At 44.6% G+C, this 143,274-nt stretch overlaps 4 protein-coding genes and 1 pseudogene across 10 annotated transcripts; 1 reads left to right on the forward strand and 4 right to left on the reverse strand.

Annotated features, from left to right (window-relative positions):
* Positions 1 to 20,537: 20,537 nt before the first annotated feature.
* Positions 20,538 to 77,668, reverse strand: SMC1A (structural maintenance of chromosomes 1A). Of its 5 annotated transcripts, none has more exons than XM_034986816.1 (25): positions 65,483 to 65,734; positions 60,124 to 60,312; positions 59,900 to 60,012; positions 58,732 to 58,935; positions 58,400 to 58,638; positions 57,473 to 57,731; positions 57,252 to 57,392; positions 56,375 to 56,457; positions 56,045 to 56,252; positions 54,662 to 54,847; positions 54,391 to 54,570; positions 54,140 to 54,286; positions 53,905 to 54,042; positions 52,954 to 53,070; positions 52,742 to 52,848; positions 49,400 to 49,541; positions 47,197 to 47,342; positions 46,953 to 47,106; positions 45,780 to 45,890; positions 35,868 to 36,024; positions 35,231 to 35,385; positions 34,958 to 35,109; positions 33,760 to 33,829; positions 33,363 to 33,473; positions 21,382 to 21,527 (listed from the first exon to the last, which is right to left on the reverse strand). In XM_034986816.1, exons 1-25 carry the CDS (start codon positions 65,589 to 65,591, stop codon positions 21,480 to 21,482), a joined length of 3,666 nt encoding a protein of 1,221 aa, XP_034842707.1. In that variant the 5' UTR covers positions 65,592 to 65,734; the 3' UTR covers positions 21,382 to 21,479. The 5 variants fall into 5 exon arrangements, with proteins under 5 accessions (XP_034842628.1, XP_034842707.1, XP_034842873.1 ...); XM_034986982.1 differs by lacking the exons at positions 21,382 to 21,527; positions 65,483 to 65,734 and adding exons at positions 25,001 to 32,924; positions 77,646 to 77,668; XM_034986901.1 differs by lacking the exons at positions 21,382 to 21,527; positions 65,483 to 65,734 and adding exons at positions 25,001 to 32,924; positions 70,914 to 71,139.
* On the forward strand, positions 65,875 to 77,814 carry RIBC1 (RIB43A domain with coiled-coils 1). 3 transcript variants are annotated; one of them, XM_034987160.1, is made up of 7 exons: positions 65,875 to 65,983; positions 68,924 to 69,040; positions 70,371 to 70,452; positions 70,657 to 71,001; positions 76,531 to 76,649; positions 77,086 to 77,480; positions 77,587 to 77,814. In XM_034987160.1, exons 2-7 carry the CDS (start codon positions 68,924 to 68,926, stop codon positions 77,666 to 77,668), a joined length of 1,140 nt encoding a protein of 379 aa, XP_034843051.1. In that variant the 5' UTR covers positions 65,875 to 65,983; the 3' UTR covers positions 77,669 to 77,814. The 3 variants fall into 3 exon arrangements, with proteins under 3 accessions (XP_034843051.1, XP_034842997.1, XP_034843117.1); XM_034987106.1 differs by lacking the exon at positions 65,875 to 65,983 and adding an exon at positions 67,721 to 67,937; XM_034987226.1 differs by lacking the exons at positions 65,875 to 65,983; positions 68,924 to 69,040; positions 70,371 to 70,452 and adding an exon at positions 69,858 to 69,996.
* Positions 77,815 to 77,964: 150 nt separating this feature from the next.
* On the reverse strand, positions 77,965 to 80,369 carry HSD17B10 (hydroxysteroid 17-beta dehydrogenase 10). The gene is made up of 6 exons (XM_034987298.1): positions 80,260 to 80,369; positions 79,724 to 79,888; positions 78,932 to 79,096; positions 78,691 to 78,819; positions 78,501 to 78,609; positions 77,965 to 78,301 (listed from the first exon to the last, which is right to left on the reverse strand). Exons 1-6 carry the CDS (start codon positions 80,284 to 80,286, stop codon positions 78,111 to 78,113), a joined length of 786 nt encoding a protein of 261 aa, XP_034843189.1. The 5' UTR covers positions 80,287 to 80,369; the 3' UTR covers positions 77,965 to 78,110.
* A 10,288-nt stretch (positions 80,370 to 90,657) lies between these two features.
* On the reverse strand, positions 90,658 to 92,598 carry LOC118026925 (mitochondrial dynamics protein MID51-like). The gene is given in 2 exon segments (XM_035030027.1): positions 90,658 to 90,750; positions 91,594 to 92,598. Coding segments are annotated over 2 exon segments (1,023 nt in total). The 5' UTR covers positions 92,524 to 92,598.
* A 1,862-nt stretch (positions 92,599 to 94,460) lies between these two features.
* Positions 94,461 to 97,692, reverse strand: LOC118026978 (annotated as a pseudogene).
* Between the last annotated feature and the right edge of the window lie 45,582 nt (positions 97,693 to 143,274).

The following is a 143,274-nucleotide window of genomic DNA, read 5'->3' on the forward strand; positions in this document are numbered from 1 at the left end:
TATCAATACTCTGTTGCTTTTTATTGACAAATATGTACGGATATATCACATTTTGTTTATGCATTTACCAGTTGGTGAACAATTTGGACTGTTTCTACCTTTTAGCTATTATGAATAATGCTGCTGTGAACGTCCAAGTACAATTTTCTATGCAGACACATTTTCATTTCTCTTAGGTAGATACCTAACAGTGGAATTGCTGGGTCACATGGTAAATTTATGTTTAACATTTGAAGAAATAGAGACAATGACTTTTTTGAGGTAAAGTTCACAAAACATAAAAGTAGCTATTTTAAAATGTACAATTCTGTGACATTTAGTAAATACATAGTGTTGTGCAATCATCACTTTTACCTAGTTACAAAACATTTTCATCACCCCCAAATGAAACCCTGTACCCATTAACCAGTCATTTCCCATTCTTCCTCTGTGCCCAGCCCCGGAAACAAACAATCTGCTTTCTGCCTATATGAATTTACCTTTTCTGGACATTTCACGTAAGTGGAATTGTACAATATGTGCCCTATTATGTATGGCTTCTTTCACTTAGCGTCATTCTTCAAGATTCATCCATGTTGTAGCATGTATCAGTACTTCACGCCTTTTCATGGCTGAATAATACTTCATGATATGGACATACCACAATTTTGTTTATCCATTCATCAGTTGATGAACATTTGGGTTGTTTCTACCTTTTGCCTATTGTGAATAGTGCTATTATAAACATTCATGTACAAGTATTTGTTTGAATACTCATTTTCAACTCTCTTGACTACATACCTAAGAATGGAATTACTGGGTCATATATCTATGTTTATCTTTTGGGAAGATGCCAAACTTATTTTCACAGCGGTTATACCACATTACATTCCCATCAGCAATATGCAAAGGTTACAACTTTTTCAGATCCTTGCCAACACTTATTTTCCTTTTTTTAAGTTATACCCATCCTAGTGAATGTGAAGTAGTATCTCACTTGTTTACATTTCCCTGATGGTTAATAATATTGAGCATTTTTTTCATGTGCTTCATGGTTATTTTTATATTTTCTTTGGAGAAATTTCTATTTGAGTCCTTTGCCCATTTTTCTTTTAAGATTTATTTATTTATTTGAGAGAGAGAGAGAGCATGAGCAGGAGGGGCAGAGGGAGAGGGAGAGAGAATCTCAAGCAGACTCCACACTGAGCGTGGAGCCTGATGCAGGGCTCAATGTCAGGACCCTGAGATCATGACTTCAGCTGAAACCAAGAGTTGGATGCTTAACCAACTGTGCCACCTGGTGCTCCCCTTTGCCCATTTTCAATTAGGTTACTTGCCTTTTTGTTACTGAGTTGTAGGAATTCTTGGTATATTCTAGATACAAGTCTCTTATCAGAGAAATGACTGGCAAATGTTTTTCCCTTATTCTATAGGCTATCTGTTCATTTTCTTGATGGTGTCCCTTTATACACAAAAAGTTTTTCTTTTTAATTTTGATGAAGTCCAATGTATCTGTTTTCTTTTGTTGCCTGTGCTTTTGGTGTCATATATAAGAATCCATTGCCAAATCCAAGGTCATGAAGATTTACCCCTAGTTTTCTTCTAAAAGTTTTATTGTATTATTTTAGTTTTTACATTTAAGTCTTTGATCCATTTTGAGTCAATTTTTGTATATGTTGTAAAGGAAAGGGTTCAACTTCATTCTTTTGCATGTGGCTATCCACTTATTCCAGCACCATCATTGAAAAGGCTGTTCTTTCCCCCATCGAATGATCTTGGCATCTTTGTTGAAAATCAATTGACCATAGATGTTTCAGCTTTTTTTTTTTTTAATTTTTTTTGAAGATTTTATTTATTTGACAGAGACACAGCAAGAGAGGGAATACAAGCAGGAGGAGTGGGAGAGGGAGAAGCAGGCTCCCCGCAGAGCAGGGAGCCCGATGTGGGACTCGATCCCAGGACCCTGGGATCATGACCTGAGTCGAAGGCAGACGCGTAATGACTGAGCCACCCAGGCACCCGATGTTTCAGCTTATTTTGGACACCAAATTCTATTCCATTGATCTATATGTCTATCCTTATGCCAGTATTACCCTGTTTGATTACTGTAGCTTTGTAGTAAGTTTTGAAGCTGGGAAGTGTGAGTCTTCCAACTTTGTTTTCTTCTTTCAAAATTGTTGGCTATGTGCGGTCCCTTGCAGTTCCATATAAATGATAGGTTTAACTTTTCCTTTTTTGCAAAAAAGATCATTGGGGTTATTTTTGAAGCATAGTTGTCATGCAATGCTATATTAGGATCATTAGGATGTTGATAGGGATTGCATTTGTTTGATAGATGGCTTGGGTGGTATCACCATCTTAACAAAGTTAAATCTTCCAATCCATGAATATGGGATGTCTTTCCATTTATTTAGTTCTTATTTAATTCCATTCTGTAATGTTTTGTAGTTTTTAGTGTACAACTCTTGTATATCCTTGGTTAAATTTATTCCTAAGAACTATATTATTTTTGATGTTATTGAAATTTTCTTAAGATGCAAGAGACTTGAACATGTTTAAAGGCTGGGTCAGTAGAGAGGGAGGGACTGAAGATAGAGGAGGGAGAGAGAAAACTGATAGGTCAAGGTTCCTGAGGAAGTAGTGGGGCAAGGGGCACAGAACATCAGCAGAAGGATTAGTCAGCATGAAAAAGGGCATCTCTTCACTATGACAGAAGGGAAAGAGCAAGGATTCGTCAGGTGTAGATGTTCATGAGTTTGCAGGTAGTTTGTTGAGAGCATTGCTGCTTGGGATCTTTATTTTAAGTTCAGTAGGAAGTGAAGTGAGGGGGACGAGGAAAGTGTAAGAGGACTAAGGAAATGGAGATTTGGCAAAGCTGCTATGGAGACTTGGAGAAGAGAGCAGGGAAACAGGATTCCCAGGGTGCAGTAGAGGTTGGGGACCATGACTTTTTATTGGTTTCCAACTAAGCAATTGTATGAGCGTCGGATTAATATAGAGAAGGTGGAGAGTTGTATTCATCTGGGGTTGGGGCTGTGATGGAAGGACAATAAGGCATATGATTGAGGATATTACTGGCTAGAGAATGGCAGATTGGGCAGATTTCCACTTTTCAGGGGAGAGAGGCAAGTTTCACTTAAGTCAGGAGGTAACAGATTGGTTAGTGAAGGATCTGAAGACTGGAGTGAACATAGGTATTTTGGCTGTTCAGAATTCAAACACTCTTCCTATTTGGGAGGAATCACAAGATAGGTTTGGAAGCAGGGCCCTACCATGCACTACTAAAACCAGGAAGGAGGGCACATATTTCTTCTCCCCATCCCCTCATGGCTAGTGCATAGTCATGTGACCTCAGGATGGCAAGTCACATGATCCTGCCTGGAACCTTGAATGTTGAGAGAGTGATGCAAAGGTGTGCAGTCAGTTAGTGATTTTTCAACCAACAAAGTAAAAAATCTGATAGTACAGCAATGGTGTCAAGGGACAACAGGGTCCAGCTGTAGTGGTAAGTATTAGTTGGCAATGGAGGCAACAGCATCATGCTATATGACCATTCTGGCAACAAAATCTTTGCTGTGTCATGTCATGCCACCTTTGGTTCCTGACCCTATCTGGTTCTCCAGGCTCTTATGGACCCCATGAAATATGTGACACCATTTTCTGTTAGTCAGGATGGGATGGTTTATGTTTTGATAATAAATGAACCCCAAATCTCAATAACAACACATAAAAGTTTATTTTTTGCTCATGCAAAATCTATAGCAAGTTCCGTGACTTTTCAAGACTGCTCCTTTCCAAATGGGAACTCAGGGATACAGGCTGACATCTTGTGGCTGTCTCATCTAGCAGTTGAGGCCTCCATGGTTGCCTTAGCGGAACAGAGAGCAGAAGGATTGAGCATCAGTTCTTCAATGCACTATTGGCCAGAACTCTTCAAGTGGCCTCATCTAACTCTGAGAGGACTGGGAAATGTGGGGAGGCACAAGGATATCCAGCAAATGGCAAATGACTTGGCCACACCTGCCAGTAATTTCATTTTCTGCTACAGTTAACCAAAGTCATCTGTGCTGTAATGCATTATTTACAATCAAGAACCATGACTAGTAAAGGATATAGGTGGTTAGAATATTTAAATATATATATCTTCATTTTTTTTCTGGTTATGAAAGTGATACATGTTTAAAAATTTGAATATTACATAAACATTTAATTAGAAAGCCAAAAGTCCCTCATAATCTCACACCCTTGAGATAACTATTAAGTTTGTTATATAGTCTTTATATATTTTTCTATGCTAATAGTAATGTTTTATCAAAAATAGGATCATACTTTGGTTACTATTTTGCAAGTGCCTTTTCACTTAACACTATATATTTGACATTATTCTGAGTTATATAGATATATACTTTCTTGTTAATTCCCCCCTGTTTTTAGTTTTAATAATTTCTAATTACACAGGTAATATAGGAGTATATGATCCTTTAAAAAATTCTGAAGCATTAATGCAAGGCTAAAGTTCTTTTTGACCATCACCCAATTCTAATTTCTTCCTTGATTTTACATGTGTTCGAATGACTTTTTTTAGTTTTAATAATATTTAATTACACAAGTAATATAGGAGTAGATGATCCTTTAAAAAATTCTGAAGCATTAATGTAAGGCTAACGTTCTTTTTGACCATCACCCAATTCTAATTTCTTCCTTGACTTTACATGTGTTCGAATGACTGCATAGTATTCCATTATATGAATGCAACATAATTTACTTGAGTAATTCCTTAGCAGTGGACAATCAGCTTTTTATTTTTACTGTGGATTACATGCAAATGTTTTTCCAAGTGTGTCCTTTGACTTTATGTACAGTGTCACTCACTAAATTGAAGTGTACATTTGTACACAGTTAAATTTACCTAGCCTTACATTGTTACTTGGGGAAAAAATGAAAGACAGAAAAGTATATATAGTATGTTACCTTTTGTGTAAGAAAGGAGAAAATAGGGATAAATATTCACATTTGCTCATATTGGCATAAAGAAACATTGGATGAATGAACAAGAAATTAATAAAACCAGTTATCTATAGTGTTCAAGGGGAAACAAGGGAATCAGGACAGGGTGCAAGCACTGCATATCAGTGTACACCTATTTATATAGTTTTGGTTTTTTTAACTATATACATCAGACTTCCTATTGCTGCTGTAACAAATTACCACAAGCTTATTGGCTTAAAAGAGTGCAAATTTATTATCTTGCAGCTCTGGAGATCAGAAGTCTGAAATGATCCTTTTGGTACTAAAATCAAAGACTGTTTTTTTTTTTTTTTTTTTTCTGGAGACTGAGAAAGAATTATTTCCTTGCTTTTTCCAGCTTTTACACTTTTACTCTTGGATTCTTTGGCTCATGGCCCCTTCTTCATCTTCAAAGCCAGCACTGAGGCATCTTCAGATCTCTTTCTGATCGCTGCATCTGATGTCACATCTTCTCTGACTCTGACTCTCCTCCCTCCCTTGTGATTACATTGATCTCTCCCACAAATAATCCAGCATAATCTCTCCAAGTCAAGGTCCATTTTAGTTCATTACTTTTTAGTGTTGGCTAATATCCATTGTATGGCTGTACCACATTTTGTTCATCCATTTACCTGTTAATGGGCATTTGGGTTGTTTTCAGTCTTTTTTTTTTTTTTTTTAGATTTTATTTCTTTATTTGACAGAGAGAGAGAGAGCACAAGTAGGCAGGCAGGCAGAGGGAGAGGGAGAAGCAGGCTCCCTGCTGAGTATGGAGCCCGATGTGGAGCTCGATCCCAGGACCCTGGGATCAGGACCTGAGCTGAAGGCAGACGCTTAACCAACTGAGCCACCCAGGTGCCCCTGTTTTCAGTCTTTTTGTGTGATTATGAATAAAGTATTGAGGGGAGAAGGCTGAACATTGATATTTTTAATACTTCTGAAACTTATTTTGGTGTAAGCAATGAGATAGAGATCCAACTTTATTTTTGCCAAATCACAAGCCAATTATCCCCAAACCACTTACTGCATAATCTATCTTTTCACCAATGAATTAAAATATTATCTTTCAATATACTAAATTCTCCATAGACCGAATGACCTTTTCCTGAGCTTTCTGTTGTGTCCCATTGATTGAATTGTCGGTTTTGAATCAGTACCACTGTGTTTTAATTGCTGTAGCCTTACAATGTGTTTCAATAAGTGATAACACTGATTGGTATTCATTACTCTTCTTTTTCAGAATTTCCCTGGTTATTTCTGGATGTTTACTATATAATTTAGAACTGTATATAATTTAGGACTGTAATGTGAATGAAAAATGATTTTGGTTGCATTTAGATTTATAAATTAATTTGAGGGGAATTCACATCTTTATAGTACTGAGTATGACCATGCAGGAACTAGATATGTCTCTCTGTTTATTCACATATTTCTTAACTACAGGAGACCTTGTTAGCTATAGAATGAAGTTTCCAGAGGGTACAGTAGAAAGGTTTTGGAGGAAGAGAGGCATTTCAAGTTTGGCTAAAGGGAGGGAAAGCACAAAGTTGTATGAAATACAGGAGAGAATAGATGATTAGAGGAGCTTATATAAGTGATGGTTACTATAATTAGTTACCTATTGCTGAGTAAAAGATAACTATAAACTTGGTTGCTTAAAAAAAAAAAACATTTATTCATCTCATAGTTTCTGTGGGCTTAGCTGGGTCCAGGTCCTCTGCTGAGTTCTCTGTTTCAGGGTCTTTCACAATGCTGCAATCAAGATGTCTGCCATGGATGGGGTCTCATCTGAAAGCCTGACAGTGGAAGGATGCACCTCCAAGATCACCTTATTGTTGGCAGATTTTCAGTTCCTCAAGGACTGCTGGAGTAAGAGACTCAGTTCCTGGCTGGATGTTGGCCTTCACTTCCTTGGCACATGGACCTCCCTAGCACAGCAACTTGCTTCATCAAAGCCAGCAAGAAAGAGAGTCCATTAGCAAGATGGAAGTCACAGTCTTATGTAGCTAAATCCCTAAGTGACATTCCATCACCTTGGCCACTTTCTATCAGTTAGAATTAAGTCCCTATGTCAGCCCACACTCAAGGAGGGGATTACACAAGGATGTGAATACCAAGAGTCACAATTTGCCAAGGGAATGTCCTAGAAGTCCCCTGGAGCATGGGGATAAGAAGGAACATGGATCTTCAGGGTTCTCCTGTAACTTAGATCAATTGCATTTCCAAGAGAATTGTGGTCTCTGGTGGAAGAAGGGACTCCAGGCTCATTAGGCCAGGTAAATAACAACCATTTCCACGTGTGTAATGCTTCAGGGTTTACAAGTCTGCTTTGGAGCCATCATTTAATTTGATTCTCATAACAATCCTGTGAGGTGGTCAAGCAATGAAACTAAGGTTCAAAGAGGGTACAGGGCCACCTCAGATCTCACAATGAGTGGCAGAGCTGAGACTAGAGTCTCAGTCTTCAAATTCTTTTTTTTTTTTTAAAGATTTCATTTTATTTATTTGAGAGAGAGAATGAGATAGAGAGAGAGAGCATGAGAGGGGGGAGGGTCAGAGAGAGAGGCAGACTCCCCGACGAGCAGGGAGCCCGACGTGGGACTCGATCCCGGGACTCCAGGATCATGACCTGAGCCGAAGGCAGTCGCTTAACCAACTGAGCCACCCAGGCGCCCTCAGTCTTCAAATTCTTAACCTATTACACCAGACTGCTTTCTCCAAGCACAGAGATATGTTGTTTTTTCTCTTCGATAGCTTCTCCCACCTTCTTCCTCCCTCTCGGTGTTCTTATCATGGATCAGTTATTACTAGCCAGTCAGTCAACCTCACCACACCTTCCAGAATTACTGTAGGGGAGCAGAGATAATGTTTGTAAAGCTCCTAACCCACTGTCTGGCACACAGCAAGATCTCACTAAATAGAATCTATTGGCTGTTATTCTTTCAGCTCTTCCAGGCCAGTCTCATTGCTACTCATCTTTGGTTTTGCTCCTTTCCATGAATCTCTGTGGTACCTCAACCCAAGGTTCAACATGCTTTCAAAAAACACCAATACCCAAGAACTTCTACAGGCAGACATTGCCCACCTCCCAACACTTCTAACAAAGAGCATTTGGTTGTCAGTGGTGTGGCTTCTGCTTTCTTGTTCCCCAAAATAGAAAACGAAAATTCCAAAAGTATAGCTATATATAACATCTAGTGCCCAAATTTGGTTCCTAAATGCCATTCTCAACTAAAAAGAACTGGGACTCTTGAAAAATTGCTGATTCCAGGGCTGGGGAAGGGAAAGTACAAGATGGCCCTTGGGCATCTTGTGGTGTCAGAAAACAAGGAAGTTCTCAAAGATGGAGACCTGCCAAAAGGACACAGAAGCCGGCTTGGAGGGCCTCCTGCTGGCCAAATCTGGGGCATTTTGAACGTCATAATAAAGAATGATACTAATATGTTATAACCCATTGAATACAATAGACAACAATGAGTTCATGGGGATATAAACAAATACATTTAGAAGAAGGGAAAGCTCTCCCTTATAGTGGAAAGTCAACTAATCCATGTCAAAAGAATGAAGGCATTTGAAAACCACCATTCAACAACCTTGAGAATCATCAGTGAATATTAAAACTTGTGGATAAAAGTTTGAGGAAAACAGGATATTTACATAATCTCAGTGTAGCTCTCCACAAAATACTCATTAATTACAAAGGGAAAAATAGTAACTTTATAGTGGAGAAACACAAATAGTCATTCCGTGCCTTCTGATATGATGCACAGCATTACTTCTGTGATATTCCTACCAAAATTTATAGCATGAATTTCATCATGAGGAAACATCAGACAAACCCAAATTAAGGGACAGTCTAAAAATAGCCTGCACTCTTCAAAAATGTCAGTGTCATAAGACACAAAGAAAAAACAAAGAACTCTTGCCTATCAAAGGGGACTAAAGAGGTATGATGACTGAATGCACATGATTAAGAGTTTTCTTTTACTGTAAAGGACATTGTTGAGGAAACTGGTCAGTTCTAAATAAGTTCTGTAAATTATATTTATCAGTGTGAATTTCCGGACTGATAATTGCTCTGTGATTATGTAAGATAATTCTTTGTTTTAAGAAATACACATTGAGGGGCGACTGGGTGGATCAGTGGTTAAGCATCTGCCTTCGGCTCAAGTCATGATCCCCAGGTCCTGGGATTGAGCCCCGCGCTGGGCTCCCTGCTCAGTGGGAGTCTGCTTCTCCCTCTCCTTCTGCCCCTCCCCCTGCTTGTGCTCTCTCTCACTCTCCCTCTCTCTCAAATAAACAAAGAAAATCTTAAAAAACGGAATACACATTGAAGTATTTATGGGTAAAGGGGCATCATGTCTGCAATTGACTAGTTCAGGAGAAAAAAGAAATATACATATATATGAAACATAGAAATATATATATGAAATATAGAAATATGTATATCAGACAGTGAGAGAAATAGAGTAGGATAAACAAATGTGGTAAAATGTTAACATTTGGGGAATCTGGGTGAAAAACATAGCAGTTCTTTGTGCTATTCTTGGAACTTTTCTGTAAATCTGAAATTGTCTAAATAAAAATTTAGGGGAAAAATTCCTAATTAAAAAAACATGGTTAAAGAACATGTACAAAAAACCTAGAGCTAGCATGCATCCTACCTAATGGTAAGAAACTAGATGCTTTCCCACTAAGATCGGGAACAGGGCAAGGATGTCTGCTCTTATCACTCTTAATCAACTAACTAATGAAATAACACAAGAAAAGGAAATAAAAGGTATACAGATTGTGAAGGAAGAATTACAACTGTCTTTATTCACAGATGACATAATTGTTTATGTAGAAAATCCCAAATAATCAACAAAAAACCTGCTGGAAATAATAAACAATTATCACAAGGTTGTAGGATAAAAGGTTAACATATAAAAGTCAATTTCTTGCCTACATACTGCAATAAGCAATTGGGATTTTAAATAAAAAACACAATACTACTTGCATTAACACTGAAAAAATGAAATATATAGGTATAAATCTAACAAAATATGTATATAATCTATATAAACTATAAAACTGATAAATCAAAGAAGATAAATGGAGCATATACATGAATGGAAGACTCAATATTGTCAAGATGTCAGTGCTTCCCAACTTGATCTATAGATTCAACGCAATCCCAATAAAAATCCCGCCAAGTTATTTTGTGGATATCAACAAACTGATTGTAAAGTTTATCTGTAAATGCAAGAGACCCAGAATAGCCAACATGATATTGGAGGAGAAAAATAAAGTCTGAGGACTGACACTACCTAACTTCAAGACTTACTATTGGGGCACCTGGGTGGCTCAGTCGTTAAGCATCTGCCTTCATCTCGGGTCATGATCCCAGGGTTCTGGGATCGAGCCCCGCTTGGGCTCCCTGCTCAGCGGGGAGCCTGCTTCTCCCTCTCCCACTCCCCCTGCTTGTGTTCCCTCTCTCACTGTGTCTCTCTCTGTCAAATAAATAAGATCTTTAAAAAAAAAAAAGACTTACTATTAGTTACAGTAATCAAGGTGGTGTAGTATTGGCAAAAGAATGGACAAATAGATCAATGGAATAGAACAGAGATTCTAGAAATTTATCCACACAAATAGTTAACTGATCTTTTCACAAAGGAACAAAGGCAAGCCAAAGGAGAAAGGATAGTCTTTTCAACAAACGGTGCTGAAATAACTGGATATCCACATGTAAAAAACAGTCATCTAGACACAGATCTTACACCATTCACCAAAATTTACTCAAAATGGATCACAGACCTAAGTGTAAAACACAAAACTATAAAATTCCCAGAAGACAACTTGGGGAAAATCTAGGTGACCTTGAGTTTGGCAATGACTAAATATAACACCAAAAGCACAATCCATGAAAGAAAAAAATCAATAAATTGCGCTTCATTATTGGTGGGAGACACTACTAAGAAGATGAAAAGAAAAACCACAGAATGGGTAAAAATATTTGCAAAACACATATCTGATAAAAGATTGGTATCCAGAATATATAAAGAACTCTTAAAACTCGAAAATAAGGAAACAAGCAGTCCAATTTAAAAATGGGCAAAAGACTCCAAAAGATACCTCACCAAAGAAGAGATACAGATGGCAAATAAACATATGAAAAGATGCTCCACGTCTATGTCATTAGAAAAATGCCAGTTAAAACAACAGTGAGATACCACCACATGCTTATGAGGATGGCTAAAATCCAAAACACTGACACCACCAAATGCTAACAAAGAGGTGGAGCAACAGGAACTCTCATTCGTTGCTGGTGGGAAAGCAAAATGGTACAGCCATTTTGGAAGACAGTTTGGCAGTTTCTTACTTGTACACTCTTACTATACAGTCCAAAAATCATGCTCTTGGTATTTACCCAAATGAGTTGAAAACTTATGTCCACACAAAAACCTGCACATGAATGTTTATAGCAGCTTTACTCACATTTGCCAAAACTTGTAAGCAACCAAAATGTCTTTTGGTATGTGAGTGAATAAACTGTGGTACATCCAGACAATGAAATATTATTCAGTGATAAAAAGAAGTGAGCTTGGGCGCCTGGGTGGCTCAGATGGTTAAGCGTCTGCCTTCGGCTCAGGTCATGATCCCAGGGTCCTGGGATCGAGTCCCACATCGGGCTCCCGGCTCAGCGGGGAGCCTGCTTCTCCCTCTGACCCTCTCCCCTCTCATGCTGTTTCTCTCTCGCTCGCTCTCTAAAAAAAATAAATAAAATCTTAAAAAAAAAAAAGTGAGCTGTCAAGCCATGAAAAGACACAGAAGAACCTTAAATGCATATTATTTAAGTGAAGGAAGCTAATGGGAAAAGACCATGTACATTGCATGATTCCAACCATACGACACTCTGGAAAAGGCAAAGCTATGGAGATAGTAAAAAGATCAGTGGTTACCAGGGGTCAGGGGAGGGAGGGCTGAATAGGCAGAGCACAGAGGATTTAGGGTAGTGAAACTGCTCTGTATGATATTGTTATGGTAGATACAATGTCATTATACACTTGTCAAAACCCATAGAATATACAACACAGAGTGAACCCTGATGTAAACGATGGACTTTAGTTAATGTATCAATCAATTATATCTCAATAAAGCTGAAAAGAAGAAAAAAATTTATCATTATTGGTTTATCAATTGTGATAAATGCACCACAGTAACGCACAGTGTTAATAACAGGGGAAACTGGGTTTGGTAAGGGCGTATATGGGAAAACTCTTGTACTTACCACCCAATTTTCATTTAAACCTAAAGCTGCTCAAAAAAATAAAGTTTAGGGGCCCCTGGCTGGCTCATTCAGTACAACATGTGACTCTTGATCTCAGGGTTGTGAGTTCGATCCCCACGTTGGGGGTAGAGTTTACTTAAAAAAATTGAAAAAAATAAAAAAATTTTAAAATAAAGTTTGTATATATAAAACAGAATGAAGTATTGATCCATACTACAACACGGATGAACCTTAAAAACATGCTAAGTGAAAGAAGTCATTTGGGGAAGGCTGTATATCATGATTCCATTTATGTGAAACATTCAGAATAGGCAGATCTATAGAGACAGAAAGGAGATTGGTGGCTGTCCAGGGATAGGGAGATGGGGACTTTGGGGTGACAGCAAAGTAGCACCGGGTTTCTTTTGGGGTAATAACAATATTCTAAAATTTACTGCAGTGATGATTGCACAACTCTGTGAATACACTAAAAACCGTTGAATTGCACACTCTAACTGGGTGAATTATATCTCAATAAAGCTGTTAAAAAAAAATAAAAAGATGGCCACACACACACATTTGTATAGGCTTAGAATATCCACACACAAAGGACATACAAAAAAAGTGCTACCAGTGGATCCCCAGTAGAAGACGGCAGAACGAAAGTGAGAGGTGAGAAAGAGACATATTTTTCACTGAATATCTTGTATCATTTCAAGGTTTTATCCTGTGCATGCCTAACATACTCCAAAGTTTCCCTCAAACACTACTGCTCCCAACAAGCCTACCCTGCTTTTCCCAGCTTCTCTCAAACAATGATCTCTCTTTCTGCTATCTCCCAAAACAAGACACAGAGGAAATCAAACCTAAAACCTGGCCAAACAATTCTAAAGAAAGAAAGAAAAGTAACAAAAGGCTTTGCTGGAGACAGAGTTCCTGCCTTCAAGGAACTTTTGAGCTGCTAGGAGAGAGAACATATGGGGGCAGACAGGATGGAGGTGGGGAAGCTCTGGGGGCCGTGGGAGCCCAGAGGAGGGGATCCAATCCCACTCGGGAATCAAGGTAGGCTGCCTGGAAGAAGTGCCACTTGGAGTTCATCAGGTTTGGGAATTCAGTGTGAAGGCCTTCCACAGAAAGACACCTAGACAAGAGAGAGCCTGGTACGTTGTAGTAACCACTTGTCGTTAGTTCAGTGGTCAGAGCTGAGTGTGTGAGGCTAAGCGTGGCAAGAGATGAGGCTGGAGAGGTTTGGCGGGGGTCGGAACTCTGGATGGCCTTAATTGCCAAACAAGGAACTAGAACTTTAATGCTACTTGGGCGGGGGATGTAAAGGAAGAAAGCAATGTGTCGGTTTCTGCATCACCGCTCTCTCACTGCTGGTTGCAAAATAGTAGGTTGAAGATGGCCAGTCTGGAAGCAGGAAGCTAGGGAATAGACTTGGGGTCGCTCATATGAGGGATGTTGAGGCTGAAGCAAGGCAGTGGCAGAGGATGGGAAAAGGTGGGATTTGAGAGACAGAAAGGATAACTGGACTTGGTGAGCTGGACTTGGTGAGGGATTGGATCTGATGAGAGAAGGGGGATTGGGATGCACATAGGCAGAGGACACAGGAGAAATGTATTGTGCAAGTGCCAAGGGGATGATTAAGGCAAAGATAAAGGCGGGAGGAACTCTGAGGGCTGAGAGATCAGTGTGGGCTAGAAGGGGCAGAAACACCTTTTTGGACAAGGAGGGATTCTAGCTAAGACTCACCTTGTGACCTTGGGCCAATCATTTTATCTTCCTCTGGTTCTTTAGATTTCTACCTGCTGGGGGTGCCTGGCTGGCTCAGTCAGTAGAGCATGCGACTCTTAATCTCAGGGTCATGAGTTCAAGCCCCAGGTTGGGCATGGAGCCTACTTAAAAAAAGAACGAAAGAAAGAAACATGGCTACATGTCCACCTGCTAACTTAGGAGGCAGAGAATGGTAACTGTGAGGAATGAATCACATACAAGCATGGTCAACAAGTGCCTAGCCCTGTGGGTGATTTGGACGGGGAGGTGTGCGGCAGGTGGGTTTGGTCCAGGGAGGGGTGAGGCTGGGCTGCCATTTGTGCAACAGCATTGCCATCGGCAGAGGGAAACACATACCTGCAGAAGAAGAAGGTGTGCGGGAAGGGGAAATGTGATCTGAAAACATGCGTGTTGGATTTGAGAGGGTCAAAGGCCGAGGCAGGTAAGTGCATCTTACCCTGGAAGGCTCTATCTTGGCAGGCAGCAGTGAAGAGCCTCTCTGAATCATGAACCCGAGACAGCCACTTCCTCAGGCAGTACCCAGGCCTGGGAGGCCTGAGGCCTCTGGGTTCTGCTCTCAAGTCAGCACCTGAGTTGCTGTGTGACCCTGAGTCAGTTCTCACCCACTCTGGGTCCCAGGTTTCCCGTATGAACAACAATGAAAGCATGTGTGTGTTGGTGGGAAGGTGGATGAAATGTTTCCTAAGGTCTTCTCCGGGTGTGTTATGCTTTAGTTCCATGACCCTGAGTCCTTTCTAAAAAAAGTCGAATCCTGTTTCCATCCCTGACTTACTGTGTGGCATTGAATCAGCTGCTGAACCTCTCTGAGCCCATTTTCATATCTGGAATATCAGGAGATTGAGCAGGAGACTCTCCAATGTCCATTGATGATTGTCCCTGGATGATGCTCACCCTCATCTTCAGCAGAATGCTTCAGACAAATCAGAGGAAAGTGAGGCACTGGTCACAGACGACCCCCCTTCCAAATCTTCCGTCTTCTCCCACTGCCCTCCCCTCCCTACTGTCAGGAGCTTGCCGCACTGGCTCTCTTGCCAAACTTGTTGCCATGACAACGGGTTACAAATAACTCAGATGCAGACGAAGATTTTAACCCAAGAGCTGCTGGTCCAAGGGCTTCTAGCTCCCTCCCCACACCAGACTGAGGAAACAATCTGACATATTCTTTGGGTTCAAGTGACGTTCCTGGTTACAAGCCTGCTAGCGCTCAGTGTCACAAGACTAAGTCCTGGTGTCTGAGGCTCTCCTAAAACCTGATTCAAATCTTCCCAATCACATTTCCCACTTGCTCCCATTAAAGAGTGATCACTCCTATTCTGAACACCTACTGTCTGCCAAGGCCTGTGTTGGATGTTTTACACACAGTAGCTAAGAAATCTTCCCAGAACTCTATCAGACAGGCATTATTATTCCCATTTTGTAGAGGAGCAAATCGAGGCCCATGGATATGACTTGAGTAAGGAGGTCAGAGAAGTCAGAATTCAAACTCAAATGCATCAGATTCCCAAATCCAGGGTTTTTCCATCGCCAGTGGTTCACAAATGTTGGTCTACACACTTGGGGCATATCCAGATAATCTAGGGCAGCTAAAAATTCAGATTCTAACTTCTCTTCAAGAAGGTGGAACACATCTGTCTCCTCTAATTCCTGAGACCCTATAAAATAAGAGTAAAGGAATCGTGTACAAACGCCCATCTCCAAAAAAAGCTGGACGAGGTCCCGTTGATGGGGGTGAGATTTCACCAACTTTCTGGCAAGCAGCAAGGGGCTGGAGCAGTGGTAACTGAGAAAGCAGGACAGGGAAGGGTAGAGGCACAGTCCCCATGGGGGAGGGGGACCCACGAAGGAGAGGCCTGGTCTACCCTGCAAAATCCTGGCGAGGCCCTGGCACAGAAGAGCTATCCTGACGGTAGGCATGACATGTAGAGCCCCCGATAGGGGGAGAATTCAGAGTATGTTGGAACAGTTGACTCCCCCACCCTCCCTCTGCCCTTCCCCGTGTGTGTCGGCAGAAATCAGAAGAGCGAAGCATCTGCACTTAAGCAAAATACAGAGGGTTTCTTAAAGAAGTCAAACAGTTCCAGAGCAAAGCCTCCACTTTCCGGACTTAGGAGTCCTCCAGCAGAATATGCGGGTCCCCACCCAGTCACCTTAAAGGAAAGTCTAGTAGTGGACTTGACCAACCTCTCCGTCTTACACAGGCTCCCAACCAACTTTCTATCGGTTTCTTCTTAAATCAATGGGCTGGCAAGTTTGAACATCTGTGAAAAACTATGCTAATAGCGTTATGAACAAACTGATGAAACAAAGGGGAAAAACTAAGGGTGAGCCCATCTCAAATGAAAAAAAACACCAAGCAATTATTAAGTTCAGGAACACACAAAAAAAGACAAAATAAATCCAGATCATTATAGTTACATTTCTTGGCTCTGTGGCAACTGCTGATTTACTAGAAATTGGGATATAAACATACTGGACGAGTGAAGGGAGGGGATATAGGGATGCGTGTGTGGAGGGGGATAAAATGCTCTTCTACTATAAGGAGATGTCAATGTCTCAATTTGCTAAGTTAAGAAATAGTAGACATATAATATTGTATGTCAACTATACTTCAGTAAAAAAAAGAAATAGTATAAACATATATAGAAACATGGTGGTCCTTCAGTTAAAAATCCTTTCAGCTACAAGCAACACAAAACCAACAGGACAGTACCTTGAACACATATGGCTTTATTTATTCCTTCATTTATTTATTTTTAAGGAAGTTAATTTATTAACATCAGTGTGGCATGGGTTCAACTGCTCAATGATGCCATCAGGGAACCAGGCTCTAACTTTTTCTTCTTTCATGTGTTGCATCTTCACCCTCATGTTCATCCCCTCACTGTCACAGCTCCAGGCAGCACAACTCTAATCAAGGCAGAGAGAAGGAAAGGGACAGTGTCAGCTCTGCATGTCTCAGAAAGCAAAAGCCTTTTCAGAAGCGTTCCCCCCCCCGCCCCCAACAAACCTCTCAGGGCCATAACTGGGACATACAACCTTCTCAAGCTGCAAGGAAGCTTAAGAAAGTATCTGGCTCTTCATCCCCTGACTGGGAGATGACAAAGGGGAAGGGGGCTGGGAGTGGTAAATGCCAAAAGAAACAGCCAAAGACTGGTAAAATCGTTTCATGTAGTTGCCTCTGGGAAGCAGGGGCTTGCAGTGGGAGGAGACAGCATATTGCTAGGTTTTCTTGTGAGCTCTTCAGCAATTCTGTATTGTTTTAAGCATATGCAAGTGTTACTTTGATGAAAAAATAAAATTTAGAAATAAAGTGTTATGGTTTCTCTGAAAGAAACATATTAAAAACAAACAAAAGCTGGTAGCAGTATTCTGTCTCCAGAAGAAAGGACAATTCACCTTGGAAGCCAATTTAGCAGAATAAGTTTGTTACTTAGACTAGGGTATCTCAGGTATCCACCCCCTGATCTTAGAGAGAATTGTGCTATCACCATTAACCGTAACGTGACTGGTGGAAACCAGTACAACACCGTGTGGCACTTACATGGGGTGGCTGTGGTTAGACAGGCCTGGTGCAATTTCCTGTCTGCCATTTATTAGCTCTGTGACCCTGAGTGAGTGACACCTGGAAGCCTCACTTTCTTTCCTCACGAAATGAAGGTAATTCAAGTGCCAGGTACAGAGTAAGCATTCAGCAAATGTCATCCACTCTGGTTCAAATGTTAAATGTTCTGAGCAGTGACATAATTTGGGTGTCCTTTAATGGCATTCTGCTTCCACTGAGTTCGTTTTTTATCCCAAACATGGGTTTGGACTGGACTGTCTCTGAAAATTATTTGTTCCTGAGAGATGTGTGTGCATATTTTTGCCCAGGTCTTTGCTCACAGAAGACAACTCAGTTTGGACCACATCAAGAGAGATGCCGGCTTGGATTGCTGTTGGCTCCTGTTGAAGAAAAGGCTGCAAAAAAGGAACTAGACAGGATTGTCATTTCCACCATATATATTATTTAATGTTAAAAACAATCCACTCTGTGAGATGTGCTGCTGACTACTGTGATTGCCTCATGTAGGCCTGGGAGTGGGGAACAGAACAATGCCCTCCTCTCTCTGATGACAAGGTGAGAGCTGGAGATCTGAGCACATGGCCAAAAACCATCCAATTGTTGGATGATCATCTTGCTCACACATGGTATCAGTGCTGGGGGCTAAGAAGACGGACAGCCAGGATGCAGCCCCGTTCAGAGGGGCATGGGTGCCATTCTCTTGGAGAGGTAATATTTGATATCCATTTACAATTTTCCTCCCTGACTTGGTAATTATCATGTAATCCCCAAGACTCCAGTAAAGCTCTATTAAGCGCACATACACAGAAGATATTGCATCCATTAAAGAAAAGGATGCTATGAAAAAGGCACCTTTGGAGAGTAAGAAAGAGAGCTTAGAAATTTAAAATGACTGCCAAAAAAAAAAAAAAAAAAAAGTACAATAGAAGATACATTCAAGAAAATGTCCCAGACCACAGAATAAAAAAACAAAGACATGGAAAATATGAGAAAAAATAAAAAGACAAAGACAATCATCCAAGAGATCCAACACCCAACTACTAAGAGGTCCAGAATGAGAGAACAGAGAAAATAAAGGAGAGAAAATTAACAAAGAAAGAAAAATGTGATTTCTCAGAGGAGAGGAATGTGAGTCTTCAGATTGGAAGAGCCCAACCACCAGGTGCCCAGCAAAACAGATGGGGGAAAAAAAACACACTCCTGTGCTCATCATTGTGATATTTCAAAAACATGATGGAAGAACACAGTACGCTTCCAGAGGTGAGGAAAACAGGTCACCAAGAAAGGAATGAGAATAATATTAGCACACAACTTCTAATCAGCAGCACTACACACTAAATGCAGTACCTTCAAAATGCAGAAGAAAAAATATTTTGAACATAGACTTCTAAAGCCCAACTATCATCCACATATGAAGATAAAATAATGCTACATTTTCAGACATGCAAAGACCCCAAATTTTACCTTTCTCAAGAAGTTACTTGAGGATGTTCTCCAACCGAATGCATGACGTCTCAGTCAGGATTCTTGGATGCCAGTAACAGATACTGACTCTAGTTAACTTAAGGAGAAAAGGGACTTATTACTAGGTTATCATGTAGTTCACAGAAGCCTGGAGACACGGAAGCCACAGCTAAGGCCACCCTGGGTGAACAGCCACGTTAGAATGCTGCCACTGGTCCTGCTACCCCCACTGCTGCAACCCCCAGACGTCATCCTACCACCACACACCACTACGGCTGAACTCTAGCCCTCCTGTCTGGACCCAGTTATTTGTGGTCAACTTCGGCATTGTCTTACTCATGCTCTTCAATCCATGACACGTTATTTTCCTCTGTTCCTTCAAGGCCCCTCTTTTGCTTTATTTCATTGTATTATTATTTTTCCCTTTCAGTTCCCATCCCCACTCCCATTCTACTGCCCACCTCAGTGAGCTACTCGAGTGTATTTCATGTTTATACACTTCCAAGCCATCTTCCATACGTTTACTTAGATATATGCATACCCATGAAAACAGACAGGGTTGTGTGACAATTATGTAAATGGCGTTATGCTGTAAATCTCATGCTGTTTTTACCTTTTCACTCAACGCTAGGCTTTGGAGACCTATCTGTATGGCTATAGTAAATTTAGCTCACTTCTTTTTATTGTTTTATATTTCCCATCCTATAAATATACCACAGTTTGCTTATCTGGTCCCTTGGTGATGGACACCTAGATTGCTCCCAATTCCTCACTAAACACAAACAACACTAGACTAACAAACAACCTCAACTATATTTCCTTAAGGACCTGTGTGAGAATTTCCCAGGAATATATTTCTCTGGAATATATATTCAGGAGTGCGGTTGCTATGTTGTAGGATCTACACAGACTGAACCTCAGGAAGTACTGCCAAATTAATCTCTGGAATACCTGTATCAGTTCACGCTCCCACCCACGATTTTCCTCACATCTTCACCAGTATTTGATAATACCTGACTTTCTGCATGTTGTCATTCTTGTAGCAATTTCTGTTATTTTAATTTTTTTTTAAAGATTTTATTTATTTATTTGAGACAGAGAGAATGAGAGACAGAGAGCATGAGAGGGAGGAGGGTCAGAGGGAGAAGCAGACTCCCTGCCGAGCAGGGAGCCTGATGCGGGACTCGATCCCGGAACTCCAGGATCATGATCTGAGCCGAAGGCAGTCACTTAACCAACTGAGCCACCCAGGCGCCCTAATTTTAATTTTTCTAATTATTAGCAGAGTTAAAGATGTCTTAATATATTCAAGTTTCCCCTTGTGTAAATTCAAGATTCTCCTGTTAGTTACTCTTTGTATCATTCGCCCATTTTCCTATTAGGTTTACTATCTTCTTTTTCTAGTTATTAATCTTTTGCCACTTTTGCACATTGCAAATATATTCTCCTACTAATCTATCATCCATATGTTAATTTTGTATATTCCTGTCTCCCTTGTACTGTTGACTCTAGATTCAAGGCCATGAACAGAGTATTCAGCCCTTGTTGCCTGGTGGGCAGGGAAAAGAAGTTTCTGACCTCCTTCAGTTTCCACAGTAGGAAGTGGAGCCCTGCCTCCCACCAAGACTCACGGGAGTGGGGAATCTCCCAAACAGGATGAGGATTTAGATGCCAGGCAGCCACTAGAGTTCACTCTTTTGGTTGCCGAACATCCACATACACCCTTCTTCCCAAAGTTACTCTACAAAAATGCTTCCACCTACCTTAGTGCCTCATATAACCCAAAACACACTCATTCCCTCTCTAAAAGGAGACAGCAAAAAAGTGTAAGAATGCTTTCAGGTGCAAGCAATATAAAACTCGACTCAAGCCGGCTTAAATAAAAAACGTAATTTATTGGCTCACTTAACTGGGAGAAGTTCGTAGGCAGGGAAGACTTCAGGCATGGTATGATCAGGAATATGGTTCCATTTCTCTGTGGTTCTTTTGCTTTCTCCATTTGTCAGCTCCATCCTCAGGTAGGCCTTCTGCATGCTTCTTTGCTACATGCTTCTTTGGTCTTATCCAAGGGAAGATAGGCCACCTCTTCCCTCAAAAACTGAACAAAAGTCCTAAACTCCAGTGTGACTGGATCATCCCTGAACCAATCATCACTGTGGCAAGGGGGCGTGACACTCAGATTGGTTTATACCAATAAAGGACTATACCTAGAGCTGGCAGTGGGGTCAACCCCACTCAAATTGTATAGTTGTCATACAATGGGGGAGGAGAGGAATGGATGCTGGAAAACAACCACAAAGTCCACTACAAAGGAGTAAACTAAGAAAGAGGAAGATATGGGGTCCAGGAAAGATTGGGTCCAGCCCAGAAGAGTAATGAAGGGACGTCCCAGGATGACAGTTGTGCTGCAGGCCTACAGAGCAATCAGTCCAAATTGGAGCAGGAAGACGGAGGGCTCCAGGAGGAAGGTATCTGGGAAAAAAGGGGATTCAAATGATTTTATACTTTCCTTGAGAATTTGGAACAACTTAAGAAGGAGATAAAGTCAGACAATGCAAGGAAAAAAGAAAGGCAATTAGAAACTCCAGGAAAAAAAATGCATAAGAAAAGAAATGTAATCCTAGTACACTAATTGGAGCTTCAGGGAACAACATTTACATAATTATAATAACATAAACACTTTATTGACTTTAAACTTTTAGAATGATCTGTCGGCTAAGTATGGATGACTTAATTATGGTTACAGACCAGAATGTAAATGTTATTAATCTTATTAATATAAAAGTATAAATGACAGAAGTTGAGAGGCTGAAAGGAGTATAAGTCTATTATTTAAAGGTACAAAGGTAAAGAATAGAGAATATATAATTAATAATAGAGCTATATTGGGTGCACAGGAGGAGGGTCATTGGGTGATTTAAATAGCAGGAAGTCAACAGACAATGTCTAAAAGTGATAAATAAGTTGATAAACAGAAAAATCTGCATATTATTTAGAGATATTAAGATAATTACCAGAAAAATTAAAAACAAACCGTTATCGACCAGTAGATTTCCAGGTCAAGATGGCAGACTTACCATGTGTTTATCTCCACTCCCACCTGAGACCTTGTTAAAATGATAGTAAAGGAATTTAAAAAAAGGTATAAAAACACAATGATGAAGAGAATGAGAGCAGGTCCATCAGCAAAAGAGAGATTTCAACACATTTTTGGAAGATAGAAAGTAATGGAGGAATGGTAACTGATGGAGCATGGTGGAGGAAGCCATAGCCTGGAGTATGCATGGAGATGATGCCACCGAGGAAGGAGTTGATCTTTCTTTGCAGAAGCCTGGTGTGTCTTGGGTCTTAACAATGCCAGGTATGATATAAAGTGGGAGTGAGATGTTGGGCTGAAAACAGGGAGATTAATTGGAAGGCTGTATATCGAACCATTAACCCACCCCTTGTGTACAGTTCACAGCAGCCAAGTGTCTACCCATTAGGCAAAACCCGGAGGGTTCTTAACTAAGGAAACTGAACAACCTCAGAGAAAAGATCTTTGCATTCTGGCATTTGGGGACTCTGCAGCATAGCAGTCAGTTCTCCTCCAATCATCCTAAAGGGAAGCCACCAGTCACCTAGCACTGTCCCCCATACACAGAGCTTCCAATCAGGTATTTGTTGCTACATTCCTAAATATGAGTATACGACCATGGATTACCAGGCATTTGAGAAATGATCGCAAATTAAGAGAGACCAAAATAAGCAAACAGGGTAAAACGAACCTCAAAGGAAACATATTTTTTTTTAAAAGAAAAAATATATAAAAAATACCTCTATTGTACCCAGAGAGTCAAGATACCAGTGCATCCATTAAACAAGAACAGGATGCTGTAAGAAAGGAAAAGGAACATGAATGGTATTTGGAAATTTTAAAATGTGATTGTCAAAATGAAAAGAAATGGAGATAGAAGAGTTGAAAAATAAAAGTTCAATCTTCTCCCAAAAGGAAGAGCGGGAGAGAACTAGGAAGGGAGGGAGGGAAAACGAGATTGAGGGAGAGAACAGATAAAAACTACAAAAGATCAATCCAGGAGTTCCCAGAGAGAACAAAGAAATCGGAAGGGAGGAATGTATTAAACAAATAAGAGAATTCCCCACAGTTAAAGAACTTCAGAATGAAGGAACCTAACCAGGGACCAACACAACGAATGACAAATCCCCAAACCTAAACACATAATTATAAAATTTCAGAACACCAAGAATATAATTTTTTAAAAAAATAACTATTTAAAGTGGGGGCAGGTGGGTGGGTGAAGTACTTTTCCCTATTTCTCTCCCCAACTACAGCTAAAATCCTGGGGCATTGTATATAAACCTAAGAAGACTCTGAGAAGTGAAGAGAAGGCAAACATGCTAGAGACCTTGGCGCAGAGAAGTGACATGGTGGTGAGTTCCCTCGGTTTGCTTTTTGACTTGCACACCCCAGACTTGGTGCTAGAGAAAGTGGCAATTAGATAACTCCACTCCTGCCCAACACCACAGAAATCACTGTGGTCCCACGAGCAAATGCCAGGCGGGGAGCTTAGACTTCTACCCTCGCTGGCTCTAAAAAGTCACCCCTCCCTTCCTGCTGGGGTGGTATCAGAGAAGGTTGAGTAGGGAGCGGCAACTCCCATCTCCCCACTGAAGAATAATGAGGAAACCCTCCTTCTGGATTGTCAACAGAGACTGAGTGGGGAATCCTAGACTTCCATGCCCGCCTGGCAGTAATGAGGCAGTGTCCCCTCTTTCACTGCTGGAACAGTGTCTGAGAAAGCAAGCTGAAACAGAATGCCCAGGTTTCAACAGAAAATTACTCATCATACCAAGAACCAAGAACCAAGAACATCTCAACTTGAAGTAAGAAAAGACACTCAATAGACTCCAACACTGATATGTTAAAAATTATCTGACAAGGGTTTTTAAGAGCCATCACAAAAATTCCTCAATGTACAATTAACAACATGCTTAAAGCAAATTAAAAAATAGAAACTGTCAGCAAAGAAACAGAAGATAAAAAGAAGAATCAAATGGAAATTTTAGAAGTGAAAAATACAATAACCAAAACAAAAACCTCAATGGATTGGGCTAACATCAAAATGGAGAACAGAGTAAAGAATCAGTGAACTTGCAGATAGAACAATAGAAATTACCCAATCTGAAAAACAAAGAGAAAATAGACCGGAAAAAATAGTGAACAGAACCTTAGGGACCTGTGAAACTATAACAAAAGATCTAATATTTGTGTCATTGAGATCCTGGAAGGGGGGGGGGAAGATGTGGGGAAAGTTACCTATAAAGCCATGAGACTCAGACTGTTATCAGACTGTTTCTCATCAAAATTTGATGCTATAAGTGGAGCAATGCCTTCAAAGTTCTGTGAGGAAATGATGTTGAACCTCAAACTTTATAGCCAAGTATAAGGATGGAATAAATTTATTTTCAGACATGCAAAGACTCAGGAAGTCTAACTCCTACGAACTTTTCTGAGAAAGTTACTTGAGGATGTGCTCCATCAAAACAATGAAAAAAAATAAACAAACAAAACAAAAACCCTGGGAACCAGCAAATAGTGGATCTAAGCAAGGAAAGCAGGAAGGAAGGTCCTGAAATGACAGCCCATCCATCAGGCCTAGAGAGCAACTAGTTCAGATTTGAGAAAGAGTATAAGAGGGTTCCAGGAAGAAGGTATCCTGGAGGGAAAAAAAAAGTAGGCTTGATGGAATATTTAATGTAATAAGAGATTTTTGAGAAGAAAAAAACTGGAACATATTATAAAGTAAAACAGTGAAAGATAAAAAGAGAATTAGAAACGAGGGAAAAAATGAAAAACTACAAGGAAAAATTATAAAAAGTACATTAAATGGCTTCTTCAGTAAACAATATTTACAGTCATATTAATAATTGCTTACCGCTTTTCAACTTTTCAAATCAAACTATCAAACTACAGACAACACGCATACTGAAAAAACCTTACTCATGATTACAGAATTCAATGTTATCAACTTTGACAATATATAAGACCAGATGACAGAAGTTGGGGAGGTTGACAGTGGAGAAGGGGGCAAAAAAGAAAAGACATTCTCATCTAACAAAGTTCTGGTCAAGAAATATTGCCTCTAAGTCATGGAAAGTGAAATAAAGGTGTTATTTAAATTCAGAATAGTACAAAAACTAAATTATATGAGAAGTGGGGAAGACAAGAGTTGAACTTGGTGTGATCTAAATCATTTGTCATAGCAGGACACCAATGGATTAATGTCTGAAATTGATAAAAGACAAATGCTCACATAACACAATATTTAGATATGGAGGTCACAAGCAGAAGAAATAACTAAAAGTGGTTGCTAATAACGAAAAGTGGTAGGGTGGGAGTGGGGCTGTAGAACTCATTTTTCATGTCCTTTTGTAACTGATTCAAGTTTATTGATTTGTCTTCTAAATAATGTGCCTATATTACTTCTATTTTAAAATGAACATGTATTTAATTTTTAAAAACACAGAAAAAGGACACTCCTGCCCACCACTTCCTCCCTCCAAATTCCCTTGTTCCTGCAGACCTAATGGCAGCAGAATAGAAAAAACTTCGGGAAACTTGCAGTCTCCCTTCCTGCCTCTCCCTTCCATGCAGCTCTTCTGCAGTCAAATTGCAAGCTTTGTTAGCCTGCAGTCGCCTTATTTACCCCCACCTCCTGGCTTGTTTTCATCTCCCAGGCCTGGAAAGCCCTTACTCCTCCTCTCTATCAGTTGGGATCCTCCCTATTTATTTTTCAAGGCTCAGCTCAAATTCCTCCTCCAAAAAGTCTTCTTTGGTCCCCTGGTAGAACTTTTTCCTCTCTCCTCAGGGACTCTCAAGTCTTCATTCGTGGCTCAAATTATGACACATGTTTGCTCTCCAAGTATATTACTTGGGTCAGTATCTCATGCCTGCAACCATCTTTCACACCGGCTACCAGTGATCTTCCTAAAATACCAATCTGACTCCGTCACTTCCCTGCTTCAAACCCTTCTACAGCTTCCCATTGCCCACAGGGTCAAAGCTAAGCTCAACTGCCTGGCTTCTGCCACTTCTTCCACCACATGGGACAATGCCCATTTCCCCCAAAATCCATGCACTTCCACACTCTTCACAGAACTTTGCTTAGGCAGCTCCTCTGCTTGGAACGTTCTATAGCCCCTTTCTACATGGTAAACACCAACTCTTCCTTCGAGATTCAGCTCAAGCTCCCCTTCCCTATAAAGGCTTACCTGAGTACTCCCTCCATCCTTCCCCACCCCACAGAGGAATGGTCCTGTAGTCTCACCCTGCCTCATCTAGACTTCTGCTGTATAATCTCTTGCCTTTGGTGCACTTATCTGCTTACTTATCTGCGTCCCCAATTAAACTGTGAATTCCTAGAATTTGGGGAGTGTATCTCATCCCCAGAACCTAGCACAGGGCCTGACATGATGCAGGAACTCAATGTGTGCTTGTGGACCAAACGGGTGCAAAAATGACTGAGTGGATCCGAGAAAGAACAAATGAGCCAACTAATGAGTGAATGCTTATATCAATGCCTGAGTGCAGGAGTTAATATGTGAAAATGAGTGAGTTCTCCACGAATAGGTGAACAAATGAACGATGAGTGGATGAATGAATGAGAAAAAGAAGCCAGTACGTAAATGAATGAGAAGTGCTGTGCCAGTGAGGATGTGAGAGAAAGAATGAGTGAATTCCCACCTGTGTCTTGTTTCAGACCCACCTGGAAGACCTTCTGCCCTGCTTTCCACCCATCTATAGTGCACACCACAGTGTTAACTTCTTTTAGATTACAAGAACAGACACACTCAGGTTAGTGATGGAGATTTATTGAAGCATTCATAGGGAAATAAGGAAGACAAAAACAGCTACACAGGCAGCCTCATGGAGGAACAGAAACTCAAAAATGGTTCATGATCCAAAGCAGCTCTAGAGCCTGGCTTATCTTGTCACCCCCTCAGCTGCAGGCATCTGTTGCTCCCTTCTCTAGTGCTTCCCAAAATGGTGACTCAACTTCTTTCTGGCTGTATTTATACTCCTCCTACTGCTACTCAGACTACCTTTCTTTCTTTCTTTCTTTTTTCCTGCTACCCTCCTCGCTAGCACTTGGCCTTCGGGGGCCTCCTGGCTTCTTGGCCTCCTGGCTCCTGCAGCTTCCTGGCTTCTGGGTCTTCGGTTCTAGTTCATCCAGGGCTTCTCTTGTGTTGCAGCTTCTGTTTGCTTTGTCATTCCTGCAGCCTCTTCGATTCCTGTTGCCTTGCTACCTTGTGGCTCTGAGAGTCTCATTGCTTCTGCTGCCTCGTGGATCTTGTCTGTTCAAGCCTTCTGCTGCTTCGTGGATCTCACATTCAGGGTTTTTGTCCCATGGTTTCTGTTCCTCGTGGCTCCTGCTACATTGTGGCTCCTATTGCTTCATGGCTTCTGTGTCCTTTTGGCCCATTGTTGTCTTGCTGCTTCATGGCTTCTGCTACCTTGTGGCCCCGTGTTCTTATGATATAAATGTTTCATGGTCCCTGCAGCTTTCTCCTTGCTTTTGCTGTTCAGCTTCTGGCACCCCTCATCCACCACCACTTCTGTCTTGCTAAATGCTAATTAATTGTTCACTTCCGAATGCCTCACATTTAGCCTCCCTGGAGGCCATTTGATACAGGCCATCCCTATGAGGTGGATTTCCTATATCCATCCACCTAATAGGCTATAGCCTAGAGATTGGCTGTCCTTGAGTCACATACAATCCCAAACCATTTGTGGCCAGGATTGTGAGGTCACATGGTACAGAGCATGGCAACTCGTGCTTAAGAAACCCCTTAGAAGGGTCTGTGGGCATGGCAGGTTTGCTGAGGGTTTCCAGAAGGGGGCAGTGTAATTGGCAAGCTTCTTGTTTGGCCTGTCCAGTACACTGACCTTCAAGGCCAACCTTAGTCCCACCTTCTCCCTGGCCACTTCTGCCTGTCCTGATCTGTGATGGGAGAGATCAAGGCTCTAGTGGTGATGGGGAAAGGGAACTCAGGTTCCAGTTCTGGCTCTGACACTTTCTAGTAATGGGACCTTGGGCAAGTTCCTCCCCCTCCCAGGGCCTCAGGAGGGGGTTGGACAAAGTCTGTAAGTTCCCTTACAGGTCTGACATCTGGGCATCTCACTTTAGGTTACTGTCTAAGGGATGGGAGTCTTACCTGGGGAAGCCCTCAAAAATATCTCTTGAGGTAGGAAAGAGGGAGTCAGAGTCCTGGCTTGGAAGAGCCTCACTGCACACAGGAGGTGCTTAGCCAAGATTTATTGAACTGGAAGAATGAATCAATGGCTGGGAGGAAGGGAGGGGAGGGTGGGGACCACACAGCACACAGAACGTTTAACTAACTTGAGGGAGGAATTCCAGTGGCTGAGGCTGGAAGGAGATTCTGACTTGGATGAAGAAAGAGAATGACTGGGATAGGGTAGGAACCTGGGCTACTAATGGGCACTCATTCTATCCTCTCAGTCACCCTCCACATCCAGTAATCCTCAGTCACCAAGTCTGGCTCACACTTTTATTGCCTCCAATCCATTCCACTGCCCTTGCCCTTGGGTAGGCCTCCTGGGCTTTTCAACAGCTTCCTAGCTGATCTCCCTGTCTCCATTCTCCGTCACAAATGCATTCATTCACGCATTCATTCACTCAAAAACTATTTATTGGGTGCCTGTTTGGGGTCAGGCACTGTGCTTTTTGCTGGGGATATGCCAGTAGCAAGATAACCCCAGGCCCATCCCTGTGGTGCTTTCAGCTTACTCAGAGACAAAACAAGCAAACACACAGTGTGAGAAATTGAGCCAACAGGGAAACTACAGGCATGGGAGCATACAGTATGCACATTTAACCTAATCCATTTCCAGTGCCTGACCAGAAAGAGGTTTATTAAATTTGCATCTGACCTAGTGTCTCCCCTGCTTAAAACCATCCCATGGCTCCCACAGTTCCCAAACCTGGCTGTACCCTACAGTCATGTGCTCATTTTTCTAAGCACTCAAGATCCTGAGGCCTCACCCCAGTTACAAAAACCAAATTTTTAGAGGCTGGGGCCTGGGATGCTACACGTGGTTCTGGTGCACAGCCTGTTTGGGAACCACAATGTCTCATGAGATAAATCTGAACTGTCAAACCTTGTTTTGGTACTTCTGAAATGTTTTGCTGTTTCTTGCCTTCAGGTCTTTGTGCATACTGTCCCCACTACCTGGAAATTCCTTCCACTTCAACTGGGTAATTCCTACCAGTCTCTCAAGACTCAGCTCAGGTGTCACCTCCTAGACTAGAGGATGCCTTCCCTGAACCTCTACATAAGCTACAGGCCCTTCCTCTTCCATGTTCCTGTCAGAGGGCATCAGACTGCATGGTTAATGGCTGTTCTATGAATTGCCTCCCCTAACTAGTGAGCTCCTCAAAGGCAGGGTAAAGATTTGACTCATGTTTGTGTCCCTGGTGGGCAACACTGATTCCCAGAATGAAGTGCCCAGTTAAAGGTAAACATGGTCATGGAGCACTCTTCAACTCCCTAGACCAAGGCTCCTGGGTCCAGGGTATAAGGGAGTCAACCTAGTATCCTCCAACAAGCCCTAGGGATTCTATTTGGATCCAGCTTGCTCCTGGAAACACACTATGGCGTCAGCTCTCACCTGAGCACAGCCTTCACTGAGCACGTGGTTCCTTTGTGCTGATAGAAGGCAGTGTGGCACAGTGGGAAAGCACTGGGCAAGCACAGAGATCCCTCCTGGTTGAAGTTTAGGTTCTGCCAATGAACCACTGGGATCTAGGACAAAGCCTCTCACCTCTCTGAGCCCCAGGACCTAAGTCCTCTGCAGCACTTGCGTCCCTGTGGGCCAGGGCTTTAGTCCAAGGCATCTCATCTAATCCTTTCCACCCTGTGAGGTAAGAATTAGTTATCCAGATTATTATCCACACCTACTGAATTAGATTTCCAGGGGCGGGACCAGAGCAAGGAGCTCCACACCCTTTGGATGTGGGGGTGCAGCAGGGAACAGCTGCTTTGCATTATAAGCCCTTCTGTACTATTTTACTTCCTAACCAGTGTATATATTGCTTTGATTTTTAAAAAGGAAAAAGAAAAATCTTCACAAGTGATTCTGGTGCACAGCCAAGGTTGATAACCACCCTTGTAGTGGAGAAAGCACAAGACTGAATCGGGGGGGGGGGGGGCCTGGGTTCAAATCCTTACTGTTACCTGGTAGCTGGGTCACTTAACCTTCCTGGACCTCAGTTTCCTCATCTGTAAAGTGGGGAGAATAGCAATTGCTACCCTGAAAGGCCTGTGATGATCTAGGTGCCAGCCAAACTGCTTCCAGCACACTTCATCTTCCCTACATTGCTGCTAAGTAGGGCACGTATTAAGTCCTTTTCTACGTGAGGAAACTGAGATTCAGGGAGGTGAAGTAATGAGCTCAAGTTTCTACAGCTAGGATTTGAACCAGGGCGACTCCCAAATTGTGCTTTCAGATATGCCAGCATTTCCCAAACTTCAGCACATGTACCACTGGTGGTATGTGACTTCTTTGGTTGAACACAGACAAATTTATTTTGAGTTATGCCTTTTAATATGTATTAGAAAAATACATAATTAGCACATCAAACCCGTGGTTTCACGGATATCACTACTTAGGATGAAACTGAAGTAGATAACAATGTTACACCTAAGACAACCTCAAGAAAAATATCGAGTAAATAGTACAGGAGGGCAATTTGGAAGTATCTATTTAAAACAAAAATATAAATAGTCTATGACTCTGCAATTCAACTTCTAGGAAGCAACCCTAGATAAGCTCATATACACACGCACGCGCACACACACGTGCGCGCGCGCGCACATACACACACACAAATGTTCCTGTGTCGTATTTTGTAATAGCAAAAAGAGAAAACAGTCGTAACTAGCTATCACAAAAGAAACGGGTACGATGTGATACGAGTCATATGATGGCACTCCATACGGCAATTACAAGGATGAATTGAATCTACATTTAGCAAAAACAACATGCACAGATCTCAAAAACACTGTTAAACGAAGAAAGCAAATTGCAGAACGACTCAACATACCATTTGTATTAAATACACAATAATATTTTCAATGAGCTCATATATGTCAAAGTCTTAAAACAGTCTAGATGGATGTACAACAAACATAACAGCAGTTTAGAGGGGGACGGGCAATGGTAGTCAAACAAGGCTAGCTCTACTTATAAATCTAACGTCTTAGAGAACAGATTCATGCGTCACTTGAGTAATTAGAACAGATTTAACTTTGAAGAAACAAGAATGCAGTATACAATCAGGACAAGGTGATGGTCTGACAGTGTACGTGAATGAGCAAAGGCTGACCTCATGGCAGCAGGCTCTGCTGCCTCTGCACGGTCCCTGCAGCTGACACGGGTTAGTTCCCAGAGGGAACTTCACACACATTCGGCTGGGATGTGGCCCAGGCTACCTCTCCCCAACTTCCTCATGTCCTGGGTTGGGGCCCAGGCACCTGGTTACCATACACGATTGAAGCTATAGGCTTCCTTAGGCCCTTCCCTTACCGGGTAAACCCCATTGGTGCCCTGGAACTTTCTCAGTAACCAAGGCATTTAGCATCTCCCAGATTTGGAGGTTCCTTCTTTCCCCAACAACTGGGATCAGCGCCCTCAGGGGTCTAGGTATGAGAAGGCTTATATTCTGAGGGGTCGGCACCTAGTGGGCTCCAAGCAGGGATAAGGCCCCCAGTGAGGAGCTTGACATCATTAAATCCTATGAGGTAGGTAATATTGTTAGCCCCATTTTACAGATGAGGAAACTGAGGCACAGAAAGGTCAAATGACTTGCCCAACATCAAACTAGTAAGTGATTTTAAAAAAAGGACTAGAACCCACAAATGTCTGTCCCCAGAGCCCAGGCTCTGCTCCTAGTGCCCAACCAAATCCTACCAATTTGTCAAGGTTCAGCTCAAATGTGACCTTCTCCAGGAAGCCTGGAGGTGATCATCTTCTTCTCAAATTCAAAGTACCTATACATATGATTCAGCTGACCATGGGAAACCATGAACCCACTGCATCTCCTCGGTAGGAAGGTAGAGATCATATCTGATCTAGCTCTGTATTTCTAGAATAGAGCCTGACAAACAGAAGGTGCTCAATATATGTCTGACGAATACACAAATGAATGAGAACACAAATGAGTGAATGAGGGCAACTTCACGTGACTGATTCCTATGAGGTCCTGAATACCTTTGCCCAGCTCTGGGGTGCTGTCATACTAAGCTCTCTTGGAATCAAATTCAGCCTAGGCTCCTTCTAAAATGGGTCTCCAATATCTTTATTATTTTGCAAGCACGCCCATATGCACACACGCGGACACATATATACACACATACACACCCACACACAAGCAGGATGCAAGGGGCCCAAGGGACCCGTGATTATGGGTGATGGGAGGGAGGGAGGTCTAGGAGAGAGGAAGGTAAGGAATGGACAGATGGCCCTGTTCAGCTCAGTTCAGCTCAGCACCTCCTTCCAAAGGCCAGGATGCTCCCTGAAGATCAGGGATTTTTGCTCCAGACCTAACATCACCTCTGTTCCTCTTCATGCTTGACAGCAGTGCCTAAATCCCATGACTATACCAAACAGGGACGGGAGATAGGGGAAGGTTGGGAGCCAAATATCCAGAGATTGGGAGAGGGGCAGCTTAGGGATCCAGACAGGGCAGGAGGGCAGAACTACTGCTACTGCTCATTGGGGTTGGGGTTGGCATCTGGGTACTTGGTGAGGTCGAAGGTCAGGACTTTGCTGATCACACAGTCCCCTTGCTGAAGGAGGAGGGAGAAAAAGAAAAATGAAATTGTAAGGAGAGAATTAAGGGGGGGGGTCTAGCGCCCCAGGACTGGGGGCCTCAAACCCTCCTCCCTACATACCTGCCCAAAGCCCAGGCAATGATTCTCTCTGGGTGTGAGAGGATGTGCTCGGTCCCATGTGCCTTCTCTCCCTGCCTACCTCTGCATTCTCCTCCTTTTCTCTGCTGTCTGGCTCTTCTGCCTGGCCTTTCCACCTGTCCCCAGACGCAATAGCCCTGCCCAGCTGGGCAGGCTAAGCCTCTAGGGCAGGGCTCCAACAAGCCCAGATGGCTGTTCAGGACCTGAGTCCCTATGCTCCCCCGCCCCCGTGGCCCTCCACTGCAGCCTTCCCTTCCTGCCCTGGGGAGTCAGGCAGGGAGAGTGGGGCTGGCTCCTGAGCCAGGCCCGCCCTACCTCGGGGTAGACTCCAATGAGGCTCTCAGCCTTGGTGTAGAACTCCTCCTTGAGAGAGATGACGATGGCCTGGAAGTTGCAAGTCGACTGCTCCTTGATGTAATTTGCCACCTGTGGGAGGGGCCGCCAGGCACTTAGCAGGGCTGAAGCCCTAACACTCCCTTGTGTGTTCCAGTCAGAACCAGAGGCAGAGGGATGGGGTAAGGGGTGGAGGGTAGGGGGAAGAGAGGCTGAGAGGCCACTGACTAGCACGGCGTGGATGGATGACCCTGGGCCCAGCCTCCCGGGCACAGAGAGCAGGCAGCAGGAACGGCTAGAGCACACTCAGGAGTTGCTCCCTGAAACCCAGCCCCAACCTAGGGGCCTCCCTCCCGGGCCCCACTTTCCTTGCACCCACCTTGCCAATGTTGGTGTTATCCAGGGCAGCATCGATCTCATCCAGGACGAAGAAGGGGGCTGGCTTGTAGCTGGGAGGGAACCAGTAGGTGAGCTGACACTGATGGGGGCAGGGGTGGGGCAGGATAGCCCCAGGGCCCATCACACAGGCCAGCATCCCCCTCCACTTCTTCAGAGACTAAAAAACCCAGGTCTTAATGTTGCCTGAGCCCCAGAAGGCCAGTTTACCAACTGAACCCTCCTGTGCATCCAACCTTGTGCTCCAGGATCCTACAGAACCAGGAGAAGACATGGTTCTCTCCAGAGCTTCCAGACCGGCTGGGGAGATAAAGCTGTCCTAGGCTCTGACCACACTGTCCAAGCTACCTGGAGGTCTACCCCACCCACCTGCGCCATGTTGCTGTGGCTCCCTGCCTCTCGGCACATGCGGCACCCACTGCCTAGAACGCCTCCTGGTGTCTCGGCTAACTTCTACTCATCTTTTTCATTTCCTGCTCAAATGTTACCTGCCCTCGAAAGCCTTTCCTGGCCACCCACTCCCTCCCCCGCATTGGGTTGGTGTCCCTCCTCTGTGCATCCACAGCACACACACTCACCCGGTTACAACACTTAGCTCACTGTTTACACATCTGGCTTTCACTAGACCATGAGCTCCTCAAGGACAGAGACCATGTCTGACACATCTGTGTCCCTAATCCCCCAACAGAGTCTGGTACAGAGCAGCCCTCAAGAAATGCTTGCTGAATGACGCTGTACAATCAAGTATTAGGTTGTGGGGGTCAGATTCCAGTACTACTGGCATTCAGGAGGGGGAGGTCAGGGTATGCCACAGCTGGTCAAAGCAGGCTTCCTAGAGGAACAGGAGGAGGAAAATGAGATGTGAAGGCGTGGTGATGGTCCAGCTAGACTTGCACAGAAAGGGCTAATTAGCCAGCAACCATGTAAGCAAAAGCCTGGTGGTGGGACTGAATACATGCAGGGGCCAGTGAGGGCATGCTGAGTGGATGAGGGTGGATGGGAAAGACAGGTCCAGGAAACCAAGGCCAGATGTGCTGTAGTAGGTAGGGAAACAGGGACGCAATCCAGATTCCACCAGAACATCTTCACCTCTGCAGATCTCTGCATGTCCTTGGGCCCCAGAGCCTCTGGTGGCCTCAGTTCAGTCTCTCCGTCAACTGCTCTGGGAGGAGCAGCCTTACCTGTGGATGGCAAAGAGCAAGGCCAGAGCCGCCACTGTTTTCTCCCCCCCTGACAAGTTGTCCATAGGCCGGAAGCGTTTGCCAGGAGCCACACAGTTGTAATTGATGCCATCCAGGTAGGGCTCCTCAGGGTTCTCGGGGCCCAGGAATGCCTAGGGAGAAGGCAGATGGGTCAGAACCTGGGTTTGGGTCTAGATGAGGACAGGGACAGGAAGCCTAAAGGGAACGGCAACGTGATGGTGGGGGCTAGCTGCGTAAGGGACTCCAGCCTACCTGGGCACTGCTGTTGCGGGATAGGGCCTTGTAGATCTCATCGATGTTGGTGGCCACAGATTCAAAACAAGCATTGAAGCGGTCAAAGCGCTCCTTCTTGATCTGTTCGAATGCCTGCTTGGCTTTCTTGGCTCGCTTTCGGGCTGCCTCAAACTCTGCCATGAGGGAAAGACAGGTGACCCCTCAGTGCCCAGGCTCTGCCAAGGCAGAGGACCACGCCCTGGCAAGAATGACCTGTAAATGACAATCCACAGAGCAGGGACATCCCAAAGGGAGAGGAATGTCTGGGGAGGGCCGCAGGAAAATGGCCCCACAACCACTTGTAACCATCGGGCCAGCCACGTAGCACAAAGGAAGAAACGTGGGCTTGCAGCCACACAAACCTGAATTGTACCCTGGGCTCAACCAGCAACCAGCTGTGAGACCTTGGGTAGGCCATTCACCCTCTCTGAACTTCAGAGAGGTTTTTCTACTCCCTAAAACAGGTGTGATAACTAACCCCTACTGTTTAGGGCTCTTGGGAGTTTCCAGAAAGCACATAAAAATGGGAGAGGCTGTGATGTGTAACAGGCCCTTGCCATAACTCCAGCCTTCTGTCTTCCCCTTAGACAGTAAAACTAAAAGGGAAAAATCTTACCATCTGAGGTCTCCTGGAACTTGTCTCGGACACTCTCCAGCTTCTCCATGGCTTTCATGTTAGGCGCAGCAATACGCTGGAGCACACTTTGCTGCTCATTCAGCTTCTGCTGCAGTGTATTCATCTCCTGTTTGATCTCCTCCTCAGCCTGGGCATCCTGTAAAACCCAGGCCCAATGACATCAGGAAGGGCCAGGTCCCTGAGCTCAGGCCCCCACAAGAGATGCTCCACCAAGCAGGGCCTGAGGACTTGCTCCCATGCCAAAGGCAGGTTCTTCTTCCCTAGCTCGGCTCCTTCTACCAGGTCCTACCTACAGTAACCATTCCCACCATCCCTGGAAATTACAGGCTGATGCCACTTTCTCATCTCTAGCCCTTCCCCCAGGCCCTGTCAACCTCTCTGTCTCTCAGGAGGAGCAGCTGGTGGTGCCCCTCTCTGGCTCTCAGCCCAGGCCATGAGCCAGCACCATCCCAGGGTGACCTAGAGGCTCCCACACAGGCTGGTCTGGACTCCACCTACAGCTCCACAATGAATAAGGCAACTCACGTTTTCTTCTCAGATCACCACATCTGAGCAAATTCCATTTGAGTTTGGTTTTAGGTCTTATGAATATTGCAATGCATGTCTGGGCTTGTGCCTTTCTGCCACTTTTAGTCAATAAATATTTACTGAATGCTTTCCAAATGCCAGCCACTGGGGCCCTCATATCCTGTGAGCCATGGTTCCTGTGCTTACAGAGCTCATGGACTAACAGAGGAAGGCATATATGTAAACAGTCAGAACACTGTACAGTGAACAACAAAACAATGATAAACAGATGGTGTTGGGTCAGCACATAAGAAGGGCACCTAACTCAGACTCGGGCTAGGGAAGGCCTCCAGGAATATGTTTAAGCTCAGGCCCACAGGATGAATAGTGAGGACAGGGAGAAGGAACAGTCTATGCAGACAGGAGCATCACATGCAAAATCAAGGATCTGCTCATGGTTCATTCAAGGAAATCAAAGCAATTCAAAAAAGTAACCAATTTTGGGGCGACTGGGTGGCTCGGTCGTTAAGTGTCTGCCTTCAGCTCAGGTCATGATCCCAGGGTCCTGGGATCAAGCTCCACATCGGGCTCCCTGCTCCACGGGAAGCCTGCTTCTCCCTCTCCCGCTCCCCCTGCTTGTGTTCCCTCTCTCACTGTGTCTCTCTGTGTCAAACAAATAAAATCTTAAAACAAAACAAAAAAGTAATCAATTTTAATAAATTTCAAAAGCCAAAAAAAAAAGGGCAATTCAGTATGGCAATAATAGCAACTGTGTGTGTGTGTGCGCGCTGAGCGGGGAAGAGGCAAGGCTGGAGACGTGCAGAAGCCCAATGATAAAGGGCCTTTTAAGTCTTATAAGACGTTTGGACTTTATCCCAAGGGAGGTGAGGTACCACTGAATGACTTCAAGCACAGGAAGGACATGAATACACACAAATGTATACATAAATGTATATATATTTTAGAAAAGCCCTTCTACAAATCTCTATATACTGTTATGAAGTGGTCTCTTGGATAGGTTTTAAGTGAAATATGCAAGGTACACAATAGAATGCCAATTTTTTATCTAAGAGAAGGAATATGAGTATATTTACATACAAATATATTCGTATTTTTAACATACAACCAAAAAAGAATAATCCAAAAACTAATTAAAATGATTACACACAGAGGAACGGAGGCGAAGGGGACAAGAAAGAAAGTGAAACTTCTCTTCATGTACCCTGTAGTATACTTTTGGTTTTAGAACCATATGAAGATTTTACAGAATTACCAAAAAAAATTAAATCAAAATGTGAAAACCACAGGGCCAAAAAACTGTTGGGAACAAGATAGTCACAAGATACCAAAGAATCCCCCTAAAGATTACTTACTACTTACAAAGGTAAGAAATCTGGCAATTGATACCTTAACAGAGGATCAAACTTAACATCATGAATCCTCACATCCTCACATTACATACCTCCTGGCATGATGCAATATAGAGTACACAGCATCACCAGTGAAATGTTCTGGCCAAAAAATTACTTAACCCAAATCCATCAAGCCTCCAGACTAGATCAAACTTCCAATTTATAGGAAACACAAGGGTAAGTGGAACAAATTAAGCAATAATGATAGGAAACAAACATATCCATTCAAGACAACACATAGACTCTTCAAAAGATCAGTGTCATGAAAAAAGGTGAGGGGACTGCTCCACATTAAAAGAAACTAAAAAGATAGAACACCCAAAAGCAATACATAAACCTTGATTGGATCAGTTTAAAACAAACAATTATAAAAAACACTTTTGGAACAACTAAGGAAATGTGAATATGGGAGATATTAGATATGAAATTATTATTAATTTTCTTAGGTGTAATATGGAATTGCAGTTATGGAACAGAATCCCTTGTTCTTAGCATGCTGAAGTATTTAGAGTTGAAGTCTGTAACTTCCTTCAAATGGTTCAGCAAAAACAAAAAATGTGTAGTGTGGAGGTAGGGAATCAAGAGAGGGAGAGAGAAAAAAACTGGAAAAATAATCATTGTAGAAAAATATTCTACAGTGAAAGGTATATGGTGTTCACTGTACTGTACTTCCAATTTTTCTGTAGGTTTGAAAATGTTCAAAATAAAGTTGGAAAAAATAAATCTTTAAAATGCAAAAATGAGCAACCCCCTTAAAATGGAAAACTAAATAAAGAAACATGACAATATATTAAGCTGGTTAAACATTTAGAGAATTTTTTTTTTTTAAAGATTTTATTTATTTATTTGACAGAGAGAGACACAGCGAGAGAGGGAACACAAGCAGAGGGAATGGGAGAGGGAGAAGCAGGCTTCCCGCAGAGCAGGGAGCCCGATGCGGGGCTCGATCCCAGGACCCTGGGATCATGACCTGAGCTGAAGGCAGACGCTTAACGACTGAGCCACCCAGGTGCCCAACATTCAGAGAATTCTTTCAAATTACTTTAAAATATAGGAACATGGCCGTACATGCCCAATAAGCTATTAGCTTAACGGCAAAAAGGACCTCAAGGAAATCTTCAATAATCAAGTTGTTACTAATAATACCTCATTGTGATTTTCAAACTATTATATACAGAATAGGATAAAGTAAATATGTTATTATGTTAGTGTTGCTAGGAACCAAGATTTTCAGCAAGAATAATGGGGGAGACTCAAACATAAAATCAATGACGTTAAACTGGGAAAATTACAATTTCAATTGAACTATCAATATGAACTCACGATACATTTTTCCTTCAAAATAAAAAATGCATCTTGTAGCCCAGTATACTGAAATATTCTAGAAGCACTGAGCAACCCAGCAGTCACGAGCACTCCGGTGTTCAGATGGTAGTTGTTAAACAGCACTTCCCACTACAAGAAGTCAGTGCTCCTCAGGGAGAAATGGCTAATGCCAGATTTGGGGAAATGTAAAGGATGAGACTGGACATACCAAGCAGGGAAGACATAAAAGACTGTAGAGTTGTATCAAAATGATTCAGAAGCCAACCTGAATGGGTTCCCACTGGCCAAAGATGCAACAGCTTGATCAACAAGAATAACCACCACAACAGAGTGCAACATATCTCATGTGTTTAAATTCATAAGTTCAAAATGATACGAAAACAACTCAGTGAACAAATCTTGAGAATGTCAGAAAACTGGCTCATTATTTTATAAACTAGTAAAAAAAAGAATCAAGTGCATATATATCCACCTTTCCTACATAAACTGCACCTCAGGGTAACCAAATGACTGATAAGAGGAAATCTCTCTTTACAGTATTCCAGTTAATAAAGAAATGATAGGGTAAGAAGATCACCATTTTGCAACCACAGACAAATTAATCAATCTAGGCAATAACCACCACAGCTGCAAATCACACAAAAAGAACCACAACCAGACACTACCAACCTCCTGATAGACGTTAACAATGTCACTTATGAAGTATTCTTGACCAAAACAAACTCCCAAACTTCAATCTAATCAAACCTCTAGATCTGAGCTGTCCAATACAGTAGCCATAAGCCCACATGTGACTACTGATTTTAATGACTGTTGACTCATTTAAAAACTGATACTCAACTTAGTTACTAGAAAACTTTTAAGTGTATCTGGAACAAAAATGGGTATGTGGTTCTTTTTTTCTATTGTAAAGTTTAAGATAGCTAAATACAGATCAAATATATCTGAGGAAAATATAGCATCCAAATTGAGATGTGCCAGAAGCATAAATAGATACTGTATTTTCAAGACTTAGTACAAAGAGACGGTCAAATATCCCATCAATAATTTTTATGTGTTTACACACTGAAATAATTTTTGGATATACTGGGTTAAGCAAAAATACAGCATCAAAATTAATTTTACTTTTTAAAATATGACATGTAGGTCATATTATATCTCTAACAGCACTGATCTAACTACCCACTTATAGGAACTACAGGGGACACCAGAACTATTTTTGTGCTTTGTTCTGGGGGAACATCAAGACAAATCATAGGATACAGGGGCTCCTGGGTGGCTCAGTTGGTTGAGCATCTGACTCTTGGTTTCAGCTCAGGTCACAGTCTCAGGGTCATGGGGTCGAGCCCCACATCAGGTTCTGCACTCAGCACTGAGTCTGCCTGTCCCTCTCCCTCCCCATCTGTCCCTCCCCCTGCTCAAGAGCATGCACACTCTCTTAAATATATAATCTTTAAAAAAAATCATAGGATACAATCAACAAAGTACAGAATGTAGAAAATCCTTCAGGAGAAATGAGCCAATTTCTTCAAAAACAAAAAATTCTGCAAAGAAAAATAAAAACTGAGGGAGGGGCATCTTATATAGTAGTCCCGCTTATCCACAGGGGTACATTCTAAGATCCCCAGTGGATGTCTAAAACCATAGACAGTGCCAAACCCTACATACTGTGTTTTTTCCTATACATACATATCTACAATAAAGCTTAATTTACAAAGTAGTTACCGTAAAAGATTAACAGCAATAATACAATAGAACAATTATAACAGGGCGCCTGGGTGGCTCAGTTGGTTAAGCGACTCCTTCGGCTCAGGTCATGATCCTGGAGTCCCTGGATCGAGTCCCGCATCCGGCTCCCTGCTCGGCAGGGAGCCTGCTTCTGCCTCTGACCCTCCCCCCTCTCATGTGCTCTCTCTTTCTCATTCTCTCTGTCTCAAATAAATAAATAAAATCTTTAAAAAAAAAAAAAGTTAAAAAAAAAAAAAAACAATTATAACAATATATTGTATTACAAGTTACATGAATGGCCTCGCTCTCAAACTATCTTATTGTATTGTACCCATCCTTCTTCTTGGGATGATGTGAGATAATAAAAAATGCCTACATAGGGGCTCCTGGGTGGCTCAGTCGTTAAGCGTCTGCCTTCGGCTCAGGTCATGATCCCAGGGTCCTGGGATCGAGTCCCGCATCGGGCTCCCTGCTCCGCGGAGAGCCTGCTTCTCCCTCTCCCACTCCCCCTGCTTGTGCTCCCTCTCTAGCTGCGTCTCTCTCTGTCAAATAAATAAATAAAATCTTAAAAAAAAAAAAAAAAAGCCTCCACGATGAGATGAAGTAAGGTGAATGACACAGGCACTGTGACACAGCACCAGGTAGGCTACTACTGACCTTCTGATGATAGGTCCGAAGGAGGACCATCTGCTTCCAGACTGTGGTTGACCATGGGTAACTGAAACCATGGAAAGCGAAGGCAGAGACAAGGGGGGACTACCATAGATTAAATGAGACTTAAGAGTCATATCAACCAACCACCTCACACCAGTCAGAATGGCTAAAATTAGCAAGTCAGGAAACGACAGATGTTGGCGAGGATGTGGAGAAAGGGGAACCCTCCTACACTGTTGATGGGAATGGAAGCTGGTGCAGCCACTCTGGAAAACAGTATGGAGGTACCTCAAAAAGTTGAAAATAGAGCTACCCTACGACCCAGCAATTGCACTACTCAGTATTTACCCTGAAGATACAAATGCAATGATCCAAAGGAGCACCTGCACCCCAATGTTTATAGCAGCAATGTCCACAATAGCTGGAAAAACTATGGAAAGAGCCCAGACATCCATCAACAGATGAATGGATAAAGAAGAGGTGGTGTGTGTGTGTGTGTGTGCGCGCATGACAATCAGGGAAATGTGAATACTAATTATAATACTAATAATAAGGAATTATTTTATAATACATAGCTTCAAAATTAAGAAATTATTGTTTTTGGTATGATAACAATTCTAGATATTTTTAAGAATTATCTCTTTTAGAGATACATTCTGAAATATTTACAAATAAAATGGCATGATGTCCAGAATTTGCAGCTGACCCTTGAACAAGGGGGTTGGAGCATCAGCCCCCCACACAGCCAAAAATCCACTTATATATTAACTTGTGACTCCCCTAAAACTTAATTACTAATAGCCTACTGTTGACTGGAAGCATTACCAGTAACATAAACAGTGATTAACACATATTGTAAAGTAAGCTAGAGAAAAGAAAATGTTAAGAAAATCCATTTACAAGTACTGTACTATATTTACTGAAGGAAATCTATGTATAAGTGGACTTGCACAGTTCAAACCCATGTTGTTCAAGGGTTGACTGTATTTTGAAATAACCCAGGGGTGGGGAGAGAGGAGGAAGTGGATGGAGTGCACATAAAACAAGTTTGGCCACGAGTTGCTAACTGCTGAAATTGGTGATGGCTATACAAGATAGCACTGTGCTATTTTACTTTTGCCATGTGAAATTTTCAATAAAAATCTAAAAATAAGAACAACAAAAATCAACTTGAAGTGGCTCCTACTGGACAAGGATGGGACAATATGAGCATCAAGAAGAAAAATGACTCCAACAGAGTCATCAAAATACATTTAAACAGTTAAATTTACAAAAAATACAAATTAAAAACCTTTAAAGGTTACAAGGGCAACCGCCCCATTCCGAAAGCTGGTAAATAAAAGAATGAAGCATTTATCCTACCTTTTCTGTACTGGCTGTATTTCAAAGGAACCAAATAGTTGATATGGGAAAATTCTTTTTAGAATTCCAATAAATAAATGGAGGAGGAAAGGAAGAATTAGGAAATTACCATTTTGCAACCCTTGATAAAGCTAGGCAATGATCATTAAGAGCTGCTAAAACCGGGGCGCCTGGGTGGCTCAGTCAATTAAGCGTCCGACTCTTGATTTCAGTTCAGGTCATGATCTCAGGGTCCTGAGACAGAGCCTGACATTGGGCTCTGTGCTCAGTGGAGAGTCTGCTTGGGATTCTATCTCTCCCTGTCCCGCTGACCCCCGCCCCCAGCTCACACATGCATGCGCTCTCTCAAATAAATAAATAAAAATAAAATCTTTAAAAAAAAAAAAAAAAAGAGCTGTTAAAACCAACTTGTGAAAGGCTGACAGGGAACTTTATAAAAATTGACGGGCTAACAATACCTGAACCTGGTGATCAGGATTATTTTTCTCTTAACTTTATATTATGTAAATTTTCAACAGACACAAAAATGCAGAGAATAATATAATGCACCCCCATATATTTATTACCCAGCTTCAAAAATTATCAACTCATGGCCAATACTCTGCCATCTATACTCAATTCCTTTCTATCTTCAATTATTCTAAAGCAATCTCAGTCTATACTCAATTCCTTTCTATCTTCAATTATTCTAAAGCAAATCTCAGACATACCACTTCATCCACAAATACTTCGGTATATCTCTAAAATGGTTTCTGAATCTCAGCACTATTGACATTTTGCACCAGATGACTCATTGTTGTGAGGGCTGTCCTTTGTGCACTGTTAAGATGTTTAGCAGCATCCCTTGTATCTACCTACAAGACACTGTCAGTAACCAGTTATGACAGGTGGATGTTGCAAGTGTCTCCGGACATTACCAAAAGTCCCCTGGGGAGGAAAAACCCATGCACCATTGAGAACCACTGCTAAAAAGATAAGGATACTTAAAAAATAAAGCCACAATATCATCATCTCGCCTAAAAACATAGGCATTTCTGAACATCATAAATTCTTTGGTCAGTGTTCAAATTATCCTGATTGTTTTGTAAAAAAAAAAAAAAAAAAAAAATTCTTCACAGGTTTTTCAAAGCAGGTTTCAAATAAGGTACACACATCGCAATTAGCTGATCTGTCTCTTAAGTCTCATTTAATGGCTAAATTCCCCTTCCTCTCTTTGCAATGGATTCACAGAAATGCCACACATTCCCATTGGTTGATTTGTCTCTTATAGCCAATAAAAATTTTCCCCCTCTGTTTGGTTTCTTTCATTTATCAGTGGAAGAGACCAGGCCCATAGTTTCCCACAGTCTGGATTTAGCTAACTGCATCCCTGTGTTTTTATTTAACACATTCTCTGGCGCTGGTGTTTCATATAATTGGTGGCCATAAAAGCTTGATCAGATCCTTGAGTTTTTGACAAGAATATTTCACAGGTAATGTTGAACACTGACCAAACTTAGTACAAAGATCGAAATGACATTCAATGTCAACTTATGCGACGCAAAAGAAAGTTCACAAGTAGACAGCACCACCTATGATATATTCCTGCCAAAAATAAACAGAAAATGAACTAAATCCAATCAAACCCTAGATTTAAGTACCAGTTTACAGGAAATACAGGGAATGGAAGAACACGTTAAATAACATCATAGGACATAATCAAGCCAAATTCAGAATGTAGAAAATTGTACACGACCAATGACCCAGTTTCTTCCATAAATAGGTATAAAAAAATAAAAAGGGATAAGAAAATGGTACAGACTAGGAGAGACCACTTTTAACATATGAACCTCCTTTGAATCCTGATTTAAATACACAGACTATGTTTTTTAAAAAAGAATGGTATTTATGGGATATTCGTGCAAATCCAAACATTTACTGAATATTAGGTGATATTGCAGTTAGTCTTCAATTTTTTTTTGGTATGATACTATTATGTTTTTTAAAATGTCCTTCTTTCTAGAGATTAATTATGAATGAAATGTTACCTGGAATTTGACTTAAAATATGCCAATTGGAAAGGGAGGGATACAGAAAACAAGATACCATATGTTGCTAACTGTTGAAGCTGGGTTATGGGTACTGGGGTTCATTATATTATTCTCTTTCTGTGTATGTTTGAAATTTTCCACAATAAAGATTTCTTTAAAAAATCATGTCCCCCTGGCCATAAGGATGGATGGGAAAGCATCAGGAAGTGTTTAGGAGGTTCCTGCAGTAGGCCATGTGAGAGGTGAAATGGCTTGTACTAGAGAGACAGTGGAAACAGAAAAAAAGTAGAATTCAATAGATATTGAGGAGGTAAAATGGATAGGGCTTGGTAATTCAATGAATATGCAAAGTGAGAGGGGGAGTCGAGGATGAGGCACAGATTTCTGGTTTGAACCTGTGGCTGGCACCGAGGAGAAAGGGCAGATTTGGGGAAGGCTGGGGGTTGAGGTACCTGTGGAGCATAGCACACATGGCAGCTGGGGCCAAGGGGGTAAAACAGATACCCAGGATGCGAGAATGCCAAAAGTGAGAAGGGAAGGGCGCCGGGGACAGAGCACCGAGGACACCCAAGGCCCATCTGCTCGCTGTAAAGGAGCATGTCCTTTGTGTGTGCACCTGGGCCGAGAAGTGTACAACATGCGTGGAAGGGGAAGACTGGCAGCAGGCAGGGACGGGGGCACCTGAGGGTGGTGGTGGAAGATGCGCCTGTGTCTGTGTGTGCATAGCTAGGGGAGACACTAAATCACAGCTCCCTCCCTTCCTCGCCAGCCTGCCCCTCTTTGTAGCTGTGGTCTCCATGGGGCCCCCGGGTGGGCTGACTCTCCCTTTGAACAGCTGGGAGGATGTCACCACCCCTGTGGCTGATCCTCACCTTCAGGTCTTCACACAGGTCACCGTAGTCAATCTCGATCAGGGCCTCTCGTGCATAGATGCTGGAAGTTCGCTGGGAACCACTCACTGAATCCTCCCCCTGGGAGCTACCCTGCAATGGTGAGAGGGAGAGTCCAATGGAGCACACTGGCCATAGAATGCCCCTCTAAAGGGGGCCGGGGGGGGGGGGTGCACTCCTTTGTAGCCTTCAAAGTCTTTTCGAAGCACCTTGCTGGAGCACCTATGGCAGGACAGCAGCTCTGAAGGCACAAAGACCTCAGTTCAAAGTTGGGCTCTACTACTAACACTGTCATCCTGGGCAAGTCATGGCTCAGATCCTGACACCAGAAACCTGATTTAAACAAACCCTCAACTGTAACATGGGATACTGCCTGCCTGGCAGGGTTGTGTTTAGGATTAGGAGTAATTACGTCACATGTTACCAAGGCGCCTGGCACATTTCTGGTGTTCAAAATATTTTGCTGAATTAAACTGAAATGCTATTTGGGAAGAGGGAGGGAGAGAGACATGTGGGGCTGAGATACATGCCCAGGTCTAAGACAGATATATGCAAACCTCCTCTCAGTTAATGTTCCCACCCCTTGCTACCAATCTTCACCTTCAGTGCATAAAATGCCTTGGCTCCTCTACTGGCTAGTGTCCCTCCCTTTTCCTATGACTAAGCCTTGTCACCTCTGCATTGCTGATGTCCCTTACCCAACCGTCTCCTGGCCAACCTCCCTCACTGCAGCTCGGCCATCATCTCTCAGGTCCCCCATCTTCCATCTTCCTTTGCTCTTGGCTAATGTCCCTCAATTGCCACTCTTAGCAATATCCAACACCTGCTAGAGCTTTTAGCTCAAGTCCCTAAGGTTACAGAATGATTTCATCTTTTCCTGGCTTCCCTCCCTCACCACCTACTGACATCCAGCACCACCCCCAACTCAACTTCCCTTTCATACCAAGGCTACTACCTTTCCCCTACCTGCCTTCACAGCCTCACCCTGCCTCATCTCCCCTGCATCCCTCCTTCTGTCCCCCACCACCCCCGCCCACCATCCTTTTCCCTTTCCCCCCACTGCGCCCCCCGCCGCCCCCGGTCACTTTCATCCCCCATCCCTGGTTAATGCTGTTCATTGCCCACTCCCACCACCAGCCGTGATCTGATACTCACCTCTTCCTGACTAATGTCATCCATGGTGCCCTTAGACAGCGGCAACTTGATATCCTGCATCTTGCAAGCCTGCAGCAGATTGTGGCGGTCACTGCGTTTCTGTTCCAGCTTGGTCTCAATGGCTGTTACCTCCTTCTGTAAATGGGTCATTTCCCTAAAAGGTCCAGGTAGAAAGGTGAGATCCAAATCCAGCAGGCTGCCTGCTCTACCTAGGTCCCCCAACCCCAGGCCTGAACCCACTCACTTGTTGGCGCCCCCCAGTTTCTTACGAATCTCCTCCATCTCATGATTCTTGTCATTCACCTCCGACTTCTTGGCCAGGTGCTGATTCTTCAGGTCTTGTAACTGGGCCATGGTCTCATCTATGATCTTCATGTGTCTTTGCTCCTCCTGGTCCCAGCAGGGGGAACAGGACAAGAAGTGAACGTTTTCCTCATCTCCTCTAAGATCTTCTCCCCTTGCCCCCCCACCCTCTCCACCAGGCAGAAGGAGCCTCCAAGGCATGTCAGAGCCTCTCTTCAGGAAGCTCTGCTTTCACATACCACCATCACCCTTTAGGTGTCTCTTTATCTTTTTTCAAATTTGGTTGCCCTCCCCCACACCCCATTATACAAGTTGCCTGATATAGAAAAGTGCAAAGAATTGAAACAGTATCAAGTAGAAAAAAAATCACTCGTAATCCCACCAGCCAGAGACAACCAATTAACATTTTAGCCTATTTCCTCTTAACACTACTTATAGACAGGCTCTACAGAGTTTAGACTATATTGCAATTAAAACCCTATATTCTGACTTAATGTTATATTTGAGCACCTTTTCCACATTAAAATTACTGTCATGGGCAATATAACATCAATGTTTAAAAAAAAAAACCACACAAACAATACTATGTATTTTCTATGAGTACGACATGAATGTACAAGTATTTAAGTAAATGCCTATAAGGTCTGGAAGAATACCCACTACATGGGATTAGCTCCAGGAAGAGGAAAGGGAGTGGCATTGAGAGTGGTCAGTCAAGGGGATTGTAGTCTTACTTAATAGATCTGATTTTTTAAAAGGAAGAACGTTTGGTTTTCATTTTGATCTTAAAGTCACTTAAAGGGGACATATCTGCCACTTCCTCCCAAATGGCTCATAAAAATAATATGCATACACAGACAATGCAGAAGCAAATATGGCATGTCAGTGATTGGTGAATCTTGGTGGCAGGTAGGTAGGAGTTCTCTGTAGTAGTCTTGCCACTTTCTGCTAAGTTTCAAATGATTTCAAAATAAAAAGTCAAAAAGGCATAGAAATAGGATTCTGGATCATCTAGCTGTCCACTTACTCCTGCCCGATCTGCATTTGCATTTAAGATTCCAGTGACAGCAAAGAGGACTACTTTAATTATCAGAGTTTAATGAAAACACACGCATGCGCATGCATGCGCACACATACATACACACACACCTCCCCAACAACAAACATAGGCAGACATAAAAGTCAAATGATAGGTTTAAGCCAAGTGAAGAGGATCAAATCACCTCAGGAGGGGATGCTGTAGGAAGAACAAAGGTTTCACAGGAACTTAAAAGAGAAAGAATGTAGGAAAAGTGAGTTGTTGGACGATACCCAGTGACACAGGCAAGCCTGACTCGAACTGAGCCGTGAGTAACACTGGTGCAATGTGAAAAGGGACTAGGTTTCAGCAAAACACCATCATCTGTTGCGCTAAATTAATGTGGTTAATTATAAAAATTAATTTATAAGTCTGTCCTGGCTTTTTGGTGAAGTGCTCTAAGTATGTATGTTTGTATGTATTTAACGTCAAGGATTTTTTAAAAAAGATCTTAGGTCTTTAAATGGGGTCTGTGTACTACTAAAATTTGAAGACCATTAAACTACGCAATTACATGTATGAACATAGCATAATTTGCTAAACTCTGAATTCCCAGAGGACACTGGACAGTTTCCAATATGGAACTATAAATGTTTGTAATAAACATCAACCTCCGTGCACGAAGCTGTGCCAGCATTTTGGATTTCCTCAGGTATTACTGACTAAGAGGGGATAAATATATCCTGAAGACTCTTGATGGATGGTGCCATATGGTGTAAGAATGCTGGTCTTGTGCACCGTGGCCAGTATTAATCATCTGGGGTTGTTTTTTTTTTTTTTTTTAAATCTTGGGTAACATGATAGGAAACAAATTACATCTGATTGTTGCTTTAATTTGCATTTCTTTGAATTCTAATAAGGCTAAATTATGTGTATATGTTTATGGGCTATTTGAATCATCTTGAACTGTTTGTGCCTCTTACTCATTTTTTTTTTTCCTATTCAGGTCTTGGTGTTTCCTTATTTCAATGGGGCTTTATAAATTATGGATATTATCCTTCTATCATATCTCTTCCAATTTTTCCTCCCAGTTTTTAGTATGTCTTTTTATGCTCTCCTTCCTTACCTTCTTGAGCTTTTCTATCTCATTTTCATCCTTTTTCACTGTCTGCTCCCACATGTGTACTTTATCCTGGTCCTCTTTCAGTTGGTTCTTTTCAAAATCCAACTGGATGCCCAAGCGAGTCTTCTGATTCTCAAACTCCAAACTGTGGGGAGAAAGGAGAACTAGGTTCAGGATGCAGGGATTCAGTTACTGCTGAATTTCAGTCACCACTCAGCTCATCCCTTCACATCCACATAAAACTGTTCCCTGAAGATGGAGAACTAAGTCCCTCAGCCTAGCCTTGTGGATATGGCACAAGGCAGGGGAGATTGGGCCAAACTCCACTAATCCCCTTTTATACACTGGAAGACTCCAGAGCCCTCCCAAGTTCCTAGGAGGCACAAAAAGGTCCACCTGAACCCACCAGCTATGATAATTCCTATTTATTAAGTTTCTGTGTACTTTACATAATTACCTCTAATCCTCTAATTAATAGTTCCAGAAGTAAGCATTATTATCCTAATTTTACAAATAAGGAAACATGGGCCAAGAGGTAAAAGACCTTGCCCAAGGCCACACAGCTAGTAAATGGGCACATGTGAGATTGGAAGCCAGGTCTAATACCAAAATCCAGGCTCCTCCTCCTATGGCACCATCGCAATATAATGTGATGGGAAAAGAGGTCTGGCATCCAAACCCTGCCATTTACTAGTTGTGTAATCTCGGGCAAGTTATACTCTCCATGCCTCTGTCTCCTCACGTGTAAAATGGAAATAACAATAGTACTTACTTCAAGAGTTATTGGGAGATTTTTTAATGAATTAATATGCATCAAGTCCTGAGAAGCATGCTGGACACCCAGTAAGAACTTAATAAATTTTAGTTACCATCATTATTGACAGGTATTACTGGCTGCATTCTGCTCACATTTTGCTCACGGGCTTTGACTCTTTTCAACTATCACCCCCCAACACACCCATATCCCAGAACCTTCAAGGAGCAGAGGTTGGGTAGTAAAAAAAAAGCCATGGAGAAAATACTAGATTCCTGCCATTGCCCTGCTCCCTGTCTCTTCGGAAACTCAAAAGAGTATATAACCAGCATCCAGATACTAGCAGGCCAGGCAGGGCTAATTTCCAACTGCCTCCCCACTCCTCCAATATGGTGTGACAGATGCTGCCAGATGTCATGCTAGCAGCTTAAACCTATTAGTCACTATAATCCAAATGGAATATAATTAACCCTATAATTTTAAGCTATGCAATTTTAAGTCCTATCTCCTAAGCATGACTCATAAAGCCCTCTGTGATCTGGCCCCTGCTGACCTGTCCACCACCCCCGCCTTCCTCCTGACCCCATTTGTATGCTCCAGACATTCAAAAACTACTTAGTTTCCAGTACAAGGTATACTCTCTCACACTTCTGAGCATGCTGTTCTCACTACCTGGAACTTCCTTCTGTCTGCTGCCCAGCTGGCTAAGTCCTACTCACTCTACAGGCATCTAGTTCATCACTTCTTGTTCTGTAAAAGCTTTCCCGACAGCTGTGAGCAGGTTCTTCGTTTCTATTACACTTTTCTGGGCTTTCTCCCTTTTTGGTGCAGTTAATTATATCCCACAGTTCCTTACACACGGATGTTCACTGTCTGTGCAAGACCCTTGTCTCCATTCCTGATTTCCACTCCCATTATTTTCCCTATGGTGAACATGTACTCCAAAGTGACATACATGTATACATACATACATACGTATATAGCCTTAAGAATGCATATCCTTGTAAAATATGCTTGTTTTTAAATTTTCACAAACGCACAGTGTTATAAATTTACCCACGTTACTGCCTATAAATCCAGTTCCTGCTTTGAACTGCTACACAGTATTGTATAGTCTGTATATTCATCACATTTAACTTATATTTTCCATAAGTGATGGCTGTCCACATTGCCACCAACATCCTACTACCACAAATGATGCCAAGACAGACAAGCCTGAATGTGTCTCTTTGTGACCCAGTGGCAAGACTCTCTCTGAGATATATACCCAGCCAGGAGTGGCTTTGCTAAGTCACAGAGCTTATGTAGACTTATTTTCACCAAATACTGCTAGACTATTTTAATTTGTAGTTCTCTGATTAGGAACAAGACTGAACATCAATTTGTAGTTATCAGCCATGTGTGCTTCTCTTTCCATGAAATGCTAACTACATCCTCTGTCCATTTCCCTGTTGGGTCTCTTGTTTTTATTTTTCCTCTTGACTTGTAGTTCTTTGAACATTTCCTCTGTATTTTCTATGTACATCAAGTACAGCATCAAATTGTTGACCTACTTGTTTGTCTTCCCAATTATTCCGTTAACTCCCTGAGGACAGGGACAGTCTCCGAGTCCATTCTATATCCCTTGAGACTGGCTTAGGGGTAGGAGGGCAATGAATATTTACTATATGGGCCATGGGCTACATGAACTGCAGACTGAGTCCCAGGGTCCAGGCGGTGACCTCTTTCAGAGACTGTCATGTTTGTCGGTCTCACCCCTGTCTCCCCACCAATACCTAGCACAGGACAACTTGGTACAGCAAAGGTACTCAAGAAAAGTTTGTTAAATGAATGGATAAACTAAAGAAGGGAAGAGAAGAGAAACTGTTGCTTTGTTCTTACTATTCTTCCGACCTAGAACTTCATACCTCCCAGACCCCACCCCATTGCCTATCAGGAAAATGACAATAATAAAAGCTAGCATTTACTACTCTTAGTAGGTGCTAAGTATTATGCTAAATGCTTTAGAAAGACTAGTTCATCTGATCTGCCCAATAATGCCATGAGATAGGCATCAGTATTAACCAACTTGACAGATAAAGAAACTAGGGCTCAGAGACAGAGAGGTCCCGAGTCACTCACTGCCCAAGATAACAAGTTGGGGAGCTGGGATTCTAACCCAGGTAAACCATGCTTAAAGCTGGCACTCTTGGGACGCCTGCGTAGCTCAGTCGGTTAAGCGTCCGCTTTCGGCCCAGGTCATGATCCCGGGGTCCTGGGATCAAGTCCCATATCAGGCTCCTTGCTCAGCAGGGAGCCTGCTTCTCCCTCTCCCTCTGCCTGCTACTCCCCCTGCTTGTGTGCACGCGCGCGCTCTGACATAATAAACAAATTAAATAAATAAATAGATAGATAGATAAAGCTGGCACTCTAACCACAAGACTATGCCACACCGCCTCCCTGATGTCCCTGTTCTTTAAAGCTGACCTACAGTAAACACCCATCGTTCTAAGAGCTGCTCCCTGTCTTATGATGCCATGTGACTTCCCAGGATATCAGGCTGGGGGCTCAAGGACACCCCCGAGTCCTCTTGTACCCAAACTTCCACCTACCGCTTCTTGGCAATTTCATTCTGACGCTTCACCTTCTCTTCCTCGAACTCCCGGATGTTGCGCACACCGATCTCCCGACAAAACTCTTCAAACACCTCATCCTCTACCTTCGGGGAGAAGTGAGGGAGGGTAAAGGTCCTTCAGGTCAGAGTGCTGCTGCCAGCCCCGTCCTGCCCCACTGCATATGCTGGCACGGTTCAGCCCCTACCAACCTGGTTCATCTTCTCCTTCAAGTCTTTCATTTCCCTCTCTCGGCTCTGGATGATCCTCTTGATATCATTAATGCGAGGCCCAAAGTTGGCTAGCTCACTCTCCAGTTTGGACTTTTCCTGCAGGGAACAGGGTTGAGGGAAAAAAGAGACCAGGCTCCTTGAAGGAAAGAGCCACTCTGAGCACACTGGCCCCTGGACAGGAAGAGCTAGCGCTCCACATGCTGAGAAAACTCAGAACTACCCAGTAAAGGTTCCATTATCTCCCACGTGAAGCATCACACAGCTTCCTCCCCGGCCTCCAGTCGGCCAGCTTCAATTCACAGGGCTGGGCACACAGTAAACATCATCAATTATAGGTCCACACTCCCTTAACTACAACCCTTGGAATTCAGACTTTTTGATTTTAGAAAAAGGTAAAAGGATATTTATACTACATTTTACATAATGCCTCCAGGTTGGTCTCGGGAAGCACCCCATGATCAAACACATTAACACACCTAGAAGAACTCCCACCCACAGAGAATAAAATGCCTGTACTTACTTTCAGTTCACTTTTCGAAACAGCTCAGATTATCTGTTGAATAACTGATGCTAATAATAGCATCTAATATTTACTGAGCACTTACTGGGTTCAAGGAATCAGTCTAAGTACTTTACATGTATGAATTCATTCAATCTTTGTAAGAATGGTATAAAGCAGGTGGTAATTCTAACTCCCATTTTACAAATAGATGAAAACCTGATACTGACACATTAAGTAAGTTGCCTCCCGTCATACAGAGCCGAGATCTGAAACCCTGGCTGGCTGACTGCTATGCTTGGTTCCCTGAAGCAGGATGGGTGGAGGGAGATGGGACAAGTTCCGCCCCCCCCCCCCCCCCAAAGAAACTTCAGCCAGGAATGTAATGTGAGGGTAGCCTTTGGAGGACAGGGATGAAGGCCAGGCCCCACCTGTAGATTCAGGGCTAGATGTCGTGTCTTGGTCTGTTCCAAGTCACTCTGCGAGTACTTGAGCCGCATCTGCAGTCCATGAGCCTGAGACTGCACCTGACGTAGCTCTGCCTCTTTCCGCTTTGCCTTCATCTGCTCCTGAAGTCGACAAGGGAAGGGGTAGGGGGTAAGAAGGGCACTGGCCGGCCGGGCCTTAGGAGTCTAACCCCTAGGGACAGTGCTGCCTTTGACTTACTTTCAGCTCCTCTGTCAACCGCTCCTTCTTCTCTTTCAATTTATCTACTGCTTTCTCATCCCAGCGCCGAGCCTTGGCCTTCAAGTCACTGGCCCCACCAGAGATCACTCCTGACTTCTGGAACAGGGTCCCATCCAGTGCCACTGTCTACACACAGTAGGGAGAAGAGGGGGAGAAGATGAATAGGAGAATCTCCAATACTAATGTGGACAAGGACGCTCCACCTCCAACGTGGACACAGGAATCCAAACCTTGTGACGCTGGTGGCCTCCAAAGGCAATGCGGCGAGCATCCTCCACATTGTCACAGACGAGGGCATTGCCACAAGCATACTGCAGGGCCTTTTTGATGTGGGGTGGCTCATAGCGAATCACATCAATCACCAGCTTGGCCCCCTTCAGTTCCCGGAGCTTCTCATCTGTAGGTTTCACCTGTGGAAACAGCTCAGTAAGTGGCAGAACATGGAGGGCTAGGAGGAGGGGCCCTCTCACACTGCCCTGACCCCATCCCCACCAGCCTCACCTCCAGGTAGTCAAGAGGCAAGAAGGTCTCAGGCTCCCCACGCTGTTCCTTGATGTACTGAATACAGTCCCGGCCTGTCTTCTCAGAGTCCACGATAATGGCATCCATGTTCTTGCCCAAAACTTTGGTTACAGCAATCTGATACTTCTTCTGTGTGGGCTGACAGAGGTCAATGAGGCGGCCATACTGAGGAAAGTCAGAAGAGAAAATTGAAGCATGAGGCTTTTGGGAACTGGCTCAAGAACCCCAATTCCCAGCTCAGAAAGGGGCAGACCAAAATCTGTGTGAGGAACACGGCTTCCATGCTATGGAGGAAAACCCTACTCTGGCCCCAAAGCAACAATCACTTCAGTCATGCCTGAACCCCAAAAGCATCTTTCTAAGCCTCACTTTTACCATTTCACAGACCACTGCTGCCCCAGGCACTATGTCAGATACCTTACACCTCAAATTCTCACAAGCACCCAGCAAAATACATCTTTTTCCAGTTCACGTCCCCCATGCCCTCTAAACCAATTGTGGTTCCCTAAGAACTATCAGATAAAGGGTAAGATCTTCAAGGGCAGGGAATGAGCCTAATTCATCCCTATATCCCCAGCAGTGTCTAGAGGAGAGATCATGAAATATTTGTGGAAACAAATTAAGTTGAACCCAGGGACGGAATTACAGCAATAGAGAGATAATATTCAGGGAACCTGGAAACTCAGGATTTGGTTCAAGAGGCCAAGAGCTCTGGGCGCCTGGGTGGCTCAGTTGGTTGAGCGACTGCCTTCGGCTCAGGTCATGATCCCAGGGTCCTAGGATCGAGTCCCGCATCGGGCTCCCGGCTTAGCGGGGAGCCTGCTTCTCCCTCTGACCCTATCCCTTCTCATGCTGTTTCTCTCTCTCTCTCTCTCTAATAAATAAATAAAAAATTAAAAAAAAAAAAAAAAAAAAAGAGGCCAAGAGCTCTGATAAAGCCTAGGATGTCCCTATAAGCAAACGAATCGGTTGGTACATGCCAAGGGAGATCATATATAGAAGGCTGAAGTTACTTCCTGGGAGACTAATCCCTGTCCTGTGACCCCTCCCTCTTCGAAAGGCCTACCCAGTCTCCCCACCTTCCACAGAGGAGTGGACACAGCAAGACAAAACCTCCAGGAAGATGCAATTGGTGTGATGAAAAGAACATGAGGTCACAAGTCAGAACAATTGGGTTTGAACTGTAGTTCTTCCACTTATAAGCTGTGCTGTTTTGGGCATGTCACTTAACCTCTCTGAGCCTGTTCCCCCAGCTGTAAACAAGGGATAAGCAACCTTGTCCTCACAGGGCTGCTGGGAAAATTATCTGACAGTGAGTGGGAGAGTAAGTGCTCAGGAAATTAGTTCCCTTTCCACTCTTACCACAGAGCCAGGGTATAGGCGCTTGATGCTTTCCATAATCTCTGCCTTTCGCTGTTGGCGGCTGCTCTCCTGTCGGTCGATACGGGCATCCCCCAGCTGTTCCATCACCTGGTTCAGCTCTTTATTGATCTCATCAATACGCCGCTTGGCCATCTCCACCTCCTCTGTCAGCTCCCCCTCCAACTTCTTCTGCTCCTCTAGGGACTGCCTACAAAGTGAGGGAACACAGGGGTTACCCTTCCAAGCTGATCCTGCCCGGGGAGGGGCAGGACCGACAGGGTTCACAAGAACAAGCCTGGAAGTAAGAAGAAAGGCTGCAGAGCCACATACTTGCTAGTGGTGATGTATTCCTCTAGTTTCTCAATCCGTTTCTGATTCTCTTCAATCTCCCGCAGCTTTTGTTTGATCTTGGCCTGGAAGAAAGACAAATACACACCATGACCAGAGGCTGAGCAAGTTAACTCCAAGACCATGGGGCCCTGGCTTATACCCGCTATGTACCCACTCATCCAAGAGCCCAACGGTCCAGGACAATCTGTCACTAATGGGGGAAACCTACTAAAAAGCAGACACACAACAGTGCTCAGTGTGGCTCTGCTAATTGATGGGCCTCCCAGATCCCTGAGACCCTCTCATGGTGTTCTACTTAGCTCAGGCTAGCTTCCTCACCAAACAGGGAGGCTCAAACCAAGGCAAAGTAAAGCTTTCCAGGCCTTTCTGCACCTGTTTTCTCATCTGTAAAATGTAGGCGACCTCACCTTCATAAAGCACATATTAAGTGCTTAACACAGTATAGCTATTAATATTAATGCCTACCACCTTCTTTTAGATCTTTAAAGGAAGTGCTTAGCAGAATGCCTGAAACATCGTAGGCTCTTCTTGGAGCACTATAACAACTATTATTGTTATTAGGAAGGCTGTAAGCAAGGTATACTTAATAAGAATATGGGTTTCAGAGCTAGACTACCCAGGTTCACATCCTGGTTCTGCCACTTCATAGTGATGTGACCTTAGGCAAATTACTTCATGTCTGCACTACTGTTTCCTCATTTGGAAAACGAGGAATTAAATGAGTGGATACAAGTAAAATACAGCGCCTATCACACAGTAAGTGCTCACTAGTTGTTAGCTATTGTCATTACTGTTAAGACTACCATCACTTCTTTTTCTCTGGCCCATTATCCCTCATCTTATAACACATGCCCACCTCTGTCTCTACTTTCTTCCGCTCTTCCAGATCCAGCCGGTCCTGGTCAGCTTTCTGATCTCTATTGAACTTCTCCAGCTCCTGGGCCAAGGTAGCTGCTCTCTTGCTGGCTTCTTCTTTCAACCGGTGGTATTTCTTCACCTGTGTTAGGAACAACCAACCAAATCAGTCTCTGTCAGCAGAGCAATCCCCATCCCACCCCCAACCCTCCCAGAGCTTACCTGATTCTCCTCCAAGGTCAAGTCTCTGCCCTGACTCTGACTCTCCTCTTCCATCCGTTCCTCAAACTCCTGCCGGGCTTTCTCTACTGACAGCATTTCCTTTTCCAGCTCATCCATGTCACCTTTACGCTTCTTATAATGCTTCTGAGCATTCTGTAGGGACTTCTTGGCTGCTTCCAGCTTCTTGATTTTATGGGAGGTATTCTCTTTGGCTTTGATGTACTGAGGCCGCTTCTGGTTCAACTCTGAGTCCTTCTCCCTTTTGCCAGAGGGGAGAGGAGTATATCAGTTAGCAGTGTGGGAAAAGGGGGGGTTCCCAGGCTTTTTACCCAAAGGGGGGCTTGAGGCCCCCAGCCAGCCTCAGGGAATTGCCTAAAGAACAAGGGCCCTGATGCTGCACAGATCCTCGGAAAAGGGCCAGTCTGACTATTCCCTGGAACTGATGGCTTCAGCCTGACATTCCAGCCACTCCATTAGGTAAAGCTACCACTCCTGCCTCAGCTCTAGCCAGGCCAGGCCCCTCAGGAACAACTCCCAATAACGCCCTGTACCCATTTAGTTGCCCCCATCTGATCTAACCTTTTCAAATTCCTGTCCTTTAAACTTCTAGCTCCAGTTTTCCTCTTCCAGGAAGGCATTCCCAGCCACTCTAGGAGCTGGGCCTCCCATCACTTCCTCTCACTTGCCAAGGTCACCACCCCTTTCAAGGCCTCTCTTTTATGAGTACCCATCTATCTCCCCAGAGTCTGAATACTTAAATACTCTATTTGTCTAAAATGCGAGTCAAGAAATGTGCTTGGTTCTGGCCAAAGCAAGTCAAGAGGAAGACAAACTAGTGCGAGCACTGGACTCTAGGCTCAGAGGAGCCCTAGGAAACAGCACAGCTCTTGGTTTCCCACAGGTTGCAGGCCCAGGCCTGCCTCTTACTTGATCTCCTTCTCAATCTGCTGCTGCTCCCGCATCATTTTGCCCAGCTCCTTCTTCTTCTCCTTCAGCTCATCCTCTACCTTGTCCATTCGCTTCTTGTCCTTCTCGATCTCCTTGTTCTTAGAGGCCAGTTCCTTATTGAGCTTCTCAATTTCCACTTCATTGTGATAAAGCTTAAAGAGCTGCAGCTGCACCTGAGCTCGCACCACCTCATCCTTCAGGCGCTGGTAACGGTCAGCCTGTGCAAACGAGGGCATGGAAACAGGGGTGCATCAGTAAGGTACTGGCTCCATCCGGGCCCCTCAGAGCCCACAGGCAGCCCAGCCGCCTACCTCTTCTTTCTCCTGTTTGGCCTCCTTGCGTTCAGCCGCAATGTTTTTTTTGCGATGGTAATTAAACTGTGTGTCCTCTTCAGCCTTCACCATTTCCTTCTTTCGCTTGTCATATTCCTGGGCCAGTTCCCCAGAGCGACTGATCTCTTCAAATAGAGCTGTCCTCTCTTTGGGGTTCTTCATGGCAATAGATTCCACAGCACCCTAGTAAAGGTCAAAACACTCTCCCCGCTTAGAGCCTAGCCGGCCCAGTTCCCTCCACCCGTTTCCACTGGATCATTCAGAAAAAGGTCACTGACCCTGTGCCACATTTCACACTGGGCTTTAAGGACACATTCCCTGCCTCTTGAGGTGCACAGGAAGCAAAAGGGACAAAAGCAAAGACAATGCCATGTGTTACATGCAGTGACAGGAGTAGCACAGAAAAAGGACTAAAAGAAGCTTGTGGGTGGGAGACTGGCAGGGGTTTCTGTCCAGAAAAGCTTCCCAAAGGTGACATCTAAGCTGAGTTTGAAAGATGGGGAAGAACCAAGAAAGTTAAGAGAGAAGGTTATTTCATGCAAAGGACAATTAATATGCAAAGGCCTGCAGGCCAAAGAAAGCAGGTGAATTGTGGGAACTATAATGGTTTAATTGGGCTGGAATGCAGGGTTGGAAGGGAAAAGTACTGGCAGATGAGGGGCTAGTGAGGTGGACAAGAACCAAAGGATGTTTCCTGAATAACAGGAGTTTGGAGTTTATGCTAAAGCAATGGTTCTCCAGCTTCAGCATGCATAATAACTTGGAAAGCTTGGTAAAATACCCAGTGCTGGGCCCACCCCATAGTCTCTATGTCTATAGGTCTAGGATGGAACCAGAGAATGTGCATTTCTAACATGTCCCCAGTTGATGCTGATCCAGAGACTACAATTTGACAACCACCTTATAAGGCAATGAGAAATCACTGAAATGCTTTAAGGAGAAAAAGGAAAGAAACAGATCTGTGCCCTCATAAGATGAACCTAGCCTAAGAGATGAACTGGAAGGGGCCAGACTGGAGTCAGTAAGCCCAGTGAGGAAGCTGCTACATTAGTTCAGGGAAGAGATGAAGCTCAAGATGGAGCAGGCCCACTGAGGATGGGACAAGGGTCAGCAAACAGCAGATAGCCAGTAACTTAAAAATGCTCACCTGGAAGACGAGGAAGTTACGAGCTTTGATGAGAATGCCTAACTTCTCTAATTCCTCACTGTATTCATGTAGCTGGACCACTTTGTTGTTGATCTTGTACTCAGAGGAACCTCCTACAAGACAGTGCATGAGTTGGCTGAAGGTCAAACCTCCCTCCTATCCCAGCCAACTAGTCTAGTCACCTCCCAGGACCCAGGGGGGGCCTTCTGGCCAGCCTCACCCACCAACAATGACACGGGCAAAGGTGCGGTCCTCAGCACCCTCCTCAGAGTAGACCATGCTGACAAAGGCCCGGTTGGCAGCTGGCTTGCCCACAGGAGCTCCATGGATCAGGTCCCTCAGGGTCTTTACTCGCAGGTTGCTGGTTTTCTCACCCAACACAAAGCTGATCGCATCCATGAGATTTGACTTACCTAAGGGAGCAGAGGGCAAAGCAAAGGAGGGGAAGTCAGGAAACACAGCTCCGCCCCACCAAAGCCTTGGTTCGACAGCTTAGAGAAACAGTCCCTATGCAATTATTACCTAGAACAGTTAAAGACTAGAACCCCAACTAAGGAAACAGCATATTCACACAATGGATTGTTCTACAACTTTTAATGACATGGGGAAATGCCCACAATAGAAAAAATAAGCAGATATAAAACTCAATATAGTATGATCTCAACCAAGTTTAAAAGTAAAAAAAACAGGGATGTCTGGGTGGCTCAGTTGGTTAAGTGTCTGCCTTTGGCTCAGGTCATGATCCCAGGGTCCTGGGATCAAGTCCTGCATCGGGCTCCTTACTCAGCGGGGAGCCTGCTTCTCCCTCTGCCTGCCACTCCCCCTGCTTGTGTGCTCGCTCTCTCTCAATGAATAAAATCTTAAAAAAAAAAAAAAAAAAAGTAACAACAACAACAAAACAAAACCAACCAAGAGCTGAAGGAAGGTAATAATGGGGAGTTGCTGTTTGAGTACAAATTCAATTTTGCAAGATGAAAAAGTTCAGATCAGTTGTACAATGTGACGATACTTAATACGCCTGAACTGTATACTCATTAAGATGGCAAATTTGGCTATGTATATTTTACTATAATTTTTTAAAAGGCATATTCCTAGGGGCATCAGGGTGTCTCAGTTGGTTGGGTGTCAGACTCTTGATTTTAGCTTGGGTTGTGATCTCAGGGTTGTGGAATTGAGCCCCCCATGGGGCTCCCCACTCAGCATGGAATCTGCTTAAGATTCTCTCCCTCTGCCCCTCCCACCCCATGGGCACACTCATGCACACATGCTCTCTCTCTCAAAAAAAGGGCATATTCTTATTGTAATATAGTATGACGCATACATCACCATCTATGAAGTATCTTGCCAAAAATATTTAACCTCAATCTAAACAAGCCTTTATATCTACCTTCCAGTTTATGGGAAATATAGCAGTTAGAGGAACATGGTAAATCTTAGGATTTTCAATCCTAAGACAAAGAGAGAATCTGGGATGCTCTCCAAGACAACTACCCTGATCTTTTCAAAAAAGCCCATGTCTAGGGGCACCTGGGTGGCTCAGTTAAGCATCCATTCTTGATTTTGGCTCAGGTCATGATCTCAGGGTTGTGAGATAGAGAGAGTCCCAGGTCCCAGCTCGGCTTTCCGCTTAGTGGGGAATCCACTTCTCTCCCTCTGCCCTGCCCCCCCATCCCCCCATGCGCACACAATTACTCCCCCCCCCGCCTCAAATAAATAAATAAATCTTAAAAAAAAAAAAATGTCAATATCTAAAAAGAAAAGTTTGGAGAACCACTCCAGAAAGCAATCACTGAGAAACAAGCAAAGGCAGTGCACAAACTTTAACTGAATTCCAGTTTCCCTTAAAAAAAAAAAAAAAAAAAAAAAAAAACCCAAAAGACATTTTGGGGAGCAATTAGGGAAGCTTGAATACGAACTAGATAATTAGATAACAAGGAAATTAGTTTTCCCAGGTGTGATCACGGTCTAGTGGTGACACAGGAAAATGAGGATTTTAGGAGTCAAATGCTGAATCCCTAGAGGTGAAATGCCATTAAGTCTGCAACTTACTTTCAAATGATTAAGCAAAAACACACATATAGGTTTGAATATTTTCATAATAAAAACTTGGGGAGAGGCAAAGGCATAGGAAAAAATACATGAAAATGTAAACAGTGTAACCAGTGGTTGCTTCCCAAAGGAAAATAGGTAACAGGTCAGGGAAGGGAGTCTTTTTACTGTCTATTCTTTGGGATTTTTTGAATTTTATATTGTGTGCAGGTATGAGCTATTCAAATAAATAAGATTCTTAACATTAAGAGTGGTTATCTTTGGGACACCTGGGCGACTCAGTCGGTTAAGTGTCTGCCTTCAGCTCAGGTCATGATCCTGGGATCCTGGTCAGGGTCCTGGGATCCAGTCCCGCACTGGGCTCCTTGGTCGGCAGGGGGCCTGCCTCCCCCTCTGCCTGCTCCCCCTGCTTGTGCACTCTCTCTCTGACAAATAAAGTCTTAAAAAAAAAAAAAAAGAGTGGTTATCTTTTCAATAGTGGAATCACAATTGTTACTTTCTTCATTTTAGGCTCAGGTAAAAATTTTTTTTTAATTTAGGCTGGGGTCAAGGGAGTGGAGAACAGGCCAATCTCTATAAATTCTATCTCAAGATTCTCCCCTAACATGTTAATACGACCTTGAACTGAGGACCTTATTTCCCACACCTTTCTACCCAGCTATACAAATGGCAGCCTGGTTCCTTCCACAGAGGCCGTACAAAACAGTGATTAAGAGCTCGGGTTCTAGGGGTACCCGGGCTCATTCGGTTGAGTATCTGACTCTTGATTTAGGCTTAGGTTGTGATCTCGGGGTGGTGGGATTGAACCCCATGTCAGGGTCCATGCTCAGTGCAGAGTCTGCTTGTCCCTCTCCCTCTGCTCCTGCTCTCTCAAATAATAACATCTTATATAAAAAAAAAGAGCTCGGATTCTAGTCCAATAGACCAGGTTTTTAGTTTCACTAATTCTTAGCTGACCTTCCATTCCCTCACCTGGAAAATCTAAAAAAGCCATGACTGATAGGTAGAGCCTTTAAAATAATGCTGGGCTGAACTAAAATAATTCAGTTCTCGGCTGAAGCGGCAGAAGCACAGGCTTTGAAGTATGACAGGCACAGGTTCTGACCCTGGCTCTGAGAATCAGTGTGCAAGTTATCATAACGGTTTGTGCCTCAGCCTTCCCACCTATAAAACCAAGATAATGGTATCTCCCTCATAGTGTCATTTTGAGAATTTAAACGTAAAAGGTTCCAGTAAATAAAGTACTTGACACACAGTGGTGCTCAATAAATGGCAGTCCTATCCTAACACAGGTCTGAACTCTTAGCTCCAGCTCCCTTATCAGAGCAGGGCTAACACAACAAGCAGACCGGGAGTCAGACTTCAAGGTGTCCACTCCCAACCTTTGGGCTTCTCCCATGCTCTCCAGGGATAGTAAGAACGTCTCACAACCAAAGCCCTCCCTACTAGCAATCATTCAATACTGTAAACATTTTTATAACATGCATTATGAGCTGAATACTGATAAAATGTTTTAAGGAATGTCTTCTTTGGGGGGGCACTCATAAACCAGTGATGAAGATACAAAAACGTATCCCATGAATACAAGAAAGAAAAATATAAACATTAACATGCACCAAGTATCTACTGTGAGCCAGAGAAAAAGAGTAATTCACTGAGGAGACCCAAGGAATGGCTTGTGCAGGTGGGCTTTGAAGAAGTGGGGGGGGAGGGGGTCCAAACTAAGGGTCTTTTTGGAACAGCTGCGTATACAAATCTACCCACGCTGAAAGGAGTGAATGCCCAGAGGTGCATTCTGGCTCTTTTCACAGGGGCCACCACACCAAAATCCTAAGAAACTGAAGTGGAACCCCAAGCATTAGCCCTCTAGGCCAGGGGAAGCAGGGAGTGATTTATCCCACCTCCCAGGGGACACTGGCAATGTCTGGAGACATTTTTGGTTGTCACACGTGGGGGGTGGGGGTGCTACCACCTAGTGGGTAAAAGCCCAGGATGCTGCTAAACAACCTACAATGCACAGGACCAACCCCACAACAAAGAATTACCTTGCTAGAAATGTCAACAGTGCCGCTGTTGAGAAACCTTGCTCTACAGAGAGCACCAAACACAGGCAAAACTCCAGAGAAGGTTCATGAGTTTGAGGTATGTCAGCAAGGGCAGCCCTTCATGCTAGGAAATGATTTAGCTAGAACATTTCTGGGGTGGAGGAACACAGCAGGATTCCAAAGAGGCTGCTTGTAGGGGTAGATGGGAGAAATCCATAGTGTATTATTTACTTTTTTTTTTTTTTTAAGTAGGCTCCATTCCCCAGGGGGGCTTGAACTGACCACTCTGAGATAAAGACTAGAGCTGAGATCAAGAGTTTAACGGACGCTTAACCGACTGAGTCACCCAGGCGCTCCAATAGCGTATCATTCAGAGGAGTTAAGTTGACCGCCCTTCCCCCACCCCCAAATTTTGTTGAGATATAACTGACATATAACATTGTATTAGTTTCAAATAACAACATAATGATTCCACATTTGCATATACCAAGCAATGATTACCACAATAAGTTAACATCCATCACCTCACATAAACAATTTTTTCCTTGTGATCTATTCTCTCAGCAACTTTCAAATATACAATACAGTTATCTACTGACCGCTCTTTCTAAAGACAACACCCAAGTCACTGTATCCCATCAACCTAATTTCCTGTATAGCATTCATCATAGCCAAAAGTTGTCTTATTTTCTCCTTCTTTATTATTGTCTTTCTCCTCTGGAATGCAAGTCCCCTGAGAGCAAGGCTTACTCTATTCTCCGCTGTTTCCACAGCACCTTGAACAACTCCTTATAAAACAGTAAGCATTCAATAAATTTGGCGAGCGAATGAGTTCTTTCAATGGTTCCAGTGGTAACAAAGGAGGTATTTCAAGCCATTCCCCACCTCTGACATGGAGGTGGAGGGTGGACACCCCAAGCACTCCCGCTGGAGACGGGAGCGCTGGGTCAGAAATTCAAAAGTGCCGCCTCCGGAGGAAAGTAAAAAAAAAAAAAGGAGGAATTGGAGCATACCAATGCGAGGCGGGAGGGGGCGCTGGGCTGAGGGAAAAGTGTACCGCTGGGGACCGGAGGCCTTGGGAGGGCTACCAGCAGCCCCACACTTTCCGGAGAGTTCAAACAAGGCAGGGGAAGTAGCCAGATCCAGCAGGTCCGGCGGGGAACTGCACGGCCCGCGGCTGGCTGACAACTCCGGACGCGCCACTTTTGGCGGGAGGGGGCAGTGGGCGGGGTAACGTACAGATCGGCCCGTACCACTCGCTCAGGGGCGGGGGCCGCGCAAAGAGCAGACAAGTGACACCTGGGGAAGAGGTCCGAGTCAGAGCACCCGAGCTGGGAAAGCGGGTTCGGACTGAACCCGTTCCGGAGGGAAAGGAACCTGTGAGGGTTCGCGACATTTCTGGTCGCACGGGCTGGGTTGTACTACTCTGCTACCGGATTAGGGGGTCCAGGCTGGGACGTGCGCAGGGCCGCAGCCAGGTTTATCTCACCAGAGCCATTGGGTCCAATGATGGCGGTGAACCTCTGAAATGGTCCGATAATCTGCCGACCCTTGTACGACTTAAAGTTCTCGATCTCAATCAGTTTCAGGAAACCCATGACGGCGACGGCGCCGGCGGCTGTACAAAAGGCCGCGCCGTACACCCGGGAACTGGGGTAGCCCGCGCGGGAAACACCGCAGTGCAGGCCGGGCGTACGACAAACCTCGCGAGAATAAGTCCAGGCCTAACGGGATTTCTGGCTTCCGGTGAGAGCGGAACCAGGGGCGTGTCGTGGAAGTTTTGTTAATCCGTTGCCTGGGCGCGAGCTTAAAACAGGAGTTTGGGTCCCGCCCCCCTTTCTTGTTGCGTGGCAACGCAAACCGCTGACCCTGCCCCCTGAATCGTAGAAGAGCGCAGCAGCTTTTGGGATCTGAGGAAGCAGGCGGGACGCGAGTCCACGCTTGCTGAAACAAGTCACAGCAGGGCTATGCCCTCCAGGGCAAGAGAAAGGTGGGAGCTTGGCTGCGGCTTTAGCCTAGCCTGCTGGAAGGCTCAAACAAGAACAGGGTCGGGGATTGGAAGGACCCCAGGGAGTGAGGGCTGGACGGGATGGAGGGGCCGGCCGGAGGATTTGGTGTTAGGGGAGCTCAGACCAAGCTGAGGGTGAAGTAGGGTTGGAAGTGCAGTGGAATGGGGGTAGGGATGGGGTGGGGTGGGAGGGGGGCTGGGGTTAAAAGGGGGATGGAGTTTGAAGGGAGATGAGGGTACTCTGGAGCGACAGGGTCACAAGCTAGGGAAAGCTATGGCCAGAGGTACTGCCTCTATCCCCTGCCTCCCTCCTCTTTCTCCAAGCAGAGTCCAGAGACTGTTGCTGTAGTTTAAGAATAGTCTTGGACCTGAGCCACTTGTTGGCCACTTGAACCTAGACCCAACCTGGGAGCTTCAAAATTGACACTCTTTGCTAAGAAAGGTATTTTGTGTGAACCCCCGGGAGTCAGGGTCCCTAAGCCACTGCTCTCCACCTCTGTTCTCCTTCCTTTCTCCCCATTTTATCTCTCTCTCCTCCTCTCCATCCCCCTCTGGCCCCCTCCCTTGCTTTCCTCCTTCCCTTTCTCTTGCTGTCGGTCCTCCATTCCTGTCTACTACCCTGTTGCCCTCCTTCCCCTTTCCTTTTCTGCCTCCCCCACCCCACTCTGCCCTCTCTGTTCCCCGAATTTTCTATCCTTCTCCTTCATACTTTCATCCCCCTATCACCTTATACCATCTACTCATTACAAGGTCATGGCCTTAGCAATCCAAGAAGCTTAAAATATCTGCCAAATCTTCCCCTTCAGTGACCTTACATTGTGGTCACAAATGGAATGAGTTGGCTGGGGTTAGTGCTTAGACTTAGACATGGAAAGGATCTGGTGGTTGCCATAACCATTCCTGAAACCACTTTTAAAATGACATCTGGAGGCTGGGAAGAGTCTAAAAGTCTTATTACAAGTCCAGGAAAGTGAGAAAGCTTGGTTGATGGAATCTAGTAGAGGAACCACAAATGAATTCAACTGGGAAAAACAGTCACAATCAGGCTAGGGGGACAAAATGACCAAAGGACAGCAATCTCATATAATTGACAGGAACAAGTGTTCCATTTAAAAAGATGAGATGGAACTTGGAAGAAAATCAAATTGGATCCCTACCTCTCACACTGTATATAAAGTGCAATTCCAAATGGATTAAAAACTTAAATGAGAAAGGCAAAATTCTAGACATTTTTACCCATCCTCTTATCTCCCTCCCCTCCAGCAACCCTTAGTTCATACACAGTATATTAATGCCTCTGTTCACATTTGCACAGTGGTTATCTCTTAGGGTAAGGATGAGGGAGAAGAGACATAAGACACTTTAATAATATTGATCAAGTTCTATTTCTTAAGTTGGGAGTTGGTTCATGGGTCTCTTTTATCATGCTTCTTCACTTGCATGTGGGTTATATATATTCTGTATACATCAAATATTTCAGTCACAAAATGGTTTTTTAAAAAAAGGATCAGAGGGTTGGGGGGATAGGGTAACTGGGTGATGGACATTAACGAGGGCACCTGATGTAATGAGCACTGGGTGTTATATATGACTGACGAATCACTGAGCTCTACCTCTGAAACCAATAATACATTATATGTTAATTGAATTTAAACTTTAAAAAAGGATAAATAAATAAAGGATTGGAAATAGCTATAGGAGGAGTTGAGGAATGGTATTCTGAACAAAGAAACGCCACATACAAAGGCCCTGAGATGGGAATAGTTGTGTTGAAGGACTTGAGAGGAGGCGAGTGTGCCTGGAGGACTGTAAGTGAGGGAGACTGTGATGTGGGATGAATTGGAAAGGTGTGCGGGAGCCGGATCTTGAAACCCATGGTAAGGAGTTTGGATCTGATTCTAACTGCAGTGGGAAGCCAGTGGAGGATTTTAAGCAGGTGAGAGACATGATCAGATTTATGTTTGCAAAAGTGTTTTTGGCTGTGGTTTTGGCCACAGTTGCCAAAAGTGGGCTTCCCAAAATATGAAAGAACACAGGCGAATGTAAGCCCTCTAGCCTTTCACGTGACTAGAGAATAAGTAACAAATAAAAAGGGAAATAGTGGTGCCATTTACTGAAATGGGGAAAACTGAATAGAGCATAACATGAAGGGAGGAGAGTTGTAAATGAGCATGAGACTTGGAAAGATAAGCAAGGGTCAGATCATGAAGACTTTTATAAATCTGGCAAAGGGGGTTAGACTTTATCTTGTAAACACTGGGGAGCCATTTGCTTTAAAGCTTTTATTTATTTTTTAAAGCTTTTATTTATTTATTTGAGAGAGAGAGCATGACCGGGGCTGGGGGGCAGAGGGAGAGGGAGAAGCAGACTCCCGGCTGAGCAGGGAGCCCGACACTGGCGGGATCATGACCTGAGGTTAACAAACTGAGTCACCCAGGTACCCCTAATGCTGCTTTTAAAGGTTTTTTTTTCTAAGATTTTTTATTTTTAAGGGATCTCTACATCCAACGTGGAGCTTGAACGTACAACCCTGCGATCAAGAGTCGCATGCTCCACTGACTGAGCCAGCCATGTGCCCTGTTGCTTTTAAAGCTTTTAAGCTGAGGTGTACCATGGTCAGATTTGCTTTCAGAAAGATCACTCTGGTAGCTAGTGCAGAGAAAAGAGTAGAGAGGGTAACACTGGAGCGAGGGAGGCCACTGAGGCTCCTGAGGATACTGTCTGGCACCTGATTGTGAGGCCTGAATTAGGGTGGTGACAGCATAGATGTAGGGCACAGGTATGAAATACATCAGGAGGTAAAATCAGTAGGAGTCAATAACTGGTGTTATTGGTGCTGTAGGAAGAAAGGAAGAGGGGTGGGGGTGTAGTCAAGGATGGTGGTCAGCACTGATTGGCCATTCCACCCCACACTTGCTCCAGATGTATAAGGTAGACCTGTCAGCAGATCCCAAGGAGGTGGCAGCCATTGAGGCTAGAAGAAATCGAGAAAAAGAGCGACAGAGCCGATTCTTCAATGTGCAGACCCGAGTCATGGGGGTGAGTAGGCAATGGGGACTTTCTTGGGACCAGGGGTCACCTCACTCCTGCACCCACAGAGGAATGTAGCAGTGTCTGTTACGGCCCTCATTGATTTAAGCAGGCCCTCCAGCTGGAAAGGAAGGAGAGAGAAGGCATCCACTCCCGGGTGAGGGAAGGAAGCGGGCTGGGGGTGCAGGGGAAGAGACTGGGGGAAGAGGAGCCAGTGACAGTGACTCTCCTCCAGTCAGCTCTGGGCTGAGTGGCCTGGTTCTCAAGAGACAGGTAACATGGAGCCAAAAGAAGTCTGAAGAATATTTGGTATTTTGTATGCCTAAATGCTGTCTGGAAGGCTACATAAGAAACTGTTAACCAGGCTGAGTGACGGAGATGGGAGGGACTTACTCTTCACTAAACTGTATTCCCTTTTACACTCTCTTGAAATGTTTTAAAGGAACTACAATAAAAAATAAACAGAAAATATTGATAGTTTAAGAAAAAAATAGATTGCTGGGTAGGTGGATATGGGGGGGGGGGTGCAGAATGCAGCATGGTATTCTGGAAAAGACCTCATACCTATGCTCAAGGGCCAGGTCTGCTGTTTACTAGATGTGTGGCTTTGAATGAGTCACCTATCTTCTCTGAGCTCCAGGCTCCTTCTCAGTAAAATGAAGCTACATGAAGTGTGAAAGTGAATATTAACATATGGTGGTGGCTCAGTGCCTGACCTAAGTAAGTAGTTGGCTGAGAGATGTGTGGTGTGATTGAGATCCGGTTGGCAAGTATTTCCTCAGGGTCTGGTCCGGGCCAAGAACTAGGTTGGGCAGTAGGGTACAAAGCTGACTAAGGCCCAGTCTCTTCCCTTAATGGGCTCACAGTCTGGTGGAGGAGATCATCGACAGAGGCAAACTTCAATATAATGTGGACAGTAGGTCCTAGATTCTGTGGGAGTAGCACCTGCCTAAGGAATCAGGAAGGTGAGGCCTGAGCTGGTCTTGAAGGATGAATAGGAGTTTGGGTAAAGAGAGGAAGAAAGAGAGTTCCAAGGGGAGGGAGCAGCTGGAGCAAAGGCGCTTTGTTCCAAACAACCTCAGATATCACAGGAAACCGTAAGCAGAGCTCTGAGGGTGGGGCAGAGGAAGGAGGTACTGAGATAAGGATGGAGAAGGAGGCAGAGGCTAGACCAGTGAGGGGCTTACAAACCATGTTCAGATGGTAGACCCTTATCCAGTAGGTACTGAGGATCTATAGGAGGATTCTGAAGAGGGTAAATTCTGAGCAGTTTGTGTTAGAGCATTCAAGGCCCACTGTTGGTCCCCTACCCTGATTTAGCTCATTTCTTTGGGATCAGGTGGATATCAAAGCCCTCAACAGCCAAGTGGAAGAGCGAAAGCTTCGAGAGGCAACGGAACAGAGCAAGGAGGCAGCTTATGGTAAAAGCTCAAGGCTAAGGGCAAGCCAAGAAGGATAGTGTAAGGGCCTGAGTGGGCTGAGGTAGGGCAGTTCTGCCTTGAAGTGGCGCCTGAGGCCTGGGGTGTGGTGGGACAAACCCGATGGGCCTTGGGAGCAGAGGCCATGCTGAATGGGCTCTGTCTCTCCCGTGGGGCCTTCTCCATGTCCCTGCCCACCACCCCCAGGTACCTACCAGAAGCAGTATGATCTGGTAGCCCAGATGTTAGAGAAGGAACAGGCAGAACGGACACGTCGGCTGGCCAAGAAACTCCAAAAATTTCGGGAGCAAAAGCAGCAGCTCAAGAGCAGCCGAGAGTTTGACCTTTGGAATTCTAGCCAACTCTGGATGGAGTTTCCAGCCTGTCTGGGCCACAGTGATCCCCCCTATGGCCCAGCCAGCCTGCAGTGCTTTGCTGGGGAGGACCTGGAGAGGACCACGTACCTGAAAATGTGGCAGGAGCAGTTCAGAGACGGCCTGGAGAGGCAGCTGCAGGAGCAACGTCAAGTCAGGGCTGATGAGAAGTGTACAGGTAAGTAGCTGCGCCCTCCAGGCTGAGACCCAAGGCCTGGTGGGGAGTTGCTCTGAGCCAGGTACAGCACCCAGGGAGTGGGGAGGTCCAGTTACCCACAGAGCTGATGCTGAAAGGTTAGACTGAGCAGACCCCAAACTCCCTGACCTCCTTCAGTAACTGACAGTATAGCCATTGGTACCCAATCGGCCTGGAACTCCATTATGTGGAGGCAGCAGAGTGAAGACAGACCTGTCGGCTCTGCCACTTACCACCTGGTTTGGGCAAATGAATTTTCTTCTCAGCGCTTCAGCTTCCTCATCTTTAAAATGGGGATAATAATCCATGCCACGTAGAGCTCGAATGAGACTGAAATGAGATACTGTATGTAAAGCACAAACATCAGTGCTCAGTAACCAGTAGCTACTCTTACTGTGACACTATACGCGACCATGACCTCCATGATCTCACAGAACCATGTCCCTTCTAGAAAATCAGTTTAGGAAAAGAGGAAAAGATATATGCACAAGTCATTCATCAGCAAATACTTACACTTTAACACTGGTAGGTGCTGTGATGGGTACTGTGACAGAAGTGTTTATAGGACACGAAGGGAACATCAATATGGGATTGGTCAATTCTCACAAGGAAAGGGAAACAGGATGGGGGCGTGGCACAAGTCAGCTGTTAGGAATCAATTTTGGAAAGTTGGGTACAATTTTTCCAAGTCAGGGAGAGGGTCAAGAAGAGGTCATTCTAGGCAGAGGGGGCAGCAAGAGGTAGAGAACTGGGGCTGTGAATAGTCCAAGGGTTTAGGATGCATGAACAGTTTAGTGTTAGTGCAGCCTAGGGTTGAGGGGTTGGAGGAAGAGAAAACGTGCAGGAATTTTCTACACCAGACTAAGGAATTGTGACTTTATCGCGTAGGCAGTCGTTAACCATTTAAGGGTTTTAAGCAGAATGACAAGACCATTTCAATATTCGGCATATATTAAGCCACCCATTTTGTGCCTGGCACAGTGAACAAAATAGAAAAACCCTTGCTGTCATGGAGTTCACACTCTAATGGGAACAGACAATAAACAAGATAAAATAGTAAAATATACAGTGAACCTTTGAACAACACGGGTTTGAACTGCACAGTTCTGCTTATATGTGGATTTTTAAAAATAAATACAATACTATGAACGTATTTTCTCTCCCCTATGGTCTTCTTTTCTTTTTTTTTTTTTTTTAAGATTTTGTTTATTTATTTGACAGAGAGAGAGAGACAGCAAGAGAGGGAACACAAGCAGGGGGAGTGGTAGGGGGAGAAGCAGGCTTCCTGCTGAGCAGGGATCCCAATGCGGGGCTCGATCCCAGGACCCTGAGATCATGACCTGAGCCGAAGGCAGACGCTTAACCGACTGAGCCACCCAGGCGCCCCTTCTTTTCTTTTTTCTTTTTTTTAAAGATTTGGTTGCCTAAGCCCCGCATTGTTCAAGGGTCAGCTGTATAAGGTGGTTAAGATAGTTGCTAGGGAGAAAAATAAAGCACAAAAGGGAGGACGTGGGGACTTTGGGAGAGGGGTGCACAGTTGCCATTTTAAATAAGGAAAACCTCACTGAGGTAACCTTTGAATACAGATCTGAAGACAAGGGAGTAAGCAATGCAATGCAAACAATCGAGGGAAGAGCTGTCCCAAGTAGAGGAGGTAGCTAGTACAAAGGCCCGTAGGAGAGAGGGTGTCTGGAATGTTTGAGGAATGGCAGTGGGGCCAGAGTAGCTGAAGTAGACCAAGTGAGGGGAAGAGTGATAGGAAATGAGGTCAAAGACGTGAAGGGGCCAGATCCAGTAGGCCTTCCAGGCCATGGTGCAGACTTTGGCTTTTACTGAGTGAGGTAGGAGCCACGGGAGGGAGAGGGTGTTGTGCACTGGGGCCACAGGATTTGTGTTTTAGACTTAAAAGTTTTGCCAGCTGTTGTGGAGATTGGCTTAGAGGGGAAGACTAGAGGCAAGGAGATAAGATAGAAGACTACTGCAGCCACGAGAAGGCAGCCAACAGGCAGCCATCTATCTATATGATCCTACGGTGGCATAGAGCTGGTCTGGGCTGCAGGGAGAGATCTGGAGGCCCGAAGCAGGGGAAGGGTTTGCAAAGGAACAGAATGCTAAACCTGGATGGAGCCTGGGGAAAGGGTGAGCAAATAGTACACTCTGTGAGGACAAAGGTCGGAGCTTACTATTACAACTCAGGTGACTTACACACTGCCTGATAACGTGGTAGATGCTCAGTAAATGTATCTTGAGTGAATGAATGAGTAGAGGAAAAGGAGCTCACAATAAAGGGATCAGGGAGGTAGGATAAAAGATGCATAAAATAATAATAGCTAACCTTTCTTGGGCACTTGCTGTGTATCAGACACTGTGCTAAGCTTGCTACCACATCGTGACTCATGCCATCCTCCCAGCCACTCCATGAGGCAAGCACTGGTATTATCCCCATTTTCAGTGGAGGAAACTGAAGAACAGAGAGGTGAAATAATTTGCCCAGGCAGGCAGCTAGTGGGGGATGGAGGCGGGAAGTGGACTCGGGCAAGCTGGCTCCATAGCCCACACTCGGCCACGCCACCAGACTTGCCTTCTCTTGGTCACCATGAGAAAGCAGGGCCAGAGGTCAAGGGAGGTGTTTCAGAGAGGGAACCATCAATCATGGCAAATGCTCTGGCGAAATTTAGGTAGGAAAAGAAATCTGTCTATTGGATTTTGAAATTCGGAGTCTCTGGTGATTCTTGTCGGAGCGGTTGCAGAGGCACCATGGGGCCGGCAGCAGGCGGGTGTACGAGAAGGCAGAGCCAGGCTACAGGGACAGCAGAATACCAAGGGAGCGTGCACGCAGTGTAATGAAAAGAGCATGGGCTGATCCCTCAAGGGACCTGGCTTCAATTCCCAACCAACTACTTGCTGACTATTAACCTTGGGCATTTTTACTTCACCTCCAGACCTCTTAGTGTCCCCACCTGAAAAATGGTGCTGCTCCTTTCCTCTCCGGGTTGCCATGCCGAATGAAATGAAACCACGCACCCCTATCCATCCTCCCTAGCCCCTGCCACCCTCTAGCCTCTGAGGTCCGTGTCCTTGTACCTCCTCAAAGCCAAGCCTTAAGCCTGTGTTTAGGGGACCCCCATTACCCCTGCCGCTCCCTCCATCCGCCCCCAGGCTGTGCTCTCTCAGGTATCCCCTGCCCTGTGTTTTCAACATTTCTCCTTCCACTGATTCCTTCTGTGCCTGCTGTAAACATGCTTATGTCTAACCCCTCTTTTTTTTTTTTTTTCTTTTTAAAGGTTTTATTTATTTGATAGAGAGAGACACAGCGAGAGAGGGAACACAAGCAGGGGGAGCGGCAGAGGGAGAAGCAGGCTCACCACTGAGCGGGGAGCCCAATGAGGGGCTCGATCCCAGGACCCTGAGATCATGACCTGAGCCGAAGGCAGACGCTTAACGACTGAGCCACCCAGGCGCCCCAGTCTAACCCCTCTTAAAAAAAACTAAAGCCTCCCTGCGCCCTGTGATTCCTCTAGGTGCTGTGAGCTAGCTGTCTTCCTTTACAGCCATACTTGAAAAATCTGCTTCCGCTTGCTGTCTTTTCTTCCTTTCCAGTCACACCTCAACCCCCTGGGAGATCTCCTCTCTCCCCACCCAACTTCACTGACACTACTCTTACTAAAACCACAATGCCTTTGTGTTATCAAGTACAAGAGGCTCTATCTAGTCTTTCCTCCTTGACTGGACCTTTCTTGCTCCACTTGACTCTGATCACATCCTTCTTGAGCTTCTCTCTTCCTTGGCTTATGTACTAGTACATTCTGCTCTTAGCTCTCTGACCATTCCCTCTGTGTCTGCCCTTTGTGGGCTCCTTTTCCATTACACCTTTCTTTCTTGAGATTTGGTCCCTGGCACAGTGCTTTCCTTCCCCTGCATACTTACCTCAGGTGCCCTCGGCCCTCGTTCTGGTTTCAGCTGCCATGTCACCATCTCTGTGCTGAGGACTCTCTACCCGCAGAATCAGATATCCAGATGCCTACTGACCACCTTCAACTCAGCCTTCCTAAACAATTCATCCATGTTCCCTAGCCTGCTCTTCATTCTGTATCTTCTACTTCCAGTGGTGGCCACACCATGCACCCAGTCATCCAAGCCAGGACCCTGGGAAACATCTAAATCTGCCCCCCTCCTTTACTCTCATCACGTACAGCTGATGTAACCCTTCTATATATTGGGTCTGCTTTGAGCCCTCCAAGATGGCTCCCCTACCTCCACTGTCTCCCACCAGTCTGACTGTATTCTATACTGGCCCCCAGGAGGAGCTTTCTAAAATACAAATCTGATTGTGTCGCCCCCTTGCTTAAGATCCTTCCATGTTCCCCACCACCTTCGAGGCAAGTTTCTGGCCTTTAGTCTGGCCCCTGCAAAGCTCCCTAGTCCCTTGCATTTTATGCTCCAGCAAGAGCATACTATTTGTAGTTTCAGATACAGGCCATACTGTTTCTTGGTTTCCTTTATTCATTTGACAAATATTTATTGAGCCCCTACTATGTGCCAGGCTCGGATCTAGGTTCTGGGCATGGGAGTGAATAAAACAGACAAAATCCCTGCCCTCGGGGTGCCTGGGTGGCTCAGATGGTTAAGTGTCTGCCTTCCGCTCAGGTCATGATCTCAGGGTCCTGGGATCAAGCCCCACATCTGGCTCCTAGCTCAGCGGGGAGCCTGCTTCTCCCTCTGCCTCTGCCTCTCCCCCTGCTCATGCTGTTTCTCTCTCTGTATCTCTGTGTCTCAAATGAATAAATAAAATCTTAAAAAAAAAAAAAATCCCTGCCCTCAACAAGGCTACTTCCTAGTGAGGAGAGAGACAGGCAATAGACAACATCAGTGAAATGTAGAGTATGGTGACAAATGGTAGGGAGAAAAATAAATCAGGGAAGGGGGATAAATGTTGGGGACAGGAGGTTGCAATTTGAGGTAGGAGAGACAGGGAATGCCTCACCGAGGTGGCAATATTTGAGCAAGACCTGGGAGAAGCAAGAGAGCAGGAGCCAAGAATAACGTCTATTACAAATCCCTGAGGCAGGAGTATCTGGCATGATCTAGAAACAGCAAGACCAGTGTGGCTAGACTAAAACATGGCTTGGCATGCCCTTTGCTCTTTCTTTCTATATGCAATTCGCATTTCGAGGATCACCTCCTCCTGGAAGCCTTCCTCTCACCCACCACCCAAAGCTCTTATAATGCCCTGTATACACCTCTGTCATTGCCCTTACCATGGTGGTATGATCTATGTTTGATCCATCTCCCTGCAGCTTTCACTTAGGCACTTGAGAAATCCTTGTTGCTGCTACTTTGGCTATCCCTAAGCCTCAAAGAGTAACTCCTTCCACATCCCTACAGTTAGGACATTCCCCTCCCAAGCATACACATCCACACACCCACCAAGCTTGTTGAACAAATGGCTGAATGAGTGAACCAGGAACGGGGCAGACCAGTATAGTGCCCTGGCCATATTTCTCTGTGCAGATATGCTCAATGACCAGCTGCGCCTAGCCATGGACATGCGGGCCACCCAAATGGCCAAGCTAGAGGAGTCCTGTCGCGTGGGCATGATGTCTGCCACGGCCAATGCCAACAAAGCTCAGGTATGGCCTGGGCCATTCAGTGCACCGGGCTCTCCCCAACCCCTTGAGCAAAGTCCTGGGGAACTTAGCCATGTCTTCGCCCACACAACCTTTCCTGAAGCAACACCAGCCCTCTCATCTACCTGAGGACATCCCCTTTCACCTAAGGCCCCTCTTAGGGCAGAAGATGCTCTTCCCCATATCCAGACTGAGGATGACCTGAGAGCAGAACATCACCCTCCCTTCCCCAGCCTCTCAGTCTAAGGGTTTCCAGAGGGCAGGGAAGGTCCCTGTCCATTCTACCCCTCCCCCTATGTTAGGTCATTCAAAGGCCAGGCAAGAGCTGGTCCTTCTCTCCCAGAAATGGAGGAGAGTAGGGCCATGTCTTCCCCTCCCCTGTGACTGAGAGCTCCCTGAAGTTGGGTACCCAAATGCTCATATTCGGGGGCCCCATCAGGCAGCTGAACTGGCTGAGCGACAGCGCCGTGAGTGGCAGCATGAACAGGAGGCCAACTTCATGGAGATCCAGAACCAGATCACGAGTGACCTACTGACGGAGAACCCCCAGGTTGCCCAGCACCCTGTGGCTCCCCACCGGGTCCTGCCCTATTGTTGGAAGGGCATGACTCCAGAGCAGAGAGCTGCCATCAGGAAAGTCCAGGAGGTGCAATACCATGAAAAGGAGGCACAGCGCCAGGCTGACCAAGCACAGGATGCCAAATGGGAAAGCCAGAACTTTTGCTTGGCCCAAGCAACAATGGAGCTAGAAGAGCAGGAGAGGGAACTTTGTGCTGAATTTCAAAGGGGGCTGGGCTCCTTCAATCAGCAGCTGGATAAGGAGCAAAAAGCCCAGTGAGTTCTAGGGGGTGGCAACATGGATGAATGCCAAGGGAGGGATGGGAAGGGCCAAGGAGAGAGGGAAAGCTCATCAGCTGATGCCTCTGTACTTCTTTCACAGGCAGAATTACCTGAATTCTATAATCTACACCAATCAACCTACGGCCCAATACTACTTACAGTTCAACACCAGCAGCCGCTAAGCTCAAGATGCTCATCTCTCTCTTCTCCCTCAGCGAGCTCATGAAGCCTGGGAGTTAGAGAGGAGAATGCTTCAGGCCCCCTCCCCCAACTCCTTCCCCCACTATCCCTACCTTTGACCCTAGGTAATAAAGGTACCAGTAAAATCAAGGCTGTGTGCTGTCATGGGACACAAAAGGTATGAGGTACTGCCTTTCCCACCCCACCCCTGGGCTTAGAGCATCTGACCCTGTCAGTCTTCACCCATTCACCTTTCTTCCCCATGCCAGTTTCCCCAGCACACAGCGTTACGCACTCCGTGTGAGAAACAGAGACTTTATTAGGCACAGAGTGTGACTACTGGGCAGAGTTACAAGATGGCTGTGGGACTTCCTCCCAGGCTGCAGTAAAGTACTCCAAGGGAAGCAGGGAGAGAAGAGCATGTGTTTTCTCTGCCCTCTCCCTTCAAGGCTGCATGCGGATGGCCCCATCCAGCCGGATGACCTCTCCATTGATGAATGGGTTCTCGATGATGGCTTGTACCAGATGAGCATACTCAGCGGGATCACCCAGTCGGCTGGGGAAGGGCACCTGGCTGGCTAAGAAGTTGCGCACTTTTTCTGGGAGGCTGGTGAGCAGCGGGGTGCCAAATAGGCCTAGACAAGACAGTCAGAATCAGAGGCCCACCCTTCCTTTCATATTTACCTGGTCCCTCCCCACCTTAGCTCTACCTATGGTACTTCCCAATGCCCAGAAATGGAAGGCTATTGCTGCTTAGCTGGTAGATAGTTTCCCCTCTCAAATGCCCATGAATCCTACCCAATCCCAGGTGTGGCAGGGAGGGACTATCTCTACCTGGAGCAATGGTCATCACTCGGATGCCCATGGGAGCCAGATCCCGAGCAATGGGCAGGGTCATGCCCACTATGCCCCCCTTGGAAGCAGAGTATGCAGCTTGTCCAACCTGGAGAAGGAGCAGAGGTCACACGTGGAAGGACCCTAACAAGTCACCAAGGAGGCACAAGCCTTGCCCTCGCCCACACACCTGGCCCTCAAAGGCAGCCACGCTGGCAGTGTTGATGATGACCCCACGCTGGCCTCCCTGGTCTGGCTCATTCTGGCCCATCTCACCGGCCACCAGGCGGATCACGTTGAAGGTGCCGAGGAGATTCACCTGAAAGACCAGCAGAGACATGGTATAGGGCCTTTTGTCCCCTAAAAGCTTTGGAGGCACCCACAGCCAAATACCTTTTACTCACACCCCTGGGGATCCTCCAAGGCCTTACATTGAGAACTCGCTGGAAGTCCTCCAAGGAATGGGCCTGATTCTTCTTTAAGTTGTATGTCTTTATGGCCACTGCAATGCCTGCACAGTTGACTGCCACATCCACACGGCCAAATTTTTCTTTTGCTAGAGTCAGGGCTGCTTGCACATCCTTCTCTGAGGTCACCTTCAAAGGGAGAGGTGGAGAAAGTATTCATCTCCCAGCACACACACACACCACTAAACCTGGGCAAGGAGCGCAGGTCCAGTCTTTGAGTAACAACAGAACTGCGTAAGCAAGGAGGAGGCCAAAAGAAAACACGAGAGTGGGGCATAAGTGAAAATGTTAGGTGCTGTAGTGTTCAAAACTGTTTTCAAATCTATACCCTCTTTTGATAAATTCACATACCCCTGGAGATCTGTGGACCAGAGCAGTTTTGAGAACTGCTGATATGATGATAAACTAGCTTTTTTGTACCTCTACCTGCTAAGATGATTTCATCAAGCTTTACTTTCTGTAGTTTGTTTCATGAAGTTTTTCAACTTTGTAAATATAACATTACAGGGCACAATACGCATTTTCAAACTATACATACCCCCTCCAGGAGATTGTGATATATCCAATTCCCATCCCCACTGCTGGGGATCCAGGCTTTGTACATTCCTTATTGCAGGTGCTCCCACAGTGCTGGACGGAGGGCTCAGGCCAAAAGGGACAAGGAGATGGGTCCACTGTCCACACAGATAGCACCCTTAGGGAAGGGGACCCCACAGGCTCCCAGGGGGGTTTCGGAGACCTCGTGCCCACACTTACATCAGCTGGGGCAAAGGCGCAGCTCTTCCCTAACTTCTTGGCTTGGACCTCCCCATCAGAGTCGGGCAGGTCCAGAAGCACAGCAGTGGCCCCTTGCCCCACCAGTCGCTCTGCTGTGGCCAGACCTAGACCAGAGGCTCCTCCGGTTATTAGAGCAACCAGGCCCTGTGAAGAAAGGAACGGTCAACGGTAGACTGCGCACACCACCCCCACCCTTTCACCTGCCTGTTCTCCAGGCTTCTGCGACGGAGGCTCCTGTGTTCTCCAGGCTTCTGCGACGGCGTGTGACCCAGGTGTGTTTCCTCTCCTTCAGGACCGAACCTCCGGCGTCTCATGCCCCGACAGCCCATCCAGTCACCCCCCACACAATAAGCCGCGGAGAGTTGACCTTCACCTCCCGAGCCCAACCGCCGCACTACCGGGCCTAGACAAGTGTGACTCTTTCTCCCAGCACCGATCTCTTTCCCCCTGGGTCCACGGCCGCGCGGTCCCGGTTGGCGCGGCGGAGCAGCCGGGAGGAGCGAGCCACCCCCTACCTTCACTGCCCGGCACGCCGCAGCCATCTTGCTAGGAACTCTCCGCGGGCCGGACGGGCGGGAGGGCGCTGATTGGCCGAGGCGGAGGCGTGGAGGGGCGGGGGATGGGGGGGCCGCTGAGCACGATTTCGGGGCGTGGCGTCGGCTGCGCGCGTCCCGGACAGAGAGGGCGAGGCCTCCGCAAGGTGCCTCCGGAGTTACTTCACCCGGAGAGAGAGCCCGATTGCGGCGGCGCGATACCAGCCACGCTCTCTGCCGGACTCTCTAGCTGATCTCTGGGCAGGCGGCCAGCTCCGCGGGGAGTAGGCGGACAGGAGATTGAGAGTTTTCCTTACTCCTCAGAAAAAGCCTTCATTCAAGCGTAAACATGGGAGAGACCCCTATATTCCAGGCTGTGTGCGGGTCACTGGGGATACCAAGAGGAATACGAAAAGGTTCATGCCTTCCAGAAGGACACAGTTCAGTTGGGGGAAAAGATAATTATAGTACAGACACAGACAAAGGAAGGGACAGAGAACAAGATTCTGAGACATAGACATAGATATCCAAAGATGGAGATTCTGAGAGCCATCAAAGACAAATATGTTAGGAAAGACATTGAGAGGAACAGAGATGCCACACAGGATCACAGAGACATGGATGTGGAGAGCCACTAAGAGACAGAGAAGCTAGGAGACAGACATTCTGAGACAGACATTCTTAAGAAGCACAAGCCCAGAGAAGCAAAAACATCTTTCATCAGCTCAGTCTTTTCTCCTGTCCTCTATCTGTGTCAAACCTCTTTTAAATCCCAAAGCCCAAATCACACATTGCCGAGGGGACCTCAACCAGACACCGTCATTTTAGACCCGGGTCTTTGGTCACCCTAGAACATCTTTCAGCCAGCATCCCGATTAGAATCTTGAGCCCACCTAATCTACCTAATCTGACTTCCTCCCTGACTTCTTCCCCAAACCAAGGTCTTCGAGCCATAAATCTTAGTCTACATTTTCAGCCCCATTCAGCTTTATGTTTCCTCTATCTGAAGTATCTCCCCACATGCTTTCCCACCCAGAAAGACTTCCCTCCGGGCCTCCTAGTTGTTGATAACCACCACACTCATGGTCACTATACCATATTCATCAAAGGATTCAGTACAAGATTCACAATCTTTCTGACTACATGCAGTCCTCCCAGCAATTTATAGCACTCTTGGCTGGGCCCAATATGCTCCAGCCACATGGCCTCTTTGTGTTCATCTTTGCATTAGCTGTTCCTTCTGCTTGGAATTCTCTCTCCCCGATGTTCACATGACTGCCTTTTTTTTGTTTTTTGATCATTTAGAACTAAGCTTAAATGTCACCTCCCTCTCCCTGACCACTCAAGCTGTAGACACCTAGTTCTTATCCCATTGTGTTGGAGGAATTTATCGAGGAGGTGACCACTGGTTGACCTGAGAGCTGGAGCCGGCAATGGGTATCTCTGCACCCCTTCCCCTGTCTTTGGAATGTATGCTCTGCCCAATGTTCCCACAGCCAGAGCCATTTCAGGGACACAGCCTTGAGAGAGTAAAATGTTGTTGAGACCATCTGGACTGAACACATGACTGAACCCGGCTAAAACCTCTATATAAATTTTTAAGATTCCAGTTGGTGGGTGCAGAGATCTACTCATCTTTCAGCTGTCCAAGACAAGCCTTGTATGTAAATTCCCTTGCTTGTTAAATCTGCCACCTACCAATCTGGGGCAGTCTGCCTCTATCTTTGGTCTCTCCATGCTCTCCATGTACAGGGGCCAATTTGTGAGCCAACATATTGCCTATTTGAATTCTCTGCATAGCACTTACAGACCCGTAATCTTTTTTCTAATCTTGGGGCCAGGTGTGTTTTGGAATTCAGATTTTTTTTTTCAATTTTACAAAGGAAGACCTACTCTATATTACATAACTCTATATACTGCATATACTCTATGCTACGTAACTACTGAGAAAGGTCTAGAGCATCACTTACAATTAAACATTAATATTTCTAGAGTGAAAAGTGTGAACATTATTAACATTGAGTGTGAATCAAAACTATAGACAGCCTCACATTACTTCAGGTCAGGTTTTGTCACCTAATGGGTTTGGGCTCCAAAGTATGCTTTTCAGAACTTTTGTGTCATGGAATTGTGCCTAAAGGCTTTTGAGCCTTGTCTAACCCAGTCTTATTTGTGTGTGCGTGCATGTGTGTGTTGTGTAGTTCTCTCCCTGCTAGAAGGTAAGCCCCACAGCGGCAGGGTGTTGTCTTACTGGTCTCACTTGGCTACCCAATCCCCAAAGCACTGCCTAGCATGTACTAGACACTCAATACTGATGAATAAATCGATCAATCAATCAGTCAATCAATCAAACAATCTTGGGAGAATATTGGGGCCCAGCTTCATGATTCCTTCATCTGCTTAACTCCAGGGACCTTCACCTCCTCTTGATTTTAACCACTTCTGTCTAGGCGACATTATTAACCTTGCCATGCCCTGGAATGACTCCCTCACTTCCCTGGCATCTACACACCACCATCTCTCACTCTGAACATGTTGTCCCAGTCATTTTGGCTCTCCTCCCTTCCACACTTCTTTTATCTCCTTGAACCCTGTTATTCCATGGGTCTTTCCATTTTCTTTCCACCTAGCAGCCTCTTCCTACTTTTCTTCTGGCCAGTGTAGACCCTCTCTCATTCCCCTTCTCTCTTTAACCACTCTTGCTGGCACCCTCCAACCATTTGTCCCTTGACATCCTACTAATTCAACTTCTTCACTTTTCAGCACAGACTCTGAAGCCAGAAGGCCTGGGTTTGAATCTCAATTCCATCATTTACTAGCTGAATGACCTTGGGCAAGTTACTTAACTATTGTGCCTCAGTCTCCTCTTTCATAAAATGGGTATAATCAAAGCACCTATCTTGTAGAGTTGTTAGGAATAAACGAGTGAATGACTATATAAGAAAAAAGGGTACTCAGAGCAGTACCTGGCCTTTAGCAAGAGCTATGTAAATGTTAGCTATTGTTACTCTTCAGAGCAGTGTCTCTTAGCCTATTTTAGGCTGTGAAAACCTCTGGCAGTCTGGTGAAGTCTAAGGAATCCCTTCGCAGAATAATGCATGCATTAGATAGGATATAAAAATAGGATTACAAAAGAAATATAATTACCAAAATAAAAAGAAATACATCTGTAATATAGTAATATATGTGCTTCTTTATTTATACATTAAACCCCAAGCTCTATCAACAGGTCTCATGACTACCATGATTTCAAAATAGTGATGTTATTTCAAGAGATCTGTAACAACTCTGATATGCTATGAAAATCTGATTTCCACTGGTAACAAAGCCACAGGTACTGCTAATACTATTGTAGTTTGTTAGATCCTCTAGAAGGACATACTACACCTTGTGTTGATGATAGTGAAAATAAAGATGCAATTTCCCCCCATCCAAGTCCATGGGCTGCTTGAATTCTCCCTACAGTCTCTGAAAGGGCTGTGGACCCCGGGTTAAGAACTCCTGTGTTTAGAGCAAATGGAGGCCATTAAGTGAACACTTCCTCTCTCATCACCTTCAATAATGTCTCTACCCACACTATCCATCCTTTCCTTGGGTCTCAGAGGAGAGAGGTCCTGCTTGGGCCTTGCCCTTCCCACTGGGCTCTGGGTCCCAGCCCCTCTCATTTGCTTGGGTGTTTGTGCCATTGAGCATCCTCTCTCTTTATTGCACACAACTCTGTCTCAAGATCATTAGAAAATAGGGAACTGAGCAAACCCAACTTTTGCACACAACAGATAATCATCACTTTTGGGGTACGTGGGCGAGAAATGAGCAAAGGAGCATGTCACCAGAACCAGCAACATCCAGCATTATCTCACAATCCCCAGGGGGTATTAACCCTACCAGGAGATGAGAGAAAAACAAAGGTGGTTTTGCCCCTGGGAGATAAAAACCACAAGATAACCCGTTTAACCCTTGCGGGTACCTGCCATTACCCCTGCAAAGACAGAGCTTCACTGGCTCCAGCTGACTCCGAGGTGGCATTGGAAAATATAAAGGATCCCAAATGATGAGTGTGGGGAGCATCCAAATGTGTGCCTGTTGGGGCACAATTTGAATAAATGCTTTAAATTCTGAAGGCGTGTGTGGAACATGAGAATGTGGCTAGCATCTGAGAGTGTGCTGAGGATGCATGCTGGCTGAGTGTTTACCATTTGAATAAATGCGACTAATGTCTGAATGAACTTGTGTGATTCCAGCCTAAGTTGATCATGACTCTACCATTGCCCAAATCGACAGCCATTGTTTAGCCTTGGTATAATCAGAACTTTCTGGCTGCATTTTGCCATGTTTGATCACTTCCTCTTCCTAGAACCCCCCCCCCCTTGGTTTCCATGACACCTAACTCTCCTGGTTCTTCCTACTTCCCTGACTGTTCCTTTTGGTCTTCTCCCTGCACCCCCTTTTCTTCTGCACTCCGTCTCTGGGGAGCTCAACCGTCTCTTAGTTTTGATACTGCCTCTCTGCTGAGGATTTCCCAATCTCTGCCTCCAGCTCACCTTCTCCACTGAACTTCAGAATGAGGTAGCCAATCATATGCTGGCCCCCTACACCAGATGTCCCTCAGGCATCTACAACACGTGTCCTAAACTAAACTCAATCATTGCCCCTTAAAACTTCTTTATCTCAGCTGGTAGTAATATCATCTCTCCAGGCACACAAGCTAGATCTTGGGACTGATGCCCTCTTCATTCTTTCTAATCAGTTACCAGATCCTGTTGATTTAACTCCTGCATACTTCTTGAATCTGGCAACTCCTCTTTCCTAGCTTCCAATTATCACCACCCCAAATCTCTTGTCTGTACTATTGCAACTGGTCAGATCTCACAATTATCCCACTTAAAAGGATCCTTCAAGAAGCCAGCAGAAGCCTCTTTCTAAAACTCAAATTTTGGGGGCACCTGGGTGGCTCAGTCATTAAGCGTCTGCCTTCGGCTCAGGTCATGATCTCAGGGTCCTGGGATCGAGCCCTGCATCGGGCTCCCTGCTCAGCGGGAGGCCTGTTTCTCCCTCTCCCTCTCCCCCTGCTTCTGTTCTCTCTCTCACTGTGTCTCTCTCTGTCAAATAAATAAATAAAATCTTTAAAAAAACCCCTCAAATCTTGGGGCACCTGGGTGGCTCAGTCATTAAGCATCTGCCTTCGGCTCAGGTCATGATCCCGGGGTCCTGGGATCGAGCCCCGCATCAGGCTCCCTGATCAGCCGGGAGCCTGCTTCTCCCTCTCCCGCTCCCCCTTCTTGTGTTCCCTCTCTAGCTATCTCTCTCTGTGTGTCAAATAAATAAATAAATAAATAATCTTTAAAAAAATAAAAAAATAAATAAAACTCAAATTTTATTATGTTATCATCCTTGTGTTAAACCCTTTCAGTGGTTTCCCCTTGTTTTCAGTGGTTTCCCCTTGTTTTCAGTGCTCTCCATAGTCTGCTACCTGCTGTCTGACTTCAGTCTGTATAACACTGTACTTTCCAGCAACAATGCACTACTTGATGATGAAATTTGGAAGTTTTTGGGTTTGTGAGCGAATGGCCAAGAAAGAATTCTTGAGAAATTTTTGGTGCAAAAAGGCAATTTTATTATAGCATGGGGACAGGACCTGTGGGCAAAAAGAGCTGCACTGGGATTGTGAGGAGTGACTGATTATATAGTTTTTAATTAGTGGGGGTTAGGGATAGCGTAAGTCTTGAAGGAATTTGGAAGCAAGGCTTTCAGGACCTTGAGTGGCTAGCTGCTGTTAAGATAAGGTTACTTTTAGGGGCGCCTGGGTGGCTCAGTTGGTTGAGCGACTGCCTTCAGCTCAAGTCATGATCCTGGAGTCCCGGGATCGAGTCCCACGTCGGGCTCCCTGCTCAGCAGGGAGTCTGCCTCTCTCTCTGACCCTCCCCCCTCTCATGCTCTCTATCTCATTCTCTCTCTCAAATAAATAAATAAAAAATCTTAAAAAAAAAGATAAGGTTACTTTTAGAAGACATACAAATGGCCAACAGACACATGAAAAAATGCTCCACATCACTCGGCATCAGGGAAATACAAATCAAAACCACAATGAGATACCACCTCACACTAGTCAGAATGGCTATAATTAACAAGTCAGGAAACAACAAATGTTGGCAAGGATGTGGAGAAAGGAGAACCCTCTTACACTGCTGGTGGGAATGCAAGCTGGTGCAGCCACTCTGGAAAACAGTATGGAGGTTCCTCAAAAAGTTGAAAATAGAGATACCCTATGACCCAGCAATTGCACTACTAGGTATTTACCCAAAGGATACAAACATAGTGATCCGAAGGGGCACCTGCAACCCAACGTTTAAGCAGCAAAGTTCACAATAGCCAAACTATGGAAAGAGTCCAGATGTCCATCAACAGATGAATGGATAAAGATGTGGTGTATACACACACACACACAATATTAAAAAAAAAGAAAGCTTACCATTTGCAATGACGCGGATGGAACTAGAGGGTATTATGCTAAGCGAAATAAGTCAATCAGAGAAAGACAATTATATGATTTCACTCATATGTGGAATTTAAGAAACAAAACAGAGGATCATAGGGGAAGGGGGGGAAATAAAATAAGGCAAAATCAGAGAGGGAGACAAATCATAAGAGACTCTTAGCTATAGGAAGCAAACTGAGGGTTGCTGGAAGGGTGGTGGGTGGAGGGATGGAGTAACTGGGTGATGGGCATTAAGGAGGGCACGTGATGTAATGAGCACTGGGTGTTATATGCAACTGATGACTCACTGAACTCTACCTCTGAAACTAATAATACACTATATGTTAATTAATTGAATTTAAATAAAATAAAAATTTTTAAAGATAAGGTTATTTTAGTCTTTAATAAAATGGAAACATTAAGGCACTAAGGCAGCCATGAATTCCTTGAGTAAGGTCACGCTCTGTATGTTTCTGGTATCTATCAGTGGGATGTAAGCTATAAGGAGATTTAATTTAAGCTACATTTCTCTTGCCTTTGTTTCCCTCATCAATACCACCCACAGTAGTGCTGTTGCCAGATGAGATACAGGGTGCTCAGTAATTAAATTTGAATTCAGATGAACAAATAATTTTTAGTATAAGTATCTCCCATGCAATATTTGGGACATACTTATATTAAAATTATTTGTTACTTATCTGAAATTCATATCTGAGTGGGTATCCTGTATTTTCATTTGCTAAATCTGGCAACCCTACCCCACAGATAACACCCAAGATACCACTGGCGAGATACCCCTTATCAGGCTCCCACAGTTCTGTATGACCACCTCTGAACCAATACTTACCCTCCTGAGAGAACAGGGATCTCTTCCTCTTTTTTTTTTTTTTTAAGATTTTATTTGTTTATTTGGGAGAGAGAGAGAGCAAGATCAGGGGAGCAGAGGGAGAGGGAGAAGCAGGCTTCCCGCTGAGCAGGGAGCCCGACGTGGGGCTCGATCCCAGGACCCCGGGATCATGACCCAAGCGGAAGGCAGACGCTCAATCATCTGAGCCACCCAGGCTCCTCTCTTCCTCTTTTTTTTTAAGGAGTTATTTGTTTATTAGAGAGAGAGAGAGAGAGCATGCACGAGTAGGGAGAGGAGCGTAATGCATAAGTGTTGGAAATCATCCTGAAGGGTTGAGCCAGATAGCCTTACTGGGTACATCAAGTTTTTTTTTTTTTTTTTTAAGTTTGATAGACAACAAAATACGAAATTTAAAACAATTATATAAAACAGAAGTAACATAATTTCAAACTGTGTGATGGTTCTACATCAAGACACTAGGTCTGAAAGTAGCCAGCTGAAATATCTATTGGCACTTATTCCAACTTAGAGGAGAAAGTTTCTCTTTATGAAGGCAAACCCAGACTCATGTATGCCTCCTGGACATCTCTGCTTAAAGTGGCCATGAACACGGGATAGTGAATACTGCAAGAGCACACTGAAAAAATTAACTGAGTGTATTTGGGAAGATACAGTGCAAGTATAAACATGAAGCAACACCTGATGAACTTTTTGCAAAACAGCAAAACTTCAAAGACATTTTAAAACAGTATTATTAGGAGCACCTGGGTGGCTCAGTCGGTTAAGCGTCTGCCTTTGGCTCAGGTCATGATCCCAGGATCCTGGGATGGAGCCCCGCGTCGGGATCCCTACTCAGTGGGGAGCCTGCTTCTCCCTTTCCCTCTGTCCCTCTCCCCTGCTCGTGCTCTCTCTCTCTCTCTCTCCCAAATAAATAAGATCTTTTATAATTAAAAAAATAAAAATAAAACAATATTGCTATCTCAAAGAACTGTTTGGAACCAAACGTGTTATTGATAATATAGTCTGTAAGTTTGCAAATTCAGAGGCCAGGCATTTGGATAAGAATCCAAAGTCAGTTAATAGTTCAGAGGAAAGAAAGACTTTTGTGAATTCTGAACCTCCTAACCCTTTAGAAAAAGCAAGTGAAAATTAACTTGTCCTGGGATCATAATGAGTTTGTTTCTGAAAGGCCATAATCAAAAGAAGAGGTTTCCTCCTTCCACAAGGGCTTGGGAAATGTAGACAAGGGCTTTGTCTTTCCACAGAAAAGAGAGAAGCAACAGTGAGAAAAAGGTATACAGGTGTAGTCTGGTCATCTTGGGAAAGCTGTCTCATCAGATGTCATCTCCTTCAGTTCCAGGAAATCTTTACTTTCAGGTCACCAGATGGTGTGCAGGTCAAGGTTTGGTGCTTTGTTCAGATGCATCACATGAATCTAAGTGTCTATTCCCTGGAGTTTGGCAGCATAAGGGTTGGTTTGAAGTTCCTGATAAGGGCCTTTTCAGCGAGGTTGAAGAGTCTTCCTGGAGGTGCCTTTCCAACATATGAAATCTCCAGGTTGCAAGGTGTGATGCTTAAGGTTATCATTTCCCAAGAGTGCACTGTGAAAAAATTGCTCTAGCAAAGCACAGTTTTTTTTAAAAAAAGATTTTATTTATTTATTTGACAGAGAGAGACACGGCGAAAAAGGGAACACAAGCAGGGGGAGTGGGAGAGGGAGAAGCAGGCTTCCCGCGGAGCAGGGAGCCCGACGCGGGGCTCGATCCCAGGACCCCGGGAACATGACCTGAGCCGAAGGCAGAAGCTTAACGACTGAGCCACCCAGGTGCCCCAAAGCACAGTTATTTTTAATAGAAGCAATTAGGCCTTCACAAAATGACAGTACCAATGACAGTGCTTTTGGCCAAAGTATTTGGAGGGTTGCTACAACTCATGCCAATTGAGTCTTCTTTTTTTTTTTAAAGATTTTATTTATTTATTTGAGAGAGAGAATGAGAGACAGAGAGCATGAGAGGGAAGAGGATCAGAGGGAGAAGCAGACCCCCCGCCGAGCAGGGAGCCCGATGCGGGACTCGATCCCGGGACTCCAGGATCATGACCTGAGCTGAAGGCAGTCGCTTAACCAACTGAGCCACCCAGGTGCCCCGCCAATTGAGTCTTAATAGTGACACTAGTTCATGTGACTAACTGAAGACTAGGGATGATAATGCACAGTGAAAGCAAACAGCGCACACTTGAAGCACCTGACCAGTAAAATGGGTTCCCTGATCACTCTGAAGTTAGAGAGGGGTTCCTCAGGTAGGGATAATCTTTTCTCACAGAAGCAGCAGTGGCCTGTCCACAAGAGAAAGCTTTACTCCAGTGAGAAAACATGCAAACCCTGACTAAAACATATTGATATCCATGAGATGGGGAAGCGGTATGAAATCCATTTGTATGAACAACTTTCCCTGATTTTTTTTTTTTTTTTTTGCACTGACGTAGTAGTGTAGGAGACCCTCCTCCCCACCCTCAGGCTACTTTTGACGTTGCAATACGCAGCGGGGTTTTAGCAGCTGGAAACCAGAAGGAGCATAGGAAGCCCCTGCCTCCCTCTCCTATGTGTCTTTTTTTTTTTTTAAGATTTTATTTATTTATTTGAGAGAGAGAGCACATGAGAGGGGGGAGGGTCAGAGGGAGAAGCAGACTCCCTGCCGAGCAGGGAGCCCGATGTGGGACTCGATCCCGGGACTCCGGGATCATGACCTGAGCCGAAGGCAGGCGCTTAACCAACTGAGCCACCCAGGCGCCCTCCCTCTCCTATGTGTCTTACCCCTGCGTGCTCTTCCTGGATAGCACCAGTCTCCCCAGCTGCGAGGTGAGACAGGACGGAAAAGAGGTTGGCGCCCCGGCTGCTTGCCCTCTGGCCTCTGGCGGGGCTTGGAGAGTTCAGCAAATGCCCCCTCACGTTCCTATGGCAGACACCGGGGAATGAAGGGCTGGCTGTGGGCCTGTTCCTACGCTCAGGCAACGTCCTGGAAAGCAGGGCCTCGTGGGGAAGAAACGTGGTTGCCAAGCCTCAACCAGTGACCGGATTTTTCAGCCGGTGTTTGCCACTTCTCAACCTCCCTTCAAACTCTACCACAAAGGCTGTGTCCTTGAAGGCCTCGTCCTAGTTGGCAATAAGGCAAGGAAGGGGTTGAACAAGAGCACTCGCACAGGTGCTGTCCCGACAGCCCCTTCCCTCCCCTGCAGCAGCGCTGATGGCTCAGCCATGGGGCACACACACCCTTCCCTAGGCCCTCTTCACCACCACCAGCTCCCCCACTGCAGTCTCAGTGGGGACCACCAAAGAACACAATCTCCAAGCAACTTGGCATCCAGTTTATACTGAGCCTTACCCCTGTATGGGTCAATAACAGTGTTCCCATGAGACCTTCTTAGCACTTAGGAATATGAGCTGGTCAGGAGGCAGGGGAAAATGGGCTTCTTCTCCAGGAACCTGGTCAAAAGTTAGCTTTACCCCTGGAAACTCTAAATACTGTCTGAGCACTCACTCTGCTCGGCTCGGAAACGTGCAATCAGAACTCTTTAACGAAAAGGCAACATCTTGACTAGGCAGATACACTCCAGGGGAAAGAGCAAAACAGAAGGCGTGAACAAGGGGAAAAGACAGAGAAGACACTGAAAAGAAACAGGCCAAAGGGCAGGGCAGACAGGAACAGAAAACCTGGACCACAATGCAAAACACCAGCTCAGGCCAGTGCTCCACCTTCTCTATTCATTCCAGAAATATTAGCCTGGAGCAACGGGGAGGGGAGGAGTAGGAGCACAGTGTTTGGTGACAAAAATTGAAGGTTGGGTGAGAAAATAGGAGACAGGAGATGGCATTCTGATGAGCATGAAGTGACCGGGGCAATGACCAGCAAAATAGGAGGCACCTAGGGACCCTGTGAGGCACCAACTATGCAACCACGTGTTTCTAACGGAGAAGCCAGGGTCTGACCACCTTCACCTGCCCTGTCTGCAGCAGCACCTCTGGCTCAGACAGTGAGCAATAGAGAGTACATCCCACTTCATCTATACCTTCAGGAGTGAGTTCTGCAAATAAGTTCACCTTGGGGTTTAGGGCACTGGGCAGGACTCTGGCCTCCAAGTAGCTGATGAGTCCCCTCAGGGCCTATAAGAATCGGTCTGCCAGCATATCTGGACAGTCAGCCTCCTCCTGGGCCAAGGGGAAGGTGATGTTGGTGAGCTGGCTGGCAGTGAGGTGGCCCAGAGCCCGAGTGGACTTGCATATGGCCTTGAGGATCTTGAGGCACAGAGACTGGCAGCCTAAATCGTCCTGGTCCAAAGCCCGTAGGTGTGCCGTCTCTGCAGGACCCTGGCTCAGCCGCCAGAGGTTGCCATACTGTGCTCGCTGGTGTGGTCTGGCTACCAAGACAGTGTCGCCAAGAGTCCCTGATGGCAGGAAGTCAACGACAAGATCCCTGTCACGCTCATACTGCACTTCCAAAGTCAGGGCTTCTGGGGGTGGTGCTGGTCGGATCACATTAAGAAGTTTCTCCTCCAGGGACACGCAGAGTCGTGACTTCTTCAAGTCTACCTGGCCCTTCCTGGCCAATGGCTTGGGCTGGGGCGGGAAGAATGTATCCGTGTCAAAGGCTGAGGAGTCTGTGGGAAGGGTCTGCAGGGACCGGCTCAGGCCTGTCTTCGTGTCCTTATTCAGCAATGGGGGGCCGAGGGGGGAGAGGGGAAGCCCATCCAGTTCCGTTCTTCCCAGCTCCTTCCCCACCTCCAATGGCTTAGGCGGGTGGGGCTTAGGGGTACCGATTGCCCTATTGTACATCTGCTTAACTGCCAACATGGCCGCTCCACCCACCCCTAGCACCAGCCGGTCACTTGGAGAGCACAAAATCAACGGCTGTGCCAATGCCATTGTCATCCTTCTTGCCTTTGTGCTCACTAGAGCCTGCTCTCGCTCACGGGAGATGGAGGCAAGACAGAAGTCTCCATCAGTGTAGCGAAGCTCTAGACCCTGGCGCAGCAGGGCCCAGTAAAGACTGAGCACCACCTCTCAGCTCCGCTGGGGTATGGGGGACAGGCAGGGGCTGGGCGTCAAGCCACGGACTGCGTGCGCGCGCGTGCGCGCACGCACGCGCACTACCACTCCTCGAGATTCGCCTTTCGCCCGCTACTTCTCCCGGGGTCACCCAGCAACATGGCCCCTTCACTTCCGGGATACGGCGTTGCGCATGGAGTTGAGGGGAGGGACTCAACTTTCCCTGAATTATACTTTGGATAGGTGGGACAGATGATAGAGGCACTTTTTGCAGACTTATTAAACTTTTCCCACCAACACTAGTTCATGAATGCCATCGTTTCCTCAAAAGACCAATGGTTTGATGCATATACAGTGGAAATTTTAGAATTTCTGGTAGGGCTGGATTGTTGTTTGGCACAGACCAGAGTTCTCTCTTTTTTTATCAAGCCAACAATTACTAGATTTCCAATGTTGTTTTTTCCTCTCTGGGGCAAATTCTTGGGTGTCTTTTAGTCAATTTTTCCAAAATCATATGGCAGAATATCCCCTTAGACCAGAGGTTTGGCTACTGGTTTCCTTGAGAGTAGCAATTTTGGAGGAGATGTCAGTGAGGTGGTTTACTTTGGCTTCCAGAAAGTCAAGTCTGGAATGCCCAGGAACCTTAACGACAGCTAGAGCCGCCTGCAAAAGTATGGCAATCTAATAAATCTGGGGCATAGAAGCCATTTTAAAGTTCATCCCCATTGGAGGTAAGGCAGTCTCATTGTTTCCATAACATTCCAAAGTCACGAGCTGCCCCCAAAGCATACCAACTATCAGTATAAATGTTTGCAGTTTTATCTTTGGCTAAGGTACAAACTCTTGTGAGGGTATAATTCAGCCTATTAGGCTGAAGTAACCAAAATGTAAAGGTGCTATTTCAATGACTTTGAAAAGGAAATATGCAGTAGCATACCTAGCACAATATTTACCATTTTTATCCTTTAAGTAAGAAGCATCAGTAAACCACGAAAAATCTGCATTGGTCACGAGTTTCCTGTAGTGTCATGGAGAGTCAAAAGGTAATCTGTCAATGTCAAGCAGTTATGAGGGGTTTCACCTAGGTCCAGTTGTAGCCCTTATTCTGAGATCGGATGCCCTAAGTATCTAACCTGAGCTTGAACGAACTAATTTTTCTTTGGAGACTTTATGTCCCTTTAAGACCAAAAGTTGTTGTTTTTTTTTTTTTTACCTTGGAATTTTAATTATGTACATAAATAGCAACATGAGAAGGAGGGATTCTAAGGCTGGACATTATCTCTAGGTGAAAGGATTTTCGAATAGTCCACTTGTAGTATGGCATCACCCAAGATAACAAAGAAGCCTAGTATAGTTTTTCCTGAAGAAGAAAGCCAATTTACTACATTCAGTACTGACTTCTCTGCCATTTTTCTGTAGAAATATTGGTTTACTGCATGGAGTTTCCAATATTTACCTGTAACTGATTAAAATGGGCACAGCAGGGATGCCTGGGTGACTCAGTTGGTTAGGCGTCCGACTCTTTTTCTTTTTTTTAAGATTTTTATTTATTTATCAGAGAGAGAGAGCACAAGCAGGGGATGCGGCAGGCAGAGGGAGAAGCAGGCTTCCCACTGAGCAAGGAGCCTGATAGGGGACTCGATCCCAGGACCCCGGGATCATGACCTGAGCCAAAGGCAGACACTTAACCAACTGAGCCACCCAGGTGTCCCATGGGCATCCGACTCTTGATCTCAGCTCAGGTCTTGATCTCAGGGTCATGAGTTCAAGCCCCGCATTAGGCTCCATGAAAAAAAATGAGCAGAGCATGGAGCATTCTATTAATTTCCAGGTGAATTCTTCACACTTCCTGGCTTTTGAAAGTTCTTCTTCCACAAATCTATGACTTTGTATCCTTGTAAACCCCAGTCATATAATTTCTCCCTACTGACCTGGACAAATACGATGGGTTGTTGTGCATAATAAACAGAGGCAGCTACTCCCATGAACCCAGGGGGATACACCAGCTTCCTTATTCTTGAACCTCTAGCCAAAAGAAGTCCAACAATGCCAGCAAAACCAATAACACCAAGTCTTGGGAAAAAATCCAGGAGGTACATTTTGGAGATATTCATAGCTAACTCCTATTGAACCAAGCTCAGCATCTTGGGCTTAGTTTGTGAGTGCATTTCTTGACACCAACTTGTATATGGCTCACAGTAATGTTGGAGGTGTGAGATGCTTTCATCAAGTTGGGTCCTTGGCTCCCCCACGTATTTAGATTGACCCTCGGGAACGGACTAGAATGAAAGCTCATTAACCCTCACGGAAGTTGTGTGAGGTGAGTCCTTTTTAGATGATGCATAGACTCAAGGTGAGCAGACTCAGAATGGCTGGCCCCACAGACCTGAATTGCCTTAAACATGTTGCTGGCAGAGGTGGCTCTGGCGGGGTCCAAGGCCAAAAGTGTTAACAGGTGGATGCTGTCCCCTGTGAAGAGGTTTGAGTAAGGGAGCAGAGAGGCAAATCATCTATGTATTATAACAAGGTAGAGCCTGCAGAAAACTTTATATTGGGGCACCTGGGTGGCTCAGATGGTTGAGCGTCTGCCTTCGGCTCGGGTCGTGATCCCAGGGTCCCGGGATCAAGCCCCACGTCTGGCTCCTGACTCGGCGAGGAGCCTGCTTCTCCCTCGCCCTCTGCCTCTCCCCTGCTCATGCTCTCTCTCTCTCTCTCTGTATCTCTCTGTTTCAAATGAATAGATAGAATATTAAAAAAAAAAAAAAAAGAAAACCTTATATCATCCAAATGAGCTTTTAAAGTTTGTGAAAAGTAAGGACTCTCTGTAAAACCCTGGGACAGATGTACACCTATCAAGGTGTATTGCCATTCCTCCCGAGTGAAGGCAAAAAGATATTGGCTATCCTTATCATTTGGAATACTAAAAATGCAATGATAGATCAGTTACAGTGAAAAATTTGCTTTCAGTGGGAATGGATGTTAACAGCACATGGGGGTTAGGAAAAACAGGGTGCTGAGGGATGACAGTATTATTTATTGTTCAGAGGTTCTGAACAAACCTCCATCCTTGGCCATTGGGTTTTCTCACAGGTAAAATAGGATTGTTACAGGAACTAGTGCAGGGGATAATGAGGCCCTGAGCCTTGTAATCTTCTATTATGGGCTTGATGCCCTGAAGGGCTTCTTTATTTATAGGGCATTAATTATGGAAAGAGGTTTTGAGGGATCTATTTGAATCTTGATGGGAGGTGCAGTGTGGATTCCGCCAACATCAGTTGAGACTTTTGCCCATAAAGAGGATAATAGCTGATCCAATAGGAACAAATGATCAGTGTCCCTGGGCTCACCCTATAGTGGCATCAGAGACAGAACAAATAAAAGATGTCAAACAATCATTTAATCCCCCAAATTGACTATTTTGATTACTATTGTCAAATTCTAGAATTATTTCCCCCCAACTGGGAGAAATTCTGGCATGATACTTTTCTAAGAAATATCAGCCCAATAAATGAATAGGGGCAGAGTAACGAAGGAGAAAAAGGATCAGAGCTCTCAAAGGACCTAGACAAAAGGGATTAGGTTCAGAGACAGGAACTTGTTGAAGTTTATCAGAGATCTCCACTATTTGAGCTGTTTTAGGACTCCAAGGCAGGGGCTGCTTTTATAGCAGTGGGATTAAGCACCGAGGCTATAGCTCTGGTGTCAATAAGGACAAAGATTCAGTCCCAATCTGGAGAATGGTTTCTCTAGGCCAATTAAGAGGGAAGATTGAGATGAGCCTTGTAGTTCCTCAGAGCCCCGGTCACTGGGAATTAAGAAGACATTGGAAAGACTGACAGAAGGTGGAGGACAGAAGGTGCCTGGAGCACTTAAAGTTGTAACAATCTTTCTTTTTTTAAAAAAAAGATTTTATTTATCTGACAGAGAGGGAACACAAGCAGGGGGAGTGGGAGAGGGAGAAGCAGGCTTCCCGCTGAGCAGGGAGCCTGATGCCGGGCTTGATGCCAGGACCCTGGGATCATGACCTGAGCCAAAGGCAGACGCTTAACGACTGAGCCACCCAGGCGCCTGTAACAATCTTTCTTTTTAATAAGAACATTATCTTGAATGTCTGGCTCTTTGCAATAATAACAGAAACTTGAAAGTTTTTGGTTTTGTTTAAGGGCCTTCATTTGCCAGAGTTGAAAATTGAGAATCGTAGCAGTCTTTCTTTTAGGTGACTCACCTAGGATGCAAGCAAGCTGGTTTGCCATATTAACTAAATCTGGAGTAGGCAGTTTCCCATTCTGTCCTGTTCCTTTTAACTAAAAGAGAAAGAGCCCAGTTCAGCCTGTTAATAAACGTAGAGTTAAATGCCATCCAGTGGATTCAACATATAAAGGAAGACCAGAATATTCTTAAAAAAAAAAAAAGATTTGGGGGCACCTGAGTGGCTCAGTCATTAAGCATCTGCCTTGGGCTCAGGTCATGGTCCCAGGGTCCTAGGATTGAGCCCCGCATCGGGCTCCCTGCTCCGTGGGAAGCCTGCTTCTTCCTCTCCCAGTCCCCCTGCTTGTGTTCCCTCTCTCGCTGTGTCCCTCTCTGTCAAATAAATAAATAAAATCTTCAAAAAAAAATAAATAAAATAAATTTAAAAAAAAGATTTTATTTATTTGAGAGAGAGTGGGAGAAGGGGCAGAGGGAGAAGCAGACTCCCTGCAGAGCAGGGAGCTGGACTCAGGACTCGATCCCAGGCCCCTGAGATTATGATCTGAGCCAAAGGCAGACATTTAACTAACAAGCCTCCCAGGTGCCCAGACCGGAATATTCTTAAAAGACAATTTGGAATTCATTGTAATAGTCATGAACAGTTTCAAGCTTTTGTATGTAAGGCTGAATTTTGTTCCAATCAGTATACTTGGGAAAAGTTACTGTAACTGCTCGGTGGAGATTTCCAGCAAGTGTTCTAGCATCTTGACAAAAGTTAGTGGTTTGTTTCTCCAAATCCCCTTCGGGATGACCCACTGTGGCTAGTTTCATCCAATGTTTGGCTTGGTCCTCACCAACAAACATGTCGACTATTGATAGAAACCTGACAAACCAGGCTGATAAGTTTGAATAGCTATGTTAAATTCTTTGGCAAACTTATGGGCGTCCTCAGTCACTTTAGGAAATTCTTTATGGCTCACAATTTGTACCTAATCCAGGCAACATGATTTGAGGTTTATTTAGATCCTCAGAAGACTTAACTTTGAAAAGGTAGGTTTCAATAGGTTCAAGAGAGGAGCAAGAGGGGAAAGATTCAGAGGAAAAGGAAAGTTCAGCAGATAGAATAGAGGAAAATGGAGCCAGATGCAGGGACTGAGCATAAGGTGGCCACCATGTATCTGCAGGTATCAAAGAAAATGAGGGAAGGGAAAAAGAGACCTCGGAAGCCATTTTGGCTTCTTTCAATGGTTTTCCTCAGTTAATTTAGAAATAGTCTTTTGCAGAGACAAACTTAGAATCCTGAAAACATCTGGAAGCCTCAGGTACCACTTAAAATAGGCATTCCGTTTCTTCTTTTCCTCCTTTTTGCCCTTTAAAAAATTTATTTCTTTTTAGGAACTGCAGCTTTCTGATTTAATTGAGGAAGCAAGTTTGGGGAGATCAAAAGCTCAAGATAATGTTCATTAAAGTTTTAAATTTCTTTGGTTAAGTCAGTCCACTGACTTATGAACGTGCATGTGGAGGAACCATAGTTTTTAAACATAAAACCAGCCAGAGTCTCAGAAAGGAGGAGCACTCTCAAAGCATTTTGATAACTGGAATCCCATTTCTTAGAGGTTTTTCTCTAGAGCAAAGAGACAATTCCTCAACAGCACACTTTTGAGAGGTACAGCCTGGTTCCAGAAGGATCAGGCCAAAGGTCAGCACAATTCCAGTAGGAAAGGCCCAGTTCCAGAGGAATTGGAACAAAGGCCAGCACAGTTCCAAAATGAACAGTTCCAACCAGAACAGTCCCATCCCAAAATAGAGTTTGTCCAAAGTCCTACACATTTCAAACTGGCACCAGTTCCAACAGGAACAGTCTGGTTCCAAACAGGACTGAGACTAAAGGTCAGCACAGTTCCACCAGGACAAATGAGTACTGCCAGAGATTTAAAAACAACAACAAACAAACAAGGCCTTAAATAGATCCTGAATAAATTCTGGAGAGCTCAGACACAAAGCATCCAGCTAGCAAACCAGGAGAAAACTTACTTTCAAAATCTCAGGGTCTGCAAGAAAGCAGTGAGCCCAATGGGCTCTGTGCATATAGATACCTATTTGCTCACTAGCCTTGGAGTTGTGGCGGGGAGGGTGTGTCTTCTCTGGATACCCTTTGGGGCCACCAAGTAATGTTAAACCTAAAAATAAAACTCTCAGGGGGTGCCTGGGTGTCTCAGTCGGCTGAGCCCACAACTCTTGGTTTCAGCTCCAGTAGTGATCTCAAGATAGAGACCTGGGTCAGCTCTGCGCTCTGTGCAAAATCTGCTTATCCCTCTCTCTCCCCCTGCTGGTGCTCTCTCTCTAAAATAAGAATAAATAAAATCTTCAAACAAATAAAACTCTCAATTATTTTACCAGCAAACCTCTCCTTGGTTTTCCAGACTTGCCTATGGTTTTGTCTTAGCTTGCTTGTTTTAGATTGTAATTCTCAGCTATTCCTTAAGAAATCCATTTTTTTGCTGGGGGAGGAAGGAAAGAGGATGTGGACAGCTTGAAGGAAAGGCAGAGAAGCAAGCAGGTAGGAATGAAGGCTAGAAACAAGGAGCCAGCTGGCACCAGAGAAGTAGAGCCAGGAACCAGAGAAGGGAGGCTCTGGCAACGTGGGCGAGACCATTCTTCTCCCTCAAGGGGTGCCACACCGCCTCTCCTCCTAATGCGGGCAGCGCAGAAGCCCCCACCCTCATGGGCAGAGGCACACACGGGGCTTGGCCCTCTCTGGGCCTCCTAGCTCTCCAGCCTTGGAGTTTTGATGTGGGAAACAAAGGCAGAAGAAAAATTATTAAATTTCCTTACTACCTACAGCCCATTGACAAGTCCTTGAAACAGGTAGAGTGACATTCCTCTAGGGACTCAACTGCCTCAGTGTTGACACTTTGTTAAGGGAAAAGGGCAATCCTAGCCGGAACCTCCCCCCCCCCCCCCCCCCCCCCCCCCCGCCAGGATCCTGTAAGCCTACTTTAATAAAAATTCTTTTGGAAACTTCCTTTATCTCTAACCCACCCCTCCCCCAAGATACATGTTGGCAGCCCCCTGATATACATCTGAAGGGTCTCATGACTAAGGTTTTATTAGATGGTAATAAATGACCTTTTCCTTTTTTTTTTTTTTTTTACGATTTATTTATTTATTTATTTATTTGACAGAGACAGAGGGAGCAGGAACACAAACAGGGAGAGTGGGAGAGGGAGAAGCAGGCTTCCCGCAGAGTGGGGAGCCCGATGCGGGGCTTGATCCCAGGACCCTGGGATCATGACCTGAGCCGAAGGCAGATGCTTAATGACTGAGCCACCCAGGTGCCCCTAAATGACCTTTTCCTAACAATAGCTAGCCCCCCTCAAGGTCCTGAAAACCTGGCTTCCAAAATATCTTAGAGACTTATGCTATCCCCAACCCCCTTCCAACTTGAAAGTATATGAATGGGCCACTTCTCATGACACCAGTGCAGCTCTTTCTGCCCACGGGTTCTGTCCCTGTGCTTTAATAACATCACCTTTTTGCACCAAAGATGTCTCAAGAATTCTTTCTTGGCTGTAGGCTTCGAACCCTAACGTCTTTCCTACATCAGTTTGACTAATTTCTCCAACTCCCCCAGCCCCCGAATTGGGTGGACTAGGGAAAGATTCTGATAATCCCCTCCCCTCCACAACTGGTGGAGTTTAATAAAGACTTGGAACAGAATAAATAACTGTGGGGGAGATGAGTCAGCCTGGTTGGGGCAGCAGCACCCAGAAGTGAGGGGCCCATAGCGTGGGGGTGCCCATTCCGGGTGGGAGGATTTAGAGGAAGTGTCTGTAGTAAGTCTTGACCACGCACCCACTAAAGGGGCATGCGTGGGACACGGGTTGTCTTCATCTCCCAGCCTCAATTTCCTCTTCTGTGAAATGGGAATATGAATACTCATTTGCTTTATCTGAGCATACTATGTTTGCCATAAAAGGTGGTCAGTGAGTAGTAACGATCATCCTTACTGCTGTGCCTTCTACCTTAGTCCACTTGCGCCATGTGAGACTGTCCCAATGGTGGGAGTGTGGGGCACAGTGAGGAGACCCTGATCCGTCATCACAGGGAGCCCAAAGGTGGCTCAGGCCCTCAAAAGGTCTGAGGGAAACTAAAAGTTCCGGTGAAGGGGCTTGGGCAGGCGGCAAATTCCTTTATTTCTGCGACTTCCAGGTGGGGAAAGACGCCCGCTGTGGGACCAAGAATTGTATGGCGACCTACAGGCTGCACCCCCTCTGAGCAAAGTCACCTTAGATTCACTGTCCTTGTCACTTACTCATTTTATTAGAGGGACTGCTAGCTAAACGGAAGGATTCACACCAAGACTCCAATATGGGGCCCTCCTATAGACCTGAATTAGTGTGGGAAGACAAGACCCAGGGAGAAGAAGAAGGGCGGCAGGGGGCTCGGAGACGCACCAGTTCAGCTTGGCGCGGCCACGCTCTCCGGCAGCGCCTTGCCTGGAGGGGCGCGCGGCATCCGCGCATGCGCTCTCCGCCCTCCGACCGGGCCTTCCCACAGGGGTCGGGCCGTACTCCGTGGAGGTGCTGTCCGCGCATGCGTATCCCGCTCTCATCAAGTTCCCGGTGGAGTTGGGGGAGTCCCCTATGGAGCTGGCGGGGCGGTTGAGTGGGAGGACCGTAGCCCAGCCCATAGTGGGCGGCTGTTAGGGGATTTGGACGAAGGGGTGTGTGACAGCGACACGTTACAGACGGCGGAAGAGTTAAGTGCGGCCGCCAAGGGCGGTTTAAGCTGGCGCAGAGTCCTCGGAGGTAGAAGGGCACTTGGGGTTGCTTTTTTCGCCTGGATTGCACTTTGCAATCCAGAGGACTGAAGGGAGTGCGTGTGTGAAACCCCGGAGGAAACACCTCTGGATCCCGCCCTTACATCTCCAGGCCCTAGAAGGGACCCAGTCAAGTCTGGTCGCCCCCAGGTCAGCCTCCCCGGCAGAAAATCTAAATTTGGACAGTAACTGCGCTGCAGCCCACCCCTAGTCTTCCAGGAAGTTCCAGGGCCCCGCCCCACACCCTGGGGAACTCTAAATAAAAAAGGGGGTTCCCTGAGGGCGGGGCAGGGTTGAAAGACCTGCGATGGAGCAGCCTCTGTGGCCTGGGAAGAACCCCTGCTTCCTCATCCGCCACTGGGCCTGGCAAGCGCCCAGAGAGTGACCTCAGACCACTGATCAGGAAGTGAAGCCTGAAGGAGGTGCGCAGAAACCCAGTGTGAGACTAAATTAATGATTCTAATGCCAGACCCTTGCACAGAAAGGGAAAAGAGCCATTGGCTTCTCCAGCTGCAGGTACAAAGTAACAGAGGCGTCGGAGACCTGAAAGCCCAATGCTTTTTATGAATGAGGATTCCGAGGTCCAGTCATACCATCTAACACTTGTATACGCTGGGTCAGGCTCTGTTGTGAGTGTATTTACTCTGTTAATCCTCACAACAATCCTACAAGGTAGGTATTACAATCACCCCCAGTTTACAGATGAAGAAAGTAAGTCCTGGAAAGTTAAGCCTCTTTGCAAAGTCACATACTAGTAGAGAGCAAAGCAGGACCTCACAGTCAGGCAGTCAGACTCCAGGGGGGCACTCTTAGGAGCACAAGCTCATATTGCTCTGGGTGAGATCACATAAGAGAAACCCAGTAGAAGGTGAAGATTGGAAATCATTTTCTGAGCACCTGCTCTCACACTATTGTGTTTCTCTCACCTTATTTCAATCTTTCCAACAACTCTGGAAGGAAGGAAGTGGAGGAAACTGAGGCAGAGAGGTTCTGTATCCTGCCCAGGTCACGTAGATAGTAGCTGAATCAAGTTGATGAAGCAACTTGACTCTGGTAACAAATTAGTTAACCAAGACAACTGATGAGACTAAAATCTAGTTTTCCTGTCTCTCAATCTTGGGGCCTTTTTACTACATGCATTTTATTTTATTTTATTTTTTTTTTTTTTTAAAGATTTTATTTATTGGTGGTGCCTGGGTGGCTCAGTCGTTAAGCGTCTGCCTTCGGCTCAGGTCATGATCCCAGGGTCCTGGGATCGAGCCCCGCATCGGGCTCCCTGCTCGGCGGGAGGCCTGCTTCTCCCTCTGCCGCTCCCCTTGCTTGTGTTCCCTCTCTCCCTGCCTCTAAGATTTTATTTATTTATTTGACAGAGAGAGAGAGACAGCGAGAGAGGGAACACAAGCAGGGGGAATGGGAGAGGGAGAAGCAGGCCTCCCGCCGAGCAGGGAGCCCGATGCGGGGCTCGATCCCAGGACCCTGGGATCATGACCTGAGCCGAAGGCAGACGCTTAACGACTGAGCCACCCAGGCGCCCCTACTACATGCATTTTAACAAACATTTATTTGTTCATTCAGCCAATGTGTGTTGGGCCAGGTGTTCTTGCAGGCACTGAGGATTCAGCAGTGACCAAAACGGACATGGCCCCTGTCCTTGAGTCTCTGAGGGAGGGTGAAGGTGGAGGGTGTCAACGACAAACAAAACTGGATATTAGTTAAAGCAGTGAAAACAAATTTTATGCAGTAACTGCTGCCAGTAGGGGAAAGAGCTGAGCTCTGTTCCAATTTGTGCAGGAGTGACTGGGTATTTTATTTCATTTTTTAAAGATTTATTTATTTCTTTCAGTGAGAGAGAGAGAGTGGGTGAGAGGGGGCGGGAGGGGAGGGGCAGAGGGAGAGGGAAAGCAGACTCCCTGCTGAGCGGGGAGCCCTACATGGGGCTCTGTCTCTGGACCCTGAGATCACGACCTGAGCCGAAACCAAGAGTTGGACGCTCAACTGACTGCGCCACCCGGGCACCCCGTGACTGGGTATTTTAAAGGGAGGATGAGAGAGGAGAGGGCAGGGGCTCAAGTAGAGTCAGGGAGGTGAAAAATGACAAAAATCGGGTAAGAAGTTTAGTCTGTATAAAAGCAATTAGGCCTGCTGTGTCTGCTAGGGGGCACTTACGGAAGTTAGGATGCTCTCCTCCCACAGAGACTGGGAGGTAGAGGCCCTAGCCTTTCTTATGATTACATTTCAAAGGAATGGCTCTCAGGTCCTTAAGAAATCACTTTCTGAGTTGTAGGAGATACATATACATCTCAAAGGGACAGGAAGAATTCACAGTTGTAAGCCATTTTTAGCAAATGCTCTAAGAAAGGGGGGTCATGGGCTCACCATCAGGCTCTGGCTAGAGCAAATGGGAAATTCTTTTGACAGTCCTGAGCTTTTTCAGACAGGAACTCAAAAAAGGGCTGGGCCAGTTCAGCTTGCAGCCTTAGGCTGCTAGAAGCCAAGCCAAAGTTTCGTCAAATCCTTTAGTGTGGGGTAGGGGGAGTGGGAGTGTTTGAATGGAGGGTTTGTGCAGAAAGTTTTTGCAGTTCTCAAGGGAGATGGAACCAATAACAAACACGTAGAGAAGACTTTCAGGTAGTGACGATATTGAAGACCTGGGAGACCTGGAGAAGGAATTTACTCTGTTGGTGAACTGAGAACCCAGATATGCCAAGGTCTGGGAAGGAAAGCAATCTGGAGGGAAGAGCCAGTGAAAAGACCTGGGGCGCAGGTAACACACAGTGAACGCAGCAAATCAGGGCAGGGCTGGGGAGAGTTGGATAATTAAGTCTGAGGTCTTGGGGACAGTCAGGGGCCAAATCACTAGTATTTATGTGCCAGCAGGCCCCCAGTGAGGTCACACAAATATTTACTGTACAGGACACCTTGTACTGAGGGAATGAGGACAGGAATCTCAAAGTTAACCTTTTCTGTGGTCACCCAGCTGTGCAGGGCTGCATCAGCCAGGAGAGAGGGGTGCCTTTTTCTAATAAGCACAAGCTGGCCACACTGTGAGCAGGAGGGGTGGTCTGCCCAGAAGGGCACCTTTGTCTAAACAGAATGAAGGTACTAGCCAGGCAAGCTGTGGCTTGTGTGCCAGGCGCCGAGCTAGTAGTTGCCAGGGTAGCAGACCGGGTGTAAGGTTATTGAAAAAGCTGAAGCATCTAAGCAGCTGTCTTCAAAAACCAAACAAAACAGAACAGTGCCATGAACAATGAATGTGCGTTACCTGATTACAGGGCCCATAGTGGTAGTGCAGTGGGCGTGTTCAACCCCTCCATGGAGAAACAGCAGTGAGGACCGAACAGGGGAGAGTGTGATGCATCCGGGTACTCACTGATACTTGAGCGTGACTTCATTCAGGTGACTGAGCCCCTCTTTTTTTTTTTTTTTAAGATTTTATTTATTTATTTGACAGAGAGAGACACAGCGAGAGAGGGAACACAAGCAGGGGGAGTGGGAGAGGGAGAAGCAGGCCTCCCGCTGAGTGGGGAGCCCGATGTGGGGCTCGATCCCAGGACCTCAGGATCACGACCCTAGCCAAAGGCAGACGCTTAACCGACTGAGCCATCCAGGCGTCCCCAGATTTGATTTTTTAAGCAGAGAGCATTAACAAAGCAGTTGAACCCCCCTCTGCAATTCCCTCAGGTGCATCCCCTTTCCTTCCCCAGTTACCATTATTCTGAATCTGGAGTTCATCATGCTCATGCATGTTTTGTTCTCCAACTTGATGTGAATGCATCCATAAATGTTTCATAGTATTTTGTAAACACAATAGAGTCTTGTTTTGTGCCAGCGGTGTTAACACTGTATGGCCCCCATGTTGGTAGCAAAGTTCTAGAATTCTCGATATTTACATGGTGCTCGCCAGCACCCAAAGGACTTTAGGGTCCGTTATTTCCTGTGATTCTCACATACGCCTCCTGAGGAGGCAGACCAAGTGTTATGATCCCCATTTGACTCAAGAAGAAACGAAGATGGAGAGAGTAAAGGGACTTGCCCCAGGACCGCCAAGGCACAGAGGCCCAGGCTTACTAATTCCTAGCTCAGTGCACTTTCCACTACCCAGTTGCCATCCGGCTGATAATGTGAGTTGTGTCTTCAAGACAGTGTGAGCGACCAGAGAGCAGCAAGTGGGAGGGGGAGGAGAGGAGCGTGGAGATGAGGATAGGAAGGAAAGGTAGACAGGGGAGGAAGAAATAAAAGGGCAGAGCCGATGGAGCTGTACGGCTTCAAATCTACCAGTGATTCTCACTGTTGGCCACTCTTTGGGATCGCCTGGGAGCGTCAGAAAACAATGACGCCTGGGACCCACACCCAGATCTAATGTAATGGGCCTGCAGGGCGGCCTGAGCTGCAGGATGTTGAAAAGCTCCTCAGCTGGTTTTGAATGTATAGCCGAGGCTTTGAACCATTGCCTAGGCAAAGCAATTTATCAGGCAGTGAGTTGGATGAGGAGGCGGTACTCAAAGACTGGCTTATTAACATTAATAAGATCTTAGACCTCAAAGCCTGGCTTGATAATGGGATGTAAATAAGGTATCGAGATCTTAGCCCTAGATTCTATGGAAAGAAATGGGCTAAAATGAAAGAGGTAATAATCCAGTTTCCTCTGTGCTGTTCATACTAGGCTTAGGCTATTGTGTTCAGTTACCAGGCTTTAACTTGAAGGGGAGACCAGCAATTTTCACACTGAATACCAGTAACCCCCTACAGAGTAATAGCATTCAGCAAACGTTCTCTAAGTACTTCCTTTATGCAAGGTCTGTGCTGCAGGGAAGTAAGAGAGATGGAAAAATCACAATTCTTGCTCTCAAGAAACAGACTCACAGGCAACCCAGGCAAATACAAGACAATTAACATAATGTGCTGAGTGCCAGTGATAAACCTAAAGTGCTAGGGAACAGAGGACAGAGAGAGGAGTCTTGGGGAGACTGGCAGAGGGGCTCAGAGTGAGCTTTGTAGGAGTGCTGCCCGAGCTGAGTCTTGAAGGGTGAGTAGGAGTTTGTTGAGGGCATTGTTGAGGCTGGGGGTTGGGGAGAGCACATGCAAAGGCTTAGGCATAAGTGTGGTTGTGGAAGGGCAAATTGGTATGGTAGAAGCACCGGGAATAAATGTGTGGTGGAACAGAAGTGGGTGATGAGGCTGGAAATGTGGGCCTGTTCGGGTTTTACCCTGTAGGCATCAGGGAATCATCAAAGAGAAGATTAGAACGAGGAGGTCCTCATGGAGGAGAGGGCATCTAAATTAAGGCTTGGAAATGATAGAAACTCAAGAGGCAGAGATGTGGGGTGGAGAAGGCTTCCCAAGCAGGGGCGGGGGGGAGTGTGGACGCAGGAATAAGCCTGACGTGTGTCAGTGCATCGAGGGGACCAATAATCTGATACAAATGAGTGAAACCATCTGGAGCGCTTTTTAAAAATATCCATGCCTGGGATCCAATGCCCCCCCTTCCCCAGAGCCCCAGTAATTCTGATTTATGTGGTCTGGGGGTGGGACCCAGGCGTCAGTAATTTTTTTTGAAATTCGTATGGTTGTTAATTACACGGAAATGGTTGACAAATACACTAGCTGTGTGAGCCAGTTCATCACCCCGCTTTCTTTCTTTCTTTCTTTTTTTTTTTAAAGCTTTTTATTTTAATTCCAGTATAGTTAACATACAGTGTTATATTAGTTTCAGGCGTACAATATGGTGATTCAACAATTCTATACGTGACTCAGTGCTCATGGTGGTAAGTGTGCTCTTTAATCCCCACTACCTATTTCACCCATCCCCCCACCCACTTCCCCTCTGGTAACCATCAGCTTGTTCTCTATAGTTAAGAGTCTGTTTCTTGGTTTGTCTCTCTCTCTCTCTTTTTTCCCTTTGTTCATTTGTTTTGTTTCTTAAATTCCACATAGAATTGAAATCATATGGTATTTGTCTTTCTCTGACTTATTTCACTTAGTATTATAGTCTCTAGATCCATCCATGTTGTTGCAATTGGCAAGGTTTCATTCTTTTTGATGGCTGGATAATATATTCCATTGTATATATATATGCCACTTCCTTATCCATTCATCTATCGGTGAACACTTGGGCTACTTCCATAATTTGGCTATTGTAAATAATGCTGCTATAAACATAGGGGGTACATGTAAACCTTTGCATTAGTGTTTTTGTATTCTTTGGGTAAATATCCAGTAGTGCAATTACTGGATTATAGAGTAGTTCTATTTTTAACTATTTGAGGAACCTCCATACTGTCTTCCACAGAGGCTGCACCAGTTTGCATTCCCACCCACAGTGCACAGGTGTTCCTTGTTCTCCACATCCTCACCAACACCTGTTGTTTCTTGTGTTTTTGATGTTAGCCATTCTGACAGGTGTGAGGTGATATCTCCTTGTAGTTTTGATTTGCATTTCCCTGATGATGAGTGATGTTGAACATTTTTTCATGTGTCTGTTGACCATCTGGATGTCTTCTTTGGGGAAATGTCTGTTCCTGTCCTCTGCCTATTTTTTGGTTGGACTATTTGTTTTTTGGGCGTTGAGTTGTATAAGTTCTTTATATTTTTTGGATACTAACCCTTTACTGGATATGTCCTTTGCAAATATCTTCTCCCATTCAGTAGGTTGTCTTTTAGTTTTGTTGATTGTTTCCTTTGTTGCACAGAAGATTTTATTTTGGTGTAGTCCCAATAGTTTATTTTTGCTTTTGTTTCCCTGCCTCAGGAGACATATCTAGAAAGATGATGCTATGGCCAATGTCAGAGAAATTACTGCCTATGTTTTCTTCTAGGATTTTTATGGTTTCAGGTCTCCCATTTAGGTCTTTAATCCATTTTGAGTTTATTTTTGTGTATGGTGTAAGAAAGTGGTCCAGTTTCATTCTTTTGCATGTTACTGTCCAGTTTTCCCAACACCATTTATTGAAGAGACTGTCTTTTTCCCATTGTATAGTCTTGCCTCCTTTGTCAAAGATTAATGGACCATATAATTGTAGGTTTATTTTTGGGTTTTCCGTTCCATTCTTTTGATCTATGTGTCTATTTTTGTGTCAGCACCATGCTGTTTTGGTTACTACAGCTTTGTAATATAGCTTGAAGTCTGGAATTGTGATGCCTCCAGCTTTGTTTTTCTTTTTCAGGATTGCTTTGGCTCTTGGGGGGGCTCTTCTGTGTTCCCATACAAATGTTAGGATTGTTGTTCTGGTCCTGTAAAAAATGCTGTTGGTATTTTGATAGGGATTGCATTAAGTGTGTAGATTGCTTTCGGTAGTATGGACATCTTAACAATATTCGTTCTTCCAAGCCATGAGCATGGACTGTCTTTCCATTTCTTTGTGTCACCTTCAATTTCTCTCATCAGTGTCTTAGAGTTTTCAGAATATAGGTTTTTCACCTCTTTGGTTAAGTATATTGCTAAGTATTTTATTATTTTTGGTGTAATTGTAAATGGGATTGCTTTCTTATTTTCTCTTTCTGCTGCTTCATTATAGTGTGTAGAAATGTGACAGATTTCTGTGCATTGATCTTGTATCCTGTGACTTTACTGAATTCACTTATCAGTTCTTATAGTTTTTGGTGGAGTCTTCAGGGTTTTCTATATATAGTATCATGTCATCTGCAAAGAGTATTTTTCCAGTATTTTTTAAACGGTCTTCCAGGTGATCCTACTATGCAGCTGGGCTTGAGAACCATAGGGAGCTGTTCAGTATACGGATGGAAAGTTAGTCTAGAGCCAGATAACAGAGATGATAAATTAGCTAATGTTTATTGAATGTTAACTATGTGCCAGACACTTTATGTGTATTAATCCATTTAATCCTCACAACCCTGTGAGTATAGGTACTATTATCCTTATGCTGCAGATGAGGAAACATTAATTTGACCAAAGTCTTGTATACTAAAAGAAGTGTCAGGCAGTCTGGCTTCAAAGCATATCCTAGAAGGACTTGTATTCCAGGCCAAAGAACTTGGGTTTTCTTCTGTAACTATCTTTATTAGTTTAGTGTGTATCCGTCCAGAATATCTTTATGCATATACAAGCAATACAAATGTATACTCCCCCCTCTCTTATGCAAAAGGTAGCATGCTAGATATACAGCATTGCATCTTGCTTTATTAACAAAATATCCTAGAAATCTATACATATCACTACACAGACAGCTTCCTCATTCTTTTTTTTTGCAGCTTCTTAACATTTGTTTATGTTCATGTACCATAATTTACTTAATCTTGGGTTGTTTCCAGTTTCTAACTATAAAAATGCTATAATAAATAATCTTGTATGTACATCGTTTTGCATAGCCACAGAAATGGAATTACTGGGTCAAGGGGTATATGTGCATTTGTACTTTCAATAGATATTGCCAAATTGTCCTCCATAGGTCTTGTACTATTTACCATTCATACCTGCAGCATATGACAGTATGTTGGCACTTTTTTTTATGAAACAAGTTTTACTAATTATTTTATTATATTTTATTTTAGAGAGAGAGAGCGGGGGGAGAGGGAGGGAGAGAGAGAAAATCTTAAGCAGGCTCCACACCCAGCCCAGAGCCCAAGGCAGGGCTCGATCCCTGACCCTGAGATCCTGACCTGAGCTGAAATCAAGAGTTGGACATTTAACTGACTGAGCCACCCAGGCACCCCTTATTTTATTGTTTAAAGTATCAAAATTATTAATATATTTGAACTTATTTTTTACCAAGTAACTTTTTGAATGCTACTTCTTTTTTCTTCTTTCTTGCCTCTTCTTTTTTTTTTTTTTTTAAAGATTTTATTTTTAAGTACGCTCTACATTCAACATGGGGCTCGAACTTACAACCCTGAGATCAAGAGTTGCGTGCTCTATGGACCAAGCCAGCCAGGAACCCCTTAAAGGTCAATGAAATAGGAAAACTAGTAGGACTGGTTGGGGGGGTGGGGGTGGAGTGAGGATTCAAATTACTAACACCAGGAGTAAAAATTAGGAGTAAAGGAAAGAAGAAGCTCCACGTAAAAGTGAGGGAGAACAGAAGCCCCAATACCTCCAAAAGCCAGCTCCCACAGTTTTGAGCTCTTTACAAAAACAGAAGAGGGAGCTATAGAGCCATGAAGTTAGAAAAGTTATCTTGAACCATGCCTCCCTTCTAAACATTCAAGAAAATTAATTCCATATAAAAGAATGGAGGTCAAATCTCATGTAAAGTTATCGTAAGAAGAAAGAGGATAAGGAGCAGAATAACGTCCCTATAGGCAATGAGAGAATGCCAGAAAGACGTGCCTATAAAACAAATGAAAACTCCATCTTAGTATTTCCAAATGAGCTAAGAGATTAAGAAATGATACAAGATATGAAAGAACAGCATAAATCAGAATGAGAAAAATTCAGAAATGAGATAATAGAATTCAAGAAAGAATTAGAAACAAAACAAAATTATTTCTTTTTTAAAAAAAAAGATTTATTCATTTGAGAGAGAGAGAGCACAAGCAGGGGGAGGGGCAAAGGGAGAGGGAGAAGCAGACTCCCCGCTGAGCACGGAGCCTGATGCGGGGCTCAATCCCAGGACCCCGAGATCATGACCTGAGCCAAAGGCAAATGTTTAACCATCCGAGCCACCCAGGCACCCCAACTAAACAAAATTATTTCAGAAATGACTAAACTAGAAGGACCACCAGAGCAAAGAAACACAACAGATAATGGCTTAAGAGAAATACATGAAAAGGAGGAAAGTTTTATTTTATTTTATTTTTAAGTAATCTCTACACCCAATGTGGGGCTCAAACCCACAGCCCTGAGATCAAGAGTCACATGCTCCACTAACTGAGCCAGCCTCCGAAGCCCTCCCCCCTCCTTTTTTAAATTGAAAAGGAGGAGAGGCACCTGGGTGACTCAGTTGGTTAAGCATCTGACCTGGGCTCAAGTCATGATCCCAGGGTCCTGGGATCGAGCCCTCCGTGGGGCTTCGCGCTCAGTGGGGCATCTGCTTGAGATTCTCTTCCTCTTCCTCTGCCCCTCTGCCAGCTTGCACTCTCTCTCTCTCTCTCTCTCAAATAAATACATCTTTAAAAAAATAAATTGAAAGAAGGAAAGCTTTTTTTAAAAATATTTATTTATTTGACACAGAGCACAAGCAGGGGGAGCGGCAGGCAAAGGGAGAAGCAGACTCCCTGCTCAGCAGGGAGCCCGATGCGGAACTTGATCCCAGGACCCTGGGATCATTACCTGAGCTGAACGCAGACGCTTAACTGACTGAGCCACCCAGGCGTCCAAGAAGGAAAGCTTTTAAGATAAAAAATAAATGAAAAGACGTTTGGTTTCAACCTGGACATGTCAAGAACTGCAGAAAAAAACTCCCATCTTTACAAGAAAGATAGGAGCAAATAGATGACTGTGTAAACTCATCAGAGAACTGAGATCACAGGAGAGATGGCTATCCTGAAATCTGGAGAGAAACAAGTTGCCTGCAGGGAGACATAGGACCAGAGAATTTGCTCACCTGGGTAGGAAGCCACTGGATGCTATGTGAGCTAAGAAGAACATTAAACTAGAAGTTTTGACAAATTGCTGGAGACCAATTGGAAGGAGAGTGTGAAGCTTGTGGAGTGAGTGCAGGCTTTTACTCCAGGAACTCCACTAGGGTCTCACAAGAAGGATAACGCAGAATCCAGAGAAAGCTCCCTCCCTGCCCCCAGAGCTGGAGGAGGGAGACAACAGCCACAAGGCCAGACCGCCTAGACTGTGTCCTTTATCTGTAGGGGGCAGTGTGAGGCTTCTCTTTGGTCCCTCAAATAGCCTAGTATGAGAGCTCATAGTTCTTTGGGGGATCTGTGTCCTAGAGTTTGGGGTCTTTGAACTGTTTGGGGTTCTGTTTCCCAGTATGTGAAGACTTTGAGTATTTTGGGTCTATGTTTCTAGATATTTGGGGTTGCTGAGATATTTGGGGTTGCTGACCCATGGCATGAGGTTCTGGATGTGTTTGGGAGTCTGTGTCACAAATGTAAGGTCACTGAGATGTTTGTGCTTCTTTGTCCCGGGCTGTGAACTCCTGGGGATGTTTGGGGATCTGAGTTTCAGAATGCCTCAGGCTATGAGGCTTCTGAAACCTTGGGGGGTTCTACTTCTCAAAGTGTGACATCTCATACTTCCTAGTATGTGCAATCTCTGAGCTGGTGTACTTTTGACTGTAGCATGAATTCTCTGAAGTCTTTGAGTCTATTTCCATTATTGTGAAGTACTTGATATTTTGAGGGTCAGCATCCCTCACTGTAAACATCTCTGAATGTTCTCTCCTTGAATTTAAGGCCATGTTGCTATTCCAAGGTGTGTTTAGCCTTGTGACAGGTTTCTGAGGTGATTTAGCAACTATGTCCAAAATGCAAGGTCATTGAGCTTTTTCGTGTCTCTTTGCAGGATATTAAATGGACAAGTAATTTTTGGACACTTTCTTCCAAGTTGTGAAATCTCAAAGCCTGATGGAGGCATCTTATCATATGGTGATAACTATTTGGGTGTTCTTCTGTGTATGAGGGTATGAGGTGTCTGAGCTGCTTGAGGGACTTTGTCCAAGTTGGGATATCTTTCATCTGTAGTCTAATCTGTAGAGTCTCTATACCATGGTGTGTGGTATCTGAGTTATTTGAGTCTTTGTTCCACGGAGTGAAATCTCTGAGCTCTTCTGTGGCCTGTGTCCCAGGTGTGAGGTCTCTGAGTTTTTTGGTGCCCTGTTTTCTAGGTTATGAATTCTTCAAGATGATTTGTTTATTTTCTGCCTGGATACAAGGCCTCTGAGCTCTTTGTGTTTCTGCTACCCAGGATGTGGGGACTCTCAACCTTTGTGAGACTCTCCCTGATGGTGAAGATTTAATATTCTGTGGGTCTGTGTCCCTGAGTATGGGGGCTCTGGCATTTTAAGGTTTTTATTCCCTTTTTTAAATTTTTATTTTTAAAGATTTTATTTATTTAAGAGAAAGAACAAGTGAGAGAGAGCATGAGTGGGGGAAGGGAGAGGGAGAAACAGACTTCCCGGCTGAAGGAGCCCGATGTGGGGCTCGATCCCAGGACCCTGGGATCAAGACCTGAGCTGAAGGCAGATGCTTAACCAACTGAGCCACCCAGACGCCCCAAGGTTTTCATTCCCGATTACTGTTCAGAGGTATGTTTCAGGCCTCTGAGCTGATTTAGTACCTACATCCAGAATTGAGGTCACTCAGCTGTCTGGGTTTCTGTCTGAGATGATAGCACCCAAGCAGTTTGTGGGTCTGTATCCCTAAATGTGTAGTATTTAAGGCTGTTTGGGTGATTTTATCATAGAATGAGATGTCTCTCTTGTGGGATCTTTTTCAGGATGTGTGGTCTCTGAACTCTTTGTAGGGTGGTGTCTCTAGGTGTTAAATTCTCTATTATGCCTTTGTGGAGATGGGCCATCTAATGATAATCTTTGAGCTGATTTAAAGTTTCTTGTTCTAGGATCTGATGTTTGCATTCTTTCAGGGTTTCTGTGTCCCAAAGTGTAAAGTCTCAAATTTGTTTGGGATTCTGTGTCCATAGCATGAGTTGTATCAGCTTCTGGGAGTCTGTGCCCACCAGACGTGGTTTATGAGCTTTTTGTGGGTCTGTGTTTCAGAGTACATAGTTTTTAAGATGTTTGGGATCTGGTGTGTGGTGCCTCTGAGCCCTGTAAGGATTCATGCCTGGTGTGTGAGGTGTTTGAGGAGATTGGGGAGTCTCCTTCTAGGTTTTGAGGTCTCTGAGGTTTGGGCAGGTTTCTGTCAGGGTTTGAAGTCTCAGAACTTTTAGGGGGTATGTATCTGATGTATGAGGTATCTAAGTTATTTGCAGATATGTTACAGAGGATGAGATCTGTGCTATTGTGGGGTCTGTGTCCCAGGTTGTGAAATCCCTGTACTTTTGGGGGTGGTCTGTGTCACAGGGTGTGAAGTCTCTGATCCTTTTGGAGCTTTGTGTCCAGTCTGTGACATACCTGAGTTTTGGGAGTTCTGTCCATGTGGGAGGTTTCTCAGATTTTCACAGATCTGTGTCAGGATTTGAAGTCAGAATGATTTGGGGTGATGTTTCCATGGCAAGTTGTCTCTCATATGCCTAGGTGTCTGTTCCATGGGTGCAAAGTCTCTAGGGTGTTTCACTGTCTGTTTTCTAGGGTGTGGTGATTATTACAGTTGGGGTACTAGAGAGAATGAGCTGAAACAACAGGAAGAAGTTGTCTGAGAGTGGGATGCATGAACTTAATACTGTACTTGTTCCAGTTTGGGTAACAATGTCAAGGTTATTTATATGGATGTGAGTGGATGGGAAGATGACTGGAGGAAAGAAGGTCAAAAAAGTGAGAGGCCAGGTCTCTATGTGAAGATGGAAGGTCATTTAAGGAGAAATGAAATCATCAAGGTTCAAGGGAGAGGTGGTATTGGAGACAGTGATAGTAATCTAGGAGCTAAAATTCTAGAGATGTGAGGGTTGGTAGATGACTGATAAATCAGGACTCTCATAACATGTGCTTTAAAACTGAGGGGTTTTGGGGGCGCCTGGCTGGCTCAAGTTGGAAGACCATGGGACTCTTGATCTTGGGTTCATGAGTTCAAGCCCCACATTCAGTGTAGAGATTACTTAAATAAATATTTTAAAAAACTGAGGGGTTTGTGAGAGCTTTTCCCCTAAGGTCAAGAACAAGACAAAGATGTCCACTCTCACCACCTTTATTCAACATAGTACTAGAAGTCCTAGCCACGGCAATCAGACAAGAAAAAGGAATAAAAGGCATCGAAATTGGTAGGGAAGAAGTAAAACTTTCACTGTATGCAGATGACACGATACTATATATAGAAAACCCTAAAGACTCCACCAAAAAATTATTAGAACTGATAAATGAATTCAGTAAAGTCACAGGATACAAGATCAATGTACAGAAATCTGTTATATTTCTACACGCTAAGAATGAAGCATCAGAAAGAGAAAATAAGGGGCACCTGGCTGGCTCATCAGTAGAGCATGCAACTCTTGATCTCAGGGTTGTGAGTTTGAGCCCCACATTGGATGTAGATATTGCTTGAAAATAAAAAAAATCTTAAAAAAAGAGAAATTAAGAAAACAATTCCATTTATAATTACACCAAAAATAATAAAATACCTAGGAATAAACTTAACCAAAGAGGTGAAAGACCTATATTCTGAAAACTATAAGTACTGGAAGAACTAAAATCAGAATGAAGTCAAAGAGGTAAAAGTGCTTGTCTATGGGGCTGCAGTATGGGGTGGGGATGGGCGGACAGAAATCTTGCTTTTCACCAAAAGCCCCTTGGGATCATGGGACTTATTCCTATGCTCATGAATTACTGTGATAAAAATGTTTAAAGGTCAAAGGGTAGAACCTTTCAGTTATAAGGTGAATAAATTCCTGGGATCTAATGTACAGTCTAGTGACTATAGTTAATAACACTGTATTGTATACTTGAAAGTTGCTATGAGAATGGTGTCTTAATATCCTCACCATAACAACACAACGACAACAGCAACAACAAAGTGGTAATTATATGAGGTAAAGGAGGCATTAGCTAACCTTATTGTGATAAGGTATATATGTATCAAACAGTATATATGTATCAAATCAATACATCGTACACCTTAAACTTACAGTGTTATATGTCAATTATATCTCAATAAAGCTGGAAAAGGGGCGCCTGGGTGGCTCAGTCAGTTAAGCGTCTGAGTCTTGGTTTCAGCTCAGGTTGTGATCTCAGGGTCCTGGGATCCAGCCCTGTGTCGGCTCACTGCTCTGCATGGAGTCTGCTTGAGTTTCTCTCTTCCTCTCCCTCTGTTCCTCCCCCTGCACTCATTCTCTCTCTCTCTCAAATAAATAAATAAATCTTAAAAAAAAATAAAGCTGGAAAAAATGTCTGCAGGAAAACCCATTCTCCCAGGCCCCACCAGAGATTTGGATCCACCCCCATCCTTCCCTTTCTTCTTTTTCTCCTCTTTCTTCTTCCTTTTTGCTTTTTTTTAAAGTTTGTAGTAAAATTATTATAAAGTGAGCAATTCAGTGGCAATTAGTATATTCACAATGTTGTATAGTCACTACCTCTATCTAGCTCCAAAACATTTCCCTCACCCCCAAAAGGAAATCTTGTACCCATTAAGCAATTGCTCCCCATTCCATCCGCAGCCTCTGATAACCAACAATCTGTGTTCTATCTCAATGGGTTTACCTATTCTAGATTTTTATACAGTATGTGACCTTTTGAGTCTGTCTACTTTCACATTACATAATGTTTTCAAGATTCATCCCCATTGTAGCATGTATCATGTACTTCATACCTTCTTATGACTGAATAATATTCCATTGTCTGTTTATACCACATTTTGTTTATCCATTCATCTGTTGATGGACATCTGGGCTGTTTCCACCTTTTGGCGATTGTCAATAGTGATGCCGTGAATGTGTGTGTACATGTATTTGTTGAGTACCAGTTTTCAGTTCTTTTTTGGGTGTCTACCTAGTAGTGGAATTGCTGGAATTGTGGTAATTCTGTTTAGGTTTTTGGGGAACTTCCACACTGTTTCCACAGTGGTTGAACCATTTTTCATTCCCACCAGCAGTGCACAAGGGTTCCAATTTCTCCACATCCTTGCCTACACTTATTTTGCTTGTTTGTTTGTATTATAGTCATCCTAGTGGGGATGGTACCTCACTGTGGGTTTGATTTGTATTTCCCTAATGATGAATACTGTTAAGCATTTTTTCATGTGCTTCCTGGCCATTTGTATACCTTTGGAGAAAATTTTTTTTTAAGATTTTATTTATTTATTTATTTATTTGACAGAGAGAGAGAAGAGAGAGAGAGAGCACAAGCAGAAGAAGCAGCAGAGGGAGAGGGAGAAGCAGGCTCCCCACTGAGCAGAGAGCCCGATGCGGGACTCGATCCCAGGACCCTGGGATCATGACCTGAGCCGAAGGCAGACGCTTAACCAACTGAGCCACCCAGGAGCCCCTGGAAAACTATTTATTTAAGCTGTTTGCCCACTTTAAAAATCAGATTGTTGGGGCGCTTGGGTGGCTCAGTCGTTAAGTGTCTGCCTTCGGCTCAGGTCATGGTCCAGGGTCCTGGGATCGAGCCCCGCGTCGGGCTCCTGCTCAGCGGGAAGCCTGCTTCTCCCTATCCCACTCCCTCTGCTTGTGTTCCCTCTCTCGCTGTGTCTCTCTCTGTGAAAATAAATGAAATCTTTTAAAAAAATCAGATTGTTTTTGTTGTTGAGTTGCAAGAGTTCTTTACGTATTCTGAATATATATTAGATATATGGTTTATAAATACTTTGCTCTGTTCTGTAGGTTGTCTTTTCATTGTCTTGATAATGTCCTTTGATGCACAAAAGTTTTTAATTTTGATGAAATCCAATTTATCTATTTTGTTTCTTGTTTTCTGTACTTTTGGTGTCATACCTAAGACTTCATTGTCAAACCTGAGATCATAAAGATTACTAGAGCCTTTCCTTGGGGTGAGGCTCAGCTCATGGCTCTCAGTATCTAGAAAAGTTTGACTTCGAGATGGACCTTGCTCCCCCTCGTCTTCACTTTCTGACTCCTGCCTCACCCTGGCTCTGGGTTCCATGGGAGGAAGCTACTGTGCTGCCTGGGATCCTCCCCTGTGTGCCCAATTGCCAAGTGAGCAGGACAACCCATTTCTGGGGTTTTTTTCCCCCAAGATTTGGTTTGTGATCATCCATGCTGCTGCCTCTGGCAGAACAGCTGCAGTGAATTGACCTAGATTTGGTTGACCACCTAGGACTAGAGTGAAACTCAAATTTTCCCAAATTCTCAAGAATTCAGCACATTGGTTTTTCAGTAAATTAACTTTCATCAGTTGGGTTCTAGGAGGCTTGACGGTTTGGTGAATTGGCCATTTCATCTATTGGGTTTTAAAAAGAAAGTGTTGGGGCACCTGGGTGGCTCAGTCGATTAAGCATCTGCCTTCGGCTCAGGTCATGATGCCAGGGTCCTGGGATCGAGCCTCTTGTCAGGTTCCCTGCTCAGCGGGGAGTCTGCTTCTTCCTCTCCCTCTGCCCCTCCTCCCACTCGTGCGCGCGTGCGCACGCACACACACTCTCTCAAATAAATAAATAAAAATCTTCAAAAAAATAAAAATAAAGTGTTATCTTTTGATAATAAAGAAGAAATAAGAATATAGACATGTATTGGGGCACCTGGGTGGCTCAGTCGGTTAAGTCACTGACTCTTGGTTTCAGCTCAGCTCATGATCTCAGGGTTGTGAGGTCGAGCCCCATGTTGGGATCCATGCTTAGTGTGGAGTCTGCTTGAAATTCTCTCCTTCTCCCCCGCTCGCATTTTCTCTCTCTCTCTCTCAAATAAATAAATAAAATCTTTAAAAAGGGAGAATATAGACATGTATCTGCTTATTTTTGCAAAGAAGAAACCTAGGAAGGATAAACCATAAATGAATGCAATTGTTCATCCCAGAGCCAGGGTAGGCAACTGAGCACTCTGAGAGGCCCTCCATCTCTGCCACTTTCAGGGCCAGGGGAAGGAGAGGTGGCAGGGCTACCCTCCCTAGAGGAACTCTGGGCCTGCCCCCCACCCCAGGCCACCAGAGGCTTCTCAGCTAGACAAAATCTCCATGTTGCTGATCTGAGCTGCCATGGTTAGGGCACCAGCTCCCCAGGTGTGAGGTCCCTAGGAACCAAGGCTGGGTGCAGGGAGTGTGCCCAGCATGGAACTGCCAGGTACAGGCTGGCCTGGTGCCCTTGACCTAACTGGTTCTGTGACTTCACCTTCAGCCAGTTCTGTCCTGCCCTCTCTTAGGGCCATTAGCAGTGAGGCCCACAGTGGGGGGCTGGGGGAGATTAGGGCCTACATCTAACACCAGGAGATCTTTTAATTCATCAATTCCTTATTGAGCACCTATATGTTCTAGGTGCTGGGGAAACCATGGTGAACAAAATAGGTCTAAACCCTTGCCCCAGGGAAGCTGCCATTCTGGCAGAGATAGCAAACAGAAAACAAACAAGTCAGTACATTATATGTCAGGTGGTGATGAATGCCCTGAAGGAAATGAAGCAGGGAGGGTACTTACCAGTGGTGATCAGAGAAGGCCTTTCAGGTGACACATGAACTTAGACTGGAATGGTGACCTGAAGGAGCCAGCTGTGCATTGATCTGGGGGAATGGTATTCCAGGCAGAGGACAGTGTAAAGGTTTTGAGTTGGAAATAAGCTTGGCTAGTGACTAGGATCCAATAAGGGCAGAAATGCTTGGGGCTCAGGGTTTTGCCAGGCACACATTCCCGCTTGGCTCAGTCTGGTAGCACAGAGGGAGGAGGGAGAGGAGAGGCTCTCCTGGAGCAGGGCAGGTACAGATGGTGGTGGGAAGGGTCATAGGCACAGGAGGTAGGTATGGGTGTATGGCATTTCAGTGACTCTGCTGGGGATGGGGTCAGCATAGAATTAAGACTTGAGGGTAAGTCAGGGTTAGAATGGGGGGTCAGGGAGGGAATGTAGACAGGGAGATGGAGTATTCCTAGACCCTTTGGGGAGACCAAGGGGTCACCTCACCTTCCTCCCCCTTTCTTTCCTTCTCTCCTTCCTGGGAGAAAGCCCCTCCTGCATCTGGGGAGAGCCTTGGGTACAGATGGCAGGTGCTTCTCACCCAGTGGATCACCTGTCTCCTGTAGTATATCCTGAAGCTGCAAGATGGCGACCTTGGCCTATGAGAGTGGGAGGGGAGAAAATTTTAGATCAGAGTCTTTTTGCTTGCTCTCTCTCTCCCCACCCTCTCTTTTCAATCAGAGGCACAGACACATAGAAAGGGGGCAGCACAGGCACAGCCCCTGAATCACCCAGAGACACCCACCTAGAGTGACCATGCATTACTCGTACACACAACACAAACACAGATACAAGCACACATACTCTGACATATGGCAACAGCAAACAGAGACACATGCAGACACAGTCACCCAGGGACACCGAGTATAGTGACTGTCAGTCACTCACAAAGAGACACAAGTCACATAGAGACCCACATGCCATGCATAGACACAGCCCATGAACACCGACATAGGCAGAGCCTACACAGGCTAACATACAGGGATACCAAACCAGATCTGTGTAGACACAGTCACACAGGTACACACTCAACAAACAAAGGCACTGAGAAACAGAGAAGCATGCAGACTGGGGTCATATATACTGAGCCAGCCATAGAAATTTTCTTAAAACAGTCAGACACAGGCACACAGAAGAGGACATCATCATGCACAACCAATGATATCCAACGTGTCTCTTCTTGGGATGTAACAACCATTAGTGATCACTGCTTGGGTCCATGATTTCATTAGGAGCTAGGCTGGAGTGAATTAAATGAAGTAAGAAAGGGACACAGTTATGGAGCATAGAATTTAAGCTGGGGTAATTGGGAAGTGAGGACATGAGAGAGGTATGGAACAGTGAAAAGGTAATAGAGTCAATAAATTCAAGGTGCTAATGGGGTTGAAGTGTGTGATGGTTAATTTTATAAGTCAACTTGACTGGTCCACAGGGTGCTTCCTGTTCCCATGACCTAATGCTCTGAAGGCCTAGAGGTCTTGTTTCCAAAAGGTGGACTGCTTCTGCCAGGAGACACAATAATGAGTCCACTGAACCAGAAGCTGAGTCTGCCACCCAGCCCCCTTTGGGCTGCCCATGCCTCTGAATCAACAAGTAAAGAAGGGAGGTACTGTGTGACTGATCCTGACAACCCAGGGGAAATTGGACTGCTACCCCACAATAGAGATAAGAAAGAGTGTGTCTGGAATACGGGAGATCCCTTAGGGCATCTCTTAGTGTTACAGGGCCCTGTGATTAAGGTCAATGGAATAACTACAACAACCCAATCCAGGTAGGACTACTAATGGCCCAGACCCTTCAGGAACGAAGGTTTGGATCACCCCACCAGTAAAGGACCACAACCAGCTGAGGTGTTTGCTGAGGGCAAGGGGAGGGAATATGGAATAGGTAGGTGAAGAAGGTGGTTATAAATACCAGCTACAAGCATATGGCCAGTTACAGAACCGAGGACTATAATTTTGAGTATTTCCTCCTTGTTTTGTGCTATAGACTGAATTTCTGTGTCCCCTCAATATACATATGTTAAAGTCTGTGAGATAGTAGAAAATATATATTGGTCTCTGTCCCTGGCTCCTGACACAGGCCTCCTGAAACCCATGTAATTTCCTGGGTGATAGGAGGAGTATCTTTTATTCTAGTGAAGTGACTCTGGATGGGTTCCTGGATGGCTCCTGGATGAGGGCTGGTCACCAGAAAAACCAAACCATGATTAGAAACTTGGAATTTTCAGCCCCACCCCTCTATTCATTTGAGAAGGGAAAAGGGCTGAAATGGAGTTAATGATTGACTGTGCCTACATGGTGAAACTCCCATAAAATCCCCAAAGTACAAGGTCTGGAGAGCATCTGGGTTGATGAACAAGGTGTGGAAGTGTTGAGAGAGTGCCATAACTGTGGAGAGGACATGGAAGCTCAGGGCCTCTTCCCACCTACCTTGCCCTACACATCTCGTCCATCTGGTAAACATAAGTAAATATTTCCCTGAGTTCTGTGAGCCACTCTAGCAAATTAATCAAACCCAAGGAGGGGGTCATTAGACTCTCATATCTACGGCCTATTGGTCAGAAGCACAGGTGACAACCTAGACTTGCGACTGGCATCTGAATTTGGGGGTGGAGCAGTCTTATAGGACTGAGCCCTTAACCTGTGGGATCTAACACTATCTGCAGGCAGGTAGTTTTAGAATTGAGTTGAATCGTAGGACACCCAGCTGATGTCACAGGAAATTGCTAGGTGGTTGGAATGTATATTTTGAACCCACCATTGATTTGGATTTTGAAATCACCAAGATTCTGGACAAGATAGGTATTGTAGAGAGTCACAGTGAGCCAGGAAAAAATCCTCAAAACCCAAAGGGGGGTGATGAGGGGCTTGGTAGATGACTGTAACAAAGATGCATAGAGGGCCATATAACCTGATATTTGTGCCTCAAAGGAGCTGGGGGACTTCCTGAGGAGGGAAGGAGCATGGTCTTGGGTTGTGCATGAAGTTCAAGGAGGACAGCTATGCCTCCTGAATCACTGGTATGAGAGCTATGGGAGAGAATTCACTGCTTGAGAGAGCTACAGTATTGTGCAGGAAGATTCAGGTTCCCATTGGAGCAAGAAGGTGAATTCAACCTTCAGCGAAGCGGTTGAGGATGTAGGGATTCTGGTAATGACTGAGTGTGAGTTGCAGAAGGCAATGTCTCAGATGGGTCAGAAAAGAGAGTTTGGGGACCTCTGTTTACAGCCATGATAAAGTGACAGGGATTAGATTTACTCTCCTGCCTTAAACAACTGAAAAACCAGATAAGATATATGGAACAATGGTTTCTAGACATTAGACAGCAGGACACATGGGACCATGATCCCAGAGAGAAGGCAAACAGATGAGTGAACCATATGACTGCCTGGAGAAAATTTCTAGGTGTGTGTGGGGCGTGGGGGCGGGGGGACTCAAAAGGGACCTGGTGGTCTCCTTGAGTTTAGAAGACATAGTAACAAACTAGAGAAATGATCCCTGAAAGACATAGTAAGAGTGTAGAGGTCACAACAGCTAGAATTCTCAGAACAGGACAGAGTACTATGGAGAAGGAAGCTTCACAGAGAGAGAAAGCTCTGGAGATCTACAGAGGGTTCCCTTCAAGTCTTCAACCAAGTACTGAGCAGCAAACGTATGTGAGGAAACTGCCTGAGGCCAGGAAAAGTCCACTGAAAAGGATCAGGAGGAACAATCCTCAGAGGCAGTAGTCCATCGCCACACCAGTCTGAGTGGAAAAACCTACAAGGCACTGAATAGAGAACTCAGAAGGGTGTTGCCTCAGTACCAAATTAGCTCTAGACTATCAAATTAGCTCTGAACTAAAGACCATTCAGGTCCAGCTTAAGAAACTTAAAAGCAAGCCTCAAAAGGATCACATTAATTGTGCCCCAGAACTCCACCCGTCACCCACACAGTGTTTTAAGTACCCCCCCCAAAAAAATTCCACACTCAACAAGGTAAAATTTACAATGTCTGGCATCCAATAAAAGATTATCAGGCATGCAAAGAAGCCAGAAAATACAATCCCTAGTGAGAAGAAAAATAATCCCTAAAAAATAACCCAGATGATAGAACACTAGATAAATAACATTAAAACAGCTATTATAAATATAATCCGTATGTTCGAGAAGGTAGAGGAAAGCACGGCTGAAATACCACACCCAAGGAAGACCCTACTCCCCTCGCCAAAACTCAGAGCTGAGATCCAGTCCTTGTGGGAGAGAATATGGTTGTGGCTCATTGAATGAATGGTGGAACTTGCCAGAAAGCCACCCCCTAGGATGCCAAAGAAAGCTGTTCACGGGGAGCTGTGTCATCAGAGGCACTCTGCTACAAAACTACCTGAGGGAAGGTGCCAAGGGGAAGTCGTTGGCCACTGGGCGCTGCTGGCTGCTGTGCATTTCAGGAACTGGAAAATGAAGAAGTTGTGAGTGCTTCAGAAGCCAGAAGCAAACTGCTACTAACCCATCCGATGGTGGATTTCAGGGAGAAGGTGCTGGGTGCTGGGTGCTGGTGGTCACCATGCACTGCAGGAGCCAGGAACTGGAGAATCTAGGGGCACCCTGGTGCCGGAGAAAGCTGTGTATGCTGCAGGAACCTGCTGAGTGGGCACAACAGTCAGGAAGCAGAACCATTTTCCTCCTTGCAATGTCTCCAGTGCCCTCTACTGGCAAAGCTTCAGTGCCGTCTAGCAAAGGAAAACTATTTAAATGGGCCAGATCCATTTTCACAGAGCGGGCATAGAGTGAATTTGAAGACAAGAGGAAAAATCAGTAAGTGGCACAGTCCACCCCTTTGACTACTCAGCTTACATGTGCAGCCCTCTACACATATTTAAATTCTTATAGAACAAAACAATTTTAGTTCTACCTATGTATGGCTCTCCTTCTCTTAAAGAGGAATTTATCATTCTTTCCCCAAAATGAGACACACAGTCCCAAGGGTCATTGTATCCATTGTTGCCTACATATTTTTTTTAAAGTTATTTATTTATTTATTTGACAGAGAGAGACATAGCGAGAGCAGGAACACAAGCAGGGGGAGTGGGAGAGGGAGAAGCAGGCTTCCCGCTGAGCAGGGAGCCCGATGTGGGACTCGATCCCAGGACCCTGGGATCATGACCTGAGCCGAAGGCAGACGCTTAACGACTGAGCCACCCAGGTGCCCCATTGTTGCCTATATTAATTATTCCTCAAATTTAGTCACAGTCCCACTGCTATTCCAATATTGGAAGACTAAATTGTAAGATCAACTTCCAACAGCTATTTGTATATAAAATAAAAATGGGAAGGAGAGAGAAAAAGAAAATAGCTAGCATATACAGATAAACACATAAATATAACAAGCAAAAAGAAAATAGGCAAAGCTACAAGGGTACTCATTTCTGTAATTGATCACGAAGCTGTAATTCCCATCTGTGGCTTTCCTCTTCCACTATCAATTCCATATTTCCTCTGCCTTCTTCCAGCACCTCAGGCGCTCTTTTTTTACTCTGATGGAGTGACCCAAAGTTTCATTTCTAAAGGGTCTGAGTCCTCCATCCTCCTGTCTGTTGTGGGTTGCTTTAGTTCTCCATGAACTTTTACTATTGGGCATGGGTGTACTAAGAGGCACCCCAGATAATCCTCTGAGTTGCAGGCATAGTCTTCCTTGCCTCCATTGTGTAACAGCAACCTGATTTCAATCATTGGTAATGAAAATCAATCATTCCAGCCAGTGAATTAGCTCTACCTCCCCCCATGTTTATTTGCCTGTAGTTTCGCTGGCATAGGAGCCCAAAATGTCCAAAATATCTCAGCTTCCAATTCAGTAGAACTGTTGTTGTGCCACCTGGTAGAGGCTTCTTCCATTGGCAAAGAATCACCAAAATTTAGGGGACAGTGTCTCCAGCTTCATTAGGGTCTTCTCACATGTACCCACGCCAATTTACAGGACCCTAGTCCTTTCCCATCAATGCCCTCCCTTTAACAGTAGACACCCTGCAAGGTTGCAAGTTCAATTTGCATTGTAATTCGGCCAATTGTAGGATGAGACTCTGCAGTCGATTTTCAGTAATCTCAGCTCTCCAGCTACAGGAGATTAGGGTCTTCTTCAGGGCACACCTAGATTTTAGGTCATTTATGTGGTGCTTGAGCTGGGAATTCAAATCTCCGAGCTCGGCTTTTTCTTCCTCTACTTTGTCCAGCAACATCAGGAGCAACTGGCCAATCCCATTATATTTGTTTTCTAAAAATGTTTGAAAGTATCATATACACTGTCACTGAGCTCTTTCTTATAAGAAGTTGATTAGATGTATCCAGTGGATATATTTTCTGTATCTCTATTGCCAGATCAGGCCACGTTCTATCAGTGCTCTCTTTACATTGGAAATTGAGTCATTAACATCTTTCAATTTAATCAGATTAGAGAGCCAACTCCAGAAACCCCAGAACCAATTTAGAAAACCCCGCCTTAACATTCTGTTCATCTAACTCCACTCCTGGCACCAAAATCTGTATTAGTCAGTGTTCTTCAGAGAAACAGAACCAATGGGATATTCTTATATATAAAGAGATTAATTACAAGGAGTTGGCTCATGAGAATAGGGAGGGTGAGAAGTCCCGAGATCCGTAGCCAGCAGAGATGGTGTAGTATATCGTATACAGTAGTATACTGTATGCTGATGTGCTTTACGGGTGTAGTAGATATACACAGTACACAGTACATAGAATATAGAGTGAATGGTACAGTTTCAGTCCCAGTCCAAAGGCCTGAGAACCAGGAGAGCCAATGGTGTAGTTTGAGTCTAAGTCTGAATCGGAGTCTGAAGGCAGGAGAAGACTGATGTCCTGGTTTAAAGACAGCCAGTCAGTCAGAGAAAGAGTGAATTCTCTGTTACTCAGCCTTTTTGTTCTATTCAGGCCTTCACAGGACCGGATGAGGCCCACTTACACTGGGGAGGCAATCTACTTTACTCAGTCTACCGGTTCAAACCTTAATCTCATCCAGAAATACTCTCACAGGCACACCCAGAAGAATATTTAGTCAAATATCTGGGCACACCATGCCTCAGCCAGGCTGACACATAAAATTAACCATCACAGGGACATAGATTTCCAACTAGCAGAGCTCAAAGTTGCCATGATGGGAAGCATAAATTCTGTGAGTGGGTTATTAGGTGTAATAGTGAGAGGTGCCATTCCTACTCCTCCCCCTGGATTTCAGGGCCCATTTAAACTGGGTATGGGGGAAGTTAGCACCATATAATGGTCTCTGATCCAAAGTATATACTTTATCCTATAAAACAGAATCTCATCCTTTTGGGGTGTTGTTTCTTAACTAGCATCATAACTGAGTCTTCAAAGCCATGCCACCTTTCAATTAGGCCAGCTGTTTCCAGATGATGTGGTATGTGGTAAGACCAGTTACTTCCATAGCCATGAACCCATTGCTACACCTCCTTTGCTATGAAATGAGTTTCTGGATCAGATGCAATGCTGTGCAAAAGAGGCCACCAATGGTGGTGTTGGCACGAGCATTATGGGTGGGAAAGGGAAACCATATCTAGAAAATGTGTCTGTTCCCATAAAAGATGAATCTCTGTCTCCCTTCATGATGGAAGCGGTCCAGTATAATCAACCTGCCATCAGGTTGGTTCCCACAAGGAATAGTGCCATATCAGGGACTCGATTTTCATCTCTGTTTGGTGGCAGTTAGGCACTCAGCAACAGCACTGACCAAGCCATCCTCAGTAAAGGGAAGTCCATATTGTTGAGTCCAGGCATAGTTTCCGTCTCCACCATTTTGTTCCTGGGCTGCTATGGACTGAATTGGGTCCCTCAAAATTTATATGTTGGAACCCTAACCCCCAGTGTGATGGTATTTGGAGATGGGGCCTTTGGAATGTAATCAGGTCATGAGGGTGGAGCCCTCATGGTAGGAGCAGTGCCCTTGTTAAAAGAGACATGAAAGAGCCTTCTCTCTCTGTTATATGAGGACACAGCAAGAATAAGGCTGTCTGTAAGGCATGGAGAGAGATCTCCACAGGAATGAAATCTGCCTGCACTCAGATTTTGGAACTTCTCAGCCTCCAGAACTGTGAGAAATAAATTTCTGTTGTTTAAGCTACCCAGTCTATGATGTTTTGTTACTATAGCCTAAGAATACTAGTATACAGGCCCATTGTTTCTTTTACCAAACATTGGGGTGGCTGGTGAAAGAAGCTGACTGATGTGCACAGAGCCAAGAGTCTCCTCTGCAGTAAATGCCTTTTGGTGGGCATTCACATGGGATACACATATCTTCACTGTGTCCATTCAGATGTCCATCCACCTCTCTCTTCCTAGACTTCTTGGTCACTAATATTCCAGTACTATTCCTTCCAACTCCCTGATCACATGCATCAGTGTAGAGCCATACTTTTGGCTATTTCTCGCTCCAGACACAATAGAAAACGAAATATACTGCTCTGTGTTCTGCTCACTGGAGAAGATTTTCCTTCACCACTGTCTTTCAGAGTCACCCCTGAGTAGAGCTGTAATGCACATCTCCACTTTCAGATGGTATAAGCATATCATGCAGGCCCATATATAAACCAGGCTTGAGTCTTGTCTTTTTCAGTCAACTTATCATAAGGAATGCCCCATGATACCATAGACATGAATTGAAGGAGAGGAGGCAATATTACAGGATTTGGTGTCAAAAGAGTCTGAGTCACTTGCTCATACAACTTACTTGGACCTTCTGGACCTGCCCAAGTTGTTTTTTTTTCCATGTGATAATAAATTGCTGCTATGCATGTCTAACCATACGACTATGTGGGTCAGACAAAACACCCACGTGGGACTCTCAGGATGTATGGTTACCTGATACCTAACAGTTGGGTGTTCGGTCTCTGCCAAGGTCCAGTAGTAAGCCAGAATCTATTTCTCAAAAGGAGAACAGTTATCTGCAAAAGAGGGTACAGACTTGCTCTAAAATCCTAGTGGCTTACACTGTGATTCTCTCATCGGTGCTTGCCAGAACCTTCATACAGCATTCTTATTTGTCACAGACACTTCAAGTGCCAATGGATCTGCTGGATCATAAGGTCCCAGATGAAGAGTAGCTTGTACTGAAGTCTGAACTGCAGAGCTTTAGCTAGTTCTGGTCCCATTGGAAACTGGAAACCTTGTGGGCAACTCTGTAGATGGGTTCAAAGTTGCACACTCAAATGTTGCTTCCAAAATCCAAAGAAGCCTACCAAGGCGTCTAAGTCTGTTTGGGCTACGATAACAAAACATCACAGACTGGGTGACTTATAAACAACAAACATTTATGTCTCACACTTCTGAAGGCTGGAAGTCCAAGATCACAGCATTGGCAGATCTGATGTGTGGTAAGGGCCTGCTTCCTCACTGACGGTTCTCTTCTTACTGTAACCTCACATAGTAGAAGGCAGGCTGGAACTCTGCTGGGGTCATTCTTACTAAGGCATCTAAGATACTTGATACTTCCTTTTCACCAGATTGAATCAGCCTTTCATCAATGTAGAAGCCCAGTGTGATGTTTTGTTGAGTGTCAAGATGATCAAGATCTCTGCAGACTATATTATGGCAGAGACCAGGAGAGTTGGTGTATCCCTGCGGCAACACTTTGAAGTTACACTGTTGATCTTTTTTTTTTTTTTTTAAGTAAGCTCTACTCCCAACATGGGGTTTGAACTCACAACCTTGAGATCAAGAGTCACATGATCTACCAACTGAGCCAGCCAGGTGCCCCCAAGTTATATTGGTGTTCTTGGTAGTTAAGGCAAATAGCTTCTGGTAGTCCTTGAAATTTAGTATGGAGAAAAAGTCATTAGCCAGGCCAATACCTGCATACCAAGTTCCAGGAGTTATACTGAATTGTTCCAGTAAATATACTGTATCTGGAACAGCAGCTACAACTGGCGTCACCACCTGATTGAACTGATGATAGTCTGCAGTCATTATCCAAGATTCAGCTGACTTCTGCATAGGCCAAACTGGTGAGTTAAAGGGAAACATGATAATTATCACCACATTTCCTTTTTAAGGTCTTTTATGGTGACATTAATCTCTGCATTATCCTAGGGATGCATTATCATTGGTTTACTAACTTTGAAGCGAGAAGAAGTTCACTTTCACTTAGCCCCTTCTTACCATAATGGCCCTCATTATTATCAGCAAACTGATGTGGGGATTATGCCAGTTTCTATTTATTCCAATAATAAATTTGAGAACTGGGGAAATAACCACAAGGTGGGTTACTAGACCAACTGGCTCAATGGGAATCAGACCTGAGGTAAAATTCTATCACCTGACCACCACTTTGTAAAGTAAAAGTAAAGCCCCCACTTTGACTGTTGGGCCACAGTGGCATTTTGGGCCCCCAGGAATTAGTGTCAATTCAGAGCCAGTACCTAGGAATCCTCATAAAGTCTGGGTATTTCGTTTTCCTCAGTGGGTACTCACTCTATTAAAAGGGCCACAGGTCCCTTTGGGGAAGGCTTGGAGGAAGATTTGCAATATGTTCTTGCAGCAGTGATGCATGTTCCTTCCTCAAGGGAACCTGGCCTCCCCTTTAATCAAAGGTCTCTGGGTCTGTGAATTGACTTGAGACTGGAAACAGCAAGAAGTTGACTCTCCACTATGGTGACTTGAGTCAGATTTCTGGTTACTAGATCTAGAACTTTTCTTATCATATAGATTAGCAATATTGTAGTAGGCTATTCATTTATTTCATAGCTAGGGACATCATGATCAGTTTGCCTATACATTCATACTACCCTTCATGGTAGATGTTCCCACCTGGTCTTTCGCATTTAAGTGTTGCCACTTGGCCTCGGCTTCTCTGGGAATCTGTCACCCCCATTGAAAACAGGGAGCCTGTCTTAGTGTGTTCAGGTGGCCCTAACAGATTATAATAGACTGAGTGGTTTATAAAAAACAAACAAACAAACAAATATTTACTTCTCACAGTTCTGGAGGCTGGGAAGTCCAAAATCAAGGCACCTGCAGATTTGGTGTCTGTTGAGACCTGCTTCCTCGTTCATAGACGGCTGTCTTCTCACTGTGTCCTCACATGGTGGAAGGGGCAGAAATCTCTTTGGAGCCTTTTTCATAAGGGCACTGATTCCATTCTTGAGGGCTCCACCCTCGTGACCTAATCACCTTCCAAAGGGCCCACCTCCAGATACCATCACACTGGGGGTTAGGTTTCAACATATGAATTGGGGGACACATTCAGGGTATATCATTCTACCCCTGACCCCTCCCCCAAATTCATGTCCTTCTCACATGCAAAATATACTCGTTCCAACCCAACAATCCCAAAAGTCTTGACTTGTTCCAGCATCAACTCTAAAATGTAAAAGTCTCATCTAAATATTATCTAAATCAGATATGAACCATAAGAGACTATGGACTCTGGGAAACAAACTGAGGGTTTCAGAGGGGGTGGGGTGGGCGGATGGGGTGGCCGGGTAATGGGTATTGAGGAGGGCATGTGTTGTGATGAACACTGGGTGTTAAATGCAACTAATGAATCATTGAACACTACATTAAAAACTAACGATTTACTATACAGTGGCTAACTGAACATAATAAAAAAGTCAGATATGAGTGAGACTCAAGGTATGATTCATCCTGAGGCAAATTGCTCTCCAGCTATGAACCCAACAAGTCATGTACTTTCAAAATATAATGTTGGCACAGACATAGGATAGACATTCCCACTCCAAAAGGGAGAAATAGGAGAGAAGGAAAGAGTGACAGGGTCCAGGCAAGTCCAAAATCCAACAGGGCAAATTCCATTAGACCTTAAGGCTCAAGAGTATTCCTCTTTGGCTGGGGACTCTGCCCCCCAGGCCCACTGGGGTGGATGTCTTGCCTTCCAGACACACTGGAGAGAGACACATGGTGACAGGCTTACTCCACAGCTTTGCTGGGCATGGGTTGGGACCCTAAAGCTTTGGGTAGCTGGCCCCCAGGCGGTTCTCTGCTGGGACCGCATGGCTTTCCTGGCTGGGGTCCTGAGTCTGCAGCTTTTTTTTAAAGATTTTATTTATTTATTTGAGAGAGAGAGAGACAGATAGTGACAGAGATAGCGAGAGAGAGCACAAGTGGGGAGGAGAGGGAGAAGCAGGCTCCCGCTGAGCAGGGAGCCCGACATGGGGCTCGATCCCAGGACCCCGGGATCATGACCTAAGCCGAAGGTAGACACTTAACCGACTGAGCCACCCAGGTGCTCCTGAGTCTGCAGCTTTGCCTGGAGGCCTGGTCCATTGAAATCTGGGTGGAGGCACCTCGTTCCCATGGCTCTGCTGGGTGCAGTCCATGCCATCCGGGGCTGCCAGAGCTGTACCTGGGGTAGGTGGGGAGCTCGGTGCTGAGTGCAGGAGCAGAACCCACCACCATGTGAGGTGGGTTCTCCTTTGAAACCACTTTGTCTCCAGGGTCCTTGTACTCTGGGCCTATGATCAGAGAGGCAGCCCTGATGATCTCTGGATTGCCATCAGGGTAATTCTTCCCCTGAAGTCATACCTGGCCTGCAAAGGGAAACAACCACAGAGCTTCCAAGGATGCAGGTGCTCCTCTCACTAATGGATTTCTTTTTTTCTTTTTCTTTTTTTTTTTTAAAGATTTTATTTATTTATTCATGAGAGACAGAGAGAGAGGCAGAGGGAGAAGCAGGCTCCCAAGGAGCAGGGAGCCCGACGCGGGACTCGATCCCAGGATGCTGGGATCATGACCTGAGCCGAAGGCAGACGCTTAACCATCTGAGCCACCCAGGCGCCCCTCACTAATGGATTTCTTAATGTCTTAATGTGAAGGAGGTGTCTTCTGATCCTTTTCACGGAACATGGTTGGGGATTGTGTACAGGTCATACATTATAAATCTTGTCCAGCATTCCTATCACCCTAAGCTTTTGGACTCCCTCTTCCATATCATGCCAGGGCACCTCTGGCATCTCAGCTTCATTAATGTGGGCCACAAATGAGTTCCAGTTTCAGCCAATCAACAAAGTAAGCTCTTAGGGCCACCTTCAGCTGCATGTACTAACTAACACATTAAATCCAGAATTTCTAGTAAGTGTACCCATATCGATGAATTTTGCCCTTCTTCATCGAACACCCTTAGAATCTGCCTCTGCGCAGATTTCCCAGGTTTCTGCCAATATATATTAGCGAAGTCTTACAATTCTTTTGGTATATAAGCAGTTTCTTCCTTAGTCATAGTGTGCATTTGTTCCCCTGGAACGTGCTAAGATTTGACTTTAGTTATGGTTCTATCAGCAATAGGGAGTGGTTGTGTTTGGTCTTGAGGAGAATGGTCATATACTTTCAAGGCATCTGGACCAGGTGAGTTTATTACAGGGTTTTCAAGGAGAGAAAGGCTAGACTCAGACACTGAAGGGCAAGCTACTTCCATTAGTAAGAGAGGCTCAGATGACTTGGTAGTTTAAGATTGTTAGTTTCATCTGGAACCAAACTGATGTTACCATTCCAAGTTTCAGGATCCCATTCTTTACCAGTCAATGCCCCAATTTTCACATGAGAAACTTGTCAAGACTGTGAATTCAACTGTCATTGCAATTCAACAACCCATACAATTAAATATTGTACTGGATTTTCAGCAACATTAGCCCTATAGCTACAATAAATAAGAGCATCTTTTAGGCATCATGAAAGCTCTCTGGTTCTTAGACTGTGGCTTGAGCTGAGAAATTAATGGACCTAAGCTTGTCATTTTCTCTTTGTAAGTGCTCAGTGCACTCAAAATAATCCATCCCACATCACAGTCTTTATAGCCATGATTACTGCCATAATGGTCAAATGCAGCAGCCCTTTAGGCTTCCAAGGATGTGCTTCAGTTGGCATTTCAACACAATCGACCATAGTTTGATTAATTGTGATGCCACCGTATGCCATGGATTACAAGCATCCATTTCTCATTGGCAAGGACTGTGCTCAAGCTCAGAGGTGTGAACAAACCAAACCCAAAGTCTCATCTCTGCAGGTCTATTTCCTGGGACCACTCTTGGTGACAATTCTATATCAGCCTGAGTCCTATCTGGAGAGAGGAATGACACAGTAATACACAGTAACAGGGAAAGTTAATATAAGGTATTACCTGTAAGAGGGGATCGGAATAATGAAAGGTTGGCTAGGAAGATGTAAAGACAACAAGACAACTCCAAAGAATATAGGAATAGCAAATATAAGAAGTAGTTGCTATCTCTAGGCTGAGATACAATGCTCTGGGGCTGAGATCCAGATTTTGTTGGAGAGGCATGACTGTAGCTCATTGAATGGCAGATAACTCACTGTGGTGCCACACTGGTGGAACTTGCTGGAAATCTTTTCTCTGGAACTTGCCAGAAATCTGCCTGCTGTGGGATTCACTGAGTGCTGCTGGCCTCTGTGCACGGAAGGAGCCAGGCCCTGGGGAAGCTGCAGGATCCAGAAGCACTCAGCTTGCTACCAAAGTGCCTGAGGGTAAGTGCTAGGGGGAGGGAAAAGCTACTGATCACTGGGTACTGACCACCATGCCCTGCAAGAAGCAGGCCCTGGAAAAGTTGTGAGCACTGCAGGAGTCTGATGTTAGAAAAAGCCATGCAGAAGGAGCCTGCCAAGCAAGCACACAGGAATCAGGAAGGAAGCCTCTTTTCCTCTTGCAATATCTCTCCAGCACCCTCTACTGAGAAAGCTTCAGTGTCAGCTGGCAAAGGAAAAATAGTTAAAATATGCTCCATTATCACAGAGCAGGCAGAAAGGGTGAATTTGAAGTTGAGAGGCAATAAATTGACAACCAGCACACCAGGGATCAAAGAAGAAATCATAATGAAAATTAGAAAGTATTTTGAATGGAATTAAAATGAAACTATAATTTATCAAAATTTATGGAATGCAGCAAAATCAATGCTTAGGAAGAAATACATAGCATTAAATGCTTGTATTAAGAAAGAATGGTCTCGGGCGCCTGGGTGGCTCAGTTGGTTGGGCGACTGCCTTCGGCTCAGGTCATGATCCTGGAGTCCCGGGATCGAGTCCCGCATCGGGCTCCCTGCTCGGCAGGGAGTCTGCTTCTCCCTCTGACCCTCCTCCCTCTCATGCTCTCTGTCTCTCATTCTCTCTCTCTCAAATAAATAAATAAAAATCTTTAAAAAAAAAAAAGAAAGAAAGAAAGAATGGTCTCAAACCAATGACCTCAGTTTAAGAAATTATGATAAAATGAGGAAATTAAACCAAAAATAAGTAGAAGAAAGGAAATAACAAGGTAAGAGCAGGAATCACTGAAGTAGAAAACAGAAAAACAATAGAGAAAATCAAAGAAACCAAAAGCTGGCTCTTTGAGAAGATCAATAAAATTGATAAACCTCTAGCCACAATGAGGAGGGAAAAGAGAGAGAAGACCCAAATGACTAATATCAGGAATAAGATATGGGACAACACTACACTATAAATTCTACAGAAATTGAGATAATAATAAAAGGATGTTATAAAGAGTTTTATGCTCACAAATTTGGCAATTTAGATAAAATCGACACATTCCTTAAAAGATACAAGCTATCAAACTCACTCCAGAAAAAATACAACCTGAATAACCATATGTTTTTAAGGAGATTTATTTCATAGTTAAAAACGTTCGTTTCCATAAAGAAAATTCCATGCCCAGATGGCTTCACTGGCCATTCCATTTGACCAAACAGGGAAGAAATAATAGCAATTGTACACAAACTTTCCAGGAGAGAGATGAGGAATGTATTAATTTTCTATTGCTACATAACAAACTACTATAAACTTAATGGCTTCAATCAATATTTATTTATTATTTCAGTTTCTGTAGGTCAGAAGTCCAGCATGACGTGACTGGGCTCTCTGCTCAGGGTGTAACAAGGCTGCAATCAAGATGCTGGCCATGCTGGGGCGCTTAGGTGGCTCAGTCGTTAAGCATCTGCCTTCAGCTTAGGTCATGATCCCAAGGTCCTGGGATCGAGCCCCGCATCGGGCTCCCAGCTCAGCGGGAAGCCTGCTTCTCCCTCTGTTTGCCACTCCCCCTGCTTGTGTTCCTTCTCTTGCTGTGTCTCTCTCTGTCAAATAAGTAAATAAAATCTTAAAAAAAAAAAGATGCTAGCCATGTTAAATTCTTGTCTGGAGGCTCTGGGGAAAAATGTTTCCAAGCTCATTCTTTTTTTTTTTTTTAAGATTTTATTTATTTATTTGTCAGAGAGAGAGGGAGAGAGCACAAGTGGGGAGAGTGGCAGGCAGAGTGAGAAGCAGGCTCCCCGCTGAGCAAGGAGCCTGATGCCGGACTGGATCCCAGGACCCTGGGATCATGACCTGAACCGAAGGCAGATGCTTAACCGACTGAGCCACCCAGGTGTCCCCAAGCTCATTCTTGTTGTTGGCAAAATTGAGTTCCTTGCAGTTGTGAGACTGAGGATCCCACTTTCTTGTGGGCAATCAGCTGAGGCTGCTCTCATCTCCTAGAGGCCACCTTATCCTTTGCCATGTGGCCCTCCAGGTCTTCGAGCCAGCAACAGTGTGTCAAATGCTTCTAGTGCTTTGGATTTTGGACAGTTACATCTTCGAAATCCCTTCACAACAGTAACTGGATTCATGTTTAATTAAGTAAGTAGGAGAAGGTATGTGTATACCAGGGGCTGAGAATCTTGGGGGTCATCTTAGAATTCCACCTACCACAAGGAAGGAACACTTCCCAACATATTCTATGAGTTCAGCATTACTCTGATCCTGATATCTAAACCAGACAAAGAAATCCCAGCAAGTTATTTCATGGATATCAACAAACTGGTTGTAAAATGTATAATGGAGAGGCAAAAGACCCACAGTAGCCAACATACTATTGAAGGAGAACAGAGTAGGAGAACTGATACAACCCAGCTTCAAGACTTACTATAAAACTACAGTATTTAAGACAGTGTGGTGTTGCCAAAAGAATAGACATAGATCAACAGAACAGAAGAGAGAGCTCAGAAATATACCCACATAAATATAGCCAACTGATTTTTTTTAGAGAGGGGGGAGGGGCAGAAGGAGAGGGAGAGAGGGAGAATCATAAACAGGCTCCATGCCCAGTGTGGCTTGAGGCTCGAGGCTCGATCCCACAACCTTGAGAGCATGACCTGAGCTAAAGTCAAGAGTTGGACACTTAACTGACTAAGCCACCCAGGTGCCCCAAGTCAACTGATCTTTGACAAAGGAGCAAATGTAATACAATGGGGCAAAGATAATCTTTTCAACAGGTGCTGACACTTGTCAGGATAGCTATTATCAAAAAAAAGAGGAGGGGTAATACCTGACTGGCTCAGTTGGTGGAGCATGTAACTCTTGGTCTCGGGGTCATGAGTTCAAGCCCCACATTGGGTGTAGAGATAACTTAAAAAACAAACAAAAGAAAAGTGTTGGTGAGGATATGGAGAAAAGAGTAGAACACTTGCACACTGATGGTGGGAATGCAAAATGGTGCAGCCACTATGGAAAACAGTATTGGGGTTCCTCAGAAATTCTAAAAATAGAATTATCATATGATCCAGCAATACCACTTCTGATTACATACCAAAAAAATTGAAATCAGGATCTCAAAGATATATAAGCACTCCTATGTTCATTGCAGCAGTATTCACAATAGGCAAGATACGGAAATGACCTAAGCATCCATTAATTAATGAATAGATAAAGAAAATGTGGTATACACATACAATGGACTACTATTCAACCTTTAAAAAGAAGGAAATCCTGCAGTATGCGACAACATGGATAAAACTTGATGACAATATGCTAAGTGAAATGATCCAGTCACAGAAAGACAAATACTGCATGATTCCACTCATATGAGGTATCCAAAATAGTCAAATTCATAGACTCAAAGAATGGAATGGTGCTTGTCTGGGCTGGAGTAAGAGGGAAATAGGGAGTTACTAATCAGTGGGCATGAAGTGCCAGTCAAGTAAGATGAATAAACTCTAGAGAGCTGCTCTACAATATTGTACCTATATAGTCAGCAATAATGCATTGTACATTTAAAAATTTTTTAACAGAGTAGATCTCATGTTAAGTGTTCTTATCACATACACACACACACACACACACACGTGCACAAAAATGGTGCTGGAACAACTGGACACCCACATGCCAAAAAGTGAATTTAGACACCAACCTTAATACCCTTCACAAAAATTAATTCAGAATGGATCACAGTCCCAAAAGTAAAATGCAAAACTATAAAACTCCTAGAAGATACCACAGGAGAAAATCAAGATGATCTTGGGATTGGCAATGACTTTTTAGATACAACACCAAAGGCATGATCCATGAAAGAAAGAATTGATAAGCTAGACTTTGTTAAAATTAAAAACATTTTGCTCTGTGTAAGACACTGTCAGGAGAATGAAAAGACCAGCCACAAACGGAGAGAAAACATCTGAAAATGACATATCTGATAGGGGACTGTTATCCAAAATATATAGAGAATTCTTAAACCTCAATAGTAAGAAAATTAACAACTTAATATAAAAATGGGCCAAAAATCTCAACAGGCACCTCGCCAAAGAAGGTATACAGGTGGAAAATAAGCATATGAAAAGATGCTCCAAATCCTATGTCATTAGAGAAATGCAAATGTAAACAATAAGGAGATACTACTACATACCTATCAGAATAGCCAAAATTCAGAATGCTGACACCACTAAATGCTGGTTAGGATATGGAGCAACAGGAACTCTCATGCATTGCTGGTGGGAATGCAAAGTGGTACAGCCACTTTGGAAGACAGTTTAGCAGTTTCTTACAAAACTAAACACACTCTTGGGGCGCCTGGGTGGCTCAGTCATTAAGCGTCTGCCTGCCTTCGGCTCAGGTCATGATCCCAGGGTCCTGGGATCGAGCCCCGCATCAGGCTCCCTGCTCAGCGGGAAGCCTGCTTCTCCCTCTCCCGCTCCCCCTGCTTGTGTTCCCTCTCTCGCTGTGTCCCTCTCTCAAATAAATAAATAAAATCTTAAAAAAAAAACCCAAAAAACTAAACACACTCTTACCATACTATCCAGCAATCATGCTCCTTGGTGTTTACCCAAAAGAATTTGAAAACTATGTCCACACAAAAATCTGGACATGGATATTTGTAGCAGCTTTATTTATATTTTCCCAAACTTGAAAGCAACCAAATTGTCCTTCAGTAGGTGAATGGATAAATAAACCATGGTATATCCAGACAATGGAATATAATTCAATGCTAAGTAGAAAGGAGCTATCAAGTCATGAAAAGACATGGAAGAACGATAAATGAAGCTGATTAGAAAAGGCCATATATTATATGGTTCCAACCATATGACATTCTGGAAAAGGCAAAACTATGGAGATAGTAAAAAGATCAGTGGTTGCCAGGGGTTAGGGGGAGGGAGGGAGGGATGAAGAGACAGAGCACAGAGGATTTTTAGGGTAGCGAAACTACTCTTTATGATTTATGTAATGGATATATGTCCTTACACATTTGTTCAAACCTATAGAATGTATAAGACCACAAATAAACTCTAACATAAACTGTGGACTTTGGGTGATTATAATATGTTAATGTAGGTTCATCAGTTGTAACAAATGTACCACTCTGATGTAAGATTTTGATAATGGGGGAGTTTATGTATGTGTACGGGCAGGGGGTATATGGGAAGTAAGTGTACCTTCTGCTCAATTTTGTTATGAATCTAAAACTGCTGTAAAAATAAAGTCTTTGTAAAAACACAAAGATATGAGAAAAGAAAACTACAGATCAGATATCCCTCATAAACACAGATACACAAGTTTTAAACAAAATCTGAGCAAATCAAATCCAACATAATACATAAAAAGGATTATACAGCATGACCAAGTAGGGTTTAATCCTAAGAATACAAGTGTTGGTTTAACACTTGAAAACCAATCAATGTAATTCATCATATTAATGGACTAATATAGAAAAACCGTATGATCATCTCAACTGACACTAGTAAAACATTTGACAAGACCCAACATACGTTTGTGATTAAAAAAAAGAAGAAACAAAAAACAATCTCTTACAAAATTAGAATTTGGTGGCTTCTTCAACCTGATAAACAGCACCTACATAAAAACTACATCTAATTTCATTCTTTTTTTTTTTCCATCTAATTTCATTCTTAAAGGTAAAAGATAGAGGTGCCCGCGTGGCTTAGTTGGTTAAGCGTCCAACTCTTGATTTTGGCTCTGGTCATGATCTCAGGGTTGTGAGATTAGGGCTCTGAGCTGGGCATGGACCTTGCTTAAGGTTCTCTCTCTCCTTCTCCCTAGGCCCCTCCCCCACCCTCTCTGCCTCTAAAAGAAAGAAAAAGAAAAGACAGAGTGTTTTCACCCTAAGATCAGGAAAAAGGCAAGGATGCTTTACTCCCACCATTTCTGTTTCACATTGTACTGGAGGGTCTAGCCAGGGCAATAAGGCAAGAGAAAGAAATAAAAGTCAGACTGGCTGGAAAAGAAGAAGTAAAACTGGTTTTATTGGGGCACCTGGGTGGGTCAGTTGGGTGTCCAACTCTTGATTTCAGCTCAGGTCATGATCTCAGGGTCGTGGGATTGAGCCCTGAGTTGGGCTCCACACTCAGCAGAGAGTCTGCTTGAGATTCTCTCTGCCCCTCCCTGCTCCCTTCTGTCTCAAATAAATAAAAAAATCTTAAAAAAAAAACTGTTTTTACTTGCACACAACATGATTACCTATGTAGAAAATCCTATGGAATCTACAAAACAAAAACAAAAACAAAAACAAAAAAACCCAAACCTACCAGAACTAATAAGTGAGTTTAGCTAGATTGTAGGACACATGTTTAATAGAAAAAAATCAATTGTATTTCTATATACTATCAATTGATAAGGTCAGAAATTGAAGTAAAAAACATAATACCATTAAAAGGTGAAATACTGGGGTGGGGGGGAGGGAATTTAGCAAAAGACTTGCAAGTGCTTTACACTGAAAAGCACTAAATATCACTGAGAGAAATTAAAGAAGACCAACATAAATGGAGAGATATAACATGTTCACGGATTGAAATACTCAATATTGCTGTGATGTCAGTTCTCATCAAATTAATCTATAGATGCAATGAAATCCTAATCAAAATACCAGAAGGGTTTTTTCCGGGGGGGAGGGTAAAAATTGACAAGCTTATTATAAAATTCATATGGAATGCAAAGTATCTAGAATAGCCAAAACAGTGTTATAAGAAAAGAACAAAGTTGGAGGGCCTGACACTACCTGATTTCAAGGCTTATTATAAAGTTACAGTAATCAAAACAGCATGATATTGGAATCAAGATAGACAGATAGATCCTTGGAACAGACTAGAGAGTCGAGGAATAGAAGAAGCCTAAAGGGCATAATGAGGCTGGATTACAACATGTGTAACTAGTCACCCACTGATTTAAATCGTCTTCGTCCCTTTCCTGCAATACTTTTGTGCCCATGCAATTCTGTACATCGGCAAATATGTCTGTAGTGTTAAAAATGGTCAGTGTCGGGCGCCTGGGTGGCTCAGGTGGTTAAGCGACTGCCTTCGGCTCAGGTCATGATCCTGGAGTCCCGGGATCGAGTCCCGCATCAGGCTCCTTGCTTGGCAGGGAGTCTGCTTCTCCCTCTGATCCTCCCCCCTCTCATGTGCTCTCTCTCTCATTCTCTCTCTCAAATAAATAAATAAAGTCTTTAAAAAAAAAATGGTCAGTGTGGTCAAATCCTGAAGGTGGAAGTTGATTGAAGGCAGGGGCTTATGGCCGCTTTTTTTTTTTTTCATAACTGCATATGCAGGGTCTAGGGCAGTGCCTGGCATCCAGGAGGTGCCAAACTAATAGTCCGTAAACTGATGAAACCCACGAGAGGCATGCCTAGATGTATGATCTCTGAAATGCTGGCAGCATCACGGCTGTGCACCCCGGCACATACAGCCCCATGTTAATACGAGCTGATGCTTAGCCAGTGCTTCCTATGGGCCAGGTGCTGTGCCGAGCCCCAGATAAGTATTGCTTCATTTTATGCTCCACCAAATAGAAATGATTAGGATTTGTGTTTTTCAGATGAGGAAACTGAGGAAGAGCGAGGTTCAGTACTTTGGTCAAGGTTACCTAGCCAGTAAGTGCCAGGATTTGTACCCAGGCCAGTTTGTCTAATTCCAGAACCTACAGGCCTGACTACTATGCAAGAGTCACACACAAGCCCAGAGAGACCCCGGGATACACAGAGACAATTTTTGGCCATAAGAAAGCTAGTTCCAAACTCAGAGGCAATCCCATGCAAACATGTGCTTACACAGTTTCTCTCTCTCTCTCTCTCTCCCACACACACACACTCCCAGAAACACAGACACACTCACCGAGGGCCCCTCTTCCATGTCAAATGTGGACATTCACACTGTTAAAAAGGAAACCACAGGCCCAAAATGGAGTCACTTATGCTAGGCCAAGTCACCAAGCTGGGGCTTAATACCTAACCTAATTGTAGTTTCAACCTTCCCCAGACATGTAGTCTTAACCAGCCAGTCAGGAATTTTCTGGTCAGCACCAGTGAAGAAACCTGCCACATATGGGCCCTCTCCATTCCCCAAACGAAAATGAGGTAATCCACCTAATAAGACCCCTTTCCCACAAAGGATGTCACCTCACCCCAAATAATCCCTTTTTCTGTTTACGACCTCCTGGTCCTGACTTTAAAAACCTTTCCCTTTCTGTAGCCCTTTGGAGCTGCCCCTCTACTTGCTAGATGGGGTGCTGCCCGATTCATGAATGGATTAATAAGGCCAATTACATCTTTAAAATGTACTTGGTTGAACTTTCATTCAACAGATTTGGTGGCAGCATCAGGATCCAAAGGGAACTTCTGACAGCATTCTGGGACAATGAGAAGCACAGGTGTGGTGCCTGTGAACTCTTGAGTTCTCTGTGTTTCTCCCTATTTCCGAGGGCCATTGGTAAGTTTCTTTCAGTTCTGTGCCCTCCTTTCTTAGTGTTGAGCTCCCAATATTAATTGGCTTTCCACAGTTCCCTATTTTGATTGAAAAACCTGAATCCTTTCCCTAATCCCCAGATTCCACATTTGGGACTGTTGTTGGTTACTGGGCTGAGTTGGACTGGGTCTGGCTTAAAAACTAGACTGTGTTCAGGATCGGACTGGGTCCGATTTAAGCTGGAGGGTCCAGTACGAGGCCTCAAGTCAGTAAAATTTTATTTTAAATAAAGCCTAGAGGCGCCTGGATGGCTCAGTCAGTTAAGCGTCTGACCTCGGCCGAGGTCATGATCCCAGAGTCCTGGGATCGAGCCCCACGGCGGGCTCTGCGTTCAATGGGGAGTCTGCTTCTCCCTCTCCATCTGCCCCTCCCCCTGCTCGTTTTCTCTCTTTCTAATAAATAAATAAAATCTTTTTTTAAAAGATTTTATTAGATTTTATTTACTTATCTGACAGAGAGAGACACAGTGAGGGAGG

The sequence above is a fragment of the Mirounga leonina genome, unplaced genomic scaffold, assembly GCF_011800145.1.
Source record: "Mirounga leonina isolate KUSES-001 unplaced genomic scaffold, KU_Mleo_1.0 Mir_101529, whole genome shotgun sequence".
Lineage (NCBI taxonomy): Eukaryota > Metazoa > Chordata > Mammalia > Carnivora > Phocidae > Mirounga > Mirounga leonina.

What these genes read in the sequence shown, in the direction of transcription:
- SMC1A (XM_034986650.1), bottom strand. Translation starts at nt 65,591, where the DNA reads ATGGGTTTCCTGAAACTGATTGAGATCGAGAACTTTAAGTCGTACAAG. An exon ending in AATGAAATTGCCAAGAAGCG is followed by an intron (nt 49,542 to 52,741) that starts GTAGGTGGAAGT and finishes TTCTCCCCACAG; the next exon opens with TTTGGAGTTTGAGAATCAGA. An exon ending in TCATTGGAGTCTACCCCGAG is followed by an intron (nt 32,925 to 33,362) that starts GTAGGGCGGGCC and finishes CTCCTCCTTCAG; the next exon opens with CAAGGGGACTGTGTGATCAG.
- RIBC1 (XM_034987106.1), top strand. Translation starts at nt 67,836, where the DNA reads ATGAATTGGAAAGGTGTGCGGGAGCCGGATCTTGAAACCCATGGTAAG. An exon ending in GGCTGATGAGAAGTGTACAG is followed by an intron (nt 71,002 to 76,530) that starts GTAAGTAGCTGC and finishes TTCTCTGTGCAG; the next exon opens with ATATGCTCAATGACCAGCTG. An exon ending in CCAATGCCAACAAAGCTCAG is followed by an intron (nt 76,650 to 77,085) that starts GTATGGCCTGGG and finishes GGGCCCCATCAG; the next exon opens with GCAGCTGAACTGGCTGAGCG.
- HSD17B10 (XM_034987298.1), bottom strand. Translation starts at nt 80,286, where the DNA reads ATGGCTGCGGCGTGCCGGGCAGTGAAG. An exon ending in CGGCGTGCCGGGCAGTGAAG is followed by an intron (nt 79,889 to 80,259) that starts GTAGGGGGTGGC and finishes CTTTCTTCACAG; the next exon opens with GGCCTGGTTGCTCTAATAAC. An exon ending in TGGCTGCCTTTGAGGGCCAG is followed by an intron (nt 78,610 to 78,690) that starts GTGTGTGGGCGA and finishes CTCCTTCTCCAG; the next exon opens with GTTGGACAAGCTGCATACTC.